The sequence below is a fragment of the Impatiens glandulifera genome, chromosome 2 (assembly GCF_907164915.1).
Source record: "Impatiens glandulifera chromosome 2, dImpGla2.1, whole genome shotgun sequence".
Lineage (NCBI taxonomy): Eukaryota > Viridiplantae > Streptophyta > Magnoliopsida > Ericales > Balsaminaceae > Impatiens > Impatiens glandulifera.
In genome coordinates this window covers 67253278-67373604 of record NC_061863.1, presented here as the reverse complement: position 1 = coordinate 67373604, position 120327 = coordinate 67253278, and the positions used below count along the sequence as shown (strand labels likewise).

At 29.0% G+C, this 120327-nt stretch overlaps 16 protein-coding genes and 1 non-coding gene across 17 annotated transcripts; 11 read left to right on the top strand and 6 right to left on the bottom strand.

The window, feature by feature from the left end:
* The first annotated feature begins 26820 nt into the window (after positions 1 to 26820).
* On the top strand, positions 26821 to 27515 carry LOC124926861. The gene has a single exon (XM_047467169.1). It carries the CDS (start codon positions 26920 to 26922, stop codon positions 27415 to 27417), a length of 498 nt encoding a protein of 165 aa, XP_047323125.1. The 5' UTR covers positions 26821 to 26919; the 3' UTR covers positions 27418 to 27515.
* A 14135-nt stretch (positions 27516 to 41650) lies between these two features.
* Positions 41651 to 41722, bottom strand: TRNAM-CAU. Its single transcript has one exon. It is a non-coding gene; the product is annotated as a tRNA-Met (tRNA).
* Positions 41723 to 42099: 377 nt separating this feature from the next.
* Positions 42100 to 45480, bottom strand: LOC124925540 (probable hexosyltransferase MUCI70). Its single transcript, XM_047465575.1, has 7 exons — positions 45168 to 45480; positions 44973 to 45071; positions 43711 to 44063; positions 43363 to 43574; positions 42989 to 43245; positions 42720 to 42898; positions 42100 to 42576 (listed from the first exon to the last, which is right to left on the bottom strand). The coding sequence occupies exons 1-7, from the start codon at positions 45394 to 45396 to the stop codon at positions 42508 to 42510; spliced, it is 1398 nt and encodes a 465-aa protein (XP_047321531.1). The 5' UTR covers positions 45397 to 45480; the 3' UTR covers positions 42100 to 42507.
* Positions 45481 to 49614: 4134 nt separating this feature from the next.
* LOC124927371 (protein HGH1 homolog) lies at positions 49615 to 52937 on the top strand. The gene is made up of 9 exons (XM_047467777.1): positions 49615 to 49734; positions 50898 to 51020; positions 51148 to 51345; positions 51522 to 51597; positions 51735 to 51880; positions 51986 to 52099; positions 52257 to 52388; positions 52479 to 52592; positions 52697 to 52937. The coding sequence occupies exons 1-9, from the start codon at positions 49681 to 49683 to the stop codon at positions 52721 to 52723; spliced, it is 984 nt and encodes a 327-aa protein (XP_047323733.1). The 5' UTR covers positions 49615 to 49680; the 3' UTR covers positions 52724 to 52937.
* A 270-nt stretch (positions 52938 to 53207) lies between these two features.
* On the bottom strand, positions 53208 to 55061 carry LOC124927370 (protein PHYTOCHROME KINASE SUBSTRATE 1-like). The gene has a single exon (XM_047467776.1). The coding sequence runs from the start codon at positions 54570 to 54572 to the stop codon at positions 53397 to 53399; it is 1176 nt and encodes a 391-aa protein (XP_047323732.1). The 5' UTR covers positions 54573 to 55061; the 3' UTR covers positions 53208 to 53396.
* A 4653-nt stretch (positions 55062 to 59714) lies between these two features.
* LOC124926360 (glutathione S-transferase U10-like) lies at positions 59715 to 60637 on the top strand. Its single transcript, XM_047466569.1, has 2 exons — positions 59715 to 60078; positions 60146 to 60637. The coding sequence occupies exons 1-2, from the start codon at positions 59746 to 59748 to the stop codon at positions 60494 to 60496; spliced, it is 684 nt and encodes a 227-aa protein (XP_047322525.1). The 5' UTR covers positions 59715 to 59745; the 3' UTR covers positions 60497 to 60637.
* A 79-nt stretch (positions 60638 to 60716) lies between these two features.
* LOC124926359 lies at positions 60717 to 63804 on the bottom strand. Its single transcript, XM_047466568.1, has 5 exons — positions 63495 to 63804; positions 62190 to 63415; positions 61432 to 61872; positions 61087 to 61352; positions 60717 to 61017 (listed from the first exon to the last, which is right to left on the bottom strand). The coding sequence occupies exons 1-5, from the start codon at positions 63641 to 63643 to the stop codon at positions 60739 to 60741; spliced, it is 2361 nt and encodes a 786-aa protein (XP_047322524.1). The 5' UTR covers positions 63644 to 63804; the 3' UTR covers positions 60717 to 60738.
* A 13227-nt stretch (positions 63805 to 77031) lies between these two features.
* LOC124927369 lies at positions 77032 to 80345 on the top strand. Its single transcript, XM_047467775.1, has 5 exons — positions 77032 to 77348; positions 77436 to 78682; positions 79011 to 79448; positions 79540 to 79805; positions 79885 to 80345. Exons 1-5 carry the CDS (start codon positions 77203 to 77205, stop codon positions 80155 to 80157), a joined length of 2370 nt encoding a protein of 789 aa, XP_047323731.1. The 5' UTR covers positions 77032 to 77202; the 3' UTR covers positions 80158 to 80345.
* Positions 80346 to 83772: 3427 nt separating this feature from the next.
* Positions 83773 to 85617, top strand: LOC124926289 (protein PHYTOCHROME KINASE SUBSTRATE 1-like). The gene has a single exon (XM_047466483.1). It carries the CDS (start codon positions 84084 to 84086, stop codon positions 85293 to 85295), a length of 1212 nt encoding a protein of 403 aa, XP_047322439.1. The 5' UTR covers positions 83773 to 84083; the 3' UTR covers positions 85296 to 85617.
* Positions 85618 to 85619: 2 nt separating this feature from the next.
* LOC124925290 (protein HGH1 homolog) lies at positions 85620 to 86171 on the bottom strand (the record flags this gene model as incomplete). Its single annotated transcript, XM_047465259.1, has 2 exons — positions 85620 to 85933; positions 86040 to 86171. Coding segments are annotated over 2 exons (297 nt in total), but the record flags the coding sequence as incomplete, so codon positions are not given.
* Positions 86172 to 88367: 2196 nt separating this feature from the next.
* LOC124926065 (50S ribosomal protein L4, chloroplastic) lies at positions 88368 to 89414 on the bottom strand. The gene has a single exon (XM_047466229.1). It carries the CDS (start codon positions 89366 to 89368, stop codon positions 88505 to 88507), a length of 864 nt encoding a protein of 287 aa, XP_047322185.1. The 5' UTR covers positions 89369 to 89414; the 3' UTR covers positions 88368 to 88504.
* Positions 89415 to 92041: 2627 nt separating this feature from the next.
* LOC124927561 (TATA box-binding protein-associated factor RNA polymerase I subunit B) lies at positions 92042 to 94343 on the top strand. The gene is made up of 4 exons (XM_047468000.1): positions 92042 to 92664; positions 92751 to 93476; positions 93552 to 93688; positions 93774 to 94343. The coding sequence occupies exons 1-4, from the start codon at positions 92046 to 92048 to the stop codon at positions 94248 to 94250; spliced, it is 1959 nt and encodes a 652-aa protein (XP_047323956.1). The 5' UTR covers positions 92042 to 92045; the 3' UTR covers positions 94251 to 94343.
* Positions 94344 to 94463: 120 nt separating this feature from the next.
* On the top strand, positions 94464 to 96324 carry LOC124925919 (pentatricopeptide repeat-containing protein At2g02980, chloroplastic). The gene has a single exon (XM_047466054.1). The coding sequence runs from the start codon at positions 94478 to 94480 to the stop codon at positions 96251 to 96253; it is 1776 nt and encodes a 591-aa protein (XP_047322010.1). The 5' UTR covers positions 94464 to 94477; the 3' UTR covers positions 96254 to 96324.
* Positions 96325 to 97416: 1092 nt separating this feature from the next.
* LOC124925289 (intracellular ribonuclease LX-like) lies at positions 97417 to 98764 on the top strand. The gene is made up of 5 exons (XM_047465258.1): positions 97417 to 97426; positions 97788 to 97873; positions 97961 to 98116; positions 98235 to 98433; positions 98535 to 98764. The coding sequence occupies exons 1-5, from the start codon at positions 97417 to 97419 to the stop codon at positions 98762 to 98764; spliced, it is 681 nt and encodes a 226-aa protein (XP_047321214.1).
* A 3841-nt stretch (positions 98765 to 102605) lies between these two features.
* LOC124925288 (ribonuclease 1-like) lies at positions 102606 to 103658 on the top strand. The gene is made up of 5 exons (XM_047465257.1): positions 102606 to 102752; positions 102866 to 103044; positions 103076 to 103079; positions 103124 to 103322; positions 103399 to 103658. Exons 1-5 carry the CDS (start codon positions 102606 to 102608, stop codon positions 103650 to 103652), a joined length of 783 nt encoding a protein of 260 aa, XP_047321213.1. The 3' UTR covers positions 103653 to 103658.
* A 1746-nt stretch (positions 103659 to 105404) lies between these two features.
* On the top strand, positions 105405 to 106346 carry LOC124925287 (intracellular ribonuclease LX-like). The gene is made up of 4 exons (XM_047465256.1): positions 105405 to 105539; positions 105616 to 105771; positions 105850 to 106048; positions 106117 to 106346. Exons 1-4 carry the CDS (start codon positions 105405 to 105407, stop codon positions 106344 to 106346), a joined length of 720 nt encoding a protein of 239 aa, XP_047321212.1.
* Positions 106347 to 111719: 5373 nt separating this feature from the next.
* Positions 111720 to 116184, top strand: LOC124926545 (beta-1,3-galactosyltransferase GALT1). Its single transcript, XM_047466793.1, has 8 exons — positions 111720 to 111939; positions 112801 to 113912; positions 114278 to 114513; positions 114577 to 114858; positions 114942 to 115070; positions 115237 to 115416; positions 115507 to 115614; positions 115683 to 116184. The coding sequence occupies exons 2-8, from the start codon at positions 113102 to 113104 to the stop codon at positions 115890 to 115892; spliced, it is 1956 nt and encodes a 651-aa protein (XP_047322749.1). The 5' UTR covers positions 111720 to 111939; positions 112801 to 113101; the 3' UTR covers positions 115893 to 116184.
* The last annotated feature ends 4143 nt before the right edge of the window (positions 116185 to 120327 follow it).

Here is a 120327-nt window from a genome sequence, read left to right as displayed (position 1 = left end):
GAAAATCCTAAATAATAATATAATAAATGTCATTGAATCAATTCAATAATAAAAATATTATACCATATTACTTTTATAATATGTCAAATTTATCTATTTAAATTATAAATAGGAAAATAATTAAATCTAAATAGAATATATAATTTCCTTATGATATTTTATTTTTGTTGAATTCATCTCTTAATTCATGCATAATCCATTTTAAAGAGGACTTAAAATTATTTACATGGTAATTATCTTTATTAAGCCAAATTTGGTTCATTTTATTGATAATCTGTTGGGCTTTAGAGTTTAAGGATTAATATGAACACTGCTTACTCTTTATGGGTTTAAATTTAATTCTGAAATTCATGACAAAAACTTAAAATTATATGACAACAAAAGCACTTGACAATAATTAAAGATTTGGTTTCATAAATTCATCAAACCAATTGTATTAACATTTTTTCAACTTTCTTTCATTAAAAAAGAGAGTTTAATTTAAACCAACAAAGAAACATGTATACATGCTTTTATTTGTTGTAAGTTGTGCCTAATTTTTGGTTGATATATATTTCTTCAAATAGTTTTGATTTTTGAATAATTTAAATATTTATTAACCCCATAAATGTGGTATAGTGAAAAAAGTCGACTTAAGAAACAAAAATGTTACGGTTTGATTCCCACCAAAAACACTTTAAATGTAAGCTATGTGTCATGTTAATTCTCTTTAATACAATTTTTTTAAATAATTATAATCATTAGAAAGTAATTAGCCATGTTATAAATTGTGCCTAATTATTTTAAATTGGTTGATATATATATTTTTCAAATAGTTTTACTTTTTTGAATAATTTAAATATTTATTAACCCCACCACAAAAATGTTACGGTTCGATTCCCACCGAAAACACTTTAAATATAAGACCAGCCGCAGCAGGGGAGTATTTGAGGGGTTATTTGGGTGTCAAAAGAGAAGGGTGGGAGGCAGCAGGGGGGCAATTTTGGGTGTCAAATTTTGGGTGTCAAAATTTGACACGGGTGTCAAATTTTGTTTGGCCAATGAGATCCTGCCATGTGGCAGGCTTTTGATTTTACTTTTCTTATTTTAAAAATACATTTTAATAATGATTGATCAATAAAAAAAAAAAATTATATCAATATTTTTTATTTTTCACGATCTATAAATAGAGACTTGGTTTGTGTCATTTGGACACCAAAAAATTTCAGAAATTTTCTACCATATTATCATCCTTGTTTGTATCACCTTTCTTTTAAAATCTTCAAACTCTTTCATCCTTGTTTAGAGTGTTTGTTTTCTTCTTCGTTTTAAATAATATTTGTATGTTTGATTTATCAAGTGATAAATAATATTGTTTGTGGTTAAAAAAAATGAAATTATGTATATGTTTAAATGATGTGGAAGTGAGAGAAAGTGAAAAAGTAATTTTGATACTTTGAATAACACGCTGCTGTATGACATGTTAAAAAGTGGGTGTTAAAAGAGGTGTTAAGCTGACGTGGCAGGGTGTTAAATGAAAAAATTTAACACCCTGCTGTGGATAGTCTAAGCGGAAGACTATAACTGTGAGGTGTCAGGTGAGTTTTCTATAATTAAAAAAAATGTTTAAATAGTTATAATCATTAGAAAGTAATTAGCCATGTTATAAATTATAAAATTGATCTCCCACCTTTAGAAATAATAAAAAGGCTTAAGTTAAAATGTTATAAATCTAATTGACAATTCAAGCAAAGCAAGGAATGAAGATAAAAAAAAAACTTTTTTTTTCTAGATATGATTGATATAAAATTTGAATTGTTAAGTGCATGTTCAATTTCAAATAAAAACAATCAAAAAAATACAAATCCAAATAATACAAACTGATAATCGAACATATTATAAAAAATGATAAAACTACAATAAAAAATATCATCAGTGTGTAAGAATGAAAAAAAAAGCTAGATATATAATTTGAGAAAGAACAAGAGAAATAAATGACACAACTCGATTAAAGGGAAAGTAAACTATGCTTAGACTATAGGAAATGAGTTGATGAATAAGTTGTATAAGCTTATCAATTTTATAAGAGTTTGTATGTTAGTAGAAGGAAAGGTCAATGAGAGAAACTGTAAAAATATAAGCGTCTTTTAAGTCTAACGATAAAAATATGAGTGTTCCAAAATAGGGCTGGCCCCGAACGGTCCAGAAATTTTGGGCTCTATAAATTGTTCTTTATTTTTTATTTAACTTGTTATTTTTTTTATGTAAAAATTAATATATTATATTATATTATATTTAATAAAATAGTTTAGTTTAATTTCTAGGTTCAAACATTACTAAGGTATTTATTTTTTGGACTAAGATTGAAAGGTCTAAGCGGCTGACTGCCTTAACTGTCTTATCCTGATTCGATTTTGGTCTAAAATATAACATTAACACATTAAACTCATTATGGTTAATCATTTGAATAACAATAATGAAAACATAAAACTACATTCACCCAAAAACAATATGAAAAAACTAAAGTTAACAATTAATCAATATTTTTTTAAAATGTAAGAAGTTTGTGTTAACCCAAAAACTAAATAAATCATCAATCAATTATAAAATTTGTTTTTTAATTCTTTTTATATTATTGGTGGAGAGTTTATACAACTCATCTTCAACAATACCATAAAAGTTTATAAAAGTTGTTTCCTCTCAAGTGGGTAATTTTGTAATTGGCATGAGCTTCCCCACTTAACTAGTGGAGGGAGAATTTCTCTTTAGCTAAGCATGCCTGGAATCAGCATCAAAATTAAGGGAGGAGAAGCCCCTAATCTTTAGCATAAGTGATATATAATCCCTTATACTTTTTAAAGTTATATATATTTACTCAACTTTTCTTAATTTCAATATTGACCCTATGTTAATGAATCTTCTTGTCAATTTATGTGATATTAAGTGTTGTATTTCAATATTAAAGTAAAAGTGTCAATAACTAATTGTCAAATTTTAAAGAATGTATATTAAGAAATATTTAAGACAATTTTGTAATAGTTCATGTAAAATATTTTTTTATTTATTTAAAAGGTTAAACTTTTATATTCTTTCAATAAAATAGTTAGATATATGTGAAGTTGTTTGGTTCTCACACTAAAAAAGTATTTTGATTTATGTGAGAAGGTCATAATTTTGGATTATTTTGTTAGCCTTCAAAGAGAAAAAAATATTTAGGATAATTTGTATCTTTTTAAGTTGAAGGGCTCATTTATGTTTTGTTTAACAAGTTTCAAGCACTTTTTTTTCTTCCATTTTTTTTCCACACAATAAAGTTGTCATTTTTATATATTCACTTTTTTTTCAATCTCAAAATTGTATTGAGGAATGAAAAGTTATTTATTTATTTATTATTTTGTCTATTCGATAACTTTTTTAAGTATCGGAGGTGCCTTGTTTTCCTTTTTACCCTTCGGTCTGACATTGTTTAGTTGGGATCAGATTTTTTCTTTCGAATTTTTGTAATCTAAATAATATTTTCAATTTTTTTTAGCTCGTTTGTTGCTTATACTTGTCAATTATTTTGGTACTTTCTTGAGTCTGTGTACATTCATTTTTAGCATCAAATCGATAATTAATATTTTATTTGGATTCTCTTCCAAGTATTTTCTTTTGGATGCGTTTCTCATTATTTTAACCATATAGATAGAGATAGATTGATAATTATTACATTACATAAATATTTTTTCCGGCATTGTTTACCAACCCACGTTTAATGACAAATTTTATTACGGCTCAAAATTTTTGGTAAAGATTTTTTCAACACTGCATAATTAGTTTATTCAATTTATTTTACTTTTTTTTCTCATCATTGTGAAACTCAGACAAATTTTATTTGGAGTCATCCTAAAAAATTTTAAAGATTGTTATATCTTCTCCCTTATCATTTTAAATTTTACAAATTTATCATACTATTTAATATGTACAACTTTAATTTTTTAGATATTATTTTGTATTATTTGTAAATTAATAATTAACTCTTTATAAAAAATTCAATTATCACATCATTCAATCTATTAATCAAAATATTTTTAGTTTTAAATTGTTAATTTTTATTTTGATATTATATATATACCAAAACAAAATTTTCACATTCTCAAAATTATTTTTTGACTTTTTAAACAACCCAAGTTATTTACAAAATCTCAATCCAACTAAATCTTGAATATTGTTGTACGTATTTTCAGAAGCAAATGAAGAGAATGTACTAGTGTCCTACCTTATCATGACATAACACAATGATATTGTCCACTCTTTCATGAGTAAAACAAAGGGAAAATAAAGTAAGATTATAATGATCATTTTACCCTTTCACTGTCGACATATGAAAAAGATTAATAGCATTAAAGAATCATACAAAAGAAGATGCTTTTATTATTTTTATTATTTTTTTAATCCAAGATATTCTTTTAACACCAATTTCAGATACTATCTGGATAATGTTTCCTTTAGTTAGTCTTTTGAAAATAACTTTCATTTGTAACCCCCTATATTGGAAAACCATGTAATCCCTTTCTATGAACTACACTGTGGCATCAATATGCTTTAGTTTCCATCCAAGAATATGTTCAAAGCTTATATATGTTAATGGTTTAATTTAACTCAAATCTTCACTTGTTAATTCTAAACCTTTTAATTAAATGAAAAAATCAAACAAAAATAGATTCTTTCCCTTTTTCTTTTCTTTTAAATAATGAACTAAAAAGACTAGATTCGTCGATAACAAAGTAAACTTTGAATAATTCTCCTACGAAAACAATTTGTTCGCATATTTATTATTAAGGAGTAATAGGGGAGGGAATTTGGGAGAGAGAGTGGAGGAAGGAATGACGTGTCACCATATCATTAAAATGGATAAAGGGTGAAGAGAGTGAAAATGTGTTATTCTTTCAGTCAATCAAATTGCTTCACATCATTCTCTCTCACAAATTTACTCCCCCGATAATTTCTCTATATTACTCTATTGACATATATATATATATATATATATATATATATATATATATATATATATATATATGCATGTTTGTCTAAATTCATTTGTAAACAAAAAGAGGCCTAGCCCTCATCAATCCACTTTGCTTTCTTATCAAAATCATTAATTTTTGACAATTAATATTTAATTAATCTATATGTATAAAAAAAAAATTTAATAGTCATCACCCACCTAAATAATTTGTGTGTGAAATGGGTAAAGTAATAAACATGTAAGAAATGCATATCCACAATATCAAGATAAAAGATATGGAGGAGCTGTAAAGGGCACTATATATATTAGTTAGTTTGCAATATTGCATAATGCATAACCAAGCTAGCTAACTACTTAAAAAGGTTTAAATTTATTCATTAAACATGTTGATTACTTTACAAGCAATATTTATAGTTTGTGATTAATTAGTCTCAAAGATAATCATTAACTATTAATTACAGAATCATATTCTTAAAAAAGGTTATTTATCTAGAAGATGGTGCAAATAGCTAGATAAAAACATAATGAGTTGGGCATATAATGTCACAATTTGATTTTGTATATATATATATAAAAACTTTAAATAACAACTTCCTTGATTTGGGGAGGATTGTACTCAATACTTTGTTCTTGAACATTTGTTGATTGAGTTCTTTTCAAATATTATCATATAGACGATGATTTATGTCTTCTTCTTGGCAACTACTAAACCATGTCGATCATAAGAAAAAGAACTTGAATTATTTCTCACAATTATTAAATTTAAGCATGTCATTTATTGAATCATACTCATATTGTTACATTATACATTGACAATATTTTTGGAGAATGTATAATATACATGATGGGGGGTAATGGGCTTGGTTAGGTCCACTTACCACGTGCATAATTATACTTTTATACAAGCAGCCAGCCCCCACCACATGCCCCTTATTCATGTTCATCATCAATCATGCATGCTGCCTCATCTCATACCCACATGCCAAATTGCATAATTATATCATTTAAGTTCAAAAACAAGAAATTAAGTTAGGTCGTCTATGGATTAAGAAATTTGTTAAAAAAACATTCAAATCACATATGCAAATGACTCTATCAGTTGTCATCTTAATGTTCCATATCTTGGTTATCGAAAGTTGTTTAGTTGGTCTATGTAAATGCGAGAAATCTCAGTGGTGCAGTCACTTTTGGTCTATGAAGCCTTCTTTTTTCTTCCAAGTATTGATTTGAGAATAATCATCATATCGATGGATCCTCATAATGAAAGCTAAGAGACTTTTTGAGTACTCCTCATTGTGTTTTTTGTAATAGGCAACCTTTGAGGGTTATATATCTCCTAATTTTGAGTTTCCCAAAGCTTGAAACTAATATGTTTGTTAAGTTTATATTAAGTGTTGAAACAAAAATAATTGTTGAAAATATTAAGTTTGAGCCTAAATACATTTATATTAAATATTCCAAATGTGAATATTAAATTCATCTTTCCATTCTTTTAAGTTTATTGAGGTTTGATCCAAAACAAGTTTGAAAATTAATAATTGAAATTTAATAAGTTTTATATAATTAAAGATATTTGATAATTATAATTATGCTGTAAGATTTAACTAGGGTAATAACGACTTTTTCGTTCCTGTCAATATTGACAAAAAGTATTTTAAATAAATATGTATTAAGTGTCGGAATAAATAGTGACAATTAGAAAATATTAGCGACGAAAACAATAACAATGACTAACAACTACTATCAAAAGTACAAATACCGTCGGTTGAATTCTTAGCCACGGTAATTAGAGAAATAGAGACGCTTTTTCATCACTAATTTTTCATTCTCTTATTAATATTTTATTTATTTTGGTATAGTAACGATAGATAATTCAACTGTCGGCTAATTCCATAACCTATTGTCTCAGTCTTTCATAAATTTAAAAAGTTATAAATAAAAAATTTCTTGATTAATTAGCTAATTAAAATAATATGAAATGTCGCTAAAACCGAAAACAAATCTTCAATATTATATACTTAAAATAACAGAAAACCTTAATAGAGAAAACAAAGCTCAAAATAAGTCTTGCTTACCAAAACAAAAAAAAACTACAAGCTCAAATATTTGTTACTAAAAATAATAGAAGACTAAAAATAAATAATAAATTTATTTTCAAATAATACTAGTTATACCGTGATTCGTGAAAACAAACTTAATATTAAATTATGTCATTAAATAGTAGAAAACAAGTTTTAATTTTCAATACATTTCTAGTGAAAAAATCTTAATGTTATGGAATATAAAAAGTGAAAAAAAAAAATAGTAGTTACTGTGAATACATGATTAGGTTTGTATTTTATTCACGACGCTTTTATGCGTCGCTAATAAGCGTCCTAGAAGATCTCACAAATTAACATCGCTGGTTCATTACCGTCGCTTTTTACTCTTCACCCGAAAAATTGTCTTCTTTGTAACCATATAATATAGTATATATAAATTATTGATATTTAAGACACTATGATTGTTAGAAAATAATTAGTATATGTCTTCCTTTATATTCTTAAGTACAAAAAAATTAGTATAACCCAAGACTACTTTTGTGATAAATTCTTAGAATTGAACTTATTTTAAGAAATCTTTTATTCTAATAAGAGGTTAACTTAACATCTAAAACAATAGCTTAAATACAAAAACATTGTTTAAGAGACCAAAAAAATCACTATAAAATCAATTAACTTCAAAGTAAAAATAAATAAAAAGCAAAAGAAGTGGGCGCTTACTATTTAAAGTCTAATAACATAATAAAGTATTTAAAAAAATCACAATGGTTTGGTAGTGGACCTAACCATTTTTCTTTTATTTTGAAATAAACAAACTCTTTAAGACACATATTTTATTTTCATAACAATGCTTAGTATTTTATCATGGACATCATACCATTTCGTTATAATTAAATTAAAAATTTATTTATATTATTAGTCATATATTTTCATTCAAACTTTTTAAATTGAAGCAAAAAGAATTTGTGAGTTAGATAATGAATTAGCATCATTAATATTTTTGTTTTTGTTTTATTTCATTGAAGAGCCTCTAGACAAACCGTGTTAACTTTCTTTAGAAAATAAACTGATTTAAAAAAAATAAAATTAAGTTATATATAAAGAATATGTCATTAGCTCTAATATAGATCCGTCTCTGAATACATTCATTATTAGTTAATATAATTTATTTTTTAAAAGAATAAAAAATAAAAAGCATGAAAAGATTTGCATCCCTCCAACTTTCTATTCCAAATTGCTCTCAAAAGTATATTTGAAAAAAAAAATCAAATGTAACTTTAGTTGAGCATAAAATATATAACTTTAATTGAGCATAAAATAGTATCTCGTGAAATGTGACACCACCCATTTGTTTATATTGATATGCGTTTGCATAGGATACCATACATCAAATATTTTGAAGGATGGAGATAAGACTAATTAATTAATTAATTAATTAATCAGTTTGGATCTATATGTAAGAAATATTGGTTTAAGGGAACACTAATCACCCCCCAATTAATTAAACAAAAGGAGAAGTGGACAAATTAATGTGAAGCACCACAATATTGTATGTGCTTCTTGATTAAAATTAATTAATTAATTAATTTATTTATTAATTAGAACAAGATGCAATCCAGATCTCACTCCCCAATATGTGCATACCCATCATAATTATACATCAACTTTTTACTTTTCTTTTATAATTAAATTAGAAATTCCTTTTTATGGAATATTAAAAATTTGTATGACTATGACCAAAGATAAAAATATATATGTTGATTTGTTATACACAAAATTTCAACTTTTAATAGAGAATTCTTCATTTATATTTCTCTACCAAATTAAAATGATTTTAAAATTAATTGATTAGTCAAAGTTTTTTTTATTTAAAAATAAAAATGTATTATCTTTCAACTAAAGCAACTAAGCAAGTACATACCTCAGGCATGAGAGCTGCTAAAAGCATAGCATATAACGAGGGAATCTTGGGCCTTGTTTGATCAATTAATTAATTAATTAATTAATTAATGTTTCTAAAATAATGGTTTAGTTTTTGGGAAAATCTACATTTCATTGTTTCACTTCATTCTATGATACTTTTAATTAAATTAAATTTAAGACTTATTTATATCTTAGTCAAATTCTTTACGGTTAAACTATTTTATTACGTGAACAAAATTATATTATTTAAATCTAGAATTGGATTATTATGAAAATATTTATTTTCTTCACTTTTATTTAACATTATCAATATTTTTCTCTGAGCTTTATAAAGTACCACCTCCATAAAAGCAAAAGTGTGAAAGTGAAAATTGTTTTCTAAATGATTTTGATCGAATTCATTATGTCACAGTATAATAATTGATTATTTCAACGTTAAAAATGTTTATTTTATGGATTTAAAGATCTTTTTTTAAATAATATAAAAACATACTATTTGTTTTAGGAATATCATGTATTATTTGTTTTGCCTTTAAGTTTTTTGATTTTTTTTTTAACTTTTTACAAATATATATATATATATATTAAAAAAATTAATTATATTCATCAGTATAATATTCACTCTAACTTAAAATGTTTTAAGTAAGAATTAAATTTATAATATTTATTTTTTTAGGAATCACTCTTGTTACTTAAAATTATATTTGTGTATTGTTTACAATTTATTTTTATTTCTCTATTTTGTTGCTTGTATTTTTCAATTTATTTTTTAGATCTCTATAAAATTATTGTTATTTTTTTTAATAAATAAATACATTTCAATTAGAAAAATACATAGTATTAAGATGGTGAAACCAATTACAAGTGTCTATATAATACAAGCATGTCTGTTTTCTAAAACAAATAAAAATATAAAATAATTGTTGAAAATAAATAAAGTTCATTTTTATTTTTGATATTAATTAATGTGAATGTTATATATCAAATAAATTTATCTTCATTTTTTTTTTATGAAATATATGAGTTGGATGTGAAATCAATTTTATGCTTTCACATTACCTTTTTCAATTACACTAGAAGAGAGTATAAATACCTCGCAAACACATTTAACAATTTAACCAGACACAGAACTTGTCGTCTGACGGGCTCGAACTTGTCATTTGACAGATTCAAACCTAAGAACTTAGAATTAGTATTCACCCCTTATTACCTTTTTTTCATTAATCCCCTCTTCTAGCATAGCAACAATAAGAGATGGATACTAACATTAATTTTCTGGGTTCGAGCTCGTCGGTCAAACGATAAGTTTTGCGCCTGGTTAAATGGTCAAGTTTGTTTGCGGGCTACATACTTAATCCGTTGTCCCATTTTTTATATATTTTTTTAATCTTTTTTCATTAAATTTTTTAGAAATCATTTTATTTTTATTTATCAAAATACTGTTTTAAAATTAAATATTTTACTTATTTTAATTAAAAATATATATATAATTTATTTTATTGCATATTCTTTATAATAAAATGATTTGGTTTTTAGTGCAGCTCCTTAGGAGAATGCCATTTATTATATATATGTAAGCTCCATGCCTCCACATAAACAAACTATACAAAATTATTTAATAAAAATTAGGTACGGAGACATCTCAACTATATTTTTTGTACAGTTAATTTAATTATATATTGTTAAAATCCTTACAATTGTAGTTCTGCTAAATGAGTTAATTTTATTTTATATATATATTTTATTACCAATGATAATACATCTATAACTAATCAAAACACAATAATTTTTATATTCAAATAAATAAAATTTTTAGTTTTTCTTCAAGAAAGGTGTGTATATATAAATATGATAACTAACATAGTAACCAAAATTACAGTTCAAATATAAAGTTAGGTATGGATATTAAATTTAACATAATTGAATTATTTTTATGCCTACCCTTTTAAAAATACAAAATATCATACCACCTAAAAATGTATATTTTTATTTTTTTTTCTTTGAATTTTAAAATTTGGCAAATATCAACCTAGTTCTACTTCAACTTAGATGTTTTTAGTGACAATTGAGTCTAAAATTTTTATCATTCGAGATATCTTAAAAATTATTATTATTTTAAATAACCCAAATTATTTAAAAAAACCCTAATAATACTGAAACACAACCAAGCGTGATTCATAGTCTATATATTTAGCTTTATTTCATTTTTATTTATTTTTAAACATCAATAGATTTATTTGTAATAATTTATAAGTTTAATTTTGAGAATAGACATTTATTTTAATAAAGTAAATTTGCTACTCCTACTTCATTATTAATGCTGCATCAGATTCGTGTATCAAATAGAGAAATGATAACATTAGATTCTAGTGTCAACATTAAAAAAAATGAAAGACAAAAACAGATTCGTATATATATATATAATACAATTATTAATAATTAAAAATTCTTATTTTTTTTACTTATGCGGCCAATTTTGTTAGAATAAAAAGTAAGGATGATAAACTATCTTTTAAGTTAATTATCATATTAAATCATCATTTAATTAAGTAAAAATAATATTGTACAGATTGGTGTAGATTAATTCTAAGTAGAGAAAGTCGACGGGGAAATGTTCATTACTAAGTCTTTGTTTGGTAAATTATCTTCTGAGTAAGATAATTTTAGTGAGATAAATATATTTTAATATTTATATAGTCGATAATTTAAATAGTGAATTATTTAGACATCAAACAAGGCCTAATGGATTTAATTATTATTAATTAGTTGTAGTTTGAACGTGTAGTCTTGATTAATTTGTTAGGTGAGGCAAAAAGACCGTTGGTTCTGCTTTCCCTTTACCTGCCCCTCTCCTAATTTTCTTAATTAAGTTTTGTTTCTTTTCAAATAAATTAAAAGATAAATATATAGTTAGGCAAAAATCATTTTTTTTTTTTATATTTCATTGCTTGACCGTAGTTAAAGTCACCATAGAACAAATATAAAAATTATAATTTAATATTATTTTTTATATAATTTTTTATTTTCTTTAAAAAAGACAAAACTTATATTTATTCAATTTCGTTTTATCTATAACTTTTTCGATATTTTTTTTTAAGTACACACTCAATTCAAATTTGGTTGTTGATATCGTGTTATCATCTGAAAAATAAAATTACAAATAAATAGAAAAGAAAAGAAATTAAATGAAATTTGAAATTAAGTGGCAGAAGGGGTTGTCGGGAGGGTTTTATGGAAAGGCTAGTTTTGGTCCATCTCGTAATGCGTAACAGTTGTACAACCACCTTATTAAATATTCTTGCTTATAAACTAATTAAACAATCATAATATTTATTTTAATTCAACTTTTTACAATTTTTTATACTAACGATAAGTTGAAAGAAAGAAAAAACAAATTAATCTTGAGTTATTTAATATATAAAATTAGTTTTTACTTACAAAAAGGAAAATAAAAATAATTTAATATTTTCATTAATAATTTGATTGATGAATTTATTGATAATAAGATAATAAATGTATTCTAAGAAACTAATATATAAAAAAATCCAAATAACCCTACCATCAAATAAGATCAAAGTCAACATGTTAATTACATGTATATATGATTATGAATTTGTGCATGAATCACTAATATTTTGGCACTATAATTATTTTTTTTATCAAAGTTGACTAAATTCATTTTTTTTCAAATTTTTTTTTTAAGATTTTGTGGATCTTTTTTTTTTTAATTTCTGTATCAAAAATTGAGAAGAGACATCTTCCCACTAAATATTTCTAAAACAATATTTTAAACATAACTCTATTCTATATTTAAGATTAAACTTGTAAAGATTATAAAAAGAAATTATTTTTTTCTTAAAATTTTCAATTATGAAAATATGAATTTTTTTTAATTATAATTTTCAATGAGATTTTTATGCTTAAACTATTATGTCACCTAAAGTTTGACTGAGTCATTTTTTATTTTATTTTTCAAATTAACATATATTTAATTTTAAAAATAAAACTTTAATTTATCTCTTAAATAGATATCCACGTTACAAAACAAATAGAATTACTCAGTCAACAAAAATGGTCTTATCTATCTAGCTAGCTAGCTAAGGATTTGAAGAAAAAATGGCTATAGTCATTACTTAAAAACTATCATATCAAAACGATTTAATAATTAAAACCTAAAATGAATTTAGAAAGAAAAAAATGAAAACCTAATATTAAAAAAACATTAATCTCATTTTCATTTTTATTTTTTAAAACAAAATTCAAGGCTCTAACCCACTATTTTATAACCACGAGTCTTACCTAATATCAATGAAAGACTTTAAGAGTCTGTTTGTTTTAAATGGTAGTGTTGCAATGTATGACTTATCTCCTCAAAGCGATCCTTACAAAAACAAACGCACCCTTATTTAGTAGTTTGAAATTAATATACTATATACTTCAATCTCATCTAATTTTAATTATTTGCGAAAATTAAAATTACTATATTTTAATTTACAGAATAAATTATTAGAGTTAGATCAACTGTTTTCATGTTTCAACAACATAAATTTTATATACTAGTATTATTTTTACGCTTTCAAAATTTATCTCTTTTAACACTCCTTATAAAACTATTGTTTTCTAGATTGGGATTAAAAATATACTTTAATATTAATTACTCTCGTGCATGTAATTTTAATATTAAAACGTAAATTAATAAATATTTATTTGAATTTATAAGGTCAACTCATTTACTTTATAACAACATAATTTCTAAATTACTATTATAAGTTTGTTAGAAATTATTATTTAGATATTTGATATCAAACAATTATTAATTAATTAATTCCATAAGTTAATCATGTCATGATTTCGGGTGGCTATGGTTCATTGATGAGTCATATTTAAGTTCCTTCTATCAAGGACACAATGGCCCTTTTCATCAGAAAAATTATTTTAAAAAATAATTAAAGAAGAGAGGACATAATGGCCCTAGTCTGATTCTAAAATATATAGCAGTAGAATATTGGAATGGTCAATAATAATAAAGCAGTTAATCCTTGTTTGGTTATCACTTATTTGGACTTATTTTTAAAATATTTTTAATTTATTTTTATTAATTTTAAATACAAAGTTATATTAAGTTCTCGTTTGATATGGGATTTTGAGAGTTTTTGAGATTTTATTGAGTTTTTTTAAAAATTATCTCACCATTAAATCATTATCATCTAACTATCAAATTATTCATTTTATCAATTAAAATACTAAATATTTATACTTTATTTTTATAAAATATAAAATTTAAATATAAAAAACAATATTGTAACTCAAAATTAAAAACTTAAATAACTTACTTTTTCATTCAATAAATTTTTTGAGACAAAATCTATTAAAAAAAATATATAAATATATTTATTGTAAGATCAACAAAGCTCTAAATAACTTTGTTGTTATTGCAAAATTAGTTATTTAATAAAAGAGAAATAATTGGGTGAGAAAATTTTAAAAAGAATAATATAGCGTAATCTGATTTGTTGAAAAAATAAAAAAAAAACTTTTTCATCACCTTTTATCTTTTTACAACAAACCACTTATATAGTGACACATCATTCCCTCCCAGTTCCATTTCTCAAATTCCCTCAACTAATCATTATTCTTAATAAAAATATTTAAGAGATATAAAATAAAAATATATCATTTTACAAAAATATAGAGAACTTTATATTTTATTTAATAATTTGAATGAAGGTAAAATTGGTAAAACTGAAAAGACATTTTTTAAAACACAACATTAATTTGAAGAGGTTGCAAAAATGAATATATATGTTTTTTATAATGACAAAAAGCTAGCATAATTTTTATTTTTTATTTATTATTATTTTTTAAAAGATCTATTTATATTAAAAATGAAAAATATCGTTTAAACATAACATCAAAACATGATATGACATAAAAAAAAAAACAAAAATAAGAAAAAATGGTACACAATTAGTTATCAAGCTCAGAATCTTTGTAAAAAACGATTAACTCCCTGACAGACTTTATTGTCTTTTCTGAACGAATCTCAGAAAGCATCATATTAATAATATTATAAATGATACGAATCAGACTACTATAATCATTGAAAGTTCGTCAATTTCTCTCCAACTAGATAATTATCCATCAAAAAAATAATTGAGATGGTAACCCAAATATGTAGGCATGTCATTTACGGCACATCAATCAAAACTTTTTAACAACTACCAAAGATTCAGACATCACCCAATGAATCTCAGTAATAGTCAACAAAAGACTCCAAATACTAGCCACTCATCGACAATCAAAAAACTCTGTGAATAACGCTTTATCTAAAGAACGAGATCTTGGATTAAATCTGTGACTCCAAAAATTTTCCCCAACAAAAATTATATGAAATTAATCATTTTAGGGAACAACTCGTAGGAATGCCCCGTATGGAAACTATTCATATCTTGTCAACGCAAAATGTCTTGTTCAAACAGGGACACTTGTTTAAGTCTTACCAAGAGTAAAACTATATTATCGGACGAATTCTCTATAATGATTAATCTCCATATATATATATAATTCAGCTAGAGAAATCACTAGATTGAGGATCAAACATGTCCTTAACTGTGATATTTTTACATATAACAATTGAAGCAAACTTATGATACGTCGTAGTTATCCTCATAATAAATCTAGACTGTTCACAAATTTTTTTTTCCATATAAAATAAATTCCCTATAAATGCTACACCTCACTGGATAATTAAACGGGAAGAATGTCAATTTTATTTATAAAGTTGGAAGGAGGTGTCAAATTTATTTACAAAGTTGCAAAATTCTATTTATGTATATAAACTTGTCAAAATGTGTTAAAATTATTTAACATAACGGAATGTCTCAAACGGTGTTAAGTTTTTATCCACGTGGATATTTATTTTTTTATATTTTTTTAACCTATTTTTTAGGTTTCAAACAGACCTTCTTTTTCTATTTAATATATAAAATTAAATAAATAAAATTTTCTTTCTTCTACCTACCATCATCTTCATCCCCTCTCTTCACTAACAGGCAGCCCACCATCATCTTCATCCCCTCTCTTTCACAGCTGTCGCAAGCTATTTTTGCTATTCCTTTTTTAACTAGATCATTCATAGATTTTGATATTACTGTTAGGCCCGATAATACAGACTTGTTTTCATCGAATGGACCAGTTTCGATAAAATAATATAATATCTGTAATAAACCTTGTTTATCTGCGATTGAACTCTGTGATTGAGGATCTAACTAAATGAGTTTAAAAATCCTAGCTGAAGCAATCTTGGAACTAGTTTTTCCTTCACGAAGAACAATCAGAAACAATGATAAACAAATGACATATCACATTTAACTTATCAAAATCTCAATTTTATTTTTCAAAATTCTAAAACTTATTGTTCTAATCCCCTAGTTGCAGGCAAATTATTCAAATGAAATCCAGAATTTCTAGTTTGATGTTTCGCATTGAATATATAACTTATTACTTTGACATCAATTGAGAAGAACATAGGGTGAAATTCGGAGAGAGAAGACAAAGTGGGTCTTAGAGATGGTAGATGAGATTTTGGAGATTAAGATTTAAATGAGAAGAATATGAATCGGGTGAAAGAGGAGAGAGAATGAAATTATTATTTATTTATTTATTAAATGTAAAGAAAAGTCTGTTTGAAATGAAAAAAAATAGGTTAAAACAAAATATAAAATAAATATCCACGTGGATAAAAAATTAACTCCGTTTGAAACATTCCGTCATGTCAAATAATTTTGACACATTTTGACAAGTTTGTATACATAAATAGAATTTTACAACTTTGTAAATAAATTTGACACCTCCCTCCAACTTTATAAATAAAATTGACATTCTTCCCATAATTAAACATTTTAGTGAACCAACTAGGTCAATCATGACCATACTTACATCTAATTATTGATGCTTAAAAACTATTAGGCTCCGTTACAAATCTACTACACTATTTTGATAAAAAAAAACTTATTAAAAGAAATAAGATATCGAATATTTAGACCTCCTTGATTCTTACAACATTTAATTTTATGTCAACTAACTATTTGACAAAACGATGAGTTAAAAGATCCCCATAAAAAATTACATTTTATTCTCTCCATTTTTACGGCCACACTTTTGAAGAGAATGAATAACGACATCATTTTTTTGAATTAAAGGAGAACTAATATTACACTCCACAATCATGGCTCCTTGCTTTAACTCAAAACGTTTTCAGATGGAGAATGAGAGTTCGATTTCGGAGAAGGAGCTTCAGAAACGGCTATTATATCGCATCCAAAGAAAATGGGTTGACTTAGTAAAAGAGTGGTATGACTTTAATTTAGGGTGATAAAAGTTTGGAGGTAGTAAATTATAAATTTATAAGAATTGGTTAATGGTCCTAATAAGCTTTTGTCGCTATCAAAATGCAAGTTGCAAGAGAATTCTTTTACACATGGAAAGAAATGGATTGCACACCTAGCTAGCTATAATCAATCAATCCAACTATTATGCCAGCCATGCCCATTTGCCTTTATCTCCATATAAAGATAATATTTATAGCTAGGTTGGCGTGAAAACGATTCATATTATTTTTGTAACATTAATATATATATTCCAACACGTGATCTAACATAATAATTCATTACAACAAATTAATTCCATAAACTGCACCTTATTTACTCATTTCCTCTACTTTTCCATATAAAAATTAAGAAAAAGTACTTAATATTGCAAATAAATTAACTAATTATGAAATTATTACTGATTATATTTATTTGTAAACTAATAAATTGTGAATTACCCGAGTAATGCTGAATACTTAAATATAAGGTGTGGTTCAATTCTTACCAAAAACGCATTAAAATGAGACTTACAAAATAAAATAAAAATAAATAAATATTGAGCGAAGGTCATCTAACTTTCTCTGGTTGTTGGTGTGGTACTTGTTCATGTTATTAGGTTCAACTTGTGTCTGTCTCTATTATTAGGAGAGCCCCTAATTATTTCTTTATAGAAGATTGATGAATAAAAGGATAAACTTGAAATATTTTTTTTAATATTTATATTATTGAGCCGGTTACTATTCAAAGAAAATACTTTAAAAAACACTCCATAGATTTGTAGGATCTATGAATGCAAATATATTATTCTTCTCGCGTTTTCAATCCGAATTATTGCGTTATGTATAGTATTTTTTTATCGATTAATTTATCAGAAATGGTATTTATGTTTCTCGCCTGATTATGTCTCGATCTTACCCCCGAACATTAATAAACACAATTAAATATATAACATTATTAATATATTTATTTATTTATTCTATTTATAAGAATTTTAAGTTTATTATTTTTATAATAATATAAATTTGTAATATATTATAATAAACATCATATTAAAAAATCCTTATTTATAATTTTATTAAAGAACTTTTTCTTTTTTAGAGAAACGAATTCCTAATAGGAAGAGTTATTATTTTTTATTTTTTAAATCTGAAAATAATTACTCCCTATGTATTTTCTAGTTTCAAATAACCGTATACCAACTAATAATTACAACAATAATAATAGTCAAATTTTAAATTCTTAATTCATCACTTTTATGTTTAAAATTATTAAATACTTTTGTATTTTATTTTCTTCTAAATTCCGTATACACAAATTCCAGAGTTACATTTATAAAGAGTTAAAAACAAGTTGTTGTTTTTCATTTGTATTCATAAAAATGATTTCATATCATTTTAATATAATTCAGAACCATGACACTACATATATATATGATTTTTGGCCTAGTACAATGAACACAACTAATAAACTTGAATTTATTAACTCGGTATTTTGTACCTAAACTTATTAGGGAAAGTAGTATTTTAAAATTTTACTATTTAGTTAGCCCAATAATTTGAACATGTTTGGTGAATGAATACAAGATACTTTCTTAAGTTATTAGTTTGTGTAAATTACAATGTCATGAGTTACGTGATATACTAACACTCACATTGAAAAAGACATCACACAATTTTATATAACGAGTATGTATAAAAATCAATTATTTATTTATGTTTTTAATTATTTTAAATCATTACAAAAGTTCGAATTTATAACCATTTGGACTATAAATTTATATTATTTTTCTATTTATCCAACTAATATAATTTAAGTAAGAAAAATGATAGTTAAGAGAGCAAATGTCACATATATATTGAATTATTAATTAGAACATCCTAAATGAAATGAAAGTGAAACCATAATGGTCAATTGTTATGTTAGTTTTTTAGATTTAAAAATATATAAATTATTTTTTAGATCGCTTTAAATTAAAGTGTGTAGGATTGTGGGATTGTACTATTATCTTACAATATATATATATATATATATATATATATATATATATATATATATATATATATATATATAAATTATTTTTCTATTTAAAATTAAATTTGTATACAAATAAAATACGAATATTTTCATATTTTATTGATTATTTGAGTAATTATATGATTAAAAAAATATATAATAAGATTGTTAAATTCAATTTTGGATAAAAGTCCCATAAAAATCCAAATCAAAAGAACTCTAAATATATTAGATCTTGTGGTTATAACACAATCATGGAGTTCTATTTTGTGGATGAGCTTATTGTGAAAAAAAATATTATGCTACTCTATAATTTTTTTTACTTTTTATTTTTATTTTATTGAAGTGGTATTTTAATTTTCTCTCATCTTTATCTGTTTTGTTTAAATGATTTTTCTCATTCACCTAAAAATTAGGTGGATTATGTAGAAAATTTAATTGTTCTTTATTGTTTTATTGAAAAATATATATTATCCATAACTTTGTTTTTCATTAAGCATTCTTTATAGTTATTTTTAATTATTTTGAACCGATCATTATCATTTGAATTATATTATTTGGATAAATAATCAAATAAATTTTAAAATCAAGTTATAAGGAATATTTATCTCCATATTAAGTTCGAGTTTTTCATGACTATCAATATCAAATTAGCTCAACATGCACTTTTAATATTTTGTTACTTTTTGATATTTTTCTTCTTTGTATTATTGAACATTTGTTTTTAACTACCTTTCCTTTTTTATTTCACATGTGATGTATTTATTTGTTAGGTGTGCTCATTAACAGTTTCTTTAATAGATTGATATTTTAAAAAAACAATAATAATAAATAATGGAACTTACATTTCTCTTCTTTTCAAACACCTTTAATTTAGTTGTAAAAACTCTAAGATTATTATATTTTTGAAAAAATATCCTTATAAAATGAAATAAATTTAGTTGTTTAAATCCGTCTTTTTTTTTGGTTGTTACGTGTATATGCTTAACAGTACTTTCTCCAAGTGATTGATAGTTAAATAATAATAATAATAAATAAATGTAACTTTCCCTCTTGCCAAACTCCAATAATCTTTCTATAATTTAATTAGTCTCTAAATTTAAATGATCAGATTCAATCTTAGATTTAGGTCAATTGTTGTGCGGAATGCAAGAAAATGATGAACAATGAAGTGTGGAAATTAAACAGATGAAGAGAGATTTCTGATTGTCAAAAGATAAAGATAAAACGGATTACAACTAATGAAAAAGAATTGCAGCTATCTAAAGTCAGAAAAGAAATAAAACGTAAAACACCTAACTTAATAAGCATAACTGAATAAATGTGAAATAACTGAAATTATTAATTCCTATACTAAAGGCAAAACGTTACAAATCTCCACCTTGCCTTAGTATCACCCAACAAGAAAAGCCTTATCAGGCTACTTCCAACTGTCAACATTTAGCAAATCCAAACAATGAGTGAATTTGCTAAGTGGGACCGGCTTCGTGAACATGTCAGCAGGATTATGATGTGTGCTGATCTTCTTCACTTTGATTCTCCTCTCAGTACGAAGAAAATGATAACGAACATCAATATGTTTGGTTCTATCATGATGCACTTGATCTTTGGCCAAACAAATAGCACTTAAGCTATCACAAAAAACAATTGCCTGATCATGATGGATACCAAGGTCACTGATTAATCCTTTCAACCATATACCTTCCTTGGCTGCTTCAGTTAGCGCCATATACTCAGCCTCGGTAGTGGACAACGTCACCGTCGACTGTAATGTTGCCTTCCAACTAACCACAGAGTCACCAAGGGTGTAAACATAACCAGTCATTGATCTTCTACCATCGATATCTGCAGCATAATCTGAGTCAGAATAACCAGTTACGAGACACTGGTTATTACTCCCATAAATAAGACCAACATCGGATGTGCCTCTCAAATAGCGAAATATTCGCTTTACCGCTTGCCAGTGTTCCTTACCAGGTCGAGACATAAACCTGCTAACAACACTAACTGAATACGCAATATCAGGTCTAGTGCATACCATGGCATACATTAAACTACCCACCGCACTAGCATACGGTACATTAGACATGTATAACTTCTCAGCTTCAGATTGGGGTGCGAATGCAGATAAATGATCAGTAACAGCAGCAGGAGTATTGAGAGCCTTTGCTGTACTCATCCCAAAACGAGACAACATTTTCAAAATATAACTCTTCTGTGAAAGAAATAGCTTCTTTTGAACTCGATCTCTTACTATTTCCATGCCCAAAATTTTTCGTGCTCCACCTAGATCTTTCATATCAAACTCAGAACTAAGAAGGTCTTTCAGCTTTTGAATCTCCGACATCTTCTTGGCTGCGATTAACATGTCGTCTACATACAGGAGTAAATAAATCAAAGAACCATCACTGACTTTGTTGTGATAGACACAACAATCATATGCACTCCTATTGTAACCATGTTCAATCATGAAATTGTCAAACCGCTTATACCACTGTCGAGGAGACTGTTTAAGTCCATACAAAGACTTCTTCAGACTACAAACATGTGTTTCCTTACCAGGAACAAGAAATCCTTCAGGCTGACTCACCAGTATATCCTCTTCAATCTCACCATGTAAGAAAGCCGTCTTCACGTCTAATTGCTCGAGTTCCAAATTCTGATGTGCTACTATAGCTAGTAGTACCCTGATAGAAGTGTGTCGGACTACAGGTGAGAATATCTCATTGTAGTCTACGCCTTCCTTTTGACTGAATCCCTTTGCAACTAATCGTGCTTTATATCTGGTCCCTTCAGCACTAGAGGTTCCATCTTTTCTTTTGAAAATCCATTTACACCCAATGACTCTTCTTCCCTTAGGTAAAGTAACCAGCTCCCATGTATTATTCTTGTGAAGTGATTCCATCTCCTCACACATGGCAGCAATCCATTGCGCAGAATCAGCACCATTAACAGCTTCATTGTAAGAAGATGGCTCGTTATGTATGACATCTTCAGCTACCTGAAGTGCATAACTTACCATTTCTTCAGTATCATTTATAGAGGGACTGATTGTCCTACTTCCAGGACCCGTTGAGATCTTTCTTCCCTCGATTGAATGAATTAGCCTGTCAGGAGCTTTAATTTGCCTTCTAGGCCGTGTTGCAATGTCAGATTGACTTTCAGGTGCTCCAAATTGATAAACTTCCTCAGATGGCTTATCAGTATCGTGTGTCATGTCAGTTGTTCCTTGAACTGGAGCCACCTCAAGCTCCACCTGTTTCTCGGTATTATTATTTTCTCCAGAAAGTGATGGCTTGATAGAGGAGTTAAGTATAAACTTCTCATTAAAGGTGACATCCCTGCTGAGGATTACTCTACCTTCAGAAGATGACCAGATTCTATATCCCTTGACTCCATCTCCATAGCCCATGAAAATACCCTGTTTTGCCCTTGGTTCCAACTTTCCTTCATTAACATGATAGTAAGATGTGCACCCAAAGACTTTCAAATGAGAATAATCAACGACATTACCAGACCATACCTCGTAAGGGATTCTGCAATCAATCCCAGTGTGTGGTGCACGATTTATCAGATAGCAAGCTGTTAAGACAGCCTCGCTCCAGTACTTTCTAGTCAATCCTGCATTAGAGAGCATGCTTCTAACTCTCTCTAACAATGTTTGATTCACCCTTTCTGCTACACCATTCTGCTGTGGTGTACCTCGGACAGTGTGATGTCTTGCAATCCCCATATCCCTGCAGAACTCATTAAACTCAGATGAACAGAATTCAAGTCCATTATCTGTTCGCAGCCTCTTAACCTTCTTTTCAGTTTGATTCTCCACCAGTGCCTTCCAATGTTTGAAGGTCTTAAATACCTCGCTCTTATGTCTCAGAAGATACAACCAGGTCATCCTTGAGTAATCATCTATGAATGTTACAAAATAGCTATAACCTCCTATACCTTCAACTTGAGCAGGACCCCAGCAATCAGAGTGGATATAATCTAGTGTGCCCTTAGTTTTGTGAACTCCCTTACTGAACTTGCGGCGATGTTTTTTCCCGAAAATGCAGTGTTCACACAACTCAAGGTTGGTAACCTTGTGGCCAGATAGAAGATCTCGTTTGGACAGAATTTGCATCCCCCTCTCCCCCATATGTCCAAGTCGCATATGCCACAACTTGGTTACATCAGGGTGCCGATTCACAGATTTGGATGCGACCGCAGCGGAACTTGTCAGCGTCTTACCTTGTAGTATATACAAAGTATTCTGTTTAATACCTTTCAGTATTATTTTTGAACCTTTACTGATGCACAATGTTCCTTCTTCACCGCTAAACTTGAAACCTTTAGCATCTAAAATGCCTAAAGATATTAAGTTCTTCTTCAGTTGAGGAACATGCCGAACGCCAGTTAGGGTCCGTATCTTACCATCATCAGTCAGAATTTTGATAGTCCCAATACCCACCGTTTTACATATGGCATCATTTCCCATGACAACGTTTCCACCATCATAATCTTCATAGGTATCGAACCATTCTTTATTCGGACTCATATGATATGAACACCCTGAATCCAACACCCACGTATCAATAGGGTGTAGAGAAGCGTTAGCTACAAGGGAAATGTCCTCCTCCGAGTCAGTGTCTCTGTCTTTATGTGCTATCGCAGCCGTAGAATATTTGCCCCTTTTCTTAGGACAATTATTCTTCCAGTGACCAGGTTCTTTACAATAATTGCAGATGTCTTTAGCATTAGGGCCCTTAGCTTTGTATTTCTGATCCTTCTTCTTTCCAGACCCTTTGTAGTTGACTGTGTTGACAATCAACCCAGATGCTTGATTGTCTACAATTTCACCGCTCGCCTTATGACGCAGTTCTCTAGTATGAAGTGCTGACCGAACTTCCTCTAGAGTTACAGAGTCTTTACCCACAACGAACGATTGAACAAAATTTTCAAACGAGTTGGGTAAAGATACCAACAGAATTAATGCAGCATCTTCATCTTCGATCTTAACATCTATATTTCTCAATTCAAGTAATATAGTGTTTAACTTATCAAGATGTTCACGAAGTGACTTACCTTCAAGCATACGAAGACTGAACAGACGTTGCTTCAATAACAACTTGTTAGTTAGTGACTTTGTCATGTACAAAGCCTCTAACTTCGACCACAGACCGATTGCGGTATCTTCATCTGATACCTCAGTAATCACTTCATCAGCCAGACAGAGTAAAATCGTTGAGTGTGCCTTCTCTTCCAAGACCTCAAGCTCAGCAGTGATTTTACCAGAGGAAGACTCCTTTGCAGGACCTGCAACTATCTTCGCCTTTTCCTTCGACAATGGTGCCCAGACGCCTTGTTGTTTAAGCAAGGCTCGCATTTTGATCTGCCACAGACCAAAACTGTTTCGCCCTGTGAATTTTTCGATTTTCAAATTCATTGAAGACATTCTCTCGCCAGAAAACAAAAGTGATAATCTGATCGGATCTAACCCGCTCTGATACCAATTGTTGTGCGGAATGCAAGAAAATGATGAACAATGAAGTGTGGAAATTAAACAGATGAAGAGAGATTTCTGATTGTCAAAAGATAAAGATAAAACGGATTACAACTAATGAAAAAGAATTGCAGCTATCTAAAGTCAGAAAAGAAACAAAACGTAAAACACCTAACTTAATAAGCATAACTGAATAAATGTGAAATAACTGAAATTATTAATTCCTATACTAAAGGCAAAACGTTACATCAATGTTTTTAGAGTAGATCAGATGCATATGATTGTCATTTCTTTTATTCAGTCAACATTAATTATTTTAACTTGAAAAAGAGTGAAATGAGGTTTGATGATGTGAGTTATTTAGTTAACTACAACATAGAACTCCTTATGAAATTTTAGTTTTTTCCTTAGAAAAACCTGTTATATTAAAGACCAAAATATTTTTAATTTTTTCTCTCTTTTCTAAATGATAAATTAATTTTAAATAATAAAATAAATAATATTTTTGAAATTTTAATAAATAAAAATAATAATTAGATGATGAATTGATGATTTATTTTAGGTAAAGAACTTTTTTTAAATCAAAATTTCAAAGAACACGTTTGAAAAAATAATTCTTGAGTTTTTTTCAAGATTTTTGATGTCAATATATAAAAACACTTATATATTATTTTCAACTCTTTTTTCCTTTTTTAGGTTAAAAAAAATATATTTTTAATATGAGAAATGATTAGGCGAGGGAATTCGGTGAGGGAATTTGATTAGGGAATGACTTGGCATAATTTTATTCGCTGAAAAAATCAAATAATTTCTCTCTTTTCTCCCACTTTTACATTTTTCAACCAATGAAAAGGTGGTGCTAAGTCATTCCCTCACCAAATTCCCTCACCGAATTCCCTCTCTCTCTCACTCCTCTTTTAATATTTTAACAGATAAAGTAATTATTAATTTTAAATAAAAATCTTTAAAAAAACATAAAACCCCAAAACAAAATAAGCATATAATGTAAAGTGTAAACAAATTATATGACCCATAACATTTATTATTTATATATAAATAAATAAAATTGTTTACTATTACGGTCACCTGTCCCATCTCTCTAAACATTATTTTAAATTTTAATTTTCATATTCGAAAACGACATTTTAGAGTTATTTGTATTCTATCTAGAAATGTATATTTTATTTTTAGAAAAATATCCTATTATAAATCAATTAATTATTTAGAAGGATGCGTAATCTCAATTATTTTTTATAAGTATGGTCATCATATGAAGAAAAAAACTGTTATGAAGGCAACAAAAATAAATATTTTAAAAATTATATCACACAAAATTCATATTAAGACATACAAAATTAAGAAAAATGATACGAAGAATGAATTTAAAAAAAATATATAAATAATAACTTGGCACAATTTAATTATTTAGAAAATAAATAATTTAATTTCCTCTATATATTTATCTTCTTTTTCAAAACTAATAATATAATAGCACATCATATTTCTACACTATCATTTGTCCAAAATTAAAACATAACTTATACTTATTTAAAATATATTTTTTTTTTATAAAAGGAGAGCTGGCATGACATCCCACGACCATATCCTCGAACCTTGATTAAATGGAATCCAATTATGACTTATTTTAAAATTTTTAAAAAATATATATTTTTCTTATTCATGTTGTGCATCAAATATATATATATATATTTTTTTTTTTTTAAAAATTATAGAGATACTCTCACAAAATTTTAGTTTATTAAGTCAAATATTTCGAAGACACTCTTGTGGGTATATTCAATTTTATTTATTTAAATTAAAAAAAAAAATTGATATAAGTTTAGCTTTATTATTCATATTTATTTAAATTATAAAAGAAAAAAAAGGAGGTTCCATACTTGATATTCTTCCATTAATATTTCCGATCTAATTTTCCTCATCTCCATATCTTGTCTGATTTTGACCCAAACCCGGACCATCACTCCCTCTCTCTCTATATATTCCTTTCCATTCCCTTCTCTCTCCTCATCCCTGCACTCCAATCACGCTCTCTCTCCTCCCTTCCACCGTCGATCTTCCTGTTCTAAAAACAAAAAAGAAAAAATGGCGGAAACACAGGCTAAACGCCAGAGAGACGAAACCCTAATTGTAGAAGAAGACTTGGAGGAGGACCCCAAACGCCGCAAATCGTACAATCAAATACTCTCTTTCCTCGATGAAGAAGATCAAGATGATTCCAACCAAGATGTTTCTTCCATCTTTACCACTCTTCAACGTGAACTCTCTTTTGACTCCGACCCGATTACCCAACCCGATAAACTTTTACAACCCGATAACCAAGACATTGGAGCTGCTAAGGAAGATGAAGATAGATTATTGAAACGGTTACTCGAAGCCACCGACGATGAACTCGGCTTACCGACTGGTCCGGTAACCGGTCAAAATAACGATGATCATGATGATGGGTTATTGGTGATGGACGGTGGAGATGATGAGTTTGGTTTGATGTCGTCATCGTGTGGTGGTGGAGGAGGATTGTGGGAGTTGGAAGATGAAGCTGCTAATTACTATACGTGGTTTCAGTCTGAACTTTTTATGTAGAACAACTTAGAGGGGTTAGTTAATACAAAATGGAAACATGGAGGACCACTTTACTTAAAAGCTCTGAAGAAGAAATGAAGGCGTTTTTTTTGTTTTCATTTTTTTTTAAGTGTAGAAAACATACATTAAGTATTGCCTGCCTGCCTTATTTATTTAATTATTAAATATTTAAAATGAATCAGATTTTAATTTTACAAGAAAAAAACAAAAACCAAATGAGAAGATATATAAAAAAAAACTCCAGCAATGACCGCTACTCTCACAAAAGAATATCCCTATTATCTATCTTTCAATAGTCTCTTTTTTTTTATAAAAATATAAAAATTACTTCCTCTGAATATTTGAATCAGGTGTCATGTAAAAAAAATCTCAACAAAATAAATTAAATTAAAATTATTGAAAACTACTCAGACCAATTATTATTAATATTATAATAGATTGAATTAAATTTGAGCACTTTTATCATGCAATTTTCTTATTATTTGGAGTTCGTTTATTAAAGTTACAAAATGTCCAAATAATAGATTAAGTCTTTTCTTAAGAAGTTGAGGTAGAAGTGAGATTGTTGAATCAGATCTACAATAAATTTATTTTTTCAAAAAATAAGGTTAAATTACTCCATAATATTTTTTTCATAATTCACTATTCAATGAAATATTTAATTATACTTTTCATTTAATTTTCAAGTTCAAACAAAATATTTTAAATTCACGTCCATAACTTCAAATCATGGATAGTGTGAGTGTGAAATTATAATAGTTTTAACATAAAAAAATTAAGTCTTACATAAAAAAAATTGTGTACACCAAATACATGTGCTAAATAATCAACAACAAACCATATAGATTAGAGTTCTTTTGCTCTCTATTTCTAGATCTATACATAAAACCTCCTCCATTACTCAAATTGAAAACATTTAGGGCAATGTCAGGTGGAGTTAAGCCAATACATTAAACTTCTTGTTGGATGAGAAGAATTATCCAATCAAATTGATATTATGGAATAATCATAACTCTTTACAAGTTAATTTTTTTTTTAAAGTTCTATATATTAAAAATGATAAAACGACAAAAACATTACATGTATAAAACATAAAAAAATACAAAATATTACTTAATTATCGAGCTCGTAAGTCCTCAAAAAAACGATTAATTCCCTACGGACTCTACCGACTTTCCGGAATGAATCTCAGAAAATATCATAATAATAACTTTATAAATGATAAGAATCAAACGACTACGATAAGTGAAAATTCGACGATTTCTCTCTAACCATGAAAAATAATTGGGATGGTAACCCAATTATGTAGGCTTGTCATATTAGTCGTATCAATCCAAATTTCTCAACAACTACCCAAAGACTCGGGCATCATCCAATGAATCTCATTGATACTCCACAAAAGATTTCAGATACTAGACACACTCGACAATGTAAGTAAGTGAGTTACCGATTCAACTTCCTCGTGACACATACGATAACAACTAACCATAATACAACTTTTTTTCATGCACATACCATCCGTAAGAATTCCACCGTGAATAATATTTCATCAAAAGAACGAGATTTTGGATGGAATCTTTGACTCCCAAAGTTTCTCCCAACAAAAATTATATGAACTCATATTTGCGAACAACTTGTAGCAATGTTCCCAATAAAAACTATCAATATTTTGGCAACACATAACGTCTTGTTCAGACGGGGATACTTGTTTGCGTCCACCAGAGTAAAATTCTATTATGAGACGAACTCTCAATAATGTTTAATCTCATTCTATATCTAATTCGGCTAGCGAAACCATTAGATCGAGTATCAAACATGTCCTTAACTGTGTAATTTCTGCATACAACAATGGAAGCAAGCTCAAGATAAGTCGTATCTAGACGTATCTAGACGTTTGACACTACATCAATTGTCGTTCCAAAAACTAATCGAAGAACCATCCCCTACAATAAATCTTAATTGCTCACGAAAATTTCCACATAGAATAAATTCCCTCCAAATGTTATACTCCGCTGAATAATTAGACATTTTGTGGACTAACCAGACCAATCGTAACCATACTTACATTTGATCGTTAATGTCCAAAGACTATTTGGTTTCGTTGCAAATTTACAACATCATTTTAATAGAAGAGTCTTATTAAAGGAAAGAAGATCTTGAATATCTCTAGTTAATTTAATTTTTCTAATATATATTACAAACATAAGTTGACTAAGAGAAAGTTGTGTACAATTTTTTCAATAAAACATCAAATCCCAACAACATATATATGAGACATAGCATTACAACTGAGAATGTGTGATAAAAGTAACAACAACATGATAAGGGCAATAATTTAATTTAGTTTATATTTATGAGAGTGGACGGCCGGCCAACTCCAAAATTAAGTCAATGCAAAACTTGCAAATTAGTTATTGTTTCATATTGGGGCTTGTTCAATTACGGGTTATTTGCTATTATTCTTAAATAATCACTTTGTTCAATTAAATTTATGAAAATTAAGTTATTTATGTGAAAAAATATCAATATGATATTTAAAAAAAAAGAAAAAAGAGAATGATTTGAGTGATATGTTAATGAGGCATTAATTATTTGAGAATTAAAACTTGAGCTTTTTTTTGAATAACTAAATATTTAAAAATATAGATTATTGAAAATTGGGTTATTTAAGAATTATTTTAACTAAAAATAATTTAGGGTAATTCATAGAAAAATTACAAATTTAGTATAGTATAATAATAATAATAATAATAATAATAATAATAATAATAATAATAATAATAATAATAATAATAATAATAATGTGATAATAGATGTTATGGGTTACTATTGATTGAAGATGTGAAGGAAACATGACAAGATCTTGTTTGATCTTGGTTTTGTTAACCAAAACCACTAAATTTTTTGTTTCAAATAATTTATATATTTTAAATATTTGAAGAATAAAGTTATTAATAATGAAATGAAAGAAGAATACATAAATAAATAAATAAAACACATCAAACAAGTTGTGGGTTGTTTGTTCTTGTTGGATGCAATAAAATCTTTGAGGAATAATGATAGGACAAACACAAACAAGTGTCTTTCGAGTGGGGGCACTATAGACTAATATAGCTTTAATTTTAATTAAATTAATAACATATAAATCAATATCTGTAAATTTCAAAATATCTCAAAAACAACTATATATGAAACAAAAACACATAGAAAAATAATGTAATATACCCACACCCATATATATATATATATATATATATATATATATATATATATATATATATATATATATATATATATATATATATATATATATATATATATATATATTGATTAAACTTAGAAGTAACATAGTAGATTTATGTCATGTAAAATATCTTACAATTTCTCCAAAGTAAGACTCTTTTAAAAGATACAAAGGCTTACTGTTTCAATGAAAATATGATTTAGGGAATCAGATTTTATCAAATTTAAAGAAAGGAATGAGAATCTCCTTGATGAAGCTAAAAATACCATTAATAAATATAAAATTTAGATAAAAAAGAAGAAGAGTACGTTTATTTAATAAGTGAGGTTATTTTAAAATTTATTATTATTTAAAAATTTATGCAATTAAGATTATTCAGCTATGTAATGATTGTAGCTATTTTAAAGAATCCAAAAATATTAGCCCTAACAATCCAAATCAAACAACACCTTACATTCTCCACAAATATCTCATGACTTGTGATTTAGAATGAAATTTTATTTGCTTAAATTTGAAAAACATCAATATTATATTTATTTATCAATTCACTCATATACTTCTCTTTACATAAATTAATATATATATTAAAATTTCAACTATTTATTTTAACTTATCAAATAACAAAAGAATTGAAAATTATCTCCATTCCAATTCAATCATAGCCTTGATATATATATATATATATTTTTAATAGTAAATTATATTTTAAACCTTATCCTCACCAAACACACATAATCAATGGTAAATTCAAACAAAAATAAGTTGAAGTCCTAGTTTGATTCCAAACAATATTGTAATGATGAAGAATATTAGGCCTGGTTTGGTATATGTTATTTAAATAACTTATAATCCAAAAAATATCGTATCATTCTCTATCTCCTTTATCATATCATTTAATTCATTATTCAAAATATTAAAATACCTTTTATTTTATATTTTTATTTTTTATTTTATCATTATATATTAATTCCTTTAAGTTTTTAAAAAATATATATATATATATATATACTCACCTAAAAAATCATTACCAATTATTTAAATAGCCAGATTATTTAAATAAACCAAATCCAATCGAACAAGGCCTTAAGCTATAAACTTTTAAAAATGGAATCAACTTAGCTGGAATTATTATAGGGTTTGATACTTGTTTGTTTTGGAAATATAGCATATTCTCTCTTCTTTTTTAAAGGAGTTTGTGACATATTTCATAAAGTAAAATAATATACAGATAATTTATCATGATAGTTATTAAAATGTAAGAGTATTTTTTTTTTTTTTATCTTAAGTTAAATTACTCTTCAAATTTAAATGGGTAAGTCATAGAGATAATATATGTCTAGCTTGAGGAATAAATCCAAAATAAAAATAAATAATAGAGACATGTACTTGTAAAAAAACAAGATTGGGCTCCATGGTCATAGATTTTTGTAAAGAAAATGTATTATAAAAAAAAATCAAATTAGGAGAACCAATTTTATTAGTAAAATATATATTATTTTGAATTGATTAATTAAGAAGTTTCTAGAGATTTGACTAAGGCTATCGTAAGAAAGGAGGGTTGCGTATTAATAAAAAAATGTTTTTTATTGACCATTTTTTCAGATAAATATATTGAACTTTTTATTTTGGATTTATAAAATTATTTTTAAGATATAATTTGAAAATAATGTTTTTGTTTTAATTTGGATCACTATTGGTTGGTTGTTTTTCAGCTACATATAGAAGTATATATATATAAACTAACAGTTTATTTTTAGATAAACAATAAGATTAAATGACTATTTAAAATATATATATTATTATTATAAAAAAACAATTAATTCTCATATAATGAATAATTTTAATATTTTTATTTAATTTTATTAAATAATATAATCATTTAACCAAAATTCAAAATAAAATAATATTTTTTATTGAATATATTTGTTTTGAACAAAATGGTTTTATTTTAAAAGAAATTAAATAGATCGCTTTAGAATTTGTTGTTCTCATAAATATTAACTTTTTTAATTTAAATATTTTTTATATCTTTTTTAAATCAGATTTGATAACATTAATGAATTAAAAAACTAAATATTATTATAAAGTTTGAGATGTTTTATTATATAGAAAGATAAAGTAACGTTAATAGAGAGAATAAGATAGTAAGGGAAAGGTGGAAGTTCTAAAATGCGCGGTAGGTTGAGAGAACGGGTGGGGACCGCACACACCTTTCAGATGGTGCCAAATAGACGTTACGTGGGACCCACCTCTACGCTCCCATTGGTGGTCCTGACATGAAAACGTAGTCGCTGATTTCTTATCCTGCCACGTTACAACTTGCATCTACACATATTTATTAATGTTATTTTTTTTATATAATTTTGTTACTATGAATAAATTGAATTAAATGAATTTTTGACAAATAAATTAAAATAATTTTAAAAAATATCATTAAAATAAATTTCAGTTAATAGGTTAAAATAGAATACAATAGATAAACAACAAAGAAATACACTCATCTAATAATATATTTTTTATTAAAAATATCAGAACATATATTATAGATATAATAGTTTAGGGAAATGACAAATTTTTTTAAAAATAAAAAAAAAACTATAATAACAACTCACAATGACATGCATAAACTTTAAAATTAAAACGTTTACACGAGTTTATAAAATATTAACATAAACAAAAACTAGAAATGAGACGAAACTCTAAAGTCAAAACTTCAACTTTATAAAATGTCCGAATACACATTTGAATAAACATTAATTATGTCAATATTAATATTTTGACAAGAAGTATATAAAATATTAACACAATATTTTTCTTATTATATTATCTTACGAAAAGATTCTAATTTATTTTTGTATTAATTTTATTTTGTTATATCAAGATTAAAAAAAAATATATATATATATATAAAATATTTATTTAATATTATTTTTTCTTGTAACCAACCATTCAAAACTACTAAACACAATCAAATTTACATCAACAATTAACAAAACATTTGAATCAAATTAACTAAGATATTCGACAACTTATTAGCCCACTTTATGTTTTATTCTATAAAATAGTTTTGATTTCTATGGTGGACATTGAATATTATTAATTTTTACGAATAGTGGGCTATTATCCTTATATTTAAATATAAAGATTTAATTTTCCTTGTAATAGTTTTAAGACGTTAGACTTAATTGATAGGCAAGTATTTTTTATATATATTTGAAAAGGTAAATTTCATCTCATAAATTTATTTAATCGCAAAAACATCTTAAAAGACAATTAATTCAAATTATGACTTAAAATAAGATACGACAAGTTATCAAAATATTACTAATACATCAATAAAAAAAACTAACAAATATGTCATAAGGTATCTTTTATATTAGAACTTAGTATATTTAAGATTTAATAAGTATTATGTAGGTAACCGAATTAGATAAAAAAGAGATTAAATATTATGGAGATTTTGTCCCATAATCAAGTTTTATATTTGATAAGAGTGTCATCGTTTGAATAAGACGTTATGCGTTAACAAGATATGGATAGTTTTCATTTGAGTCATTGCTACAAATTGTTCGCTAACATGATTCCATATAATTTTTGTTAGGAAAAAATATTGGGATTCAAAAATGTTATCCAAAATCTCGTTCTTTGGATAAAACGTTATTCATAATGGAATTCTAATAGATGATATGAGTATGAAAGGATGTTGTATTATGGCTAGTCGTATATGTCACAAAGAAGTTGAATCGGCAAATCACTTACACTTGCATTGTCGATGGGTGACTAGTATTTGAAGTTTTTTGTGGAGTATTATTGAGATTAATTGGGTGATGCCTGAATCTTTGGATAGTTATTAGAAAGTTTAGATTGATACGACTGATATGATAGACCTACATATTTGGGTAGTTATTAGAAAGTTTAAATTGATACGACTGATATGATAAACCTACATATTTGGGTTATCATCCTAATTATTTTTTGGTGAACTATTTGGTTGGAGAGAAATCATCAATGATCGTAGTTGTTCGATACATATTATTCACAATACTATTATTATGACGATTTCTGATATTCTTTGAGGAAACTAGTAGAGTATGTCGGACAGTTAATCGTTCTTCTCAAAGATGTACAAGTTCGATAACTTATTGAGTACCTTTTTTTTTTGTTTTTTGTTTTTCTTTTAATGTCATTCTTTGTCGTTATATTTAAACAATTTTTTTAAAATATATATGGACATTTAAAAAAAAATAAGTATTATGTATGAATTAAGGTACTAAGCTCTGGGTACTAAGTAAATGTTTAAAATATTTTGATTTTTCTATATGCTTGTATTTGTCTATAATTTCTTTTTTTTTCTTTCTCATTGTCATTATAAAATTATATTTTTTATTGAAAAGAAAAAGAAAAAGTTATACATGAGATTAGTTATTTAGGACTATACTAAGTTAACGGATACATGTTTCGTTCACTAACATTAAGTTCTCGAGATATGGGATGCCCTAGTTGATTTTTTTTTTTATTATTAGTTGTTATCTAACAATTAGTTCAATGTCCCTAAAAGTGCTTTATAATAATTTTAACAAATTATAAATGAGAGAAAATAATATAAAATATGCAATAAAAGATATATATCTTATATAAAATATTGAGAAAAAGGTTAAAATTGACTATTTTCTTGTAACTCATAAATTCACTAAAAAGTTTAGATCAAGATATCTTCAAATCACCAATCTCACCCAAGGTTAAAATTACTATTCAAATTATATTTTGGTGAAATAGTGGTGAACTATTTGACTAAAAAAAATCGTCATAATTTCATTGGTTTTATTCAACTGCGATTTATCCATAATATTATTATTATAACATTATCTGAAATTCGTTTTGAAAAGTGCGTTGAATCGGTTGAGGAGTTCATCGTATTTTTTGAAGACTTTCGTGCACGTTTAATTGTTTGGGTGTTTGTGGCCTACAATCTTTATTTGTCTCTTTAATTATTATTTTATGCCATATTTTATTTTGTTATTCTTAAACGAATTTTATATTTTAATATTTAATGGACATTTTTATTTTTAATTTTATTATTTTGAGACGATTTAACTGATTTGTCCAAAAAAAGAATTCTTTAAAGTATAGGAAGATAGACAAAGATCAATATTTATAATTTTATTTAAAACTTTTTTTAAAAATTTCACTTATATTTAAGGCATTCTTAATATGTATGAAATTTGAAACATTTTATTTATTAGAACAAAACTATTGACATTTCAAGTAAGTTATTTTTTTAGAACTCAAATAACTTTATATTTAGAGTTATAAGGATTCTTTTCCATTGATTTTGTTTTATATTTTAAGTTTTTTTATTACTGATTTAATATATGTAAAACGACATTATATATATATATATATATATATATATATATATATATATATATATTTTGGTTTTAGATTTTTTGATGTTTTACTTTATTTGCTGATTGTATTCCAATTAAGTGTAGGTATATCTCTATTTGATATGAATGAGTAACGGGACTTCTTAATTTACAAATTAAAATATTTTTGTATAATTAATTTATGGTTGATGACATTGACATATAATAAAATTACTAGTAAAAGTCAAAATATAATAAGTAACATATTTAATTTCAATTAATATGTTACAGGTCATTACATATTTTATATTTTTCAAGCTTTTTCGTTGTATGAACGGTTACATATCATAGTCTGGACTTGGTGGATTAAATTTGTGGTTGAATTTGAAAATGTCTTATATATAATTAATTGGCTATAAAATATTTAGATTAAATAAAGGTTACACTAGAAATATAAGCACAATTAATAACAAAAATAAATTTAAAATTCCTCACCTTGTTTTTTCACCAAATAAATAAATAAATCATTCTTAATACTTTTATATTATATATGATATAATCATATAAATAAAATAAAACATTCAGAATAAAGCTTTTACACACTGCTTTCATCTTTTTAAAGGATATAACTTTTTCTTTCTTTTTTTCTATTTTCTCGACAAAATTGTAACTAAATGATGACCATACAAAATAATTTAGTATAAATTACGACACTATTTATTATAAATTATTTAAATATTACTCAAAAACATACCAATATAACAGACTTGTAGACTTATGATCACAAAAGAAAGAAGAATTCAAAAACCACATAATTAAGTACTCAAAATCCTACTTCAAATATATTTTATATATAAGATCTCCACACCAAATAAATAACCATATGAAATCAAAATATCATGAATTATAGTTAGTATAGTTTTACTTGTAATTTAATTTAATTTATAAAAATATGATTAATTAATTAATGTTGTGGTTGATGAATTGGGACCACATAATGAAATGAAAAGGAGTTTGTGGTATGTGACTTTAATTATTGAGATGCCCACCAATTTTGTATGAATCATTTTGGCAATGGTCCCAGTTTGGTGAAATGTCACATACTTAATTAGTGTCCTATTGTCATATGGTAAATAATGCTATTGTCTATTCATCTATTTCTAATATAAGGAAACTGCTTTCCATTGATGTAATCTAAGCATCGTTTCTTTTGGTAAAAGATTGCGACTATAATCTAGCTAGCCAGCCAGCTAGTGAAAAAAGAATGGAGACTCTATTCTAAGATAGTGTTGTGAGATTCAATTCAAACCCTTAGGATCGAGACTTTTGATTCGGCGAGTTTTACCCTCTTATGTTCTTTTCAAATAAATACTTCACCATATTGTAGGTTTAAAATTCAAAACTCAAACTAAATTGGAATGAGTTGAATTGATAAACTAAGAATCAGAAACGGAATCCTAACAATTAGTTGCCAAAGATTGAGTAATTGAAAACATAACCATTTTTTATTTATGGGTTTTCATCTAATATATACTTTCATTCAGAAAAAAAAAAAAAAAAAAAGAGAAGAAATTCCTTAGTATACAAGGGAATTCTCTTTTAGGGTTAACTCTTTTTTGTTTCCTAAACATAGTTTCTTTGATTTATTAAGAAAAATACTGTTTACACATACATAATTATACAATGAATCAAACTAAATAACAATCAAATGCATCAAAAGAAATACCAATACATACCAAAATAATGAAGTTGAAATGAAAAATCACGATTAATACAAATAAAAAGTCATTAAATTTAAAAACACAGACAATATCAATCATTATACGTACCGTGATTAACTGAGGATAAATTGTAACTATTGTGTACATAGGTTACATTAATACGAGACAAACAATTGAAACAATAATGTTTCGATGAATTGGGGCATGATAACAGCTATGAAAGCCTCGTCGTTCATCGGAGTAATTAACTCTGAAATTAATAGCATGAACTAATTTCTAATATGCTATAACTTTGTATTATAAATTAATAAAGCTAAGCCAGATTGTAATAGGCGAGACCGTAAATTAATGAAGGAGGAAGATAACTAATATTTTAGATAAGAAAAAAATAAGCCAAATACATACTTAATATTTTTTTTATTCATTTAAAGATATAGAAACCTACAAATTTAATTGGGCACTAAATAAAAATTATGTAATTACCCTTTTAATAAAAGTGGATCTCCATAACTCTCTTTCTCTATTATAAGTGTAAATTCTCTTTAAAAAGTTTAAAGAAAAGATTCTTTTATTTATTTATTTCTATGATTGTTTTTCTAAAGTCAGATGGTGCATCATTATATAGGATTTGTTTAACCTTATAGATCTATTTAGTAATGACATTTTTTTATTTGAATAATCTTTTTGACCGTGATGAATTATTTGTTATCCTTTGATTTTGGTCGGATAACTAAATAAGTAATCATCATTTTAACCCCAAACATTCATAGTGTTTTTATTTTTAAGATATTTTTTTTGTTTTTTTTTTAATTTAGGAATCTACCTTAAAACTCAAAACTGTCACTTACACTTTTAATTTTAAAGTGTTCTAAGTGAAAACTTATAAACTGAGTCCACTTAATTTTTTTTAATGGGGGTAATCTTAGTTTTACTATGTAGCATCTAAATTTTTTTTTTTTGGTTCTTTTAATTTGTTCAGATAATATTGTATTTTTTTATATAATATTTTTTTTAATAAAACATTTTTGTTTTTTTGTTGAAGGTAAAAAGTTAGGCCGACCCATTATTTATTTTTTAATTTAATAAAAATATATGATTAATGTCATGAGAAATAAAAAGTGGTCTATCACAATTAAGAAATTAATTAATTTCTCCCATCTGATTTTTTTTTTTTTTTTGTTGTAAGTTGTAACTATATTTGACTTTGAGTTTAATTTGATACAGATCGAATTCATACGTAGATTAATTCGTGACAATTTTATTAAAAATGTTAAATTTTTAAAAGATGTGACAATTTGAAAGAGATGTTTAGATGAAAAAAAATATTTTCCACTCAAAGTATTGAAGACCTCTGATTGGAGATAGATATTTTTTTCCCTTCTATGGCCATGATCATTGCTGTGATTTAAAATAAAATAAAGCTCTTAAAATATGAATAATTAATTTGTTTGTAATAAACATAATTAATTTTAAATAAACTCACTAATTACTATATATATATTAATTGGTATGTCATTTTTTAATCATAAGTTATTAATGGGGGGTGGGGAATGTAAAAATTGTATGTGGAAATCAACAAAAGAAATTTGATTGAATATTTTGACGTCGGTTGAGGACTTGAAACTAAGTTATGATAAACTCAATAATGAATATAAAACTAATATTTTTGAATTATAAATTTAATGATTTCTTGGTGACCTCAGAAAAAAAATATAAATTAAAATGAAAATTATTGGGTTGGATGATGTAGACTTATTGTCCCTATAGACAAACTTATCCGTATGCCCAAAAAATCAATACGGACGGCTGGCTGGCTGGCTGCAATTCCCTAGTAACAAGGGCCTGTTTGTTTCTTCACTGAGATTATACTATTAGAGTTATTTAATGTGGTAGTAGTAACAGAACACAAACAAACAAACAAACAAACAAACCGGACTTTATTTAAAAATAAAATAAAATAAATCATGTTATTTGAATAATTACTAATATACAATGAAGATGAAGCAGCATCCATCATCATCAATCAAACACCACCTTGGAATTACTGATTAATTAATTAATTATTTTAAAATCACATTCAAATAATTTTATCTAATTTGGGTTATTTAAAAACATATTATTTGAATAGAAAAATACCATGATGTTCTATTTAGACTTATTCTTCAATTTTCAATTTTCAAATTCCTATTATTCTTTAATTTAATTATTAATTAAGTATATAAATAGTAATGAAATTCCTTATAAAGAAATAGAAAATACTTGTTGATAATTTGATTGATAAAAATGCACAATTTGTAATAATTAAAAAATAATATAAACTTACTGGATGTAGTGAAATAGATCATAAGTTATTTGCCTAAAATAAATGATTGACATATAATTTATATTTTTAATATTAAAAATAAAATAAGAATAATATGTGTGGATAGACGTGACGGTAGATTCGACCTACATCAAACAAAGGCATCAATGTTGAAACGAATGGTAGGTTATAACTTTTAATGAGAGTATTGTTTGGTTTATATATATTATATCTGACAAAGAAAGCAACAATACTCTATATAAATTTGTAATAAATAAATTTTATAAGAAAAATAATTACAGTTACAATAAAAATATAAACTTTTACTTCAAATCTAAACTAAAGTGGTGCCTTAATTAATTATAAGATAACATAAATACTTAATAATTAAATAAAAATAAAAATGTCTTAATCATAACAAATTGAATAAATTTCAAATAATTGAGGACAAATTAAACCACATATAATTTCGAACCAATGAATCCCTAGAGTAAATAAGACGTAACTAATTAAGTGATGGCTTCAAACAATAGTAGTCTGAGACTTTTGAGAAGAATATTTTTATATTAATATTAATATTAATATTAATAGAGAGAATAAAAAATTATAAAACATATTTTAATGGCCGTGCCGTGTCCGCCTTGAAGTTGAATTTATGGGTTGTTTTGATTCCTTTTAAAACGAAAACTCATTTGAAATGGTTACAAAAGCAAACTTACATTTGAGTTAAATAACCTCAATTTATTTGTTTAAATTTATAAAATTTATTACTTGAGTTATGACTAGTGCTCACATATTTATAAATTGTATATATAATTTTATAGAAATTGAATTTTACATATTTATTTTGTTGGGCATTTCTTTCATCACATACGTGGCTTCAATTGCGACGATATGTTAATATTTGTTTTTAGTACTTAACCATATTACACGGAACATTGGAATAATAGAAAATTGCATACTAAACCAAATTAAGTTATTTTATAGGATCAAACTCTCTAGAAGATGACACGAGTTGATTGGTAGATGACCTCAACTAAAAATGGTTAAAATTGTTTTTTAATTACATAAACTAGTGCTTCCAAATTTGAGTTTAATCAAATTACACATAAAACTGTGTTAATAAACTAGCTCATTATTAAATAAAACTTTGCTTCTAATTCTCGCTCTCAATAACAAATTTTTAATTTCTGACAAATGTTCATTAGTTTCATTGAAAAAGTGTAGTTTAAAGTAAAAACAAAAAGCTTTGAAAGAATACAAAGACAAAATAAAATAAAAGGCACCTAACAAAAGCTTAAAAACACCATATCAGACTAGTTATCTAATTGAATAACCTATTTAAATTTGAAGTGGTATAATGCAGTAATATTCATCTCCACTGAAGAAATTGTATGTGCTTAAAGCAAGAATCCAAATTGAAAACATAATAAATTCTCTTGATGTAATCTTTAGAATTTAATAATGTTATTAATTTATCCTGTCTTAGAACTCATTGAAGTGGAATTCTCATGCCTAACACAATGGAATTTTATATGTTCAATGAAAAGAAATATGAATTTTTTTTATATAGATTTGAAAAAGGGAAAAAAAAAACATATATCAGAGCCAGGTTTCGATCCTGGGACCTGTGGGTTATGGGCCCACCACGCTTCCGCTGCGCCACTCTGATTTATGAAAATGTATTACATTTTATTATATAAAACATTAGTTTAATTATTATTCTCTTACATTTAGTTATTTGATCTAAATTAAAGAACTCATGAGAACATAATTGGCGCGTTTATTTAACAAGAAACACACCCAATTGAAATCCACAACTATCTAAGGGGAGATTGAATGTGAGGTGAGCAAATTTTCTAGAATAGCTTGTATTTGAGATTTATTTATAAAATATGAAAGTCATTTTAAAAAAAAAAAACAAAAATTATAAAAAGATAAAATACAGAATTTCAGAAGATGAAGAAAAAAAACGAAAAATAATCAAATGAATAATGAAATTGGAAGAAATCGAGCACAAGTGTAAAATTGGCGAAATCATAAACAAAAATAAGCAGTAAACACAGAATCATTCGGGGTGGTCAATTGTTTATAAGCAAGTGATTATAAACCGAACATCGATTCTATTAGCATAGTACATACTGGTATTAATTACCCTAATCCTCATTGTTTATACAGTTAACTGAAATCTCCAAAAATGTCCAACTGATTCTCGAGGAAGAAACCCTCTTCCTGAGATCAAGCTGTGTGAAAGCATAGAAGAATGAACAGCTGAGATCAACAAGTATTTTCATTCAGAATGAATATATGCTTCAGATGTATCAATCAATTCTTTCAATACTGATTTGCATTTATTTGCAGGGTGCCAACAGCTTCATATTCAGATGTATCAATTCCTGTGCAGCTGAATGGAAGAGTTTCAATACTGATTTGCATTTTTAGATGAATGGAAGACTTTCAAGGTGCAGCTGGAGTCGAAACTTCTCTATGATGAAATAGCTTAGCTAATGCCCTCCGTTCGCAATCCTGTGCAAAACAAACCAGATTAGGTGAGTTTTCTTTTTCCAAATTGCAAGCCAATAGATGCAGATCAAAGAACATTAACAGAAGTTAAATAATTGGTCATTTTACCGAAACAAGGCCTTAAATTTGTGATGGCAATTTCTCACCTTGAACATTTTTAGGGAAAATGGCTTATCCGGATTCATTCGCTTCAGCTTCAAGAAAGTATAAGCGAAGCTGAGTTGATCACGAGATGTAAAACGGTCAACTTCGTTAAACCAAAGGCATGAGAACAAGTTCGACATCGGTGTATGAGCCCTGATGATAAATGAACCCTCGGGTACATCTATATGTTATGAAAAAAAAGGCAGGACACAATTATATGGAGAAAAATACTTGAAACTTGCATAATTAAAATATAGAAAATGATACGCACAACTCGGGAGAGGACGATCAGGATCTGAAGGATCGAACTTGGTAAGGCCGTCAGATTGGTACAAAGAAAATTGCTTATCAATTTCAGTGTGGTTGTACTTATTTAGACGCTTATTCTGAATCACCTCCTCCCAAACACAGTGGCGGGTATAATGATTAGAAATAGCATATTCTGCTCTTCTTCGCCACAAAAAGAATTCTAAGATCAGCATGGGGTCAGCTTGAAGTCGCATTTTGCTGTCAAGCCACATCGAATACCTAGAAATCATAATCGGATACAAAAAAAATTCACAAGTTTTACCCAAAACAGAAGACAAAAAAATAAAAATAAAAAACCTCCAACCTAGACACATAAAAATCCGTCATAATAATCACCTAGAATAAGGGAATAGACGATGTGATAAAAATTTTGGCACCTTTCCCGTTTTCCGCATGTCCTCATATGGTAAGTTTCTCACAACTACGATCCTCCACAACCCAATAAATCCTCTCTCGTCGCGAACATTTCCCTCTTTTGACAGTTTCAGTAGAGTGTCTTCATCCACAAACATCACAAAACAAACATTCTCCTTTGAATAATCACTGATCTGCAATAAGGGAAAGTCTACCATAAACATACAGAAACATGCAAAAAGCATTAACTACATATATATAGCTTAAATTAAGTATTTTGATCTTCTTTGGAAAAAGAATAGTTAGTTTCATGCAAAATTGATCAAGTACCATCTTACTGGTAGGCCTCCTCAAAAAGTCAGAGCTTCCAAATATGCAAGATGAAACAGAAACTATACAAGTATTCATGAATGCCTTGTCCTTCTCATCCAAATCGAAGCCTGTGCTGGGATAACCTTCTGGTCCTTTGACAAAACCACAATGAATTGTTTGATTCCTTGCAATAAAAGAGTTTTCTCTTTCCTCAATGCTCTGGTGTCCTCCAAATCTTAGTTCATTATTCTGGAAAGCTTTCTCCTCTTTATCAACATATCCAAGTGAAATTTGTGTGAAATTCAAATAATCCTTGGGCTCAACCAGATGATTGACCGAGTCCAAAAACTGAACTTCACAAGGTGAAAACCCTGGAAGAGAATCAATGGAGAAGGAAATGAGAATGATGACAAGCATAAGGCCTGGAGCAGGCATCTGAACTAATAAAGCACAAAATAAATTACTGAAATGAATAACCATAATGCTAAGTTTGGATGAGGCGAATCAAAAAAAAGAATTGGAATTATAATATTTCCAAACAAATTCTATGTTTGGAAAAATTATAAATTCTTGGGAGATTTAGCAGCTTGAAAAGGAATTAGACTGTTTGGAACACCGGCTGGACAGGATGAATGAGGAATAGGAAATGTGATTAAGAATTGAAATTCAAAGCTAAGTAAGAGGAATTCAAACTAAAAATATATACTTGTGTTAATTACATCAGAATTCAAATTCTCATTTTAAGTCCTTAAACAAACTCATAACTGGAATTGCCCCCCAATTCCAGTGGCAATGTCAATTCATCTCTTACCAAACACACCAAATGAAATTCATGAGCAGTACAATTTTATGAATTAAGCCTTAAGGATTAGGTCAGCTGGAGGATAACATGAAGACAGTCTTTCATAATGGAGGTCAAAGATTCAATGAAAACTAAGGCTTCAATTACACATTGATTATACCAGGGTAGCTCAAGTGACGAGAGTATTGAACTAAGAGGCTGATGTCTCAAGTTCTATTCAAAAGCACCTTGATCGAAGTGGGGAGGGGGTCATGAGAGTGGGATGTTATGCTAGTCTCCTTTAGGAAAAAAAAAACGAGTTTTTCAGGCAATAGAGCTTGAAGAAAGAAAGTTTGCATTTAGGATCAACACAATCTTCTAGACAAAATCATTATCATGAAATAGCATTGTTTAACATCCAGATGACTGATGATGGAATCATGTAAATCATCCATCCAGATTAAGTTATATTGAAGGGAAGCTATCTATATCTTCTTACGTGGTCTGCGAGACTTGTTTTTTGGATGATCCAAGTCATTTGAGCCATGGAACTCTTGTTGAGAATTTCTGAGCGATGAAATACTACTTTCCAAATGACCTGTAAACAACATACCAAAAGATGCATAAGAGCAGCTGCTAGAAGAGGAAAACAAAGTGCAATTTAGGTAGAAATGATCAAAATTTAATGACACACCTTGAAGTAGCCTGTTTAAGCCAGAAATTGAGACGTAAACTGAGAATAGAGCTGCAAGCGAGAACAACAAAATGAAGAATCTCTCGAAAGTGATCCAGCTAATCCTTGTGCCTCTACGAACAGCCCGTAGACCATGTTTTTCTTGATCTTGAGAATGTCCCGATATAATGATCTCACTAATTATACCTTTCCTGTCGGTGGACAAATCACCAATATTCCTATGAGCCATTTACAATGCAGGTCCATAGACTTTAGTGGTAAACATACTAATCTGCTCAATAGAAGAAGAAGAAGAAATCTGATGATACGGAAAGAAGATGGGTTTCAGAAAAAAAGGCAAACCCTAAGATCATCAATTAACTTTCTCAATATATTATTTTTATTTGTTTGTTTAAATGTATCAAAAATTTATGAACTAAAGAAAATTTTGTATTTTCTTAAGAGTAATTTTATTATTATTATATATTTATTTATTTATTTTTGGTAAAGGTCATTTTTAATATAAATACTGTTTTATTTTCGACACTCAAATTTAGACAACTTATATTTATCTCAAATTAAATTTAATAAACACATTATTCAACTTAGACAATTTATATTTAACTCAAATTAAATTTAATAAATACATTATTCAACTTATATTAATAAATAATATAGATATATAATCCAAACTAAATTTTAGTTGGTAACACATTTATTACGTTTTAACTTGTTTAATATTTAATATTTAAGACGTTTTTGTCCTAATTAACACATTTTTATCCGTTTAACAATTAATTGATTCGTTTTACCTAATTTAATACGTTTTTGACTTATTCAACACGTTAGTAACTCATTTAACTAATATTTGTTTGTTTGACCTATTTTGACTTGCTTAATACGTTTGTAATCTATATATATATAATGATGCTTAATTTTTAAAGTGTCCGGATTGCCGGGTCGAGAGCTGTGGTTAATTTGGATACTTGGGTCGGATTGTGGGTTTACCCGTTTTTAAATTTAAAACGGTTAAAAATAAAATTAAAAATGCTAGAGGTATGTTTCGAACTTGCAACCTAACAAAACAAGTACAACTCTTTAACCAACTAGGCTACAAAGACTTTATATTTTAAATTCAACACCAAATTTGATAAACGCGGGACGTTTTAACATTAATATAAGTTCAACTTTTTAACTAACTAATCTATATATATATAATGATGCTTAATTTTTAAAGTGTCCGGATTGCCGGGTCGAGAGCTGTGGTTAATTTGGATACTTGGGTCGGATTGTGGGTTTACCCGTTTTTAAATTTAAAACGGTTAAAAATAAAATTAAAAATTCTAGAGGTATGTTTCGAACTTGCAACCTAACAAAACAAGTACAACTCTTTAACCAACTAGGCTACAAAGACTTTATATTTTAAATTCAACACCAAATTTGATAAACGCGGGACGTTTTAACATTAATATAAGTTCGACTTTTTAACTAACTAATCTATATATATATAATGATGCTTAATTTTTAAAGTGTCTGGATTGCCGGGTCGAGAGCTGTGGTTAATTTGGATACTTGGGTCGGATTGTGGGTTTACCCGTTTTTAAATTTAAAACGGTTAAAAATAAAATTAAAAATTCTAGAGGTATGTTTCGAACTTGCAACCTAACAAAACAAGTACAACTCTTTAACCAACTAGGCTACAAAGACTTTATATTTTAAATTCAACACCAAATTTGATAAACGCGGGACGTTTTAACATTAATATAAGTTCGACTTTTTAACTAACTAATCTATATATATATAATGATGCTTAATTTTTAAAGGATTGCCGGGTCGAGAGCTGTGGTTAATTTGGATACTTGGGTCGGATTGTGGGTTTACCCGTTTTTAAATTTAAAACGGTTAAAAATAAAATTAAAAATGCTAGAGGTATGTTTCGAACTTGCAACCTAACAAAACAAATACAACTCTTTAACCAACTAGGCTACAAAGACTTTATGTTTTAAATTCAACACCAAATTTGATAAACGCGGGACGTTTTAACATTAATATAAGTTCGACTTTTTAACTAACTAATCTATATATATATAATGATGCTTAATTTTTAAAGTGTCCGGATTGCCGGGTCGAGAGCTGTGGTTAATTTGGATACTTGGGTCGGATTGTGGGTTTACCCGTTTTTAAATTTAAAACGGTTAAAAATAAAATTAAAAATGCTAGAGGTATGTTTCGAACTTGCAACCTAACAAAACAAATACAACTCTTTAACCAACTAGGCTACAAAGACTTTATGTTTTAAATTCAACACCAAATTTGATAAACGCGGGACGTTTTAACATTAATATAAGTTCAACTTTTTAACTAACTAATATATAATAATGTTGAGTAAATGGATACTTGGGTCGGATTATGTGTTGACCCACCCATAAATTTAAAACGGATAAAAATAAAATTAAAAATATTATCCGTAATTTTTTTCACGGTTTTTTGTATCATTACTCGTGCAAATGCACGGGCTAAATGCTAGTTTTAATAAGTTTATAACTCGTTTTAATAATTTCACACGTGTTGACACATTTTTGATATGTTTAACACGTTTTTGGTACGATTAACACGTTTTGACATGTTTAACATGTTTAATACGTTTTTGACACGAAAATATATTTTTGACATATTTGATACGTTTTGACACGTTTAACATATTTTGACACATTTTTTTACAAGTTTAATATGTTTTGGCACGTTTAACACATTTTGACACATTTGACACATTTTGGCACGTTTAACACATTTTTGATATGTTTAACACGTTTTGACTCGTTTAACACACTTGTAACACATTTAATATTTTCAATCTGTTTATTTTGTTTTTTGCTTTGTCTAATATGTTTTTGACATTATTATATGTTTTTTTTTCGTTTAACATAATTTTGATTTCTTTGAAATTATTTTGATATTTTAATTACTAAATTAGTTGAAGAAATAATAGGTGATATTAATATGAATTATTTAAATAATATTTAAATCATTAATACTAAATAAAATTTTGAATATAATAAATTCGATTAATTTTTCAAAACAAATTAATTTTTAAAGAGTTTTAAGTGATATGTTAATTATGTATAGCTAAACTATAATTAATAAATATATTATTAATGAGTTTTAAAATTTTCAATTATTTTTTATTTGACTGTAATGAAGATCAATATAGTAAAAATTAAAAGAATATATTAGAGTTGGAAGATAATTAATTTATATTAGATTGATAAGAGAAAATTAAATTAAATTTATTTAATTCGGGTAATTTGAGTAACCCTAACCCAACTTAAATTAAACCCAACCAAACACAAATTAACTTACCCAAATTAATATTTTGGATTTAGGTTAGGGTTTGCGTTAACCCAAGATATGCTCACCCCTACTAAGATTTGAGTTAGTGTTAGTATTTTGTTTAATCTGATATATTGTTTAGTCGAATCAAATTTTTTGTTTTGTATTTTTATAATTTGAATAATATCTCCTTTTTTTTATGAGTAGTTTATTGTTCGTACCTGTCAATTGTCTTGGTAATTTTTTTTTTGTGCTAGATATGAAATTGTTTATATTTTGTTTAATAAATAATTTTTAAAACTGATATTTCATTAAGAACCTCTTAAAAGTATCATATCACTTGATATGTATGAGTTTTTTTTATTTTTTTATTTTAATCATATTTAGATAATCAGTTATGAAATGTCAATTTTTTTTGAGGCATATGCATTCGAATTGAGGAAAAAAACTATACATTTACTTAGCAACCCAAACGGACAAAATAAATTTTAAATTTGTTCAGAATATTTTCATAGATTTTTGGACATAGCATTACTGATTTATTCTACTTATTTTAAGTCTCACTTATCATTATGAAATTTCCCTCAAATAAATCTTGCAAACTTTGCAAACTTGTTATATTTTTAATATCATAATTCTATTCTATTATTTTGAATTTATTTTATATTATTTGCAAATTAATATTCTATATATAAATAAAGAATTATTATCTTTATATAAATAAAAATAAAAATGTATCTTCTAATATAATTTATTTTAGTGAGTTGTTTCATATATTTTAATTAATTAACAAACTAAAAATAAGTAATTCCTCTTTTTTTATTTCATTTGATTTTTTCTTGCGTATCATAATTCATAACTCTTAACTTAACATATAATATATGTAAATATATAGTGAATCTTTCTCAAAATACTTTTTAATTAATAAATATATCAAAAATCACGTCATTTGATGGAAATAATTACGATGTTAAAAGACAACAGAAAAAAGTTAAATGTCAAAAGTAATAAGAAACAAAATTTAGGGTAAAAGTTAAGTGTAGAAAATTCTATGGCTGATTTATTTTTTAGATACCAAATTATATAAATATATATTATTTATGTTTGTAACTAGCAAGTAAATCGTCTTCTGTATTCTCCTGCTATTTCCAGTTTCATTGGCCGTCGGCGCGCGACGGCAGACACACACAGAAAGGCAGGAAGGATGGCGAACGAAATGGAGGAATTGCTCGATTTCTTGTCTTCACCATCTCCGCCGGTAAGGAAGCTGCTTCTTTTACTTTATTTTTCTTCTCAAAGAATGTTTTTTTCTTTTATGAGTTTTTATTTTGAACGATTTTATTTTGCTGCAAAATCAGACGTGTTTTCTGTCTTGTGTATTGAGTACTGCTCCTATGATTCAAATACGAACTATGCGTGTAGGAATAAGGATATGGCCTACAGATGTTATGGCTTATGTTAAAGATACTGCTGATAACAAAACAAGCTTCATCATAATCAGCAAATTGAATTCAAAACTTCAGCAACTAGATAAAGATACGATTTTGAATTACACCCAATTTATAGTTTTCATCTTTAGATATTAGGTTAAATGTGTAACCTATATACATACATATTATGCTATCAAATTTATTATCCAAGATTAATAATGACTGAAACAGAGAGGCATAGGGTTTAGCACTTCTGCCCTATTCTTCTCATACTCCGTCTTCAATGTAGTTCTTTTCTAAGTACGTCACTTGAGTTCAAAACTTTTAGCAATTTGATCAAGATGAGATTGTTAGTTACTCCTAATTTGTAGCTTTTTATCTTTTGCTGTTAGGTTTAATGTGTAACCTATATAAATACACATCACGCTATCAAATTGATTATCCTGGAATAATAATGACTGAAACAGAGATTAGCACCTCTGTCCTGTTCTTCTCCTACTTATCTTCAATGGATTTATTTGCTAACTATGTCATTTGGAATCTTGGATTTTTGGATTGTGTTCTTGGTTTCTGTTGTGCATAAATAGAGGAGCGTATAAGGCATTATACACATGAGAAAAGTGATACACATATATGCAGAAATCTATTGTGAGGAATCTACATTGTAATTTCCATTGGAATAGAAAGATTGGTTTATTGGGAAGTGATTGTAAGACCTTTGTTAAGATCAACAAAATCATATTGAATTTTGATAACATTGATATATATATTTTTAAGTGAGGTTCTTTTCATTTATCCACGGTCAATGCAAAAGCCGCATTGACCGTGGGAAAAACTAAACCATATATACCAAAATCAAGACTCGTTTATGGTAAAGAAAAGAATAATCTAGTCTTACTTATTGGCTATTGCAATTGGATAAGGAAGATTTCATTGGTGATAATTACAACAGTTATAACATTGCAATCTTTGTGGTCTGAAAAAACTTCAGGTCAAGAAGGCTGCTGTTGACATTGTTCGAGATTTGACTGGTTCTGAAGAGGGCTTGCTGTCTCTTTCTGCTTACTCGAATACTGCTTTGACTTCACTTGCTAGCCTCATGTCTGAAAAGAAGGTTCTTATTTCCTAATTGATTGTTCCATTTAAACATCAAGCTCATGCCATGTTTACAATATGTTATTTTCTACAATGAATATGAATGATTCTTTGTAGATATTAACCTACTGAGCCTACTATTGCAGGAGGTATCTGAACCTGCAGCTGAAGCTCTTGTTAACCTATCACAAAACTCAGATTTGTCTGCTAAATTGGTTTCAATGGGAATGATTAAAACTGTAATGGATATATTATACAAGCCAGAGGCCTGCATTACAAGGTTGCTTGTTATGTTACTGGTTAATCTCACCCGTATAGATACTGGAATAGCTGCCTTGCTTCAGGTGCTTTTATTAATTGAGAATGATTATCCATGTCATCAGAAGTTCAATTATCTCGGAAGATCTCATATTTGTCCACGCATATCTATTTTCTGGTTTTTTTTTTCTGCACAAAGAATTGTAAATTCAGCTTGCAGTTTGCTAATTGTTTACCATTGTTTATTGTGGTCAACTGGTAGGTTGATGATGAGAAGATGCATGGCCTGTATGTTATGAAGCTTGTGAGATCATTCTGCATTTCTACAGAGAAGAATGGTTGGTATACTACTACTACTAATACACATTCTGAGTTATAGTTTCAACTGCCAAATGTGTACTGCCTTTCTCTATTAGCAAGTTTTGATCTACAATTTTATTCTTGACATGTTTCTTCTTCATCTGCAATCAATTAGGCGATCCTTTTGAACATGTTGGTTCAATACTTGTGAATATATCACAGCGGGAAGCAGGAAGGAAACTTTTAGTGGACCCCAAGCGAGGACTTCTTAAGCAAATTACTAGGCAATTTGATTCAACAAATCTGTTGAGAAAGAAAGGGGTACGTATTATTGTTCTTAGGCCTTCCACATCTGTCTTATGCTGGTTTATGTAAGGAAACTTGATATCATGCATTCATTCCTTTTGGTGTATCTCTTGGTCACAGGTTTCTGGAACAATCCGTAATTGCTGTTTTGAAGCGGATAGTCAGATACAGAATTTACTCCTTATATCAGAATTTCTCTGGCCAACTCTACTTCTTCCTGTTGCTGGAAATAAGGTGAATAAATTTGTTCTTCTTACAATAAAGATTAAACTTTTTATGTGATACTGTCAATTTTACTGTCACCCACCCTGGTTATAAAAGAAATTGAATGGCTTATTTTGCAGTAGTTTAAATTTGTGAATTCCTTTGTCTGAATCGATTTGTCTGGCAGATTTACAGTGAAGAGGATACCTCAAAGATGCCACGTGAACTTGGGATTGTGCTCTCAATTGAGCGCGAACCAGTTGATGATCCCGAAATTCGTGTTCAAGCACTGGAGGCTGTATACTTGATTGTCTTGCAGGTCAAACAGTAAAAGTTAATTTCTTTATTTATTTGGAAGAGGTCTTGAAACAGTAAATATTTATTTATTTTTACTTTTCTATAAAACTAGGACGCGGGTAGAAGAGCTTTTTGGTCAGTCAATGGGACAAGGATACTTCAGGTGGGCTATGAAGATGAGGAAGATCCTAAGGTTATGGAAGCATATGAACGAGTTGGCTCCTTGGTACTCTTACTAAATCATATCATTTGATATCTTCTTGACCAAATTCATTCCCTTTATTTAATCTACACTTTCCTGACATTCTTTGCTGGCAATATTTTGTTCAGCTGGTTGAAGGAAGCGCAGAAGACTGACTGATCAGGCATCGGGCTAGTTTCTTGACGGATAATCTCCATTCACCGAAGCCAGAAGGTATTGATAATTTTGAGGTCACTGTTTGTTTGATTTAGAACTGCTCTTTAATGTATTCTATTTGACTTTGTTTAGATAAAATATAGTGAAATTTGATGAGTTATGGGAACTGGAAAGTTGCATATTGATTAAAGGAATTTCCGAATGATTAGGCTTTGAGCTGTCATTGAAAGCCTCTCTTGCAATTTGCAATTAGATATGTATGAATTACTCACGGAATTGACATTTGATCTACCATTTCAACAATCATTCAATTCCTTATTCTCTATCTCTCTCTCACACACACATACATCCTTGGACACCGTTAATGGGTAGGGTTGAGTTGGGTCCATAGGGTACTTTCTGTCACGTTAATTGGGTCATCAATAGTTTCCTTTTTGCCTTTGAATGGATTTGTAATTCCATCATGGCTCTTTTAAGCATAAAAAAGGTAGACGTTGATGAGTTATAATAATAATTTATTACCCATTCAAGCTCGGGTAATAAGAGTATTGAACAAAGAGGTTATAACAAATAGTTATCAAATAGGCCTAAATTACTACTTATTATGCATACAGAATGCCCGCATAATGAGCAGGGTGAGACTGAGACTCTTCTTTGACGTTTCTTGAATCCTCAAATTCCGCCACCTTTTTCTCTGCTCCAATTCTCGCCGCTGACACGTAGGACTCTGACTTGTGATTCATCATGCATTCTACATGATCCATTAGGACCTAACTTTGTATTCGACCTATAAGCATCTCCAGCCACTCTAACTGCCTTGTAGTTCTTGCACCCTAATAGAATCCCAGACCGCCGCCTCTCAGTCTCCTTGGCGGGACTGTTCCTCTGTTTAGAAACCATTTTCCTCGTGTTGGAGCTAAAGGACATTGTTCTCACGTCCTCTGAATCAGATAGAGCCGAAAAATCAGCCACGCTGGCGGTTACTACACTCCATTCTACGCTAGCCTCACTTGGTGCGTATCCCCTTGGAGTGTTGATGGTGTTGGTGGTGAAGCTCTCGATCTCAAACAAATCCGAGCTGGCGTCGCTGCCTGTTTCGTCGTAGGTCCCATCAAGGCTTCTCCCAATCATGCAGGGTTCTTGTATTGAAGTACTTGGCTGGTTGTGCGTCACGATTAGGGTTGGTTTCATTGGAATTCTTCTTTCGACAGGAGAACCGAACACCTCCAGTGACTTTCTTTGCATGGTTTGTTGTTGTTGATCTTGATCTCGGTTCATGAGACAGGGATTGGTCCAGGATTTAGTATTGGAATGAGATAAATAGGAACTGGATTGAGTGGATTGATCTCTTGCAGTCGTCTTGTCGTGGATCGATTTGGAAGTCTCGTCAACTTGGACAGAGTTCTTGTCGTTGCACGAGCAGTAGTTGCATCTTAGATTAGAGATGAGGGTTTTGAGATTGTTGTACTTGTTCGTTTGGGGAGGGAGAGGAGGAGTTTGATTCTTCAATGTTGTTTGAAGCAGCACGCTGCTGCTGTTCCAGCTCGATTCCGAGTTAATGCTCGGTGTTCCAAATTGAACTTTTGGCCTCTGTTTGTTTTGGCTATATTGACCGGGTTCATGTTTGTTGGGTCCATTAATAATGGTGGAAAGGTTTGAGCTTTTCTGTTCATGATCATCAATAGCTCCATTGAAATATTTCTCAGCCTCAAAGACGTCAATTTCTCCATCTTCTGCTTTCTTCCCATCTGGATTTGGTTTTAGAACAGAGTCGGACAGGTAAGAAGTGAATGAAGCATCTCGAAGAGGAAGAGGGACAGTGTTGTTCTCAGGCATCAGTGTAGCCATGAAAGTGAATATATATGGCAGAAGAAGCAGTTCAGTTCAGTGAGAAAACTACAAAACGAAAAGGAACAACTACCCAAAAATGATGAAAAGTACTCAAAAAAGAAAGGTAGAGAATAAACACAAGGAAAAGAAACAAAAGGAGAGATCCTTTTCAAAAAGTTTGATGATGATGATATTCAGAAGAAGAAGAAGTAGAAGATGGAGAAGTGCATGCACTTGAGTTTAATTAAGGAGGGACAAGAGAGCTGGAAAGCATTGGGAAAAGAGAAAGCCAGATGTGAAAGATAGGAGGAGCTTCCGCAGAGAGAGTGCAGAACTATTAGATGTAATTTGTTTAAGTAGAGAATGAATGAATCAGTAAAACCAGAGTAGGGTAGGCCTGCCCTACAATAAGTCTGGTCTGGTCTGGTCTGATTATGGCAGTAAAAACTCCTAGGATGGAGAGGAACAAACACAGCTGAAAGTAGTGGGAATGAATCAATACTTTAGATTTAGATATTTAGTTAGCTTTTGATGATGGACCGACCACCAGACTCCAGAGCATGCATATTGATAATGAAGTGGTTCGTTCCTCAACTTGCACATGTTGTAATTACTGGTCATAAACAAATGGTTCGGGTTGATGTCAACTGTCATGTAACATGTAGATAAGAAAGTGAGAGATCGATGTCTAATTCGACCATGAAAGGTCTGATCTTTATTAATTGGGGGAGGATATGGACCTAGCTAGATTGCATTATTTAGAAAGTGAGAGAGTCATTATTCTTAATCATCCATGACACTGCAATTTGTCGCTCCTCCAACACTTGTGTCCAAAACCTATCATCATCCTCCATTAATTAGATTTCCCTTCTTACCGAGTGAGTATTGGACAGTATTCCAAATCCCCTAATCATCACACTGTTAAGAGAATAATCTAATAACTGAGGATTAGATGGTTCCTCTCAAGACAAGGGGAATGCTAGTTCTGATCATCAAGAACCCTATTTACCTATTATTTAGATGTTGTCCATTGATCTTTACTAGAAAAAAACATATTAATCTAATCTGTTTTCTTAAGTTATTTTCCATTAAAAGGTAAATCCCGAATGGATCTGTCACACATGGTTTGCTGGGTTCTTGGTCTGGGCCCTCTAGCTCTCATGTATATATATTCTTTAAATAAATAAAAGCAGCACCGTATTCTGCCATATGGTTTCGTCCTTGTAGTGGGTTCAAAAGAAATGCCATCCACCCAAATCTGCCCCAGCCTCAATAGGGGGGAGAAAAAAGAAATTCACACTAAATTCGATCATGTGCGTGGCTCATCACAAGTCATATTTAATTTTGAACACTCCAATATATCTTGATTACTATTTGATGAATATAGTTCAATCAAAGTTCTTCACATCCTTCTTAAATGGTATGAGATTTTTAATCTCATCGACGATATGATCAGATCTTGACTCTTGAAATTTTGACAGATTTAAATTTCCCATCTGAATATTTTCTTTGGGCATGATAATATATAGTAGTTTATTTTAGTGTATGTCTGTAGAAAGAGTAGTACCTTGTTTGTTCTATTTCCTTTATGAAAGGAAGAACAGGGGTAAATTACATACATACATACATACATGGGAATTAATCTTGCTATAAACCCTGCCCAAAACAAGACATCTAATAGTTGAACCCCCCACATGTATTTGAAACTTTTAAAATTGAATCAATTATTGTGAGATGTGCGCATGCATAGTGTTATAGATTTTAGCGAACGCTATCAGTTAGAAGGTCGATGAAATAGGAGACAACATTGATATGAAAACGGACACGATAGAGAAATTTACGAGACCAAATACCAAAAGTGGTAAGATAATGGGTCAGTTCTTGGTTATTGATTGAACATAGATGGATGAAGATGAGTGTGTAAATATCATATGCAAATATCCTTGCTGTACTGAAATAATACTTGTTTAGTAATTTGCGATATCGACAAATTCATTTCCCAGTTTTTCTTCACTTTTTCATCAATAATATTTTTTTTTTCAAAATCTACAATAAGAGACAGACAGGCAAACGTCAGTCTCTCTTTTATGTCAACTAATAATGCTACTATTTATTTATTAATAATTTTTTTCATGTTTAAGTTTTCCACGCTTCAATCAAATGAATAAAATAAAACTTTGTTTTCAATTGAATTTTGTCCATTAATTATCAAATAAGTCATCAAATACAATCAGTTTCAAACTGAAAATGGTATAATTTTAAATTATTTTTGTGGGGTTAAAACTCTGTGATTTTAAATTTATAATTTTAAGGTTTTATAATTTAACATGATTATATTTTATTTTAATTTTTCAATTTTGTATGATTTTCTATATATATTTACAAATACAAAATAAGTTAAGCTAGATATGTATTTGCATATATTTGTCAATTTCAATATTGAGCATTTAGACTTACTTACTATTCAAAATTGATTCATAGTTTCTTTTAGTAAACTCTATAACTTTTTTCTAATTTTTTTTTATTAATTATTTATTTATTTTTTTCTTATTTTTTATTAATTAAATAATCATTTAATTTTATTTTTTTTTATCAATTATATATTTTTTCTATCTTTTCATTTTATTTCTTTTTCCTATTTTGATCTTCTTTCTTTTTATTTTTTTTCCCTCCTTTCCAACTTTTTTTTCTCAGTTTTCTTTTATTCAAAAAAGTTTGCTCAACCAAACAAAATGAAATTAATAGTATTTATATTTAATTTATGATTTATAATTTTTTAACAGAATTAAATATTATAGTAAATATTAAATTATTTTATACATAAAAAAAATAAAAATAAAATACTTAAATAACAAAAAATTAATAATAAAAAGAAATAAATGAATTAATTAATTAATAAAAAAAGAATAAATAAAAAAATAGTGAAAGAAGATAAATAGATTAATTAATTAATAAAAAAAGAATAAATAAAAAAAATAGTAAGAGAAGATAAATAGATTAATTAATTAATAAATAAGAAGAAAAAGAAAAAAAATAATATTTAATTAATAAATATATATATAAAAAAAATAATCCCACCAAGGTAGCTCAATCGTAAGAGTCGAAAGATCAAAAGGTCACAGAGTTTAAGCAAGAGTCATAATGGTGGGAGTATCATGTTAACTCTCTCCTTTATTTAAAAACAATATTAAAATTTAAAAAATAAGTTAATAGAGTTTATTAATGAGCTGATTTTTAATAATATATATTTAAATTAATTTTTATTAATTTATACGTATAATTGAGCTAACTAACCTTCACTATATTATAAAATATTAATTAATAAGTGTTGTCAAATTTTACTTGATTTTAATATTAATTATTTTTATTAGTATAATTTAATTTTCTTAATTAAAATTACATTTACATTTTATATTACCAATCAATTTTATTTAAAATCTCTTTTATACAATCATTTCTTGGTCTGAACTCTATTAGGATAAAATATAGAGACCCATCATTAATTTAGGTGAAAGATTTATTGGACCGGATTCCAATTGGACTTGAGAACTCGATTCTACTTGGGCCAGGTTTAATTGTATTTTCTTGGTTAATAATGAAAGTACTTTTTTTTCTTTTCTTTTTTTGTTAAATAATTGCAAACATTTTTATGTATATTCATAATATTTATTTATTATAAAATAAGCATCACTAATTTTTATATTTATCAATATCATTTACTTACAAAATATAAAGTGATATTTAATAGTAATCACTTGATAAATATCCAATTATAAATTTAGGCTTCCACGTTACTCGATTCTATACTTATTTTTAACACAAATACAATAAAAAAAAATCTAACAACTCTTTCAATTATTAGTTTATATTTGTTAAACATCTTATCACAACTAAAATTCACAATTATTTATTGCACAAATAAAAATGTGACAAAGAAGTGTATTTTCCTTCAAAATTGATAACTAAACCAAAGTCAACCAAGATGGATATACAAGAAAACCAATTTACATATGCCTAATTTGATTCAGCGTTTAAACATTTCGTTGGTAATAAAAGTGAAAAGATATATAATACTAATAAATTATTATTATGATCAACTTATATGACTGAATAATAGATCATTGAATAATAGATACATACATAAATTAATCATCTAAATATTTTTTTAAAAATATTAAAAATATAGACAAAAAGGGATTTGCATATAAGAAGAGGGGTGAAGACTGAGAATTTTAAAATATTATTAAATATTTTTATATATATCTATATACTTTTTATATTATATTTATATTAAATATATTTAAAATGAATATATTTATATCATTTATTTTAAAATATTTTATTTTTTAATATTTAAAATTATATATTAATAAAAATTTATAAAAAATAATATATTAATATAATTTATTTTCAAATATATTATTTTTTAATTTAAATCATTTATTAATATTTAAAATTAATTTAATAAATATATAACATTATATATAATAATTATCATTAAATAATATTATAAATATAAAAAATAAATAAATGGTTAACTATTAAATAAACTGAAATTATATTAAAATCAAATAAATTGAGTAAGTAGATATTAATAAAATGATAATAAGCTGAATTAAAATTAGCTCATAATTGTTTCTACCAAATTAAATATAGACTATAATCCTATAAAAAGACAAACTTGGTCTACTTGAAATTGTAGGTAGATTAAAACTGATGTAAAAAAATTGTAGGTATATATATAAACCAATAGAAATTGATTTTATAACCGATGAAACCGAATCAAAGTCTGACTGCTAATTTACGGATAAAGATTTTAAAAATTGGAGATAGAACGTTCATTTTTATGAAAAATCGAAAAAATCAAATTCACCCTAGATATAGCATACTCCCTAGTCCACCTTATGGACTAAACATTTAAACTTATTATAATAACGAATAATGTTATTTAATAAGAATTCATCAATTATTTTAAATAAAATGAAAAGGAAAAAAGAGAGATCTAGAAGATGTCGTCATTGCATACCCACATCTAAAATATGAAAAGAACACGTTAGTCTCTCTTGATGTGATGTTTTGATATAATTAATTTCGTTCTATTCCATTTTGAACTTTCAACGTTCTAATAATATAAATAAACAATAAAATCTTTGAAGCTGAAGATCAAGAACATACCCCCCACATCTAAAAGATGGAAAGATCAAGTGATAAAGAAGAAGTGTTGTTATTTGGGACATGGACCAGTGGGTACTGCATCAGGATAGAATTGGCCCTAAAACTGAAGGGCATACCCTACAAATACATGAACGAAGATTTATCAAAGAAGAGTGATTTGCTCCTCAAATACAATCCAATTCACAAGAAAGTCCCTGTTCTGGTCCACAACGGCAAGCCCGTGGCCGAATCCCAAATCATTTTGGAATACATCGATGAGACCTGGAATACTCAAGGACCGAGGTTCCTACCAGAGGACCCCTACGAAAGAGCCAAAATCCGCTTCTGGGCTAATTACTTCGACCAAAAGGTAATAATAAGATGGTAGCCGCCATATATAGGTTTTGAATTAATTAATAATTTGATGTGGGTTTCAGGTTGGGCCGAGCATGTACCCGGTTATGGCCACGAGAGGGGACGAACAAGTGAGAGCGATGGAGGATTTCTGGGGGATTTGTAAGGTTTTTGAACAAGGAACTAAAAAGGATTTTCCGGGTAAGTTGCCGTTTTACAACGGGGGGGACAACCTCGGATTCCTCGACATCTTGGTGGCGACATCGTTCGGAACTTATGAGGCTATTAACGAAGTTCTGCATGTCTTCCACGAAGAGAAAATACCCGAGTTGATGTCGTGGGCCAAGGCGCTCAAGGGGAATCCGATCGTGATCGAGGCAATTCCTCCAAAGGATAAACATATTGCCGCCATAAGGAAATACTTGAACAAATAATAATAACACTTCTTCACTTATATGTATTAATGAAGATTTTGTTTGTTTTATTTGGTGTGATGTAATTAAGATATCCTAAATCAGACCTCTTCTCACAGTTTGGTCATCATGGGGGTGTGATATTTTGTTTATAAGGATTCACCACCATGGCCAACTGGGAAGCTGTCGTCTATGTCTAAGTCTAATAAGAACATGTTTTATATATATATATATATATATATATACAATAAAAGAAGCTGTTGTTAGAAAGGAAAGAGCATAAAAGAAGGTTCGATTTGGATGTTTCCTTTGATTACAGCGAGGTTGTTGAGTTTCATCTGGCACCAAATTAACTGATCTTGCGTTAATCTTGTCTTGTTCATAACCCTTCCCACCAGCTTCAATTCCACCTGAGCAATCAGCTGTCGCTCTGTCCATTCATCTTTCTCTCTTCTTCTTCTTCTTCCTTCTTTCTGCTTTTTTTGAAATTTCCTCACTATGCAATTCCCACTCTTCACTATTCCTTTCACCCTTTTCTCCTTCTGCATTCATTCATTTCATTCAATTAACAATCTCAAAGAAGAAGAAAAGAAGAATTTAAAAGTACCAACCTTTTGAAGAGTTGTTTTCAGCTGACTCAAAAGTTCCATTTCATCCTTCTTCTCTTGTTGTTGTTCAGCTCCTCTGTTGTGTAATAAACTCTTCGATATCGAAATCGTGGCATCCTCCTTATCAGCCCGAATGAACTCCCAGAACGATCGCATTGATTCTTCTATCACATCCATTAGTGCCGCAATCGAGATCTTCTTCTCTACTTCTTCTGATCCAGCTCCTTTGATTTCCCCCCTCCTTGTCTTGTTCTTCAAGCAGTCATCGTCTGCAAAGTGGATTGATCGCCCCATTCATTAATTTTTGTTTTTGAATGAATTAATTGATTGCTACCCTGATACACGTACCTTTAATGGCGGGAACCTGAAGTATGGTTCGAAGTGAACAACGATCCCTGGCGTAGTTTTCAACTCTGGAACCCTGAAACGCCTCGTTCTCTACAAACCTATGAACTAAAACTTGAAACTGCTGGAATTCGATAGCAGCTTGCCCATACGACCGTTGGCTGTCGGTATCGTTTAAAAGAAGCTCCTTCGACTTGTCGTATTGCCATTGAAGTATCTCCCACGACAGACAGGCTTGTCCTACGTACACCGTTTCAAGGTCCCTGTGGAGTTCCGCCATGGATTTCACCGTCGGATCGGCCGAGTAGATCCTGCGCAGCTTGCACGGCCACATGCTCGAGAAAATGAGCGTTTTTATTGCAGAAACCGGCGATTTCAAGGTTGGGTCTTTGTGGGATGATGATGATGATGACGATGGTGATGGGTCCTTCATGTGAAGAAAGCCTACGGATATACATACAGAAAGCTCGATTTGTCAATTCAAGAACAGATTTTTAGGTGGAATTGCATAAAGAATAGATTCATAATAATAATAAAAGCAGGAGAATCAACGTAGGCAAGGCACTATGAACCGCCATTATTAATTCTTGATGGAGAGACCCCACTAAAAGATGTGCCTAATCTTCTCTTTCTTTTTCTTTTTTAAATCTGTTTGTTTAAGAAGTTGGTGTGGGGCATTCTTCTATGTTCTCTTAGTTTAATTGCACAATCATAATCAGATACGAAATATAATTGATTTATTACCAAAATTGGAAACTTACTGATTGCATGAACTGTCTGGTAATTCAAGATGTCAAGCTTCTTCATCTTCTCCGTGTAGCTTCTGTACACTTTTTGAATCTCGTTCATGTGGTCTTTATGATCCAATCTTTCCTCTAATCTCAACGGCTTCAAATCCATTTTCACGGTCTCGCATTCTTCCATGATCGTGGAAAGCTTTCCGCTTCTCGAACCCTTGGCATCCATTTTCAGCTGTTCTACCATCACTCTATGTTGAATTAGGATGTCTTTAAACCCATCATCATCTTCTTCTTCTTCTTCTTCATTACCTTCATTTTCTTTTTCTTCTAAATCAAAATCCCATCTTTGGAATGTATTCTTCTCCTTTATTAATGACGCTTCAGCATCACCCGTTGATTTTCTCTCTGAAATAAACCCTAATTCCCTGTGCGACTTGAAGTCAATGATGTACCCTTCTTCATCATCATCGTCACCCTCCGTTGAATAATCATTACAAGTTGTGAATGGAATCTCCCTATTAATTACTTCGAGGGATTCTTGATTTTCTCCATTCAAGTTCAGAGCTTTAATCCTTTTACTATCATCCTCGAAATTCCTCACCAAATCCGATATTTGCTCTAAAAATTCAAGATCATTTTCTTCATCTTCATTATCTAAAACTGGAAATGGGGTCCTTCCACTAAGAGCAGAATAATCACGTTCTCGATCGAAATGAAATAACTTACGTCCTTTTGGCTCTTTTGAAGGCGACAAAGTTTCATCGGACTTATCACCCTCGCTGACAACACCGCGTTCCTCATCGTCCACCTCACGATTTTCAGAAGAGACGTCTTCTCCTCCAGGAACACCTTCCTCTTGTTTTCTCTCTAAACCGTGATCGGAAACGGAAACATCCATGACGGAAACCATCTGAGAATCATTTTCCGGATTCACAAACATCTCTTTAACAGAAAAGCTTACATCTTCCGGAGTCACCAAGAAACCGCGTGCAGCTTTCACGGGAAAAGTCTGAAACTTGATCGCGCTGTGAACTAGGGGAGTGTCCGTGATAGCAGAGTAATCTGATTCTGGGTTTCTTCCGTCGTCATGATCTGCTTCTTCTTCAATCGTCTGGAACTGAAACCCAAATAAGTACTCGTGAAAACCCTCCGACTGAAAAAACCCAAATGGTTCCAAATCCGGGGAATCAATCAAATCGATTTTATCATCTTTATTATTACTACACGTTCTGAAGCTGCTGCAGAGTCTGTAAACAAAAAATAATCATTAACAGAGCAAAACAGAGCACAACCCAGTCATGAATCAGAATCGATCAAACCCTTTACCTGATAATCAACTTGGAAATGAACCCGAGTAGTAAGAATAAAGAATTGAAGGACAAAACCCACAAATAGTTGCCAAACGTGATCATGATTCTGCATAAAGAGTTTAACAGGACGCGTTTATCATCAAAGTGGAAGTGGGTGGTTCCCATTATAGATTTGTTCTTGTTCAAATTTTGAAGCTCGAAAGATGAGTTAGGCAGATCATTTTTGTTGCTAGTCGAGCTTGTTGAAATGACGAAATCAGTGGAGGAAAATCTAACCAAAGAGACAACAGAGGATTGGACGATAAACGAGCTTAGTGAGAGAAACGGAAAGCTACTTTTAAGGAATAGTCCAAACTTCAAACAGAAAAAAAAAAAATCATATATTACATTATATATTTAAATCATTTTCGTAATAAATATATACGCTTTATAACCGGCCCAACTAGAGGTCGGTTGTATTCACTATTCACGTTTTCATTATTTATTACATTCTATATTTAAAGACATACTAATAAAAACTTTTTGAAAGTTTTATTTTATTATTTTAATCATTAAATTATTTTATTTATGAATTAAAATATTAAAATATTCTTACTTTAAATTTTAATTTTAAACATAAAATAATATTTTAATAATTTATTTTAAATTAATTTTAAATATTTTTATTTTAAATATTAAAATAATAATTTAATTTAAACAAATCTTAATTTATTTTTTAGGATTAAATTTCATTTCATTGTCCAAAAGAATGTTTAAGAGATTGAGATCAAAAAAAAGTTCTAATGGAGTGACTTTTATGCCTTGTCAAGAAAACAAGTATGGTTAAAAATAAATTAAAAATCAAAATTATTTATACACTCAAAATCCAAAGTTATTATATTGGTTAGTCTACTCTTTATTCTCTTAAATTAGTCTAAAATTATAAAACCTTCATCTTAAACTAAAATTGGGATAATAAATATAATTAGATAATTTCATACAATTTAATCGAGTTTCAATTTTTTTTTATATATAGGATCAGTATGAAATTGCTATTTATACATCTAATTCGGTTTGAATTAAAGTTTTATAAATTTAAAATTATTTAAGATGTTATGAGACGTTAATTTGGATTAAAATAAACACAAATTTATTTTTTAAGTTTTCTTGCGCGCAAAATTTTTAACTTCGTCTTTAGATAGTTTGTTCAGCTCGATTGACGATAAGTTCTTCTACTCCATTTTGAGACAATGATATTATAGACTAAAAAGACGATCGATCATCTTTAAAAATACGTGTTATTAAAAATGATAATGTATATCGGTATATTCAATATTCATGAATATCCGAGGATTAAGTTTAAATAGTTTAAATCGGGTTACCATAATAGGAGCTTTTTAAACACATACAATATACCTTATTATTTTAATTTTTTTTTTATTTATTAAGACTTAATTTAACATCTCAAATGCCACATAATTACAATATCACAATAATATATTATTTATTTTGCTTTTGCTTTTATCAAGATTCTACTTTAACTTTATTTCTCTAATATTTTTAATAAAATTATTTTTCTTCCATGGGTTATTGCTTCATCTTGAAAAAAACTTTCTAACATTTTATTATTATTACAGTAATAATAAAATTAATATTTTCTGGATCATCTAGTAGATAAATAATCGGGTATATTATATCAATTTATCTTTTTCAACATGTTTAAATTTTTATTTTTTCTTAAACTTATACAATCTTATAGGTATTTAATTGAATACCTATCGGAATTGGGTACTCGACGGGATAATGATAAAATCTACATACTTGTTAGAGTCGGGTTCGAGTAGTATGACAAGTTGGGTACCCATTGACATATTTAAAATACTTCAAAATTCATATTTTCTCGGTGAAATTAACATACGTTTCAACTTTTATTGCGTAACGAAATAGTGAAATACATAGAAATCCGCAATATATTTTGAATCAGGTCGACCGTGCAAAATTTATACCAAAATGCAATTTTCTCTTAGTGAGAATGAATTCCGAGTAAGAATGAATGTAATTTAATTTAAAAACGAAATTAGTTTGCTAATCGAAATAAGTCTTAACAAAAATTTCAAATATAGTTAAATTTACATGTATTACCCAATTAAATTTGTGAAAACAAAAAATTATGGGTAGTATTAAGTTAAAGAAAATAAAACTTGTTGATTAATTGTTCAGTTTTTATATTAATTACTATTGAATTTAATTTTCAATAAATTTGTAATTTCATACCCAATAGGTTAACCGGATAATTAATGCATTTTCTTAAATTATTATTATTTTAAATAATTCATACAAATCAAACAAAAAATATTAATTATTGTTATATTTTATTTTATTTTAGAATATAGAAATTTAGCCTAACCAACTCCACTTAGGGATATATCAATGGGACGGTTCGGAGACGAAGAATGCATTTATCATTCCCGTCTCATTTTTATTTCGTTGATTTTTGACTACCATTCCCGCCTCATTCGGTTTCAGAAATTCCCCGCGAGGCACCGTTTATACCATATTCTCAAAAATAAATAATTTTTTTAATATAATATATATTGTAATATATTAAAAAAATGTATTATTATAAAAAAAACATAAAACTCTTATAAAATATAATATAAAAAATATATTGATAATTTTATATATTTAATTGTGTTTTTAATATTCGGTGCATAATCGGGATGAAATCGGGACAGTTCGGGGCGGGAGACAGAAATACCATCCCCGATCAAACCGGAAAAAAACGTCTCAAACGAGGCAATTCGGTTCGATTATCGCGGGACGGTTTTAAATTGTCATCCTTAACTCCACTCAAGGTATTATAAATGAGAATCGAACTCGATCTTGAATATCTTTAACAACTTTGGTCAATTGATCTTCCTTAATGAGTTAAAAATGGTTTAATCATATATAGCAACAAAAACATAAAATAATAATAAAATAAAAAAACACAAGCTAAAAAAAATAATGAGTTTACTATCTTACCTTTGTAATCGTTGTGATAGTAATATTGTGAGCCATTCTAGATATTGTTAAATGGAAATAATGCCAATTTTACCCACCAAGTTGTAAGAAGGTGTCAAATTTACTTATTAAGTATCAAAATTCCATTTATATGTATGAACTTGTCAAAAAGTGTCAAATATATTTAAAATAACAGAAATGTTAAACGGTGTTAAAAATTTTGCCACATGTAATATCCACATATTTTTTATTTTTTTAAATTGGCATTACTTTAATTATTTTTTATTCAAATAAAACATTAAAATCTTTTCTTATTTATTTTCTCTTTCTTTACCCTCACAACTTACCATTTTCTTTAAATATTTCTCTCTTCATTTCTTCATCTATGAGTAATTTTATTATTAATAATAATATTTAATTGATTAATTATAAAAATTGTTCTAAAAAGTAACGAGTTATTAAGACTTCGCCACAGCACTGACAATTTAGGATTTGGCCAACAAAAACTTCACCACAACATTGACAATTTAGGATTCGATCAATGAATGTTTCAACCAATGATGATGATAGTGTAAGATTTAACTGAGAAAGACTTGGATTTGGGGGTTACGTCTAGAAGCTGATAAAGTTTAACAGGGTAAGTATTATGAAAACTAAAATTAAAACAAGTCGGTTAAGGGAGATTTTACCTTGATTCAACATTGTCCGTTAATGGCGACAATGATTTAGGGTTCGACTAATGAAGATTTTGGCCACAACGTCTATGATTTAGGAATCGGCCAACAAAAACTTCCACCAACGATGATGACTATTTAAAGTTCAGTTAGAGAGCATTTGGAGGTTAGAAGAATGTAAAAATCCAAAAGAACTTGAGTTAATCAAAGAGAGAAAATTAGAAAAAAATGGAGAGTTGTGGAGGGATAAGAGAGAAAGTAAAAATAAGTTTTGTTTAAATGGAAAAATAATTAAAATAATGTCAATTTAAAAAAAATAAAAAATATGTGAATATTACATGTGGCAAAAATTTTAACACCGTTTAACATTACTATTATTTTAAATATTTTTGACAAGTTCATATATATAAATAGAATTTTGATACATAAATAAATTTGACACCTTTCTACAACTTGGTGTGTTAAATATTGTCATGTTTTTTTTAGTTAAATAATCCACTAAAAATATAAAGATAGTTTTTTTAAGTAGTCTCCCTCCATACCTTCCAATAGCAATGGATGATCGTCATACATCCAATAACCATAAATGATCTTCATAAATATAGTCAATTAAAAAAATTGACACAACATAATAATGTAAAATAAGATAGAAATCTATCTTCAAATCATTGTAATAGATACCATAACCTCTAACAATAAACATGCTCTTATGTAATTTTTTAAAATTAAATATTTATTTATTTATATTTGTAATCTATATATATATAAAGAAAAAAGCTCACTTAAACGTATGTACTTGTACAACTAGCTACAACTAGTTCACTTTTGTAGCTAGTTCACTTAGACGTATGTACTAATAAAAGATCATTTAAACATATGTACTATCAAAAATTGGCTCATTTAGCCTCTTTTAATAACCATGGTTAACTTTTATTTTTAAATTTATATATTTATTAATTAAATATTAATATATTTTCTTTCTCTTTCCTTTTCATTTATTATTTCATTTATTACTAATAAATGAACCTTTATTTTTATCTTTTTATAATTTTGTATTATTTTTATATTAGTATTTATGATTATTATTTTAATTTTATTTTATATATACGAGCATTTATAGTAAATAATAATAAAAACTTACTAAAAGAGTAATAATCAAATATTAGACAAAACAATTCCTTTACTAATATAAGTCGTGAATAAAAATTAAATAAAAGTTATTAATTTCATTTTTATTTATATTAAACTGAATAAGAAAAAACTCTTTTTCATTTTTATTATATTAAATTAAATAAAAAAAAACCTTAAAAAAAATATTACAGTAAAACATAAAACTCATAAATAAGTTGTTAAAATTTTTAAAAAAATAAAAATTTAAGAAATATAATAAATAAAAACTAATAAGAAAAGAAGATGAAATATAAAAGTGAAATTAATATTAAAATAATAAAAAATTTAATAATAAAATAAATTACTTTGTTTAATTAATGAAAAGGAAAAAGAAAGAAAATATATTAATATTTAATTAATAAATATATAAATTTAAAAATAAAAGTTAACCATGATTACTAAAAGAGGCTAAATGAGCCAATTTTTGATAGTAAGTACGTTTAAATGACTTTTTATTAGTATATACGTTTAAGTGAGCTAGTTGTACAAGTACATACGTCTAAGTGAGCTTTTTTCCTATATATAATGATGCTTAATTTTTAAAGTGTCGGAATTGCCGGGTCGAGAGCTGTGGTTACTTTGGATACTTGGGTCGGATTGTGGGTTGACCCGTTTTTAAATTTAAAACGGTTAAAAATAAAATTAAAAATGCTAGAGGTATGTTTCGAACTTGCAACCTAACAAAACAAGTACAACTCTTTAACCAACTAGGCTACAAAGACTTTATATTTTAAATTCAACACCAAATTTGATAAACGCGGGACGTTTTAATATTAATATAAGTTCAACTTTTTAACTAACTAATCTATATATATTTAATGATGCTTAATTTTTATAGTGTCCGGATTACCGGATCGAGAGCTGTGGTTAATTTGGATACTTGGGTCGGATTTTGAGTTGACCCGTTTTTAAATTTAAAACGGTTAAAAATAAAATTAAAAATGTTAGAGGTATGTTTCGAACTTGCAACCTAACAAAACAAGTACAACTCTTTAACCAACTAGGCTACAAAGACTTTATATTTTAAATTTAACACCAAATTTGATAAACGCAGGACGTTTTAATATTAATATAAGTTCAATTTTTTAACTAACTAATCTATATAGGTGTTGAGTAAATGAATACTTGGGTCGAATTGTGGGTTGACCCACCCATAAACTTAAAACAGTTAAAAAAAATAAAAAATGTTATCCGTAATTTTTTTTCACGATTTTATATTAATATTATCCGTGCAAATGCACGGCTAAATGCTAGTTTTCTTAATCATTCTTAATGTTTATCATTAACATAAAAATAATTTGAATAAATATGTTCTAATAATTCATTAAGATAATTAAAGTTTCAAAAGTCTTCCCAATATTAATATTTTTAGTATTTTTTTAACTTTAAAAAAATTATCTCTCATATTAATTTTATTTAACCATAAAAAAAAATCTTAATCATCTTTTACAATACTAAAAAATATTATTTAATTTTTAATTTAAAAATATATTTTAATAATTTATTTTAAATAAATCTCAAATGACCTATTTTTTTATTATTATTATTAATTTTTGTTTGAAAAAAAATCATTTATATTGAAAATAAAAAAAAAATCGTTTATTTACAACAACAAAGAATGACGTGACATGAAAAAAAAAATATAAAAAAGTACTAAATAGCTCACAAATTTCAAGAATAACGATTAATTCTCCGATTAACTCTACTAACTTTTTTGAACGAATTTTAAAAAACGTCATAATAATAGTATTGTGAATGATACGCATCAGACGAATATGAACATTGAATGTTCAGCGATTTCTCTCAAACCAGATAGTTTACCAAAAATAATTGAGATACTAATCCAAATATATCGTTTTGTCATATAAGTCGTATCAATCTAAATTTCCAATAACTACCCAAAAACTCGGCATCACCCAATGAATCCAAGTAATACTCCACAAAACTCAAAATATAAGTCACCCTCAACAATGCAAAAAAGTTTTAAACCCTAAAACGGTTAAAAATAAAATTAAAAATTTTAAAGGTATGTTTCGAACTTGCAACCTAACAAAACAAGTACAACTTTTTAACCAACTAGGCTACAAAGACTTTATATTTTAAATTCAACACCAAATTTGATAAACGCGGGACGTTTTAATATTAATATAAGTTCAACTTTTTAACTAACTAATCTATATATATTTAATGATGCTTAATTTTTAAAGTCTCCGGATTGCCGGGTCGAGAGCTGTGGTTAATTTGAATACTTGGGTCGGATTTTGGGTTGACCCGTTTTTAAATTTAAAACGGTTAAAAATAAAATTAAAAATGTTAGAGATATGTTTCGAACTTGCAACCTAACAAAACAAGTACAACTCTTTAACCAACTAGGCTACAAAGACTTTATATTTTAAATTCAACACCAAATTTGATAAACGCGGGACGTTTTAATATTAATATAAGTTCAAATTTTTAACTAACTAATCTATATATATTTAATGATGCTTAATTTTTAAAGTGTCCGGATTGCCGGGTCGAGAGCTGTGGTTAATTTGGATACTTGGGTCGGATTGTGGGTTGACCCGTTTTTAAATTTAAAACGGTTAAAAATAAAATTAAAAATGCTAGATGTATATTTCAAACTTGCAACCTAACAAAACAAGTACAACTCTTTAACCAACTAGGCTACAAAGACTTTATATTTTAAATTCAACACCAAATTTGATAAACGCGGGACGTTTTAATATTAATATAAGTTCAAATTTTTAACTAACTAATCTATATAGGTGTTGAGTAAATGGATACTTGGGTCGAATTGTGGGTTGACCCACCCATAAACTTAAAACGGTTAAAAAAAATAAAAAATGTTATCCGTAATTTTTTTTCACGGTTTTATATTAATATTATCCGGCTAAATGCTAGTTTTCTCAATCATTCTTAATGTTTATCATTAACATAAAAATAATTTGAATAAATATGTTCTAATAATTCATTAAGATAATTAAAGTTTCAAAAGTCTTCCCAATATTAATATTTTTAAGTATTTTTTTAACTTTAAAAAAATTATCTCTCATATTAATTTTATTTAACCATAAAAAAAAAAATCTTAATCATCTTTTACAATACTAAAAAATATTATTTAATTTTTAATTTAAAAATATATTTTAATAGTTTATTTTAAATAAATCTCAAATGACCTATTTTTTTTTATTATTATTATTAATTTTTGTTTGAAAAAATTTCATTTATATTGAAAATAAAAAAAAAATCGTTTATTTACAACAACAAAGAATGACGTGACATGGAAAAAAAATATAAAAAAAGTACTAAATAACTCACAAATTTCGAGAATAACGATTAACTCTCCGATTAACTCTACTAACTTTTTTGATCGAATTTTAAAAAACGTCATAATAATAGTATTGTGAATGATACGCATCAGACGAATATGAACATTGAATGTTCGGCGATTTCTCTCAAACCAGATAGTTTACCAAAAATAATTGAGATACTAATCCAAATATATCGTTTTGTCATATAAGTCGTATCAATCTAAATTTCCAATAACTACCCAAAAACTCGGCATCACCCAATGAATCCAAGTAATACTCCATAAAACTCAAAATATAAGTCACCCTCAACAATGCAAAAAAGTAATTAATTAAATCCAAACAAACATGAATTTTTGTGACTCTTAGATTTTGTGTGATTGTATTTTTATTTTATTTTAATTATAATTAATTAATATTATTTTATTTATTTTCTTATTAATTAAATCACTTAATTTATTAATTAAAATATTATTTATTTTTTAAATAAATTTTTATCATTATATATTAATACAAGTTTAAATTATTTACCAAAAACAAAATGAACACCAAATAATTATTTTTTAAATAATTATAAATTTACTTTAAAACCTTATATCAAAACAGTTGACTCATTTTGACAATCATAATAGATATCAATTTACTTTTATTTGAGATAATATTTTTAACTGAAAATTTTATTATTATTGAGTTTAAAAAAATACTAGTTTTTATATATTTGGACCATTTTGGAAACCTAAACTCTTTTAATAACTTAGGAATATAAATATATTTTATTAATTTTTATATTATTTTAAGATAATTATTATAAAATATTTATCCAATTATTATAAAATATTTATCCAATTATTATAAAATATTTATCCAATTATTGGAATAATATTACAAATTTTAAAATATTAATATTGAAAATTAAATTTACATAAATTTTTAGAGTTACTTATCTATACTGGCATATAAATATGTCTCTACAGTTAGTAACAGTGTTTTTATATTTATTTCATATAATGTTTACCTACAAGTTTACAATTAATTTTTTTTAATATTATTATATATGAACGATTACTTTAGTATACAAATTTATTATATGATTATTGTTTCATTTAAAAGTGATATAGCGATAATTAAAAGATTAATTGGCTTTTATTTAAAAAATAAACTTATTTTTTTATTTAAATGAAAAAATAAATATTTATAAGCTAATTATAATTGTTGGTGAAAGCAGTTAAAGTTTTAAACAATTATTTATTTATTTTATTAATTATAAATTTTTAATAATTATTAAATTTAAATATTTTTTTACTAATACACATATATTATTTATTTTAATATAATATTGAATATTACATAATTTATATAAAAATATTTTATAAAACAATTTTTTTTTTTTTTATTATTACAGTTATCATGAATCTTTTATATATATATAAAAGCTCTTCAATTAGAGTATGAATCCATGCTTGTAACTGATGTATTTAGTAAATTTAAATTTATATATTAAGAATGGGTTTAGTTTTTTTTTTAATAAAATATTTTTTTTAAAATTTATATTTCTTAATTAAATATTCATTTTTTCTTTCTCTTTATTTTTATTAATTAATTAATTTCTCTCTCTTATTTATTTATTAATTAATTTTTCTCTTTTTATTTATTTTTCTTTTATAATATTTTTGTAAAAATTCTTTTTATTTTCTTTAATATAAACAAAAAAAATTAATAATTTTTTTATTTAATTTTTTTATTTAGGTTTATAATAAAAGTAAATAAAATTCATTGAGTTACTATTTTTTATAATCTTAATTATTATTTTTTTTGGAATTGGATGAATTAATATATATTAAATGACCTTTTATTATTGAAGCGTAATATCAAAGTATTAGCCCAACAATTTTAAAATAAACAAGGTTAATACAAAAAGAATATCAAATATTATTAAGAAATAAAATTACAACAATCAATTAAATATTATATAGTATATACTATTTCAATGTTAATATAGAAAGAATGTCAAATATTATTAAGAAATAAAATTACAACAATCAATCAAATATTATATACTATTTCATTAATAAAATTAATAAACGAATGAAGAAAAATAAATAAATTGAGATAAATTAATAAAAAAAAATACAGAATTTATTAATTAAAGAAAATAAAAAACCTTTAAAAAATATTACAGAAGAAAAAAAATTAAAAAATTAATTAATTAATAAAAAAAGAAAAAAATGAATATTTAATTAAGAAATACATATATTTTTAAAAAATTAACTCTATTTATTAAGAAAAAGTTAAATGAGACAATTATATTTTTTATATAGTAAAGATTAAATAAGTTTAAATGAAATTTTATTAGGAATACGTCTAGTAATTATATTAATAATATTTTGTTATAAAAAAATTATTTATTAACAAGTGTATATGTAAAACTTATTTTATTATTTGTTATTAATATTAATTTTAGATAATTATTGTAAAATAATTTATTAACTATTATTATTTTGAAAATCTATACACGGTTACATGATATATTAAATAAATAAATAATATTTTATCATTTAAAAAAATACATATATCAATAAAATTTGCACTTAAGTTTTGATGTTATTAAGATTTTTTTTTTTGTTTCTATTTGGTTTTACAAATCTTTTATACATTAATAAGGGTTTCTTTACTATCCAAATTATTTATTTTTACAATGTCTTATTTATAAAAACAGATTTGTTTACCACAAATTGGTAAATAAATCATTATAATATTGTTTATTAATGTTTGGAAAGATATTATGACTCTTGTGTTAGAATTTAGACAAGAGTATAAATATTTTATTAAATATTATTATCACTAATTTAAATAATTAAGTTATTGTAAATTTTATAAATATTATTTTTTATTATTAAATATATATATATATATTATTATTATTATATTAGAGAATTTATCTCTTTTAAATAAATTATACATATTTTATAAATTTCAAATTTCAATCTTTTACATAAGTTAAGTATATTTTATAAATATTAAATTTAATCTCTGTTTATTTCTAAATAATGTACAAGTATAAAAGTGACTTCCCTTTAGCTAGCTACCCAAATGTATATGGGCCAAATTTTGAAATAAGAAATATATTAGATACGGTGAGTTTGATAATAATTTGGATATTTTATAATTTATATTAGATATATTTGTAAATTAATAAAATAAATTATTAAAATATAAATACTATAATGATATTTTCACATATTTGATTAGACTTATACCAGACACTAATATATTGAGTTTATATATATATATATATATATATATATATATATATATATTTTTTTTTTTTTTTTTTCCTTCAAATTTGGTCTAAATAAATTTGAATACATAATCCTAGTACTAATAATTGTTAAAGATTTGTTAATTCAACCAATAATAATGAGTGACTAAACTTTTAACCAGTTTTCTTAACTGTTCAAGTTTTGCTACAATTACCTATAGTCTCAGATTAGTGAGTGAATCTAAATGCCTATTCTCATTAAAATGTAAAGAAATTATTAAAAAATTATAAATTTGTATACCAAAATAATTTATTTAAAAATTAACTAATAATATTTTCAAAACTTTTAAACAAGTAACAGTGATTTAACATTGAAAAGTGAGAATCGTTGAGAGTTGACCAAACGCTATTTTATTTGTCACTTAGCTTCTGACTCATCAACCGTCTACCTCAAACAAATCTCTTTATGCCAAAACAAATTCCAATATTAACATTATTATTCTGATAACATGGAATAAATTATTTTATAATAATTATCTTAAAAGAATATGAATAAAATAATAAAATAAGTTTTATATTCTCATATCATAAAAAGTATTTTTATTTATTCTATAAATAATAAAATATTATTATTACTATTATTTAAAATACTTAATTTAATTATTAATATATATACATATTTAAACCAGTCAAGACACTTAATTATATATATTATCAAATGAGTTTCTTATTAATCATTTTATATCACAATATTTAGTAGGTCGTATGTGTTGTACCCTCCATTAATGTTGATAATTATTTTTTTGTATTTGTATTCATCTCAATTTTAAGCAAAAGGTAATAGTGTTATTTTTTATTTTTCTAATAAATAGTTTTTAGAGTTTCTATTTTATCTGGAAATTCTTTTATAAATATTATTTTAGAGATATTTGTAAAAATAATGAGGTTCTCGTTATTTTGACAATAATAATAGATGTTTAATTATTATTTGACTCTAAGACTCTCTTTCATTTTAATATGTGCAAATCTGTATTATTTAATGTTTATTATATTTTATTATTTACAAATTAATATTTTATTTATAAATTTTTATTTGATTTAATAAAAAATAATTATTTATAAAAAAAATAGTCTAAAATATTTGTATATGAAGTAATATTAAATATTACACTAAAATCAAATAATATACAAATTAGTATTTTAAACTCATTAGCACTAAGTATTAATACTTAATTTCGGTAATAAAATATTACCTCATACAAAAAAATAAAAATTAATATCAATTATGATGATAAAAAATAAGTCAAACATAAATTAAGTACTATGGGTTTCGCCATGGAGAATTAATAATCTCCTCACTAGATAATTATCTATTTGAATTTATAATATTTTATTTATTTCTTGCTTTTATATGTTTAATTAATTTATGAGCATAATTTGGATTTTTATTGTTTTTTGAGGTGTTTTTATTTATTTATAAATTTCAGATCTTTTGAAATAATAGTATAGTGAAATTATTATATATTTTTAAAAATAAAATTAAGTTATTCAATTAGAAAATATTTTTTTTATAACATATATCTTCAATTTGTTTGTATGTCAATTTTAGACTAAATTTAAGTATAATGATAAAAAATAATCGTTAAAAATGAAGGAAAATAACATTTAATGTGAGAATGTATTAATTCATTTTGGTATGAAATCTGTATACATATTTGGTATAAAATTCTTATTTAATTAAATATTTGATTTGATGAGCTGTAATCATTTTTTCTACTTCCAAAAATGATCATTTAAAATCCTTAAGTTTTATTTTTTAAACATATTACCAAATTTAATTATTCACAAGTTTAAAACTCTAAAATTTATGATTTTCTAATTTAAGAAAATAATGAGTAGATTATAGCAAATCAACTTTGGTATAAATAATTTTGTTTTTAATTTCATTCCATCCATACCGTGTTTATAAAGTAGGTCCACTCCTATTAAATCTCTTTAAATTAGGATAAAAATTAAAAATTTAATATGAAAAATGGACGTAAATCGAACGGTAGAGAATATAAATATTTATTAAATGAAATCACATAATTGATCAATTTTTTTTCTTTCAGTTTATAGTTTGGACTTGACATTTATTCTCTTCCGTTTCTCTCACTAAACCCTTTGACCCCATAATCTTCGCCTCTTCAGGTGGAAACCTTCATCCAATCCTCACTCGTTAGATTTTCCTCCACTGATTTAGTCCATTTCAACAACAACAAAAAAATGATATGCCTAATTCTTTCGACCTTAAAATTTTGAACAAGGAAGAAGAAGAACCCATCTATAATGGGAACCCACTTCCAATTTGATGATAAACGCGTCCTGTTAAAATCTTTCTGTAGAATCATGATCACGTTTGGAAACTCTTTGTGGGTTTTGTCCTTCAATTCCTTATTCTTACTTTTTGGGTTCATTTCCAAGTTGATTATCAGGTAAAGGGTTTGATTGATTCTGATTACTGACTGGGTTGTGCTCTGTTTTGCGTTATTCGTTGTTAATGATTATTTTTTTGTTTACAGACTCTGCAGCAGCTTCAGAACGTGTAGTAATAATAAAGATGATAAAATCGATTTGGTTGATTCCCCGGAATTGGAACCATTTGGGTTTTTACAGTCGGAGGGTTTTCACGAGTACTTATTTGGGTTTCAGTTCCAGGCGATTGAAGAAGGTGAGAGTGAAGAAGAAGAAGAAGATCATGACGACGGAAGAAACCCAGAATCAGATTACTCTGCTATCACGGACACTCCCCTAGTTCACAGCGCGATCAAGTTTCAGACTTTTCCCGTGAAAGCTTCACGCGGTTTCTTGGTGACTCCGGAAGATGTAAGCTTTACTGTTAAAGAGATGTTTGTACACCCGGATAATGATTCTCAGATGGTTTCCGCCATGGATGTTTCCGTTTCCGATCACGGTTTAGAGACAAAACAAGAGGAAGGTGTTCCTGGAGGAGAAGACGTCTCTTCTGAAAATCGTGAGGTGGACGATGAGGAACGCGGTGTTGTCAGCGAGGGAGATAAGTCCGATGAATCTTTGTCGCCTTCAAAAGAGCCAAAAGGACGTCATATGCTATCTCATTTCGATCGAGAACGTGATTTTTCTGCTTTTAGTGGAAGGACCCCATTTCCAGTTTTAGATAATGAAGATGAAGAAAATGATCTTGATTTTCTAGAGCAAATATCGGATTTGATGAGGAATTTCGAGGACGATAGTAGAAGGAACGTCGCCAGCAAAGATAAAGCTGTGAACTTTAATGGAGAAAATCAAGAATCCCTCGAATTAATTGATAGGGAGATTCCATTCACAACTTGTAATGATTATTCAACGGAGGAGGATGACGACGATGAAGAAGGGTACATCATTGACTTCGAGTCGCACAGGGAATTAGGGTTTATTTCAGAGAGAAAATCAACGGGTGATGTTGAAGCGTCATTATCAAATGAGAAGAATACATTCAGGAGATGGGATTTTGATTTAGAAGATGAAAATGAAAATGAAGAAGAAGAAGAAGATGGGTTTAAAGACATTCTGATGCAACACAGAGTGATGGTAGAACAGCTGAAAATGGATGCCAAGAGTTCGAGAAGCGGAAGGCTTGCGACGATCATGGAAGAATGCGAGACCATGAAAATGGATTTGAAGCCGTTGAGATTAGATGAAAGATTGGATCATAAAGACCACATGAATGAGATTCAAAAAGTCTACAGAAGCTACACAGAGAAGATGAAGAAGCTTGACATCTTGAATTACCAGACAGTTCATGCAATCAGTGAGTTTCCAATTTTGGTATAAACATTAAAAAAAAAGTTTAATTTCGTATCTGATTATGATTGTGCAATTAAACTATGAGAACATAGAAGAATGCCCCACACCATGAAAAAGAAAAAGAAATTCTTGGTAGAAAAAGAGAAGATTAGGCAGGCATATCATTTAGTGGGGTCTCTCCATCAAGAATTAATAATGGCGGTTCATAGTGCCTTGCCTACATTGATTCTCCTGCTTTTTTTATTATTATTATGAATCTATTCTTTATGCAATTCCACCTAAAAATCTGTTCTTGAATTGACAAATCGAGCTTTCTGTATGTATATCCGCAGGCTTTCTTCACATGAAGGACCCATCACCATCGTCCTCATCATCATCCCACAAAGACCCAACCTTGAAATCGCCGGTTTCTGCAATAAAAACGCTCATTTTCTCGAGCATGTGGCCGTGCAAGCTGCGCAGGATCTACTCGGCCGATCCGACGGTGAAATCCATGGCGGAACTCCACAGGGACCTTGAAACGGTGTACGTAGGACAAGCCTGTCTGTCGTGGGAGATACTTCAATGGCAATACGACAAGTCGAAGGAGCTTCTTTTAAACGATACCGACAGCCAACGGTCGTATGGGCAAGCTGCTATTGAATTCCAGCAGTTTCAAGTTTTAGTTCATAGGTTTGTAGAGAACGAGGCTTTTCAGGGTTCCAGAGTTGAAAACTACGCCAGGGATCGTTGTTCACTTCGAACCATACTTCAGGTTCCCGCCATTAAAGGTACGTGTATCAGGGCAGCAGCAGTCAATTAAATAATTCATTCAAAAACTAATTAATGGATGGATGGGGCGGCGATCGATCCACTCTGCAGACGATGACTGCTTGAAGAACAGGACAAGGAGGGGAGAAATCAAAGGAGCTGGATCAGAAGAAGTAGAGAAGAAGATCTCTATCGCTGCACTGATGGATGTGATAGAAGAATCGATGCGATCGTTCTGGGAGTTCATTCGGGCTGATAAGGAGGATGCCACGATTTCGATATCCAAAAGCTTATTATACAACAGAGGAGCTGAACAACAACAACAAAAGAAGGATCAAATGGAACTTTTGAATCAGCTGAAAACAATTCTTCAAAAGGTTGGTACTTTTAAATTCTTCTTTCTTCTTCTTCTTTGAGATTGTTAATTGAATGAATTGAATGAATGAATGAATGCAGAAGGAGAAAAGGGTGAAGGGAATAGTGAAGAGTGGGAATTGTTTAGTGAGGAAATTTCAAAAAAGGCAGAAAGAAGGAAGAAGAAGAGAGAAAGATGAATGGACAGAGCCACAGCTGATTGCGCAGGTGGAATTGAAGCTGGTGGGAAGGGTTATGAACAAGACAAGATTAACGCAAGATCAGTTGATTTGGTGCCAGAAGAAACTCAACGACCTCACCGTAATCAAAGGGAACATCCAAATCGAACCTTCTTTTATGCTCTTTCCTTTCTAACAGCAGCTTCTTTTATTGTGTATATATATATAACACATGTTCTTATTAGACTTAGACGACGACGACGACAGCTTCCCAGTTGGCCATGGTGGTGAATCCTTATAAACAAAATATCACCATCATGATGACCAAACAAACTGTGAGAGGTCTGATTTAGGATATATCTTAATTACATCACACCAAATAAACACAAACAGTGCCTTGCCTGCCTTAGATAGATAGACATATCAACAACCTATTTTTTAACTAACTATTTTTCTGTTTCTAATAAATAAATTCTAGTATGATAAATGAATGATTTGTCTGGATACTGAAATAAGCCCAATGTGTATGAAAAGTCTTTTTATTTATTTGTTTAAGATGACTCAAAATCTTGAATAATCTTCAAAATACATACATCTAGAAGTGAAAGAAGAAGAAGAAGAAGAAGAAGAAGAAGAAGAAGTGTTAATTATGCAGTCTGGTTGTTGTTTAAGTATTTCCTCATGGCCTGCCGCCTATAACTAATTCATTAACCTTTTGAATTTGCTATTTATTTAAAAAGTGTTTTGATACATTCCAGACTATCTTTAACCATAAAACAATGTCTCATATTTCAAGTTAGAGTGATGAGAGGAGGATGTGTAATATGATAATTGATGCATTGAGAAAATGTGTGAATTATTATTGTGAGAATAAGTCATAATAATAATAAGATATAAAAATCAAATACACGATCGGGCCAATAATCCAACAACCCAAAAACAAAATTAATGGGCCAAGTACCGTTGCCATATTCAAAAGAAAGCTCACCAACTTTTGCCCAAAAGCAAATTATGTTGCTTTTGTAGGATCTGTCTTTCGTTATAAGTCGGAATCCACTATAAATTTGTTGTTCCAGATTGTGTGCTTCACTCAGTATCATCTTCACAAAAATTAATCATTTTATATAGAATGAGTCAAAAATAATAAAGAAAAAGTGGTATAGAATGGAGTACACAATTTAAAACAGCAGATTTGAATCAAGGTGAATCAAGATTTAGTTAATATAGATATTCCTCGAAAAGGCTGTAACATGGTCAATTTCAATTCCTATGCATCATTTTAATTGAAATTGTAATTTTTTAATATTTATTTATTTTTAAAAAATATCTAAATAATTTAATATATATTTTTTTTAAATGGCTCAAACTCATGAGAATGAGGTAATGAGTTATGGAACTTTATGATTAAGTTTTCAGTTTTAGTTCTTATTAATTTATCATTACAACATGGTTATGATTTTGAACCTATCTATATATATTAAGAAACCTTAATTCTCTTACATTTGAGTTGTGTCGAAATGAGTGACTCTTATTTGATAAGAGTCATGTTATCATGGAGAAAATTCAAATGAAAAATCAACTCAAATGTTTCATTATTTGATTCATTTGATTGAAGTGTGGAAAACATAAATTTGAAAAAAGATTATAAATAAATAAATAAATAGTAGCATTATTAGTTGACATAAAAGAGAGACTGTTTGTTTGTTTGTCTGTCTCTTACTGTAGATGAAGAAAATGAACAATATTATTGAAGAAAAAGGTGAAGAAAAACTGGGAAATGAATTTGTCGATATCGCAAGCTACTAAACAAGTATTAATCAGTACAGCAAAGATCTTAGCATAAGAAATTTTCATGCACTCATCTTCCATCCATATATATGTTCAACCCAGTAACCAAGAACTGACCCATTATCTTACCACTTTTGGATTTATATTCTCTATCGTCTTTTCTTCTTTCGGTTTGTAATCACGCGCAATCTATCTCCATTTGTTTGCATGCCATTATTGTCTCCTTTTTCGTCAACCTTCTAACGCTCGTGTGTTCGCTAAAATCTATAACAGCATTCGCACATCTCGCAATAATTGATTCAATTAAAAGAAGTTCAACTACATGTGGGTTCAACTATTATCGATGTTGTCGTGTTTTAGATGTCGTGTATTAATTCCCTTATATGTACTAATGGCTATTTGGATTGGGTGTCCTAAGCGGAAAATAAAAATATATTTTTCTTTTCCAATTTAGTAGTTATATTTTGTGTTCTATTGAATAAATATTATAAATTTGTATTATATATAACCAAATTAACATGTTTAATTAGATAGATTTTATGTTAACACGTAGTGATCTAAAGATCAGACTTGTTAATTTTTACTGATTTTGAATGCACTAAGCAGCTACCTAACTGACTTTACCCTAGGGTATCTCCATGCATTAATGTTTTATTGTCCATCCTTTCATAAAGGAAATAGCACAAACAATGTACTACTCTTTCTACACACAGAGACTAAGATAAACTACTATCATGCCCAAAGAAAACATACATATGGGAAATTGAAATCTGTCCAAATTTCAAGAGTTAAGATCTCCAATCATTAATGATCATCTCATACCCTTTATGAAAGATGTGAAGAACAAGCTTAATTAAGAGACTCATAATTTGAGTTAAAAAATGAAGTTTGACAAGCTTTGAACTATATTCATTAGATAGTAATCAAGATGTACTTATTAGTTTACACACAAGGGAGTGTTCACAATTAAATCTGACTGGTAATGAGCCACGCACATGATCGAATTAGTGTGAATTCCCGCATTTATGCTGAGGCAGATTTGGGTGGATGACATTTCTTTTGAACCCACGATAAGGACGAAACCATATGACAGAAGAATCCGGTGCTTTTATTTAAAGGATATATATATATATATATATATATATATATATATATATATATATATATATATATATATATATATATATAATACACATATAGAGGGCCCAGACCAAGAACCCAGCAAACCATGTGTGACAGATCCATTCGGGATTTACATTTTAATGGAAAATAACTTAATAAGACAGATTAGATTAACATGTTTTTCTAGTACAGATCAATAATAGGTAAATAGGGTTCTTGATCAGAAGATTCAGAACTAGCATTCCCCTTGTTCTTGAGAGGAACCAGTTGATTTTCCAAATACACAACTAATTATTCTTTGAGACAATAAAGTTTATACAGATTAGATTAACCCCCATCTGATCCCCAGTTATAAACAGTGGGATGATTAGGGGATTTGAAATACTGTCCAATACTAACTCAGTAAGAAAGGGAAATCTAATTAATGGAGGATGATGATATGTTTTGGACACAAGTGTTGGAGGAGCGACAAATTGCAGTGTCATGGATGATTGAGAATAATGACTCTCTCACTTTCTAATTAACGCAATCTCTGTCTATATAATAATAATAATAATAATACACAGCTAAAGATCAGACCTTTCATGGTCGAATTAGACATCCATCTCTCACTTTCTTATCTACATGCTACATGACAGTTGACATCAACCCGAACCATTTGGTTATGACTTATGACCAGTAATTACAACATGTGAAAGTGGAGGAGGATAATTAATTAATTATCAATATGCATGGTCTGGTGGTCGGTCCATCATCAAAAGCTAACTAAATATCTAAATCTGAATTATTCATTCATTCCCACTACTTTCAGCTGCGTTTGTTCCTTCCCATCCTAGGAGTTTTTACTGCCATAATCAGACCAGACCAATTGTAGGGCAGGCAGGCCTACCCTACTCTGGTTTTACTGATCCATTCATTCTCTACTTAAACAAATTACATCTAACAGTTCTGCACTCTCTCTGTGGAAGCTCCTCCTATCTTTCACATCTGGCTTTCTCTTTTCCCGATACTTTCAGCCTCTCTTGTCCCTCCATAATTAAACTCTTGTGCATGCACTTCTCCTTCTTCTTCTTCTTCTGAATATCATCATCATCAAGCTTTTTGAAAAGGATCTCTCCTTTTGGTTCTTTTCCTTGTGTTTATTCTCTACCTTTATTTTGAGTCATTTTCATTCTTCTTGGGTGCCATATAAATAAATATATATTCACTTTCATGGCTACACTGAGGCCAGAGAACAACACCATCCCTCTTCCTCGAAATGCTTCATTCTCTTCATACCTCAACTCTACAGAAGAAACCTTTATCAAGAACCTATCCGACTCTGTTCGAAAACCATACCCAGATGGGAAGAAGACAGAAGATGGAGAAATTGACGTCTTTGAAGCTGAGAAATATTTCAATGGAGCTATTGATGATCATGAACAACAAAGCTCAAAGCTTTCCACCATTATTAATGGACCCAACAAACATGAACCCGATCAATATAGCCAAAACAAACAGAGGACAAGAGTTCAATTTGGAACACCAAGCGTTAACTCGGAATCCAGCTGGAACAGCAGCAGCGTGCTGCTTCAACCAGCATTGAAGAATCAAACTCCTCCTCTTCCTCCCCAAATGAACAAGAACAACAACCTCAAAACCCTCATCTCTAACCTGAGATGCAACTACTGCTTGTGCAACGACAAGAACTCTGTCCAAGTTTACGAGACTTCCAAATCGATCAACGAGAAGACGACTGCAAGAGATCAATCCACTCAATCTAGTTCGTATTTATCTCAGTCTAATACTAAATCCCGGACCAATCCCTGGCTCATTAACCGAGACCAAGATCAACAACAACAACAACAAACCATGCAAAGAAAGTCACTGGAGGTGTTCGGTTTGTCCGTTGAAAGAAGAATCCCAGTGAAACCATCAGTAATCGTGACGCACAACCAGCCGAGCACTTCAATACAAGAACCCTGCATGATTGGGCAAAGCCATGATGGGACCTACGACGAAACGGGCAGCGATGCCAGCTCAGATTTGTTTGAGATCGAGAGCTTCACCACCAACACCATCAACACGCCAAAGGGATACGCGCCAAGTGAGGCTAGCGTAGAATGGAGTGTAGTAACCGCCAGCATGGCTGATTTTTCGGCTCTATCTGATTCAGAGGACGCGAGAACAATGTCCTTTAGCTCAAACACGAGGGAAATGGTTTCTAAACAGAGGAACATTCCGGCCAAGGAGACTGAGAGACAGCGGTCTGGGATTCTATTGGGGTGCAAGAACTACAAGGCGGTTAGAGTGGCCGAAGATGCTTATAGGACGAGTACAAAGTTAGGTCCTAATGGATCATGTAGAATGCATGATGCATCACTAGTCAGAGTCCTACGTGTCAGCGGCGAGAATTGGAGCGGAGAAAAAGGTGGCGGGGTTTGAGGATTCAAGAAAGCTTGAAGAAAAGTCTGGGTCTCACGCTCATTATGGGGGGCATTCTGTATGGATAATAAGTGCATTTTAGGCCTATTTGATAACTATTTGTTATAACATCTTTCTTCAATACTCTTATTACCCGAGCTTGAATGGGTAATAAATTATTATTCTAACTCATCAACGTCTACCTTTTTCATGCTTAAAAGAGCCATGATGGAATTACAAATCCATTCAAAGGCAAAAAGGAGACTATTGATGACCCAATTAATGTGACAGAAGTACTCTATGGACCCAACCCTGCCCATTAATGGTGTCCAAGCTATTGAATGATTGTTGAAATGGTAGATCAAATGTCAATTCCGTGAGTAATTCATACATATCTAATAGCAAAATAGCAAGAGAGGCTTTCAATGACAGCTCAAATTCTGATGCACATTAATAGCTAGTGTAGGTTAAGCCTAATCACAGTAAAATTGACATTATCGCATAAAAAGTTTAATCTTTATTGTAAGAAGAACAGATTTATTCACCTTATTTCCAGCAACAGGAAGAATTAGAGTTGGCCAGATAAATTCTGATATAAGGAGTAAATTCTGTATCTGACTATCCGCTTCAAAACTGCAATTACCGATTATTCCAGAAACCTGTGACCAAGAGATACACCAATAGAAATGGATGCATGATATCAAGTTCCTTTTGCATAAACCAGCATAAGACAGATGTGGAAGGCCTATGAACACTAATACTTACCCCTTTCTTTCTCAACAGATTTGTTGAATCAAATTGCCTAGTAATTTGCTTAAGAAGTCCTCTCTTGGGGTCAACTAAAAGTTTCCTTCCTGCTTCTCGTTGTGGTATATTCACAAGTATTGAACCAGCATGTTAAAAAGGATCGCCTAATTGATTCCAGATGAAAAAGAAACATGTCAAGAATAAAATTGTAGATAAACGCTTGCTAATAGAGAAAGGTAGTACACATTTGGCAGTTGAAACTATAACTCAGAATGTGTATTAGTAGTAGTATACCAACCATTCTTCTCTGTAGAAATGCAGAATGATCTCACAAGCTTCATAGCATACAGGCCATGCATCTTCTCATCGTCAACCTACCAGTTGACCACAAAAACAATTGTAACCAATAACCAAACTGCAAGATGAATTTACAATTCTTTGTGCAGAAAAAAAACTATAAAATAGATATGCGTGGACAAATATGAGATCATTCGAGATAAATGAACTTCTGATGATATGGATAATCATTCTCACTTAATAAATGCACCTGAAGCAAGGAAGCTATTCCAGTATCTATACAGGTGAGATTAACCAGCAACAAAACAAGCAACCTCGTAATGCAGGCCTCTGGCTTGTACAATATATCCATTACAGTTTTAATCCTTCCTATTGAAACCATTTTAGCAGCCAAATCTGAGTTTTGTGATAGGTTAATAAGAGCTTCAGCTGCAGGTTCAAATACCTCCTGCAATAGCAGGCTCAGTAGGTTAATATCCACAAAGAAACTTTCCTATTGATTGTAGAAAATAACATATTGTAAGCATGGTATGAGCTTGATGTTTAACTGGAGCAAGCAATTAGGAAACAAGAACCTTCTTTACAGACATGAGGCTAGCAAGTGAAGTCAAAGCAGTATTCGAGTAAGCAGAAAGAGACAGCAACCCCTCTTCAGAACCAGTCAAATCTCGAACAATGTCAACTGCAGCTTTCTTCACCTGAAGGTTTTTCAGACCACAAAGATTGCAATGTGATAACTTGTGCTTATCACCAATGAAATTTTCCTTATCCAATTGAAATAAGTAAGACTAGATCATTCTTTTCTTTACCATAAATGAGTCCTGATTTTGGTATGTATGGATTAACTCTTGCCAAGACTTGTTATATGGTTTGGTTTTTCCCAGTCAATACAGCTTTTGCGTTGACAGTAAATGAAAAGATCTTCACTTAAGAAAAATGATATCAATGTTCTCCAAATTCAATATGATTTTGTTGATCTTTTTTTATTGAAGTCATCAAGACGATCCTTTACTGATTTGCACGTCATATACAAGTTTTCTGGTTTCATCCAAATTGTTGTTGTCGATTTCTCTTCTGAGACTTCTTTCAACACTTTGTCCCCCATACTCAAATGAGGATGGCTATGACTTATGAGCCGTAGGCCAATAGTTCTCTTTCTTTCTTGGTCCGAAAGTGAATGTGTCATCTTGTCTTCTCCCCCAAGTGCATCTTCAATCCCTTGTTTGACAGTAAGTGCTCTCATCTTAATCGTCCTCCAAAGGTGTTGCCAGTGAATCTTTCAACATCAAACTTAGCAGATGCCATGGTTGTGGTTCTTGATAGCTGATTCTCTTCTCCTTTCCTTGCAGTTAGGCTTTCATACCAATTTGTTGTGATTCACCAATGAAATCTTCATTCGTCCATTGAAGGAAATAAGTAGATAGTTGATTGAAGGAACTAAACTCACACACACACACATCACATAGAATGACAAGATTTATAGTGGTTGACACTTCAGACAAAGTACTTACAATCACTTCCCAATAAATCAATCTTTGTATTCCAATGGAGATTACAAAGTACATTCCTCCCAATAGATTTTCACATATATGTGTATAATGCCTTGCACACTCCTCTATTTATGCACAACAGAAACCAATAACATAGTCCAAAAACCCAAGATTCCAAATGGCATACTTAGCATATAAATACAAAGAAGATAGGAGTAAGAAAAGTACAGGACAGAGGTGCCAAACCCTCTGCCTCTCTGTTTCAGTCATTATTATTCCAGGATAATCAATTTGATAGCATAATTATGTGTATTTATATTGGTTACACATTTAGCCATATCATTTGTAGGTTATCTCCTTGTTTCTACACTCTATAGTTCAACCCATCTGATGATTCTATAAAAATATTTACTAATGCCTAATGCCTGGAGTGTAGTTTCTATGCTATCATAACTGGTATAGGAAAATCTTTCTTTGGGGAGAAAAATACACTAAAAGAAGCAACTTCCTTTCTAAGTCTGTGTAGGGAGACTTACCAAAGGAATCTACTATAGAATCCTAACAAAAAAGAAGCTTAATCAATTAATCATGATAAAGATACAGATAAGAACATAGAGAGTACCAAAACATCAATAGCTAATTTGATTATGAAAACAGTTGTGATTAGACAAATAAAATAAAAAGGTTCATCTTCAGCTAATCATCATTGGGTTCACCCTCACCTATTCCTTCCTCGGCTTCCCCCTCCTCTTCTTCTTCTTGTTCTTCCTCTTCATCTTCATCCTCATCCTCCAACCCATATCTCCCATTCAAGTAATCTACAGTCTCTTTCGTCAAGACTACCTTATCTGCATTCAAGATGTCGAACAAGTTCAACGTCCGAGGAGTCAGCATTTTCAAGGTCCTAATGTTCCTTCCAGAAAGCCCTACATTCTCCGGCACCTCCTTGAACAAGAACATACATTTCTCAGATGGTTCAAGCCCCCACCTCTTCAAAGCCGCAATGAACTCCTTTGTCTTCGGTTTATCAAATTTATCACCAAAATCTTCCACCACTATAGTATTCACAGTAGCGCTCGACAGTGCAGTTGATATCGCCAGCCGCTTCTCCTTCCGATTGATCTTAATACTCCAATCGCGAGGTTTGGGGCCAAAAATGACACCACCACCAGGCCTCAGGGGCGTCCTCTGCGAACCACGGCGAGCGCGACCTGTTTTCTTTTGAGGATAAGGTTTTATACCACCACCACGGACCTCCGCGCGGGTGAGGGTTGAGGCCGTACCCCGACGCTTGTTCCGAAGATCGGTAATGATTCCTCTGTGGACGACAGCTCGAGCAGTTTCTGAAGGCGCCGATTTCAAGTTGAGAGAAGTCTCGCCGATTTTGGAACCGTCAAAAGACAGTATTGGAATGGTGGCTAGTTCAGAGCGAATGCTTCGAGAGATGGGCTTTTGAGGTGCAATTGAGAGAGGCCTAAAAGATGACACAAGAGATTTGGAGTTTTGGGGCGATGAAGAGAGAAAGATTGAAGAAGAGAAAAAGGAAACAGAGCTCGCCATTGAAGTAGATAGAGCAAAATGCTATCCGTTTTCTCAGGGCTCTCTGGCTTTGTTATACCACTACTAATTAATATTAAATTTAAAATAATAAAAACTGTAATAATTTTTTTTATTGTAAAGGTAAGGAAGATCTGTCATTCTATTGTGTATACGCGGGATGATTCACCTTATTGGTTATAAATTTCGCATAAAAAATTAAATATGTTGGTGATATTTTTATTTTTTTTTGACGAAAATATTCTCAGTTGTGTTAACCAGCATTTGCGAGACGCAACCGGCAATCGCGAGAATCAAATTTTTTTTTTGCGTCTCGCGAATGCCGGTTGCATCTCGCGAACGCAGGTTTACGTCTCGCGATTATAGACGTCTTACGACATAGGCAAAATCGTCTGGAAAAAAAGAAAAGTGTCACCAATACATTTAATTTTATGCGCTGACACTTATAGCAAATAAAATGATCTTTAATGTCATTTCATCAAATTTCCCGTATATACGCCACAGTTAAAAACTAAAAGATGTCGTATTTAGAATAAATTATTTTACAATAATTATCTAAAATAAAATATGATTAACAAAATAATAATGTGTTCAAAAATATTTATTATAATAGATTATTCGGATAGACACAATGAGTATAAATTTTTATCGCAACTCTAATTCATCTAAAATTACTCATTTTGTGAGATGGGACACACCGAAACTTGACGTTGTTAACGACGGCTTGAAATCAAGAATTTCTCCATTTTCAACACTTTGCTCATTTGTAAATGGTGGTGGAGATTTTTCGACGAAAACACAAGTCTCTAGAAGAAAAAACAATCATCGTAAGTACGGACTTCGAGGTAACAAATGAATGCATCTTTCTAGGAGAAAGTTTATAGGTAGAAAGTCTATGGGATCGTATCTGTAAAACATGGGAGAAAAACTTCACCCCTTCTTATTTTTACGGTTGATAACGGTAAGAAAATCAATTTTTGAAATGATCCATGACACCCCAACAAAAAATTGTCAAATTTTTATCGGAATCTTTTTGAGATCATTAGTAAAAAGAGGATAAAGTGACAGCCTGTTTTCGTCTCACATCTAACCAAATTGTTTAGAAAATTCCTTTAAATAGACGACTTTCCACCGAAGAGGGGGGAGACGAGATCTCACCATAGATGCTCTTACCAATGTTTCGATTGACCTAGAAACTGACGATAAGTTTTCTCTATCAGACTCTCCTGATTTTAAAACTAGTTATATTTATCATGCGTCTCTCCAATAAACTTTATTCCAATTTCCTTGCAAAGAAGGGTGAAAATAAAAAATTCCATAAAAATTCTCATTTTTTGTTTGGGAAACTATCAATGATGGATTAAAGAATCCATTGATCACATTCTTCTTCATTGTGACTTTGCCAAGAGCATGTGGACTCTTCTGTGGAATCTCCTTCAATTTGAATGGGATACACCATTAAAAGTCGAGATTGAATTGTGTTCTAGCAACAAAATCGCGGACGACTGAAAACCAATTTCGAAGGGACAATCTGAAAAGAAGAAATATAGAGTTTTCAAAGGGAAAAGTTATGGATATGAGTGTCTTAAAGAATTTATGTTACACGAAAAAAATAGGCTTGTACGGGATGAGAATTTTTCGATCATATTGACATTTAAAAATTTTATGTTATTTCTTATTTATTGTTTTGTTTTTTTTTCTTTTGAACGCATCTTACGTTATTTTTAATAAAATTTGACATTTAAAAAAAATACTTAATTTATAGAATTTATAAGGAAATATTGAATTGAGAAATAAGAAAAAATAATATAAAAGAAATAGATTGATGCGTAAATGAAAGAAAAAAAAAAGGTAAAAGAAAAGTTGCAGTAAAAATCTTTTGCCCTAGCCCATGAGCTTGAACTTGTGTTGTGCCTAACCCTAGATAGGTTAGAAAGTGCGGGATTTGATTTTTAGATTTTTTATTCGTAGATTTAGATATAGAATGTTATAATTTGATTTGGTATAGATATGGATGGGTAGTTTAGTTTAGTTTGATTTTTAAGTTGGGGCGGATTCTTTCTGAATTAGCATAGATATGAGATATTAAGACGGTGTATATATCGAAAACAAACGGATATTAGGTCACCTTATGTATCCAGTAATCTTAACATAAAAAATTGTTTGAACTTTAATCAAATTATACTTTCAGTTCCTACTTAACTTATGTAAATACGCATTTATTTTGATACATTGATTAAAAAAGATAACAAGAGAAAAATATATAACGTACTCTTTAATCTTTAGAATATTTGGAAACAATTGTAAATTGAAGTTGAAGTGTGCTTCAAAATTCCTATATGAAAGTCTACCAATTTCACTATCTTTATAGTTTCAAACTTGTTGAGATACTCTTTTAAATATTTAATTTCAATGTTATTTAATTTTAGTATATTTTTGCTAATATTATTAAATTTTTAATATTTATAATTAAAAATATTAAAAATATTATTTTATTCAAATTAATATTAAAGAAAATTGATCTTATTATATTATAAAACAAATAAAAAGTTTGTTTATAAATATATATTATTAATATATAATATAATATATATATATAGAAGTATAATTTAGTCATTTATATATATATATATATATATGTAGGGTTTTGGTCTGTTGTTGTTGTTGAAAGTGTTTATGAATGAGAGACCACTTTAAACTGCCGTGCCATGCCTGCGGCAATATTGGGTTCGCGGACGGAGGGGATGGTTTCTTCTACTGTACTCGATGCGGATCCCAAACCGAAGACATAGTCGACACTGCAGTTGCCGAAGAAGACCTAATCATGGACAAAACTGCAGACGGCGGCGGCGGAGGTATATACCTTCACAGCCACCGCCGCCAAAAGTCTTCCCAGGTTCAGATCAAGACCGAATACATGTCCCAACCCCAATCCCAGTTTTGGGCGTCCCTTAGAGACGGAGAAGACGAGCCGCCGCCGTCCATGAGCGGTAGGGTGAAGACAGAGCCAGAGGATTACTACTACGATGGAGATGGAATGGGACCTACCGAACCAGAAGATTTTGGATCCAGGGCTCTTACACACGACGATTTCTACACAGAGATTCGAATGAGGTATGTTATGGGGATTCAAATTATGATCCAAATGCAGTGTAAGGCTTTAGTTCAGAAATTCAAAGTCAGCCCTTTGATTTGTGGGTTTTCCGGCTCCTTGTTCATGCGTTTCGTCTTGTCCACTGGTGTTTTCTCAGATGAATGGGCTGATGAAGCCATTCTCGAATCTGAATCGCAGAAAGAAGGTATTCTCATTAATATTCATTATTATTGATTGGTATTGGTTAAACCCATTAATACTCTTTATTTCTGAAATGTGATTGATTGCCAGGGCTAGAAGATGAGATTAAGCCTAGAGTAAAGTTTAGGGGCGAGCCTCACAACATACACGGGAAGCGAGCTGTTATGATTTGGTTCAGATCAGTGAGCAAGAAAATACCCGTGTCCTATTCACTGGCGATAACTTATCTCGTTTGTCATTTGGCTCGAGAGGCAATCCTTCCAACCGATATTTCTAAATGGGCACTTGAAGGAAATATCCCATATTACGCAGCTTACATTGAAATCCAGAAACAAATCGGTCCTCCAATCGCTGCGTGTCCGATTAGTACATCTTTTATGTTTCGCCCAGACCAAGCGGTTAACTTACAGAAGTTAGAATCCGTGGCAGCATTAATTGCACAAACTATAGGCTTGGAGTTACCACCGGTGAACTTTTACGCCATAGCTTCTCGTTACCTGACAATGCTGTCCCTTCCAATTGGAAAAATTCTCCCAGCTGTGTGTCGGATTTACGAATGGTCAATGCCACATGAGCTTTGGCTTTCAGCAAACGAGTTTAGACTTCCTACTCGAGTTTATGTGATGTCCATGGTTATTGTTGCTGTAAGAATTCTATTCAATTTAAATGGTTTTGGTGTATGGGAGAAGAGTCTGACTCGTCGAAATGGTATTGAAGATTCAAACACTGATTCTTCGAATACCACAGATGATTATGAGGCTGCAGAGATTCTCAAAGCTCTTGAAGCTCGCTACAAGGAGCTTCAAGATCCATATGGTAAGCAAACTAGATAAACAATTTTTTTTTCCTGTTTATCACATTGTCTGATTAGTATTTTATTTCCATTGACAGAGTACTCCAAGGATTTGCCCGCATATCTCAACCACTGCAAGAATGTCCTTTTTGCTGGTGTAGGACCATCGTTTGATAATCGCGAAGAAGAAAGATTAATAGAGGATTTATGGGATATTTACCAGAACCTAAATGATGTAGGCAAACAACACATACACATCCTTTGTTTATACATATTCTTAATAGTTAAGTCTTACTTTCATAATTTGGAATGGATTGCAGGATTGTAAGTTATCAGAAGACGAGAAAGTGAATATCATCGGTAGTGCGCCTGTTAGAAAACCTACGCACGAGGAAACTGTTGTTGTAACAAATGACAATCCACTAGAACACGACGATAAAGAAGATGAAGAAGAAGAAGAAGAAGAAAGCATTCGACGGTTGAAGTTGAACATGTCAGAAAACAGATTCTGTTATATCCCACCAAGGGTTAAAGTGAAGAGGCTCGATTATCTTCAATACGAGAGGAAGAGGAGTAAAGGACATTTCACTTACGTTGCACACGCTGATTACTATATCGTGCTGCGTTGTTGTGCACGTCTGGCTAAAGTAGATGTTAGGATTTTGCATACTGGTGTTATGAGCTTTGAGAGACGGTTAGGTTGGCTTGAAAAGAGAATTGACCGCTGTCTGCAAGACGGACCAACTGATGCTGAAACTTGTGACTTGTCCCCCAATGAGTTAAATGAAGATGATTGATGAAAACTGATTTATATGTACATGTGTGTAGATAATGTAACACATTTGAAAATTTAAAAGATTTGTAAAATTAGATTCACCCCAAGTTACTTTTTGTTGTAATTCTAACTAAATTTTTCCAAATCTGAAATTTTCAAATAAAACAACATAAAAGATGTATTTAAGCAACTATGTGTTGATTGGTTGTAGATGATATAAATTTGGATAAGCATAGACATGACAGCCAAATGGCAGCCTCAATTCCTGTATCCACAACTCTCAAGTATACTAATACACACTCGAATCATTCAATTTACCCACTATTTCTACTCCACAATTCCATCTCATTGAAGGAGCTCAAGCAAATTCAAGCCTTCTGTATGAAGACCCGTCTTCAGAATCATGGCACCCTCATCAAGTTCTGCACTTTGAACCCAACAGCCGACTCTTTGACTCACGCCTCCCAACTGTTCGACGAAATGCCCCACCCAGATATAATTGTCTTCAACCAAATAGCCCGTGGGTATGCCCATAGTGATACCCCACTTAAAGCCATGACCCTTTTCGCTAATGCCCTTTCTATTGGCATAAGTCCCGATGATTACACATTTCCATCTCTCCTCAAGGCGTGTGCTAGATTTAAGGCTTTAGAGGAAGCCAAGCAATTGCAATGTCTAGTTATCAAACATGGTCAGACTTCAAACATCTATGTTTCCCCTGCTCTTGTTAACATGTACGCGGAATGCAACGACATGGGTGCTGCTCGGCTCGTGTTTGATCGGATTTCCGAACCGTGCCTTGTGACCTACAATGCAATTCTAACCGGTTATGCTAGAAATTGTAAACCAAACGAGGCGTTAGCTCTATTCCGTGAATTGCAAGCGAGTAGTCTAAGCCCCAACCAAGTTACCATGCTTAGCGTGCTTTCTTCCTGCGGTTTAGTAGGTGCACTCGAGCTAGGCAAATGGGCACACAAATACATTACGAAAAACGGGCTCAATCGCCACTTGAAGGTTCAAACCTCCCTTGTGGATATGTACGCCAAATGTGGAAGCTTGGACGACGCGGTTTTGGTTTTTGATGAAATGACCTCGAGGGACACGGGTGCATGGTCTGCGATGATCATGGCTTACGCGATTCACGGTCAGGCTCAGAGAGCCATGTCTGCTTTCCGCGACATGAAAATGTCTGGTCTGAATCCAGATGAGATCACGTTTTTGGGTCTTCTTTATGCTTGTGATCATTCCGGACTAGTAAGTCAAGGTTGGAGATTTCTTCGTGAAATGAAGGAAGAACTCGGGATTTCTCCCGGGATAAAGCATTATGGTTGTGTGGTGGATATGCTTGGACGAGCGGGCCGATTGAATGATGCATATGGGTTTCTCGAGAATCTCCCAATTAAGCCGACCCCGATCCTCTGGAGAACTCTGTTATCGTCCTGTAATATTCATGGGAATGTCGAACTGGGAAAACGGGTGATGTCGAGAATTGTCGAATTGGACGATTCTCATGTCGGGGATTATGTAATCTTCTCGAACCTATGTGCAAGAGCTGGAGAATGGGAGGAGGTGGATGAAATCCGAAAGAAACTAAAGGACAAACAACTTAAAAAGATACCCGGGTGTAGCTCAATAGAAGTGAAGAATGAAATCCATGAATTCTTTTCGGGCGGGCGGATAGAGTACGGGTCGTTGCATCGGGCGGTTGATGAGGTATTTGAAGAATTGAAATCGGTTGGGTACATTCCGGAAACTTCCTTAGTGTTTCATCAAGGAATGGAAGATAAAGAAGAGAAAGCAAAGAGTATAAGGTACCATAGCGAGAAGTTGGCAATTACGTTTGGAATCGTAAACACTGCTCCTGGAACGACCATTCGGGTTGTAAAAAACTTGAGAATGTGCGGGGATTGTCATTCTGCAGCTAAAATAATGTCGGTTGTTTTCGAAAGGGAGATAATGGTTAGAGATGTGCAACGGTTCCATAGATTCAAAAATGGGAAATGTTCTTGTGGGGATTATTGGTAGCAATTCAAACTATTATTCTTTTGCAAAAGAGAATTTGAAACTCATAACATTTTATTCGATAAAAAATATATATTTTCTGTTAGTTGCATTATGTTTGCATTAGTTAAGTTGATATTCTCAATTTTACATTTTATCACTAAATTAATTGAGTCTTCCCATTTAAAAAATCATGTTAGGTAGTTCGGAAATAAATTCAAAAAATAAATAAATTGACTGTTGATCAATCGTGTTCAAATTATTAACTCAATATATAAAATTATCAAGATACACAAGGCCCTGTGGTAATGATTAAATAATTAAATTACTAGCTCTTTTTAGAAAATATATTATAAGTAATTTTTATTTTCATATATAGTCTTATAATTTACATATGTAACCCCTCAAACCAAGTTCATAGGTAAATTTTGGAGAATATAGATATTCAAATACTTTTAGAGACCCAAAGCTCCCAGTTGGTGAAAATAATTTAAAAAGAAATAAATACTTGTAAAAATACAATATATGGATTCTGAGTGAGCATTATGTTATTTTGTTTATAGTTGACCAGGAATTAGTATTTATAATTTAGGTAATATATTGCTTAACTTGTTCAATTTGAATCTAAGTCATATTTCCTAATTTGGCCTTTCAATGGATCCAATAAATAAATATGGGATCATCATGAATTGAGGTCATGACTCATGAGGGTTTATCTTACTTTCTTATTATATATATGTCCAAGTTCTATTCACCTTTTTTTTATATTAATTTTCTTAAATTATTCATATTTTTTTCTCAATCTAATCCACCTCCTCTATCTAAATAATTAAAATAAAATAAAATTTAACTTAAATATTATACATTATATAATAATTAAAATAAAAGTCAAACTTATTATAAATTTTGTTAAACAAAAAAATAAAATAAAATATGTATTATTTTAATAAGTTTAACTTATCTAGTATTTTATTTTTTTATTTAATGTTTATATAATATATTTTATTTTAATAAGTTTTTGTGATAAATTTGACTTTTTTTTTTTTTTTTTTTTTTTTTTGTTAATGTCGATGTAATATATTTTATTTAAATGTTTGTATAATTTATTATATTTTAACAAACTTTAAAATATATTAATTTTGAATAGTTTGTGGAGGTCATGAAAGAAAAAGATAGGTATAAGAGGAATGAATCCATGTATATGGTAGCTTGTTAATTTGGTTTATTAAAACAAAACAAAAAAAAAGTCGTAGAGCTTAATTTGTTTTAAAAGGTTTTATATTAAAAGTTTGTCTTATTTAAATCTGATCATCACGTTACCTTATTAATTGATCTATAAATAATAATAATAATAATAATAGAGCTAGCTAATTGCATTATAGTATATATACTATCTAGCTAATTCCCTAGCTAAGGGTACTGATCAATTAATACAAAATTATGAAGCTTGTGAGAATTAGTTGTTCAACATTAACTATAAGTCTAATTATAATTATTTTTCTTCAAAGTATAATTTATATCATCTTCTCTATTATTCCTTTGAAAAAATCTCCTATAGTTGTATCTGAATCAAGGGCTGATCATTCCCTTAGCAGTAAGCCCGGTACTGTTGGTTCTTATGATTTCTTCTACTTTGTTCAAACGGTAATATATATTATTGTTTTTCTATATAATTAATTAAGTTAAGTACCATTAATTTTCTGATGATATTCATGTGTTAAATATTAATAGTGGCCAGCAGCTTACTGTGATACCAAACGGGGCTGTTGCTATCCCAAGACAGGAAAACCAGCTCAGGATTTCGGTATTCATGGACTTTGGCCTAATTCCAACAACGGTTCTTATCCTCATGATTGTGACCCCAAAAACCCTTTTGATAAGTCTAAGGTACGTAAGTAATTAATTAAAGTACGTACCTATTATTATTAGATCAATTATTGACCCGATCGAATGGAAGCTAAAAGATTCATGACTAAACATACATGCATGCATGATCAATATATAGATAGCTGGCTTGATCAAAAGAATGCAATTGGACTGGCCAACTTTGAGCTGCCCAAGTGGAGATGGGTTCAAGTTTTGGGGTCATGAATGGAACAAACACGGCACTTGCTCCGAGAATGTCCTAAACCAACAATCCTACTTCCAGACAACTCTGGACTTCAAGATCAAATCCAACATCCTCCATCACCTCGCCAATGCTAGTAATTAATTAAGATATATATGTATATATATGTTTTTCTATATCATATATATATCCTTCCTATATATATTAATTATAATTAAAATTGTTGCATTTGTTTAGAAATATATCCGAATGACGGGTTCTATAAAACTGTTGATGTGGAGGCGGCTATCGAAAAGGGGCTAGGCGTGGCACCATATATCGACTGTAATTATGATAAGCTTGGAGTCAACCAACTCTATGAAGTCTATATTTGTGTAAACAAAATTGCAAAAGCCTTCGTTCAATGCCCTGTCATGCCATATGCCGGACGTTGTGCTACTCGTATCCAATTCAAGACATTTGTTTAACTTCATGTGTACATATAAAAATAAAACATCATCCTTAATTGATTCATATGTAACATGTATAATCCATTTTCTTCAAATCAAACACATTGGAATCATCAAATATCTATCCAATTTTTAACTCCACATGATCATCTTTATAAATGTATAAGATTGTCCCAACATAAAACCTATTTTGAAGATTCGCAAAATATGTTGACTCAATCAATAGAGCTATGTTAGTGTAATGGTTAATATGTTAGGGTTCATGCACACGGAGATTTGTATTCCATCATATATAGTCACTATTTATTGATTTTTTTAAAGACCTGATGAGTTGACTTGTTATCGTCTTGTAACATTCATGCGAATGTCAACGGGTGATGTCAAGAATTCTCAAATTGGATAATTCTCTTATCGGGGATTATGTAATTAATCTTCTCAAGAGCTGGAGAATGGGACGAGGTGGATGAAATCCGGAAGAAACTAAAGGACAACCGACCTTAATAGGAACACGGGTAGAAGTGAAGAATGAAATCCATGAATTCTTTTAGGGTCGGCACTAGTAAAAAAAGACCCTATAGCGATGGGTAAACTTCCTCAGTGTTTCTGTTTCATCGAGGAATGGATGGATGATGAAGAAGAGAAATCAAAGAGTTTAAGGTACCATAGCGCGAGAAGTTGAAATTACGTTTGGAATAGTAAACATTGCTCCTGGAACGACAATTCGGATCGTAAAGAACTTGAGAATGGGCAGAGATTGTCATTCTGGACTAAACTAATGTGGGTTATTTTCAAAAGAGAGATAATGGTTAGAGATGTGTAAAGGTTTATAGATTCAAAAATGGAAAATGTTCTTGTGGGGATTATTCAAACAATTATTCAATTTTAATATCATAAGAAAACTAAATATTTGAGATAAAAATACACTTTGAGTGAATTTAATTTAAATTAGATGTAACTAATTTAATTTTTTTAATATTTTAATTATTGAAAAAATAATATTTGAAATAAAAATTTAAATAATTTGAGTGATTTTTTTAATATTAAATATATATATATATATATATATATATATATATATATATATATATATATTCATTATAACTAATTTTGATAAAATAAAAAAAACGAAGAAGAGAAATAATAAATTACCATAACCCTAAATACTATATAAATAGATATAAACTTTTCATAGTTAATATGTTTTTGATGGTACCAATAATATATGAGATTTATTCCAAAATAATTATCTATATGAGCGTTTTAAACAAATAAATTATTGAAAATTAAATCATTTTACTCATAATAGATTTTTTTTTTTTTTTTTTAATTTTATTTATACGTAAACAACTGTTTCAAAAATATGTTATGCGTTTACAAAATTCAGATAGGATATAATTTTTGTTCGAAAAAATTTTGAGAGTAAAAAATTTCATCAAATATCTCGTTTTTTGAATGGACATTATTCACGATAGAATTCTTACGGAAAATATGTGCATAGCATAAAAAAATGTTATATTATGACTAAGCATATGTGTCACGAAAATGTTGAATCAACAACTTACTTACTTTTGTGTTGTCGAATGATGAATAGTATTTAGAATCTTGTATGGAGTATTATTGTGATTCATTGGGTGATACTCGAGTCTTTGAGTAGTTGTTAGAAAGTTTGGATTGATGCGGCTGATATGACATTCTTACATATTTGGGTTATCATCCCAATTATTTTTTGGTGGATTATCTAGTTTAAGAAAAATTGTTAGGAAAGTCAATAGAATTCGTCAATGAGTTAATCGTTTTTCTCCATCATATTTTACGAGCTCGATAATTTATTGATTACCGTTTTTATATAATGTTTTATTGTTTTGCTTAAACGATTTTTTTCATTTTTAATATATATGTAACATTTTAAAATAAATCATTGTTAAATCCTCTAAATATTTTTTTATTATTTGAAAACTTGGTTAATTATAGAGATAATGTCAATAATATTAAGAAACGTTCACACGATGGATGTGTTAAGTCAATGATAATAATATAATTGATTTTGACTATCTAGGTTAACGTTGGTTTGATGTTTGGTTATTAGGATTAAACCTAGTTTTTATCCTAAAACCCAAACATTTTATAACAATCTCCTAATAACCAAACATTTTATAACAATCTAATCATTAATTTTAAATACCAAAATTACCCTTCTCTCTAAGTCTCATTATCCTTTCTCCCTAATTCACAATTCTTTCACATTTACCATATCCATTCAACTCAAGACTAAATTAGTCTTAAAATTTTAAAAATCAATTTTTTTTTAAATTTTTATAAAAATGGATTTTTAAAAGAAAATCCTGATAAAATTCACTTTCTCACACAAGACCTTAGACTTGCTTGTCTCATTTTTTATTAAATTAAATATAATTTTAAAGAAATAATTTATGATTAAACAAAATTATCTTAATCTGAACTTTTCATTTATTATATAATTAATAATCCAATAATACTATTATACAATTATTTTATTTCAAAATAATTTCATATTTTACAATTATTTTTCAAAGTGAACCTCTTTATTCAAAAATAGGGACAAGTTCTTCGCCACGAGCTATAACTTCGTGAAACTGAACAAATTTAAACTGTGATTTTCTAATATAAAACAGTACTTTTGAATGATCTAATGTTAATAAGCCCAGTAAAATGTCTTATATTGGAACGATCTAATGATTATATTGAAAAATCCTTTAATTAATGAATGATTTGAAAATAATTTTAAGATAAAGGATAGATCCAGATGCATACAACGTTAATTTATCTTCATGTAGATGAAGACAAATTAAATAAAGATGAGTGATTGGGACAATTGGACAAGTGGGGATTAAAATATTTTAGATCCAGATACATTTATTTATTAATGATAATTAATATTATAGGGAGTATTTTAAATCTTTCACTTCACGTGACAAATTGCAATTAGACTGGATTTCTCAATTATTTATAGTTGTTAGTCTCTTCTTCATAATGAGCATTGCGTAATTAATGCATTTTAATTTAATATTCTTAATTATAAAATTGATATCTTGTTTAGAAAAATTAATTTATTAAAAAAATGACAAAAAGTCAAATAAATCCAACTAAGATCAATTAAAAGAGTTTTTTTATTTGTTTAAAATATAATTTATTATCTTAAACAATAACACAATGTCACAGGCAGACCCAAAAAAAATATTTACAAACAAATAATTAGTTAGTCCTAATAGTTAAGGATAATAATTCATGAATGGGAATGCATTTATAATTGTAGTCTTATTCTATTTTAAAGATTTTTTTTATATTATTATTTATGTCTAATTCAGATTCGGAAAATCTAAATATATTTTTTTTATAATAAAGTTATATAAATTTATGTTTTTATATAATATATATATTAAAAATTCATATTATTATAAAAATAATTAATTTAAACTTTATAAAATATAAAAATAAATAAATATATATTTAAGATATATATTTAATTGTGCTTATTAATGTTCGGAACTGACACAAATATTATCTCAACTCTATTCTTATTCAACTACATGTTCAACGAAAATTCTGTCTCAAACAAGACAATTATAATGCCGATTATAATTGTCTTGCTTATTAACGTGTTTAGATAATATTTAAAATAAAATGACTCATAAACATACATTAAAATTTGCTTTTTAAGTTAAAGTTCTACTAAATCGGATTTAGTTTTCAAATAAATGGTATGCTAACTTGAATAAATAAATAAAGTAGTATTAAATAATAAATAAATATAGCCAAGTTTGTAAAAAATGGATGGTCCTAAGCCTCCTAGGTATGAGCTTTATCTATAAATAGAGCTTACATGGTGGGGAATCATCAGTCAATCTCTTTTGGGAGAATCATGATGATCCTGATCAAGCTCTTGCTAGTGCTGCAATGTCTCATAGTTGTATCTGAAGCAAAGGTTTCCCGTAAGCCTGGTTATGACTTCTTCTTCTTTGTTCAGCAGGTAGCTAGCTATTAGAAACAACAACTTAATGATCAATTGCATGCATACCCTTTTTCTTTGTAATTATGAATTCGATCATGATTCATGATCATGTGGTTCAATCCGATTGACAGTGGCCGGGAGGTTATTGCGATACAAAGCGCGGTTGTTGCTACCCTACTACCGGAAAGCCAGCAGAGGATTTCACCATTCATGGACTCTGGCCTAATTTCAACAATGGAACCTATCCTCAAACCTGTGATCTCAGCAACCCTTTTGACAAGTCTTTGGTAAGTTATACCTTAGTCAAAACGTGGCTAAAAACTAATAATTTGTTGCTATAGAACTGTCGCTAAAGATACATACTAATGATAATGTAACTATGTAAGTAGATCTCGGACTTGATAGAGAGAATGCAAAACGATTGGCCAACTTTAAGCTGTCCAAGTAGAGATGGGTTCAGATTCTGGGGTCATGAATGGAACAAACACGGCACTTGCTCGGAAAATGTCCTCGACCAACACTCTTTCTTCGAGAAAACTCTCGATTTTAAAATATCCTCCAACCTTCTTCAACACCTGAAAGATGCTGGTATATAATATTCCATTAACTATTTGATTATTGAATTTATCGATTATAAACTAACTGTTCATCGTTTTGTGTTAAGGAATCAATCCGGATAATGAGTTCTATAGCGCGAACGATGTAGAGGCGGCTATCAAAAACGCGTTAGGCGTGACACCTTACCTCGAGTGTAATTTTGATAGAGAAGGAAATAGTCAACTCTCTCAAGTCTATATTTGCGTAGACAAACGTGCATCTGCCTTCATTGAATGTCCAGTGATGCCCCATGCCAAACGATGTACTTCCGATATACAGTTCGAGTCATTTTCCGATTCTAAAATCCTTAATGATCAATAATTTTAATAAATGATTCGTTACAACTTCAAGAGAATATCCCATTTTCTTCCAAGACATTTATTATTTGGAATTATTAATATATCCGATAATATATAATGTAATGAATGAATATTAAATAAATGTTGCAATTTTTTTGTTTTTCCTAAATTTTGCAGTCCTAGTCAATGACTTCTCTAGATTTATTGCCAATATATAATCCAAATCTTTTATCATTTTTTTTAGGTTAAGAGTTAGAATATTTATTCTTGAGATCAAATCAAATTTGTAATATTTAATTTGGAAACATATGAATATTTATAGAAATAAAAATTAGAAAAAAAAATCTTTTTATTTCTCCCGAACCAGTTGATTGAAGAAAAAAGAGAATTTCATCCCGGCGTATTTACCTGTACAATTAGCTCACTTACACGTATGTACTAATAAAAGATCATTTAGACCTACGATACTATCAAAAATTTTACTAATTTAGTCTCTTTTAATAAATAATAATTATTTTTTATTTATTTATTTATATATTTATTAAATAAATATTAATATATTTTCATAATCTTTTTTTCATTAATTAAACCAGTTAAATTTATTTTATTTTTAAATTTATTATTAATTTTCTTTTTTTATTTCATATTTTTTTTTATATCAGATTTTATTTCTCATAATTTATAAATTCTTATTTTTGAAAAAAATATAATAATTTATTTATGAATTTTGTGTTTTACTGTAATATTTTTTTGAAGAATTTTTATTTATTTATTTTAATATGAATAAAAATATAATTAATAATTTTTTATTTAATTTTTGATTCATGACTTATAATAATAGTATTAACATTGTTTAAATGAGTTGCTATTACTATCTAATTCTTGATTATTAATTAATTTATTTTTGTGTTAAAATTTTTTTATTATTGAAATGATAAGTCATGGTTATATTCAACCATTGGGACCAAATAATTTTAAAATATTTAATAATCAATTTTAATATAAAAAAGTTAAAATAATTAATGATGAATGCTCTCATATATATATATATAATTTAAAATAAAAATAATTAATAATAAATATTTATATAAAAATAATAAAAAATATATGAAAAAAATAAAAATAATTAATTAATGAAAAATAAAAAGAAAGAAAATATATTAATATTTAATTAATAAATATAAAAATTAAAAATTAATTATGATTTACGAAAAAAAAAAATAGCTAGTTTTTGATGTTACGAATGTTTAAATGAACTTTTATTAATACATATTTCTGCTATTATAAGTCTATAAGTGAACTTTTTTTTTTCTAAATATTATATATGAATCCTAAATAAGAATAAAAATTATAATCTATGAAGCAGTTTTGATTCGAATTGCTTAGTTTTGAAATGATTTTCTGGTTTTGCAGTAGTTAACATGAAAATAAATATTTAGGATTTAGGTAATATATTGATTAAATTTAAGCCAGATTTCCTGATTAAGGGGATCCAATTACATTTGACTATATATATATCATGAGCCATGAGATCATGACACATGAGGGTTTCTTGTACATTATGTTACTTATTTTTTGAAAATCTTGCTTTCATATTAATTTGGTCTCATAATTCTGGTTTATTATTAAAAAAAAAGTCTTTTAAAAAAAGAAAAAGAAAAAGAAAAAGAAAAGAAAAAAGGGTTTAAATTAAAAGTTTGTCTTAAATCTCAAGTTACCTTAATTCATGATCTATAAATAAAAATAGAGCTTGCATTTTAATATATATAAAATTATGAAGCTTGTGAGAAGTTGTTCAGCATTTATTATAAGTCTAGTTATTATAATAGTTGTATCTGAACCAAGGGCTCATTCCCTTAGCCGTAAATCATATGGTGTTTATTATGACTTCTTCTACTTTGTTCAACAGGTTATAATATTTTCTATATAATTAAGACAGCTTAATTAAGTACCATTTTCTAATCATGTTTAATTAAATTATGTAGTGGCCAGGAGCTTACTGTAATTCTATGTGGGGCTGTTGCTTCCCTAAGACAGGAAAACCAGACGAGGATTTCGGCATTCATGGCCTTTGGCCTAATTTCAACAACGGTTCACATCCTCAGAGTTGTGACTCCGACAACCCTTTTGATAAGTCTAAGGTAAGTTTCCTATTATTATTATTAGATCAATTGGCCCGAGCTAATATATTCATGACTAAAGATGATTTGTACATATAGATAGTTGGTTTGATGAGAAGAATGCAAGTTCATTGGCCAACTTTGAGATGCCCAAGTGGAAATGGCTTCAAGTTTTGGATTCATGAATGGATCAAACACGGTACTTGCTCTGCGAATGTCCTAAACCAACGGTCCTACTTTCTGAAAGCTCTCGTCTTTAAGAACAAATCCAACCTCCTCCAACACCTCGAGGACGCTGGTAAGATATATATATATATTTCTATATCATATCCTATATTATAAGTTATAAAATTATTAATTGTTTAGGAATATATCCGGATGATGGGTTCTATAGAGCGAATGATGTGGATGCGGCTATTGAGAAAGGGTTAGGCGTGACACCCTACCTCGAGTGTAATTTTGATGGGAAAGGAAACAACCAACTCTTTCAAGTCTATCTTTGTGTAAACAAATTTGCAACAACCTTCATTCAATGCCCTGTCATGCCATATGCTCAAAGTTGTGCTTCTAGTGTCCAATTCAAAAGTTTTCTTTAACTTCCTGTATATATAAAAACTTTCTTAATTGATATAATATATAGATGTGGATGTGGATTTAATTTATCAATCTATCCAAATAAAATTATGTGACATGCCCCCAATATTTTTTATTTTTAATTCTTATTAAAAAAATATATCTTTCCTACACAATCCAGTCCCATACAATAATTCATCTAATTGGGCCATATACATAAATAGGTAGGTAGGTTTCTAATCCCATTAAAGGCCCCTTGGCTCACGGCCCCACAACAATACATTTTTCTTTTCAATTATTTTTTATCTCCTTCATTGAAACCAAAATACATTCATTACTAACTTATATATTAAGCATATTTGAAATTACAATTTGAACTCAAATCACCGAGTATATATATATATATATATATATATATATATATACATTAGCTAGGTATTGAACATAGCACATGTTTATTAATTTGATTTAAAATTATACATTTATGATGATTTCCGAAAACAAATCAACTTTAATGTATAAGATTGTCAAAACATAAATTATATTTTGAAGACAACATATTTTGACTTGATCAATAGAGCTATCTTAGTTGATGCACAAGAGCTTGTTATTCAATCATAAACAATATTTATTGTTTTTTTTTTTCAGATCTGATGAGTTGATGACCCCCCTCCCCCAATCAACTTCATTTGTATTTATTTTTTTAGAAAAATAAATAAAGTCAATTGTTTAATATAATAAAAACCACAACTAGCCTTATATTAAAAATACAACCATACTAATCTATATATATATAATGATGCTTAATTTTTAAAGTGTCCGGATTGCCGGGTCGAGAGCTGTGGTTAATTTGGATACTTGGGTCGGATTGTGGGTTGACCCGTTTTTAAATTTAAAACGGTTAAAAATAAAATTAAAAATGCTAGAGGTATGTTTCGAACTTGCAACCTAACAAAACAAGTACAACTCTTTAACCAACTAGGCTACAAAGACTTTATATTTTAAATTCAACACCAAATTTGATAAACGCGGGACGTTTTAATATTAATATAAGTTCAACTTTTTAACTAACTAATCTATATATATATAATGATGCTTAATTTTTAAAGTGTCCGGATTGTCGGGTCGAGAGCTGTTGTTAATTTGGATACTTGGGTCGGATTGTGGGTTGACCCGTTTTTAAATTTAAAACGGTTAAAAATAAAATTAAAAATGCTAGAGGTATGTTTCGAACTTGCAACCTAACAAAACAAGTACAACTCTTTAACCAACTAGGCTACAAAGACTTTATATTTTAAATTCAACACCAAATTTGATAAACGCGGGACGTTTTAATATTAATATAAGTTCAACTTTTTAACTAACTAATATATAATAATGTTGAGTAAATGGATAATTGAGTCGAATTGTGGATTGACTTACCCATAAACTTAAAACGGTTAAAAATAAAATAAAAAATGTTATCTGTAATTTTTTTCACGGTTTTTATATTATTACTCGTGCAAATGCACGGGCTAAATGCTAGTTCAATATAAATTATATAGATAGACCGGAACTAGACCAATTATGACTAAGTTATAATCATAAAAAAACAGAACAGATAAGAAAATTGTCAAATTATATATGCCTCCTTATTTGGATTAATCAAGATTTCTAACCTCGCAATTTGGAGTTACTTAGGGTTAAAATTCTATAAAACGATATTTTATCTTAAAAATTTTAAATATCGTTAACTTATTATATACATGATATTTATAAATAAATAAATAAAATATTTATACCACTAACTTAATTACCGAATATTATCAGTGAATTGAATCAAGCTCCAATTTTTTAATTTGACAATTCGGCCAAACTTATTTAATTACAATTAATTAACAATGATTATAGATATATTTAAAACATTTTTTAAAATGATAATATATTATCTGTTTAAATTAATAAGATACTCAAACCAACTGATCTACATCTAAATCAGACTGTATAAATTGATAATAAATTATTAGTGTCAAATAAAATATCTACCATAAATTATTACTTTACATCTATCTACCATCATTAGTTGTATTCATCGCTTAATATTAAAAAACTCATCAAATTCATTAATAATTGTTGCCATAGAACTGGTTTAATATAAGATTTAACATTTCAAACTAATAAAAATAATAATAATACAGGTGGGCTATTTGTCGCTTATAGGATTTGTGACAAGAGTTGCATCTCGATAAATTCGAGGTTGACTTGTTTTATTGCTATTGTAATTATGCATTGAAAAAAAATCAAAGCCACGTGTAATAATAGTATTAATAATATATTATCGATTTATTAATTAATTAATTAAGTTGAATCCGGCTTCTCTCTATCTCCGCCCTGCATAGTCACAAGCTGCCGTGTCCCGATAACTTGTTAAATTCATAAAAAATACTTTCTTAGCAAAAATATAATTTAAAAAACCTCTTAATTTAGTTTTATAATCGGTCAATAAGCTATTATTTTAAATATATATAATTTAACTAGGAATTGTTTTTTTATAGAACAGTATTTTTAATATAATTTTTTATGTTCAAACTTTGGCATATAAATCATTTTTGTTCACTAGATAGTTCTGTTTTTGGTCGCTTTAATTTAAAACATATCTAGGAAAATATTTTATTTATTTATTTTAATTTTGAATAGGTATTGATATTGTTCAAAATAAAATTATCCACTTAGCTAGCCAATATGTTAAAAATATTGGTAATTTATAGTTAATTATCCTTCAAAAATATAATTATTTATTTATTTATATAAAATTATGCTAATACAACATGTTTGGAGAAGAATGACGTGTCAACACATAATTAGCCAGAAAATAGATGGTAAAGAGAGAAGAAAAAGAAAATTTATTATCTTTTTGCGAATCAAATTGCGGCACGTCATACCTTCTTAAATTCACTTTCTCAAATTTTCTACCCTAATCATTTCTCATTAAAAAAAAATATATATAAATATTTAATTTAAATCATTTCTCACACTCTATTAATTCATTTTTATTATAGACCTACTATCATCATTTCAGACATTTACCTCAACTATAACTCGTCATCATCTTATCACTAATATCATTTTGAACCAACCTCATGCCATCATCCTAGACATTTTAATTAATGTGGAGTATTAATATTTTAACTATTAAACTCAATTTGATCCATAAGATGAATTACTAATATTTTAATAGTTAAATCACTTTAAATTACTAATTTTTATATTTATAATAAAGATCGATCTAGTTCTAAAGATCATGTTACTGGTCTCTATTCAAAAAATAAATATTCATTTATAATATATTAATATGACCAAACCAGTCCACACATATATTATTTACTAACTTAGAAGTTATTCATATCCTTTTAGTATGAATTATTATAATATATATTATAGATGATAAGGAAGATTTCAAAATTCATGAATTACGACTTATTTATTGATTCCTCTATTTAAATTTAGACAATTATGTTTTGATTTATTTTATTCAAAATTTTAATGATGAGTTCTTAAAAATAATTAAAATAGTAATTATGAGTTTTAGACAATAATAATTATAAAAGTAATATTAAATTTATTCAAAATTATATATATATGTGCCAAACATTAATTATAACAGCACTTTATTATAGCTATTAATAATTTCAATGTCAGGATAGTTCTTTTGATATTAAATAATGATTATTAGCATGAATGTTAAAAACAAATTAATTTAATTGAACATAACTATTAGTTAGGAAAGGTGTGGAGAAAATTGGGCTCATGTCACAGCTGGCCTCATCCATAAAAAAAAAATTATTTCTAATTAGTCATTGTAGTAATTAATATTGCCAAATATTTCCATAGGAATTAAAACAATGTTAATGTCACAACTCCCCGCGTGTTGATTCAACTATTCTACGTCTTTTTATTTTTGTTATTTTGTGTGTATGTGTGAGAGAAGTATTGACTTTCTCAAATCAATTAATATTAATAAAAAAAGTTATGATATTTAAGTATATTAAAAATATCATTTTTTTTATATACCCAATAAAATACGTAAGGTAGGGTACCAATACATAAATTATTATATGATATTAAGTTTTTCAAAATTTTGATACAAGGTAATATTTATAAATTAAAAATATGTATAATACTTTTAAATTAAAAATAATTACTAATAAAATTATAATTAATTAAATCATCATTTTTATTTTTCGAAATTAGATTCACTCGTCTTAACAAGTTCATTTTCTTCTTAGATTTTATGTTCAACTCGTATGGATATGAAAACTCTTATGCCTTACCCTCTTTGTTTGTAAACTCAATACTGAATATTGATTAATATGTTCCATAGAACATATAGAGATTGCGATATATCGAAATTTCGGTATAATATAGAAAAAAAATTTAGTTCGATATATGATATAAATAAATAAAAATTGGTATACCATCTCTGTCCTCTAACTACAATTATATATATATCATCAGCAAACAAAATTGACCACGCGAAACATATGTCACCGAGGAACTTTCAATAAACATCAATAATCTCAAGTTGATTGACGTTTCTTTGTGGAATTATATACATCTTATTGCTTTATTTTCTTTCACTTTGAATCTTATAAAAAATGATCCTTGTATATATAATTATTATTTTCTTATTTCAGCCATCAGAAATGGAAGAAAAGTTATAACTAATAAATTAAATTATTATAACATTCATAGTTAAATGTTATTTAAAGTCAAAAGAAATGATCTAACATAAAGTTAAAGTTGATTAAGTCCTTCAATTAATTCTGTAAAAAAAATAAAATTAATTATCTTAAAAGGGCAAAATTGGAATGCATAGCTTTTGACGACCGACACGGTAGCTTTTGAAAGTGATGGATAAATCTCCAGTCACCCATTTAGTCCAACAACCTAGGGCCTTGTTTGTTCTCTCTCAAATTATTTCATTTTTATATCAAATCTAATCATAGCTATCTCAATATTTAATTATCCTTTTTCTCTCTATAATCTAACATGTATACAAATCCAACCACTTCATCGAGCTCTTTCAAAGCAAAAGAACACATCTTTCTCTTTTTACTTTTCCTTTATTTTACTTTCTTTTCTTATTGAATTTACATATTATTTTTGTAATTAAAAAAATAAATAATTATGAAATGTATTATTCGGATTTTGTTTTATTTGCAATTAATGAAAATTGATTAGGTTAAAAGAAAAGGAAAAAAGTATAATCATATTAATTTTAAATTTGAATAAAGTAAATATTTTCCCTTATTCAAATAATTAATTATAAATTGGAAGTTAGAATTTGGTGTAAAGAAGGTAAGCTGTAGTTTTCCATTGTTTGTTTCTTCTTCTTCTTCTTCCTCCTTGTTTGAACCGACTCAAAGCATAGACTTGAACAGTCAAGAAGAATTATCTATCTGTTTTAGTCACAAATCGTCATCTCAATTTCTAACTACTCTCTTTCTCTCTCTTCCTGCATTTGCTTCTTTATACGGCATTTACTCGAACAACTTGCGGACCTTGCGGTTAAGAAAGATTACCAAAACGAAATTGAAGAAAACAAAGGAATGCAGTTGCAGAGAGCATAATCAAAAGGTTCTAGTACATCTATTTGTATATTCATTGAGTTTGGAGTTTCTCAAGAACTTGTTTCTACTTCGTTGCTTGCTGTAATTACTGTTTTCACTTGTGCCGCTGTTATTTTGTTTGATTCCTTCGGATCTGACGTCTACGTCTTGGTGATTCACGTCCTTAGCGTGAAAGTTTTCCATCTGGAATTGGATTTCCTGCTTGGATTTCAATTTAGTTCAAATATGAACATCTATCGCATTTCCGCCTAATCTGGATTTACTTGTTTCAAAAAGCACAATGAATATTGTGAGGCAGGAGGATGATGCATTTTGCGCTGACTTCATTCCTGTTTATTTATAGTAGATGCTTTTAAGTCGGATAATAATTGATTTCCTAGGTTAGTGTATACAGCATTTCTGCACTATCTTTTCTGTTTTCGCAAATATAAAAAGCTTTTGAAAAGTAATCAGTCAAGAAGAAGGTTTAGGCAAAGAGATTCAGTTTTTTCCTTTTACTTTTGTGAATCCACTGGAAGTGAAGAAGGCTATGAGTAGTAAGTCCAGTTGTCTACATATGCTCTTGAGATGCTATTAATGAGGAACGTGAAGTTGGTAAATTTTGAGGACTAGTTTTGCAACAGTAAACCATTAATTATATTACCCGAATTGGAGCGTATAACATTTGATTTAACTAGTTCATGTGATGTAGGTTAAAGTAGATGCAGAGCATCCTGGTTTTAAACTGTCAATACTTTGTTCTTAAACATCACCCTTCCACCTTTGATACATTGGACTATTTTTAAATTGTTCTCATGTATTCTACCTCACTCTTCTTACCTTGTTTCCTTTATCACTTTATTATTGACTCTCTTTTATCGGTGTACAGATTGAAATCCTTACTGTGAAGCCGGCACCTTGACTGGAGATATCAGAGCTTCTGGGAATTTTTCTTGTCATATTTGGGGTCAGCTTGTAATGAATCTGATGCATAAGTAACTGGAGAAACCAGTTAGATAAGCTGTTGAAGATCTTGATACCTGTTCAAGTTACACCTTTTACGACAGTGAAGGAACTCCTGGTTTTTACTTGATTCAAAATTTATCTGGATCGTGAAAGATGGTAGATTCTATGAAATTCCATTGGTTTGAAAGTTTATAGCTATGTAGTGGTTCCTATCAACCTCGACCATGAATTTCAGGCTTAAAAGCAATGATGCATACAGATTGTTATCAGAAATGAAGATATGGTATGGAGGTGTCATTGTTGCATCCTTTTTTATGTTGCTTTTTCTGAGACATGGTTTCATGAAGCATCCCGTAGAAGAGTATCATCCTATAACCCCATTCCCGGTCAATTCAACCGATCCTATCAAATGGATAACTGCTGGAGCTCCACAAGATTTTCATCATCCAGAGAATAGTACTCAAGTAATTTCTGTTGACCTCATAGTAACCAATCTCTTTACAAAAAGGAACGTGTCTGTCACAGAGCAACATTCTCTACAAACATGGAACTACTTGAACCACTTAATTGGCAATGCTCAAACATTACCTAATGCAGCAGATGCAATTAAGGAAGCTGGAGTTGCTTGGAATAGCCTTATGGATTCAGTAGAAGATGAAACACGTGCCAATGGAAATGTTAGTCTACAGAAGAAAGGGAACGAAAAAAAATGTCCTCAATATCTGAGTAAACTGAACTCAACCGAGCTCGATGATAATGGCTTCATTATGCAGGTTCCTTGTGGTCTCACTCAGGGTTCTTCCATTACCATTATTGGCATTCCAACTGGTCTTTTGGGGAATTTTCGAATTGACCTTACAGGGGAACCAATTCCTGGGGAGCCAGATCCACCTATAGTATTGCATTACAATGTTAGGCTTCATGGTGATAAGATCACTGAAGATCCTGTGATTGTCCAAAATACTTGGACTGCTGCTCATGATTGGGGAGAAGAAGGCCGTTGCCCATCACCAAGCCATGACGATGATAAGAAAGGTAGTGTTACATCCTCTCACATTTTCTGATGTTCATGTCTACGCTATCCATATAAACTCTGCATTAGATGCTAATTGCATCCCTTTTCAGGATTTAGTAAGTGAGAAACTAAGTGCATCATATAAGATTTAACATTGTTCAACATTTCTAATTGTCGGTGATTAGTTTCTGGAATCTAGTCAATACAGTTATTAGAACATACATATATGCAATAATGAAGTTTATATTCCATCATTAGATCTGAAGATAATATAAAATGTTACAGAACTTGTGATTAAAAATGGCAAAATCTAGCTATTTTTGTGGCTTGTATGACATCTACTATGTGTCACTTCACTAATTGGTCAGTTTTCTGTGTATGGCAGTGGATGAGTTAGACCAGTGCAACGAGATTGTGGGTAGAGAAGAGAACCGGACATTAACAGTTGGTAGGCGTACCAATAATTCAAGGAAAATCCCCCTAGACAAACAAAGCTTGGGATTAAGAAAGTATTTTCCATTCAAACAAGGTTATTTATCTGTTGCAACACTCAGGGTGGGAGTAGAAGGGATACACATGACAGTTGATGGAAAACACGTGACATCTTTCGTATTTCGTGAGGTAATTTCTCTTCATTTGTTAAGCAGATCAGATTTGCTTCTAATCTGATTGATGCCTATTCAGACTTTGGAGCCATGGCTGGTGAGTGAAGTGAGGGTTTCTGGAGACATAAAGTTGGTTTCCGTAGTGGCTAGTGGTTTGCCCACTTCGGAAGACTTGGAGCATGTAATTGACTTAGAAGCTCTTATTGCACGTCCCCTTTCTTCCACGAGGCCATTGGAGCTATTTGTTGGAGTTTTCTCAACGACAAACAACTTTAAGCGCAGGATGGCGGTCAGGAGGACATGGATGCAATATGCTGCAGTTCAGTCCGGGGCTGTTGCAGTGCGTTTTTTTGTTGGGCTGGTGAGAACTGCATAGAAAAAATCTTAAAAGCTTCTCTTACTGTCAAATTGTCTTTTTAATTGGCAACCTCTTTCCCAATGCAGCACAAGAACCAGAGAGTGAATGAGGAGCTTTGGAATGAAGCACAAACATATAAGGACATACAACTGATGCCATTTGTCGATTACTATGGCCTCATTACTTGGAAGACAGTAGCCATCTGCATCTTTGGGGTAAAATACAATAATCTTCAAGGCCTTAATTGACGATAACCCCTTATTTTCAACAAAACCCTACATCAAACAAAGCTCAAATTATCAACCCATAGTAGAACATTCATTGTACTACCTTTTACATTTTTTTTGTTTTTTTTTATAATTTCAACTTCTTTCTTGATAGACAGAGGTAGCGAAAGCAAAGTTCATAATGAAGACGGATGATGATGCATTTGTTCGCGTGGATGAAGTGTTAGATTCTTTGAAAAGAATAAACGCAACACAAGGATTGCTTTATGGTCTCATCAATTCAGACTCTCAGCCTCACAGAAATCCTGATAGCAAGTGGTACATAAGTCCAGAGGTAAATCTTCTTTTGGGTTAGTCAGATATGTTAGAGGAAAGTCTTTCATTTCCTGTGTAAATAATCAATCTCTTCATGTTTTCTCCTTAGGAATGGCGTGAGGATACCTATCCTCCCTGGGCGCATGGACCTGGCTATGTTATATCCGGCGACATAGCGAAAGCGATACACAAACAATACGAGGAGGGTAAACTGAAGGTAAAAACAATATTTAATGATGAAAAAGTGAATTATTTTCGTAAAATGACTTGATTGGGGTGGTGCAGATGTTTAAGCTGGAGGATGTAGCAATGGGAATATGGATAGCAGATCTGAAGAAGCAGGGCTTGGAAGTGAAATATGAAATGGAAGAGAGAGTGTTTAATGATGGTTGCAAAGATGGTTATGTGGTTGCTCATTATCAAGGGCCGAGGGAGATGATGTGTCTATGGACTAAGCTACGAGATACAAAACGGGCCATATGTTGCGGTGAATGAATGAATCATATGTAAGTCTAAATATTTGGTTATGGGTCCTAGAACCTAACCTAACACGATGTCTATTAGCTCCGATCCTATGCAGCATTTTTTTACACTAATTAATGATAGGCTTAGCAAATTTCTGAAACTTATTAGTAGGCAGGAAGGCAGTAGTAGTACCATATGGCATATGCTGTATAGAGAAAGAGAGTCAAAGAGAGATGTATTTGTTGTTGTATAGTATATATAGAGCTAGTTAAGCCCTATCATTATTTTTTTATTTGGTAACAAGTTTCTTTTTATCAGTTTTGTAGCTTTCTTTTCATTTCTGTTTTAATCAACTATATGTGTTCATTGACATTGCTGATATATATAGGATAGGTTATGATTTTATAATTAATATTGTTTCCATTTATGGTAAGATAAGAATCTAGTTAAATAAAAAATAAAAATAAATATTATTTCGTGCTATTAGTTCTCAGGAAGAGAGCTATGTAAAATCGAATCAAGGTAAAACTAATTATCCCTTGGAGTGGTGTGATTTTTCAAGGGTAGCAACTTGTGCATGAAGAGACTATTCGGTTTTACAGGGATCTCATCGAAATCAAAATAGAAGTCTCAAATCATATTCACTTTCTTTATCAGATTTTGACAAAGAAAGTTATCATTGAGGAAAGTCGTCAGATGATCGAGGTTGTGGAGAAAATTAAACAGACTTTGTTCAGTATGAGTGGGGACAAGAGACCGGGTCCTGATGAGTTCAATCTCAATGCAAGATTTTTTAAGAAAAATTGGGATGATATCGGATATTAGGTTAGCGAAGGTGTTCTCGAGTTCTTTCAGAATAGGAGGATGCTTAAGTAATGAAACGTTACAATACTCAATCTGATCCCGAAGTGCCTAGTACCTGAGGGAATTCGTGATTTTAGACTCATTTCGTGCTATAATGTCATTTATAAGATCATTTCAAAAATTATTTCTAAACGCATTAAAAAAGTCATGCCTAATCTTGTTAGTTTAGGTCAATCTGTTTTTATTTTAGGGAGAAATATATCGCATAATATCCTTCTTATGCAGGGGCTTTTAAAGAGCTACGGTAAAAAATCCATATCTCCTCGAGTGGTTTTTAAAGTTGATATTCAAAAAGTCTTTGACTCAATTAAATGACCTATTATTCATGATTTTATGTGTGCTTTAGGTTTTTCGATTATTATTATCGATTGGATCTGGCAGTGTATCTCAACTCCTCACTTCATTGTAAACGTTAACGGAGTTCATGATGAGTTTTTTAAAGGAAAAAATGGGGTAAGACAAAGAGATCCTCTCTTTTCTTACCTTTTCGTTCTATCATGGGGATCCTTGAGAGCATCTTAAAAATGCTCCGAAAGAATCTTCCATATATCCACCATCCACAATGCAGGGAGGAGGATATCACACACGTATGCTTTACGGAGGATCTTTTCATTATGACACGCGCAGATATTGACTCTATTAACACTATTAAAGAAGCATTAACAATATTTTCTAGTCTTACATGTTTGGTTATTAATGAAGGAATTTTTTTTGACATTCTATGGTTGTGTGAAGGAGAAAACAAAAGCGAGTATCTTTAACATAATGAGGATTCAAGAGGGCACTTTACCGGTTCGTAACTTTGGGATACCATTATCGGCTAAGTAACTACAGATTTCACATTGTAGGCCGTTTATTGAGAAAGTCAAGAATTCGATGAATGATTGGGCAACAAAAAGACTATCTTATGCGGGTCGAACTGAGTTAGTTATGAAAGTCATTATGAGAATCATTGGATATTGAGCACAATAAATCATTCTCTCGAAAAAGGTAATGAGGATCTTGATTGTATTATGAGGAACTTCATTCAGGGAAATCAATGACAAGGTGGGAAAAAAGTGAAGTGGACTGATATGTGTAAACCAAAACAATCAAAACATGAGGATGAAATTGGATTGAAAATTTGTATAAAATGTAACAAGGCTCTCACGCTAAGGCATCTTTGGGCGTTAGAAAAGAAGCAGGATTCATTGTGGGTAAAGTGAGTACACTCAAGATTTATGAAGAATGAAGTGAGTATATGGACTTCAAAGATTAAACCAGAAATGTCCTGGTCGCTTAAGAAGATTCTAAAGCTTAAGGACAACGTTATACCTTTGTTCGATATCTGGTTAGGGAATGGTCGGGGAACCTTGTTTTGGCATGACCCATGGTTTGAAAATATGTCTATCGTTCTTAACGTAGAATTTAGTGAGGTGCGTATTCGAAGGGACTGTCTTAATTTCATCGGTTCATGACATTCGGGATGGAGATTGGAATGCACTTCTGAGGCGTATTTCGGAAGGTGTTAGGGATCGCAACTTCATACAAACGATGCATTTTAATGACACTATCGACTCAAGGGTTTAAAAGATGGAAAGAGACAAAAAGTTCAATTCTAATCTAGCTTGGGTCCTTGGGAGTCTATTCGCGAGAGGGGGAACGGTGTGGGCTGGTCTCATGTTGTATGGTCCTCCAAAATAATTTCGAGACAACAATTTGTGTTGTGGTTGTTGTTTAAGAATAGATTTTCAACTAGGGATCGTCATAATCGTTTTATGGATATTCCGGATTCTAAATGCCTACTTTGTAATGGCAATGAAGAGACGATGAATCATTTATTTGGTGGTTATCCGTTTACATTTGAGTTAAGGAGACGGTTTATAAAAGCTATGAAGTTAGTATTTTTTTTCCCTCGGATTGGATTGATATCAAAGAGGTGGCCATTTTCAAAGTTAAAGATAATATATTTCATTCAAATATGTTTAAATGTGGTTTTGCTTCTATATATAGTTTACCATGTTTGGATGGAAAGAAACTTAAAAGTCTTCACTAGGGTGAGAGGTTTTGTTGATGACGTTTGGAAGAGCATTAAATTTAATTGCAATTCCCTTGTTTGGACTTGGAAGTGAATTCCCAAAAATGAGCAAAATTGGTGTTTATGTTAAAATTGGCGCATTGATTATGATGAAGTCACTCAATCTAGCAACTTCAAGGCGAGAATATAAACTTATTATTGTTTGTTTAAAAATTTGTAATTCATTTGTTTGAATGTTTTGTTTGTGATTATTCATTTAGTTTGTAATTTCGGTTTTTAAAAATTAAAAGTTTGTTTTGGAACTCATGTAGATTTTTCCCAATTTTTTTTTACTTTTTAATGAAATGATAATATATCGTTTATAAAAAAAATGTAGTTTTGACTAATATTGTTGGTTAATTTCTTTTTTAATAATTTCAATCTTAATTAAATATTATTTTTCTTTTCTATTAATTATTCTTTATTTTATTTTATTTTATTTTTTAATTTATACCAAACAAAGTTATTAAAATAATTTATTAATGAAGAGGTGAATTGAAAATAATTTGAGGGTGAATTAAAAATTAAGGAAAATTATTGATAAAACAAGTGTATAAGTTTTGTTATATATGTTTTTAAATTAAAAAAAAAATAGTAAATTAAATTGGAAAAAAAATGAAATTATAGTCCTGATAATATTTACTAAGGTATAGTTTTTTTTTGGTTGGCTAATTTGCAATTAAGCCTATTAGTATATTCGCCACTGTTTAGAGTTAATAATTGTTATTCATTTGGATAAGTATTGAAACTTCACCAGCTTTTTATCATCTGAATTTATTTATGTTGATTAAAGGTGAGTCGGTGGTTTGAAAATAAAAGTTAGGTGGACTTAAAAATATAATTAAAAAATTTAAATAAAATGAGTAAATAAAAATAAGTTTTATTAATTTTTTAATAATTAAATAAAAAATTAATAAATTATATTAATTTTTTAAAAAAAATTAGGAGTAATATCATTCATATATTTATTTATTTTTCATATTTTATAATAATTTTAAACTTAATTTATTTAATATATATATATAATAATTAGACTCCGTAACCGATTTGCCTCGTAGAGATATTTTGATGAAATGGAAAGAAGAGAACTCTCATTCTCATATTGACTACTTTTCTCTTTCTTCATCTAGTACTTACTTTTTCTTATTTTTTTCTAATATTTATTTTATTTATAATCTATAAAAGTTATTCATTTATATAATTAATAACTTAATTTGTTTAATATAATCTTGATTTAAAACATATATTATTAACATATTTTTATTATAATCTTGTTATTTATTTAAATAACTTATTAAATGGTAGAATAAGTAAGTAATAATATATTGTTTAATTACATTATTTATACACTGAGTAGATGTTGATGTTTGAGAATCTATTATTAACATATTTTTATTATAATCTTGTTATTTATTTAAATAACTTATGAAATGGTAGAGAATAATTAAAACTTTTTTCATGAAAAGTTAATCTTGTGATAAGTTTGGGATGACATAATAGAAGAATTTGTCATCATTCTCGAATTTAAAAACGTTTCTTAGTTAA

Coding starts and splice junctions, on each gene's coding strand:
- LOC124926289 (XM_047466483.1), top strand. CDS start 84,084: ATGGCTACACTGAGGCCAGAGAACAACACCATCCCTCTTCCTCGAAAT.
- LOC124926065 (XM_047466229.1), bottom strand. CDS start 89,368: ATGGCGAGCTCTGTTTCCTTTTTCTCTTCTTCAATCTTTCTCTCTTCA.
- LOC124925288 (XM_047465257.1), top strand. CDS start 102,606: ATGGTGGGGAATCATCAGTCAATCTCTTTTGGGAGAATCATGATGATC. Junction 102,753..102,865: donor TCTTCTTCTTTGTTCAGCAG/GTAGCTAGCTAT, acceptor TCCGATTGACAG/TGGCCGGGAGGTTATTGCGA. Junction 103,323..103,398: donor TCAACACCTGAAAGATGCTG/GTATATAATATT, acceptor TTTTGTGTTAAG/GAATCAATCCGGATAATGAG.
- LOC124925540 (XM_047465575.1), bottom strand. CDS start 45,396: ATGGCTCATAGGAATATTGGTGATTTGTCCACCGACAGGAAAGGTATA. Junction 44,064..44,972: donor AAACAAGTCTCGCAGACCAC/GTAAGAAGATAT, acceptor ATTCTCTTCCAG/GGTTTTCACCTTGTGAAGTT. Junction 43,575..43,710: donor GGAGGCCTACCAGTAAGATG/GTACTTGATCAA, acceptor CCCTTATTGCAG/ATCAGTGATTATTCAAAGGA.
- LOC124927561 (XM_047468000.1), top strand. CDS start 92,046: ATGAGAGACCACTTTAAACTGCCGTGCCATGCCTGCGGCAATATTGGG. Junction 93,477..93,551: donor GGAGCTTCAAGATCCATATG/GTAAGCAAACTA, acceptor TTCCATTGACAG/AGTACTCCAAGGATTTGCCC. Junction 93,689..93,773: donor TTTACCAGAACCTAAATGAT/GTAGGCAAACAA, acceptor AATGGATTGCAG/GATTGTAAGTTATCAGAAGA.
- LOC124927370 (XM_047467776.1), bottom strand. CDS start 54,572: ATGGCTACACTGATGCCTGAGAACAACACTGTCCCTCTTCCTCTTCGA.
- LOC124925919 (XM_047466054.1), top strand. CDS start 94,478: ATGGCAGCCTCAATTCCTGTATCCACAACTCTCAAGTATACTAATACA.
- LOC124925287 (XM_047465256.1), top strand. CDS start 105,405: ATGAAGCTTGTGAGAAGTTGTTCAGCATTTATTATAAGTCTAGTTATT. Junction 105,540..105,615: donor TCTTCTACTTTGTTCAACAG/GTTATAATATTT, acceptor TAAATTATGTAG/TGGCCAGGAGCTTACTGTAA. Junction 105,772..105,849: donor ACCCTTTTGATAAGTCTAAG/GTAAGTTTCCTA, acceptor TTGTACATATAG/ATAGTTGGTTTGATGAGAAG.
- LOC124926545 (XM_047466793.1), top strand. CDS start 113,102: ATGAATTTCAGGCTTAAAAGCAATGATGCATACAGATTGTTATCAGAA. Junction 115,071..115,236: donor TAGCCATCTGCATCTTTGGG/GTAAAATACAAT, acceptor CTTTCTTGATAG/ACAGAGGTAGCGAAAGCAAA. Junction 115,417..115,506: donor AGTGGTACATAAGTCCAGAG/GTAAATCTTCTT, acceptor TTTTCTCCTTAG/GAATGGCGTGAGGATACCTA.
- LOC124926359 (XM_047466568.1), bottom strand. CDS start 63,643: ATGGGAACCACCCACTTCCACTTTGATGATAAACGCGTCCTGTTAAAC. Junction 61,873..62,189: donor CCAGACAGTTCATGCAATCA/GTAAGTTTCCAA, acceptor GTATATCCGTAG/GCTTTCTTCACATGAAGGAC. Junction 61,018..61,086: donor TGAAAACAACTCTTCAAAAG/GTTGGTACTTTT, acceptor GAATGAATGCAG/AAGGAGAAAAGGGTGAAAGG.
- LOC124927369 (XM_047467775.1), top strand. CDS start 77,203: ATGGGAACCCACTTCCAATTTGATGATAAACGCGTCCTGTTAAAATCT. Junction 77,349..77,435: donor ATTTCCAAGTTGATTATCAG/GTAAAGGGTTTG, acceptor TTTTGTTTACAG/ACTCTGCAGCAGCTTCAGAA. Junction 78,683..79,010: donor CCAGACAGTTCATGCAATCA/GTGAGTTTCCAA, acceptor GTATATCCGCAG/GCTTTCTTCACATGAAGGAC.
- LOC124926861 (XM_047467169.1), top strand. CDS start 26,920: ATGGCGGAAACACAGGCTAAACGCCAGAGAGACGAAACCCTAATTGTA.
- LOC124927371 (XM_047467777.1), top strand. CDS start 49,681: ATGGCGAACGAAATGGAGGAATTGCTCGATTTCTTGTCTTCACCATCT. Junction 51,881..51,985: donor ATCTGTTGAGAAAGAAAGGG/GTACGTATTATT, acceptor TCTTGGTCACAG/GTTTCTGGAACAATCCGTAA. Junction 52,100..52,256: donor TTCCTGTTGCTGGAAATAAG/GTGAATAAATTT, acceptor TTTGTCTGGCAG/ATTTACAGTGAAGAGGATAC.
- LOC124926360 (XM_047466569.1), top strand. CDS start 59,746: ATGGAAAGATCAAGTGATAAAGAAGAAGTGTTGTTATTTGGGACATGG. Junction 60,079..60,145: donor CTAATTACTTCGACCAAAAG/GTAATAATAAGA, acceptor TGTGGGTTTCAG/GTTGGGCCGAGCATGTACCC.
- LOC124925289 (XM_047465258.1), top strand. Junction 98,117..98,234: donor ACCCTTTTGATAAGTCTAAG/GTACGTAAGTAA, acceptor ATCAATATATAG/ATAGCTGGCTTGATCAAAAG. Junction 98,434..98,534: donor CCATCACCTCGCCAATGCTA/GTAATTAATTAA, acceptor GCATTTGTTTAG/AAATATATCCGAATGACGGG.